At 54.8% G+C, this 136,026-nt stretch overlaps 9 protein-coding genes and 1 long non-coding RNA gene across 19 annotated transcripts in view; 2 read left to right on the plus strand and 8 right to left on the minus strand.

The window, feature by feature from the left end:
• Positions 1–22,710: 22,710 nt before the first annotated feature.
• On the minus strand, positions 22,711–53,717 carry ARHGEF1 (Rho guanine nucleotide exchange factor 1). Of its 8 annotated transcripts, XR_010408148.1 has the most exons (31): positions 53,564–53,717; positions 46,893–46,935; positions 46,721–46,804; positions 46,152–46,265; positions 44,158–44,256; positions 43,946–43,988; positions 43,529–43,775; positions 43,078–43,107; positions 42,735–42,834; positions 42,488–42,584; positions 42,378–42,413; positions 42,096–42,233; positions 41,136–41,241; positions 39,545–39,712; positions 39,096–39,241; positions 37,522–37,668; positions 37,110–37,192; positions 36,799–36,924; positions 36,587–36,701; positions 36,365–36,465; positions 36,100–36,177; positions 35,797–35,872; positions 35,556–35,723; positions 34,994–35,081; positions 34,780–34,866; positions 34,470–34,540; positions 34,273–34,359; positions 33,781–33,944; positions 33,592–33,694; positions 28,499–29,836; positions 22,711–23,135 (listed from the first exon to the last, which is right to left on the minus strand). XR_010408148.1 is itself a non-coding variant. In XM_064581019.1 (30 exons), exons 2-29 carry the CDS (start codon positions 46,920–46,922, stop codon positions 33,611–33,613), a joined length of 2,913 nt encoding a protein of 970 aa, XP_064437089.1. In that variant the 5' UTR covers positions 46,923–46,935; positions 53,564–53,717; the 3' UTR covers positions 27,780–29,836; positions 33,592–33,610. The 8 variants fall into 8 exon arrangements, 7 of the variants coding, with proteins under 7 accessions (XP_064437089.1, XP_064437090.1, XP_045747586.1 ...); XM_064581019.1 differs by lacking the exon at positions 22,711–23,135 and having other exon boundaries at positions 27,780–29,836; XM_064581020.1 differs by lacking the exons at positions 22,711–23,135; positions 28,499–29,836 and adding an exon at positions 32,257–32,279.
• On the plus strand, positions 27,611–32,571 carry ERFL (ETS repressor factor like). Its single transcript, XM_045891632.2, has 5 exons — positions 27,611–27,677; positions 30,415–30,649; positions 30,980–31,175; positions 31,298–31,415; positions 31,810–32,571. Exons 1-5 carry the CDS (start codon positions 27,611–27,613, stop codon positions 32,256–32,258), a joined length of 1,065 nt encoding a protein of 354 aa, XP_045747588.1. The 3' UTR covers positions 32,259–32,571.
• A 1,350-nt stretch (positions 53,718–55,067) lies between the features above and the next one.
• CD79A (CD79a molecule) lies at positions 55,068–61,802 on the minus strand. The gene is made up of 5 exons (XM_045890392.2): positions 58,118–61,802; positions 56,303–56,626; positions 56,009–56,127; positions 55,385–55,453; positions 55,068–55,263 (listed from the first exon to the last, which is right to left on the minus strand). The coding sequence occupies exons 1-5, from the start codon at positions 58,695–58,697 to the stop codon at positions 55,144–55,146; spliced, it is 1,212 nt and encodes a 403-aa protein (XP_045746348.2). The 5' UTR covers positions 58,698–61,802; the 3' UTR covers positions 55,068–55,143.
• Positions 61,803–61,949: 147 nt separating this feature from the next.
• RPS19 (ribosomal protein S19) lies at positions 61,950–71,562 on the minus strand. 2 transcript variants are annotated; one of them, XM_045891633.3, is made up of 6 exons: positions 71,407–71,562; positions 70,869–70,939; positions 70,073–70,173; positions 63,537–63,720; positions 62,978–63,032; positions 61,950–62,012 (listed from the first exon to the last, which is right to left on the minus strand). In XM_045891633.3, exons 2-6 carry the CDS (start codon positions 70,937–70,939, stop codon positions 61,986–61,988), a joined length of 438 nt encoding a protein of 145 aa, XP_045747589.1. In that variant the 5' UTR covers positions 71,407–71,562; the 3' UTR covers positions 61,950–61,985. The 2 variants fall into 2 exon arrangements, with proteins under 2 accessions (XP_045747589.1, XP_045747590.1); XM_045891634.1 differs by lacking the exon at positions 71,407–71,562 and adding an exon at positions 71,219–71,397.
• LOC123855715 (uncharacterized) lies at positions 67,311–67,793 on the minus strand. Its single transcript, XR_008507349.2, has 2 exons — positions 67,710–67,793; positions 67,311–67,574 (listed from the first exon to the last, which is right to left on the minus strand). It is a non-coding gene; the product is annotated as an uncharacterized LOC123855715 (long non-coding RNA).
• Positions 71,563–78,849: 7,287 nt separating the features above from the next.
• On the minus strand, positions 78,850–82,532 carry DMRTC2 (DMRT like family C2). The gene is made up of 8 exons (XM_045890393.2): positions 82,309–82,532; positions 82,065–82,222; positions 81,703–81,779; positions 81,257–81,440; positions 80,976–81,102; positions 80,184–80,244; positions 79,855–80,029; positions 78,850–78,962 (listed from the first exon to the last, which is right to left on the minus strand). Exons 1-8 carry the CDS (start codon positions 82,530–82,532, stop codon positions 78,850–78,852), a joined length of 1,119 nt encoding a protein of 372 aa, XP_045746349.1.
• A 5,357-nt stretch (positions 82,533–87,889) lies between these two features.
• Positions 87,890–89,587, plus strand: LYPD4 (LY6/PLAUR domain containing 4). Of its 2 annotated transcripts, XM_045890395.2 has the most exons (4): positions 87,890–88,036; positions 88,203–88,346; positions 88,817–89,143; positions 89,385–89,587. In XM_045890395.2, the coding sequence occupies exons 1-4, from the start codon at positions 87,970–87,972 to the stop codon at positions 89,585–89,587; spliced, it is 741 nt and encodes a 246-aa protein (XP_045746351.1). In that variant the 5' UTR covers positions 87,890–87,969. The 2 variants fall into 2 exon arrangements, with proteins under 2 accessions (XP_045746351.1, XP_045746352.1); XM_045890396.2 differs by lacking the exon at positions 88,203–88,346 and having other exon boundaries at positions 87,890–88,076; positions 88,824–89,143.
• A 9,322-nt stretch (positions 89,588–98,909) lies between these two features.
• On the minus strand, positions 98,910–106,412 carry LOC123842536 (carcinoembryonic antigen-related cell adhesion molecule 6-like). The gene is made up of 6 exons (XM_064581623.1): positions 106,247–106,412; positions 105,108–105,467; positions 103,553–103,831; positions 102,901–103,155; positions 100,034–100,312; positions 98,910–99,073 (listed from the first exon to the last, which is right to left on the minus strand). The coding sequence occupies exons 1-6, from the start codon at positions 106,308–106,310 to the stop codon at positions 98,910–98,912; spliced, it is 1,401 nt and encodes a 466-aa protein (XP_064437693.1). The 5' UTR covers positions 106,311–106,412.
• A 10,680-nt stretch (positions 106,413–117,092) lies between these two features.
• LOC123856064 (carcinoembryonic antigen-related cell adhesion molecule 6-like) lies at positions 117,093–126,485 on the minus strand. The gene is given in 12 exon segments (XM_064582037.1): positions 117,093–117,158; positions 117,429–117,470; positions 117,880–117,911; positions 118,236–118,288; positions 119,257–119,377; positions 120,336–120,617; positions 123,211–123,462; positions 123,857–123,972; positions 123,974–124,010; positions 124,013–124,105; positions 125,143–125,502; positions 126,304–126,485. Coding segments are annotated over 12 exon segments (1,518 nt in total). The 5' UTR covers positions 126,368–126,485.
• Positions 126,486–134,726: 8,241 nt separating this feature from the next.
• Positions 134,727–136,026, minus strand: part of LOC135362905 (carcinoembryonic antigen-related cell adhesion molecule 1-like) — a 7,212-nt gene continuing 5,912 nt past the window's right edge. Inside the window, 2 exon segments of the mRNA XM_064582038.1 lie at positions 134,727–134,822; positions 135,785–136,026. The exon segment at positions 135,785–136,026 is cut by the window's right edge and continues 37 nt beyond it. Coding sequence (XP_064438108.1) covers positions 134,743–134,822; positions 135,785–136,026 — 322 coding nt within the window. The 3' untranslated portion in view covers positions 134,727–134,742.

The following is a 136,026-nucleotide window of genomic DNA, read 5'->3' on the forward strand; positions in this document are numbered from 1 at the left end:
GCACAAAGAATCAATGGCTCTCAAGGCTGGGGGCACCTCCACACATGAGTGCGAAGGTGACAGGCCCTGGGGTAGAGGTAGCCAATGTAAGCTGAGGATGGGGCCTGAGTGCTAGGCTGAGGGGTCTCTGAGGCCAGGGCACAGTGGGCTGTGGGGCTTTCTGGCTGGGGGATGGGAGGGGCTTGGCTGTCTTAATGAGACACAGCAGGGTCCCCAGGGTCAAAATTCAGTTCAGGGGGCAAATGGTTACGGCGGTTGAGATTCATTATTGCGGGTAAGGAAAATGGGGGACCCAGATCCCTCCTGTGGGGAGATGGGATGCTGGGTTTCAGATACTGAATTTGGGGTGACCAGAGTCCTTCCTACCAAGTTCTGGGTGTTTGTGAGCCCACATTCCTGATTTGGGGTGCTAAAGCCAGGCATGGATCTGTGATAGTGCGGGCTCGCACGGGGACTTTGGGCGGCTCCTGAGGCTTGCCTTGGCAATGACCATGGGGCCTAGCTGCCTAGACCAGAAGGGACTGCCTGCCTGTGGGGCTTTGCCTGTCAAGATTGGGGTGAGTGAGTCTGGAGACTCAGTGGTCCAACTGACAATGACTGGTTTGGGGGTAGCTAAGAAGCCATTCAGATGCCTAGTTTAGGGGTGCCTACTATAGGCTGCCCAGACATTGAGATGACCAACTGGGAGTCCACATTGTATGTGAGAGCTGGGACCCAAATGCCAAGTTGAGCAGCGACTCCCTAGGTCACCTGAGGTTGACTCTGTCATCCAGTGCCTCCCTGGAGGGAACTGTCATTCTTGCGTATCAGAAGCCTGGTTTTGGAGGGGCATTTGAGAGGCGGGACTAGCTGCCTAGTTTGGGGGGGGTTACTAATGAAAATTTCCTAATACTTATATACAATTTGGGGCTACTGACCTCAAGGCCTAGTTGCCAAGGCTTGACGTAACTGTTACTGGGGTTCCTTGTACCTGGCTTAGGAGTGATGGAGTTTGGGGTGTTGTTGCCTAGTATGGGGGTGTCTGAGGCTAATCAACCCAGGTACCTAGTTAGGGGTGACGGACATGGAGCCTCAGACCGTGGGGAGCCTAGATGCCTGGATTAGAAGTGGCTTGAAGTGGGGGTCTTGATATCTAGTGAGGACTAACCTTGGGGCCCAGATGCTGAGTTTAGGGTTAACCAACTAGAGGGGTTCTTTTTTTTTTTTTTTAAGATTTTATTTATTTATTTGAGAGAGAGAATGAGATAGAGCATGAGAGGGGGGAGGGTCAGAGGGAGAAGCAGACTCCCCGCAGAGCAGGGAGCCCGATGCGGGACTCGATCCCGGGACTCCAGGATCATGACCTGAGCCGAAGGCAGTCGCTTAACCAACTGAGCCACCCAGGCGCCCCCAACTAGAGGGGTTCTAATGCTTATTTCATTTTGGAGGTGCTGACACTGGAGTCCCACCTGCCCCTTTGGGAGGAGCTCAATGTTAGGTGTCTGTCGAGGCTGTGGTGGTGAAGAGGTTGGAGGTTACTGTCTATGGGGGATCCCAAGGCTTATTTAATGGTGAGGGTGGCTGAATGAGCCTTGGGATCTAGTTAACAAATTTGGGGGTAACTGTGGGTCTCTGTGGCCACAATGGTGAGTAATTGGTCTGAGATCCAGAAGCCTGGTCTGGGGAATAGAGGCTAGCTTGGGACAGACACTTGACTATGGGGTCCACATCCTTAGTTTGGGGGGCCACTGGGTCCAGAGATACCAGAGGCTTGGTTTGGGATGGGTATGGGGACTGTCTTAGTATCCTGTGGCTTAAAACAGCAGGAATGTATTCTCTCAGAGTTCTGGAGGCCAGAAGTCCAAAATCAAAGTGTGGCCTCCCTCTGAAGGCTCTAGGGGAGGATTCTTCTTGCCTCATCCAGCTTCTGGTGGCCGCAGGCCTTCCGGTGACTGCCGCCCTCCCTCTTCTGTCTCCACATGGCCTTCTCTTCTCTCTGGGCATGTCTTCTCTCTTGTCTCTTAATAAGGACATTCAGGGGCGCCTGGCTGGCTCAGTCAGCGGAGCATACGACTCTTAGGATCCTGGGGTTGTGAGTTCCAGCCCCACGTTGGGTGTAGAGACTGCTTAAAAAAAAAAAAAAAAAAAAAAGCCTTAGGGGCGCCTAGGTGGCTCAGTTGGTTAAGCTTCTGACTTCGGCTCAGGTCATGATCTTGGGGTCCTGGGATTAAGCCCCACTCAGGCTCGGCAGGGAGTCTTCTTGTCCCTCTCCCTGTTTACCCCCCTCCCCACTCATGCTCTCTTTGTCTCTCAAATAAAGACAGTCTTTTTCAAAAATCTTAAAAAAAAAAAAAAAAAAAGACATTCATCTTTGGATTTAGGGCCCACCCAGGTAATCCAGTATGATCTCATCTCAAGATCCTTCACTTAATCACATCTGAAACACCCCTTTCTCAATAAGGTCACATTAGCAGGTTCTGGGGTTAGAACATGGATGTATCTTTTTAGGGGGCTACCATCAACCCACTACAAGGGTGTTTGAGAGAGGCACCCCAAATTCTGAGTTTGAGTCACACTGATGATGGGGCTCCCAGAGTTTGGTTTAGGATGATCCACCTTGAGGGTCAGCTCCAGATGACTGATTTGGGGATTTTTTTTTTTTAAGGTTTTATTTATTTATTTGACAGAGAGAGACACAGCGAGAGAGGGAACACAAGCAGAGGGAGTGGGAGAGGGAGAAGCAGGCTTCCCGCGGAGCAGGGAGCCCGATGCGGGGCTCGATCCCAGGACCCTGGGATCATGTCCTGAGCCAAAGGCCGACGCTTAATGACTGAGCCACCCAGGTGCCCCTGATTTGGGGATTTTTGACTTGATTTGCCTACTACTTTGGAAGGGTAAGAACCTATGAGGTTCTAATGGTTAGTCTAGGGATAACTGAAGTTTGGGGACCAAAGGTGTAGTTTGGGGAACACTAAGCCTCAGTGTCAGAGTCCTATCATTGGAGTGTCTGAGGTTGGGAGGCTAGCTGCCTAGATGGTAGGTTAACTTACTGAAGAGTTCCTAACTCTTATGACCGGGGGGGGGGGGGGGGGGGGGAGCTCTGAGCGGGGAAGCTCAGGTGTGTATTTTAAGGGCAGCTGATGCTGGGGTTCTAGATGCCAAGTTGGGAAGCATCTGGTACTCCAGATAGTTGTTTGAATGGCTGGTTGTTCAAATGCTTAGGTCAGGGTCACCAATGACTGGGTCCAATGCAACGTTTGGGGTGATCGTAGAGACCTGGATGACTAATGTCAGGGTGATTCGCTGGGGGGTTCCTCATCCTGGTGTAGTAGCAATGAGTCTGGGGAGCCAGACGTCTAGTGAGGGGGGGTCTTAAGCTGGCAGCCCAGATCCAAAGTTGGGACTGATTGAGTCTGGGGATCAAGATTGGGGTAGATCAATTTAGGGGTGACTGAGTTTCAGTCCCATTTCCTAGTTTGTATTGAGAATGGGGGGTCACATGTTGAGTGGGGTGGCTGCAGCTGAAGACCCATTTGTCTAGATCATGATTTATCTCGGGGTCCTCATGTTTGCTTAGGGTTCAATGAGGAAGGTCTAGTGTAGGTGTGCCAACTTTGGGGCCTCCTGATGCCTAATTTGGGGGTACTGAGTCTGGGAGAATGAATGCATATTTTAGGGATGACTTGTGGAGTTGCTGATGCTTATTTTGGGGTGACTGAGCTAAGGCCCTCCTTTACCCTGTCATTTTCTTGAGCTGGGGGTTTGGAGTGAATGGGGCTGAGGCCCAGAATCCTTATTTTGGGGTGTTTGGGGCTAGGTGGGGGTACAGTCCTTGGTGATTCTGAGTCTGGATTACTATTCATGAGGCCCGGTGTGACCTGTCTCAAGGTAGAGGTCTGATCCTTGGGGTCTTCAGTCTGCATGGGGATTTCTGGAGGAGGGTGGGGGTGGGGGTTCGCCTACCAGGCTTGTGGCTATCTACATGCCTCCTTTTGGGGAATCTGAGATGGGACCAGAAGTGCTAAAGACTTGATCGCTGGCTCTGGAGTCCCCACCACCAGCACAGCCCCCAAGGCTGAGACCCTCCTGTGGGTGTTCAAGGAGACAGTCCATTTTCAGGGGTCACCAATTTGGGGGTGACATGCCCGGAATCCGTGGTTCCGATGGGGGCTAAGGGGGCCCCGGCGGGGTGGGAGTGGGGGGCGCTTCGGCGCAGAGCCCGGCCGCGGCCCCCGGGGCTGGCTGCGGCGGGGGTTCCCGCGGGAAGCAGAGCGCGGCGGGGCAGCCGGCGGCGGGAGGGCGAGCGCCGGAGTGACAGGAGAGGAAGAAAAATGGGCCGAGAAATCAGAGTGGACGCGCGGGGGGCGCGAGTCCGAGAGCGGGCGGTGGCGGCGGCGGGCGGGGGCCGCGCCTCTGCCTCGAGGGACGCCGCCCGCGCGCCTTCCTGGGCTCCCGGCCCTGGAGGCCGGGCAGGGTGATCCGACCCTCTCCCCTAATTCCAGCCCTGCCCCCCCCCCCGGTTCCAGTCCCCACCCTTCCCGCGGTCCAGGTTCCCTCCCGCGCGTTCTGTGCGCCCCCCTCCCAAGGTCTTCCCTCCTCCAGGGAGTTCTATTTACTTTCTCCTCGTTCTGACCCACCTCACAGCCTTCTGCTCCCCCCTCCGCCTGCTTTCTAGCTGAGTCGCCCACGTTCTAAACTCTGCCTCTGCTACCTAACCCCCTTCCCCTCCGCGTCCTGGGCCCCCTCCTCCATTTCCAACTCGGTCCCTACACTCCAACTCCCTTTTTCTTCGCGCCCCCCCCCCCCCGCAAACCCCCTCCCAGCCCTTCCAAAGGTTTGAAGCGGAAATGGGGCGCGCGCGGCGGCGGCGGCGGCGGCGGGGGGAGGGGCGGGGCGGGGGCGGCGGCCAATGGAGCGGGAAGCAGGACAAATGAGGCCCGGCCCGCGCGGCCGACAGGCCCCTCCATCTTCCCATTAGCGCCTAATGGCCCCCCCGCCGCCGCCTGATGAAGATTTATCGGCCCCGGAGCCCCCGCCCCCTCCGCCCCCCGCCCCCCGGCCGCCCTCGCCCGGCCGGGCCTCCCCGCCCGCCGCCCAGACACCTGATGAAGCCGTCAGCGGGGCGGGAGGGGCTGCGGGAGCCCGACCCGGGACGGCGGGCGGGGGCGGGGGCCGGACCCGGCAGCCGGAGCGAGACGGGAGGCGACCTAGAGAAAGTTCCGGAGACGCCGAGTCAGGGACCCGGGGAGGGAGCCGAGGGAAGGGTCCGATCACCACCGCCAGCAGTCAGTCAGCCCCCAGTTGTCTGCCGGGGAGCCCGGGAAGGAGTGGGAATGGGGGCTCCCGCCGAGGCAGAAGGTGTCAAGGCCTTCGTGGGTCTGAGGGGGAGGATGGAGCTGGTGGCGGGGAGGGCGGGAGCCTGGGTCCGAGAGACAAGTGGGCTCCAGACATGAACTTCAGGATCCTGAGAGAGGAGGTTGGGGACCAGGACTCCTGGGCCCCGGGAGGCAGAGGGGGCTGGAAGGCAGAGGGGGCTGGGAGACTTGACTCCGGGGCTCTAGGCTGGGAGCTTGGCACTGGGGGGGCTGGGTTGGGAGGCCCCTGATTGATTTCTGTTTACCGGCTGTCCCCGCGGGCGGAAGAGCGAATCGCGCCCCATCCATCAACAGGCTCGCAGCCTCCCTAATAAAAACATTTTACTCCTAAATGATCTCGAACTAATTAACTCAAAGTGTTAATTAAAGTTTGCGCAGACAGCATTGTCATCAGGGAGGGCGGTGGATCCATCTTCCTGAGAGAGAGACAGGGTTTGGGGGGGCATCTGGGGAAGAAGGGAGAGCTTCCCATCCCCCTCCTCCACTGACTGCCGCCCACTGGCGGTCCCCACCTGTCCTGGCGGCCTCCCCTGCCTCTGTCTCTGAGTTTGACTCTGTGGCTCTCTTTACCTGCCTGTGTCTCTTCCATCTCTGCTGCCGTGTCAGTCTCTGTCTCTGAGTTTTTGTGTCTTTCTGTCCCCATCTCTTGCCCTCTTGCCAGAACACTGTCCCCCATGTTGATCCTACTTCCCATTCATGTGTAACCTTTATCCATGTGTCTGTGTGTGCCCTGGGGTTATGTGTGTGGACACGTGTGCATTAGAATTTGCATGTGGACAAGCATATAGGTCAGAGGATACACATCTGGATGTGTGTGTCGGTGTGTGTGTGCACATGTGTGAGTCCAGAGGCATGTGTGTGGATGCGTGAATGGTAAGGTTTGTGCATGCCCAGGTGTGCCTGAACCCAGGGCCGTGTGTGCATCAGGACGTGTGTGACTAGTGCCTGTAAGGCTGTTGGACTCCAGCAGGGAGTCCCTGAGACAGCGAGGACCTCTGTAGGTCCCTTGGGACAGGGCCTGGGTCTCCTTCCTGTTTCCCTCCAACACAGGCAGGAAGGAGCAGATCAGCAGGTGTACTAGGTAAGTGAGGGACCAGGTGTGAACTCGACTGTGAACTTGTGCCCATGTGGAAGTGCAGCCCCTCCCTGTGCCTCTGGACAGGCCCATCCCCCACCCCCTTCCATAGCCAAAAGCGGGCAGGGCAAGGGAGCCGGGGCCAGGACAGGCCACCAGGCCATGGGCATCCGTGGGGTGGCTGGCTGGGCGGCCCCGGTGTGAGCTCATACATCAGGGCTGACAGGCTCCGAAAGCCCCGGAATTAAAACCTAAATCGAATATTGATCACCCGCTCCGGCCGTGGCGCCCACTACGCCCCCCCCCCAGCTCCCCCGCGCTTGCTCCCTGCTCTCAAGCGGCACCACTGTCCTGTCTTTCTCTCTGTCTTTTTTGCCTCCTCTCTCCCCTGCTTCTCCTCACCCCAGCCCTACTTCTTCTGGTGACTTGTCTCTGTCCCCAGCAGGTGCCCTCATGACCAGAGACAGAGAAAGAAATACCCAGAGACTGAGAGAGAAACATAGTCACAGAGACCCATGGATGCACAAAACAGACCCGGATGTGAAACAGTGAAACGCACACCCCAAGTCAGACCCAGAGCAAGCAGCACATAAACACAAATCCAAGCAGACAGACAGACAGACAGACACAAGCACACAGGCACCCACAGATAAACACAGAGGAAGTCCCACGCAGTCACACCCTTAAAGTCACATAAACACTCACACCCAAATACAGCACACAGGATGCAAACAGAGAAAGTTACACTCAGACCCAGACAGGCAGACAGACATCCATAGTCCCCAAGGAGTTACAGCCACACACCCAGGGGGCACATAGGCACAGGGGTGTGACACACAGATGGAGAGACAGGCAAGTTACAGCGACAGAGCCCAACAGCGACAGAAATTATAGCCGTCCACACAGCACAGAGACACACAGCTCCAAGTGGCGAAGAACACACACACACACACACACACACAGGCTCCCTGTCCCCCAGTTTCCATTCATCCTCACAACAGCCACCTCCCTCTGACTCACCCCAGATGCCACCCCAGTCCTGGATCTAGAACCTGCACAGAGACAAGGTTCTCCGACCTCATTCCCCCTGCTCCGAACCAACACCGAGCAGGCCCCCCCATGCCCTGGGGTCCTGGGCTGGTCCCGGAAGGGAGCTAGAGAGAGAGACTCCAGAGGGGACAGGGCCAAGGTCATGCTCCTCGGGCTGGTCCAGGGATCTGAGGCCCAGTCTCAGACCACCTGTGGGATGGAGGCTGGACAGGGGGAAGAAGTTCGCTGGGCCATGAAGGCTGGGGGCCCCACGCGGTGGGCAAGGGCACTGCCCCCGCCCCCGCCCCCGCCCCCGCCCCCACCCCAAGGCTTCCCGGCTGGGGGCTGGGGCTGGGGTGGGCGGCGGCGGTGGAGGCGGGCGGTGGCGGCTGCCGGGGAGAAGATGAATCTTTCATGAGTGATTTGCAGCGGCCTCTTCTCGTCCCGTGTTGTTTAATGTTTCAATTTGGGCGAAAGCAAAACATTCAATCAGGCGGATTAAGTGCGTAATGCGTCTCATCGCTCAATCTGTCGCCTCCGCCGGGCAGCCCGCCGGGTGGGGGGGGATTAGGAGGGGGTGGCGGGCAAAGACCCTGGCCAGGGGAGCCCCACCCCCAGCTTCACTCCTAAGCTGTGCCTTGGGAGGCCCCTCAGCCTGGACCCCCCCACCAGGCCACAGTCTCCCCCAATCCTGGGTTCAGCCTCACCCCCACCCACCACTTTCTGCTCCAGCTCGGGGTGTCCACTTGGCTTTGGGGGCCCTGGCTCCTCTGTACCCCTCTGTCCACCTGCCTTGTTCTGTCTGTCTCTCCGGTGTGTGTCTGCCTGTCTGTTTAGGTGCGTCAGCCTGTTTCTTTCTTTGTGTCCCTCTGTCTCTCCATGAGTGTCTGCCCATCTCTAGCTCTGCCCTTTGCTCTGTGCCTGTATGTCCTTATCTCTCTACCTGTCTTCTCTCTGCCTGCTCCCCGGGTTTCCTCTTCCTTCTATCTCCCTTCTCTAGATTTATCTGCCAACCCCCTGTCACACTGTCCTTCTGTCCACATGGCTCCTGTCTGTCTCTCGAACTAGCTGTACCCATCTTCACACCAGCCCAACACCAGTCTGTCCCCACTCTGTCCCCACCCGATTCTGCCCATCTCCATGCCCAGTCTCCTCTCTCTCTCAACCAGCATCTCAATCCTCTGCCTGCCCAACCCTTGCCCCTCTATCTGCCTACTTCTCTGTCCCCTGTTCATCGCTGTCCCTGTCTGTGTTCACCTGTCTCTCTGTCCATATCTCTCTGTCTCTGCTCCCCTGTGGGTCTGTCCCTCCTCCTTCCCTTGACCTTGTCAGCTCCCTATCCCTGGCCAGCTCAATCTCCACGTCCACTAGGGGGCAGCAGGCACAGGCTTTTCCGGTGGGGAGGCTGACAGGATGGCTGAGGAGCTTCCCAGCCAGCCCCTTCGCCTCTGTGCAGACCATCCCGTTCAGGAGGGTCCATGCCAACCAGCCCCTCCTCCCTCCGACTCAGAAGTCAGGGTCCCCAGCCTTCTTCTCTCTCAGAATCCAGGGGGTCCTGTCCTCCAGCCCCCTCTTTCCTCTCATCAGGCAGCCTGTGAGCTGCTGGGGGGAGGTCAGGTTGGGGGGATGGAGATTTCAGCCAGCGGCGGCGGGGGGTGGGGGGACTGGCAGGCTCACCACTGCCTGCTGCTGAGACCCATAGGGCTGCAAGGCCAGGCACTTGTAATTACACACAAGTAATCAGATTCAGTCATAGTGTGCAAGGGCACACACACCCAGATGGCCGCGAACACACGCACCCCCCTACCCGCAACACAACCCCAGGCAGACTCCAGGAGCCTGGATCAGAGCCCTCGCTGCCAGGGCAGCTCATGGACACACAACAAACACACAGTTTGGGACTGTGACACACACACACTTCCCCCATTCAGAGTGACTTTGGGGGACAGCCACAGCAGGACAGACCCCCATCTGGGCATGTGCCCTCAGCCCTGGGACCTCTCTCGCCTCTGCCCCGCCCCCGCTCGTCCCATCCCCTGTCCCTCCAGTCGCTCAGCACTGCTCCCCCCAGCTCCCTAAGTTGCCCTTCTCCAGCTCTCACTTTCTGTGTCATTCCCCTCTCTGTTTCCCCTGCCTCTTTTGCCATCTTTCCCTTTCTCTGAATTTGTCTTTGTCCACGTCTTTGCGCCTCTGTGGCAAGTCTCTAGCATCTGGGCTCGTCTCGGAGACACTGTCTCTCTGTCATGCCGTCCTGCCCCCCCCCCCAGTCTCTCTCCGAACGTCTCTGTCAGTCTCTGTCGCCCCCGCTAACTCGGCTTCACAGCCTCTCAGTTTGTCTAAATGTCTCTGCACGCGTCTCTGCCCCGGGCTCCCCGGGCTGCACTGTCTGTCCTCTCCCTAGGTCTCTGTCTCTGTCTCTCTGTCCATCCGTCTCTCTCCTCCCGGCCCCTCCCGCCCTCCCCCCTCTCCCTCTGTCTCACTCTTCGCCTCTCTCTTTTCTCTCTCAAGTGTTTTCAATTTTATTCTGAGTGGAATTAACTACCCCTGATGTCAAATTGCCGCCGAAATCGATAATAATATCTTTACAAAAGAGGATATTCTTCTCTCGGAGAACGGCCTCTGAAAAATGGAAAATTTAGTCGAAATTGATTCATTACTTGACACTTTATAGAACGGCTGCGTATTGATCGCACCTGTCATGTCCCATCTCCCCTAATCGAAGCTGAAGGCCGGCTCCGATGCCTGCTATTTTTCATAATTCCACCGCAGCCGACAGCTCCCCAAACACGGCCGCTTGCCCGGCCTCCGCCTCCCTGCGCCGGCCGCCACCGCGCGCGCCCTCGGCCTGGCCCTGGCCTCGTGGGCAGCACCTGCCGGCCTGCACGCCCGCCTGTCCGCCAGTCCCCTGCTGTCCTCCGTCTGTCCGCCGCCCTCACCACTGTGGCCACTCTCTTCTGCTGTCTGTCTGTCCCCTCTGCCCAACCCCAAGCCCTAAGTCTGCCTGTCCTTCTCCTGGGACCACTCCCGCATCTGTCCATCAGTCTTCTCAACACCCCACTCTTGTGCAGCTGTCTGACCCCCCCACACCCCAGGCCCCAGGCCCACACCCTGGCTGGCTGCCTCCTGCTCTCCTGTCGGCCTGTGTGGTGGTCTGTCTGTCCTGCCCCATCCCCTGCCAGCATCCCTCTGCCACCTGCCAGGGGGTGGGGGTGGGGAGGAGTGGGGGAGGGGTGGGGCTGCTGTCTGCTCCCCAGCCCCCCAGCAGATTTGCCTCCCCTTGGCTCTGGGTTCCCTCCCACTCCCCAACACCTTCGGTAAGGCCTGGCCCAGTTTTAGTCCTCCTCCCCTGCCCTCCTCCCTGCACCCTCTCTACTGCCTTTCCCCTCCTCCCCTCCCTGGGTCTCCCCAGGTCCCTGAGTGACAGGCTCCGCCCTCACTGGGGAACCAGAGAGGAATCTGGACCCAGGCCCTGCCCTCAGGGAGCCTCCAGCCGGGGGCTGCTGCTGGTGGGGATGTCGGACGGTGCAGAGGAAGTGCGGAGAGCCGGGGTGGGGCCGAGTCGGTCCAAGCTGGAGACCAGAGTCTAACATGTGGGGGGGGAGGTTTACGCAGATCCCACCCCCTCCGGCCAGGCTGCCGAGGCTCGGGTCCCACTTCCATTAACTAGCTGTGTTAATGGTGGGCAAGTGACTTCTGTGCCTGGGTTTCCTCGTCAGTAAAATGGACACAATGTGAGACAGCACCTGCCTCTCGTAGGGTTGTCGTTGACAGAGGAGTTCATCTCCGCGTAGGGTTTGGGCCGGTGCCCGGCCCCAAACAAACACCAGGAAAGGGTTCATTGTCATGGCCGTCAGCGCAGCGCACAGACCCTGCTCCGTCCACCCCGTCCTGAGCTCCTGTGGCTCTGGGAGAGCCATGCAGGGAGACGGTTAGGCGGTGGCTTCCTGAGGGGCGCGGGCTGCTTATGCCCATCCTGGCTTCACCCTCTGTCACACTTAGTGGTATTTGCTGCGCCCGGACGCCTCTTGCAAGGGTGTTAGAAGCGATCTAAAGGGAGGCTTTCGCCCAACAGAGGGGCCCTCGCACTCCTTGGGGGGTTAAAAAGACTCTAATGGCTGTTACGGAGCCCAGAGGTTGTTCCCTGCTTCTTGGGTAATAAATTCAGTCCACTGGGTGTTACGGGCTGGTTGAGGGTGCCCTGTCTCTCTCTCCCTCTCTCTCTCTTTTCCAGGGGGCATTAAACACCCTGAGGGTGTTCTGTCTCAGTGGGGTGTTAACTACACTAGTCTACCAGTGCAGCCTCCCTGGGGATGTTAACTGCAGCTTAATGGTCCCCCTCCTGTGAGCTGCTTCCTTCAGTCAGGTAGGTGTGGGCAATACTGTTAACGATTGAAGAGGCTGCCTTGGTCCCTGCCGCCCTCCCTGGGAGTGCTCGACTGTAAGAACTCTCACTTCTGTCGAGTTCTTACGTGCTTACAGGACACACCACACTCGGACATCCTCCTCATGAATCCTCCCAACCGCCTGGGGCTCAGAGAGGGAACACGGATTGTCCAAAGATGCACAGCCCGAAAGGTCTTACGGAAATCAGGAAGGTGTTTCCTGGGGGGCGGGGGGCGGAGGGGGGAGTCTGAGCAGATGGGGGTGTGTCACGTGCCTATGGGCATGGTTGTTCAGCCGATCTGGCCCTGGCCACCGAGGGCATCAGAGCTCCCCCCCCCGGGGGTCCTCCATAACCTCTGATGGGGCAACGGAAGCCCCTCACACCTGTCACTTATAGTCTCACACCCTGGGAAGCCCTCCTCTCTCCCAGAGGCGGGGCTTAGAGATAAAGAGTGTGAAAGCCCTCGGGGCTGGTGCTCTTTGCTGACATCCCAAGGATGCTGAATTTTCTAGAAGGGTGTTGCGTGCAGTGTGATAAATGGCGCCTTTCCGGAGGGTGGGCTCTTACTGGCAGGCGTAGCATATAGTCCACTGGGTCCTTTCTGCTCAGGTGTGCCCTCTCTCCTCCCAGGTGTTGTGCCCTGCATTTAATGGCCATTAAATACATTCCAGCTGGTGTTCGTGATGTCCTGTCGGTGTTCTAGCTTTCTTGGAACACCTGGAGGCTGTTGTCTCGCTCCCGAACGGCATCACGTGCAGACGAGGAGTTCTACCTCCCAGTGGGTGCTGGGTGGGGTGTTCCCCACAGTCTGGTGGGTGTCACGGACACCCAAGAGGTACCAGTCTGGCTGGTGAGCTATCTCCAAGCATGCTGTGTACAGTCGGGGTGGTTCTAGACACCCAGAGGATGGTGGCTCTCCTGCGGGGGTCTCGAGTATGGCCTAATGATGGGGTAGAAACACCCAGAGCAGGGGCTTCCTGCTGGCTCCGTGGAAGGGTGCTGTTCCACGCAGAAACAAGGGAGGGGATTCTCATTTTCTAGCAGAGGTTAGTATTTTTAAGGTGGTTATTTTGAAGAAGCAAGGCTTACGGCAAGTGCTTTGTTTGGCGCTTGACCCAATGCAGAGTGCTCTCCACCGACCTGCCTAGGCGGTAGCTGTCATTACTGCCCTGTTTTGCAGCTGAGCAAACTGAGGCTCGTGCTTGCTAACTCATGCATAGATGCTTCGTGACTTGCCCAAGTGCATGGTGAGCAGTGGCTGGTGCAGCTGGAGCCTGTCTGAGGTTCTCGGGGCTCCTCTCCGTCCTTCCATCTCAGCCCCCCCCCCCCTCGCTGAGGTCAGTGGGGGTTGGTGCGATCTTGCAGAGCTGCCTTGGACGCGGCATATTCATTTGGGGACGGTCGTTCTGCCCCAGGCACTTGCCCTCTTGAGGCAGGTGACTCCAAGGGCTGCTGCTTCTCTGGGGCTGGGGGGCGGGGGCAGAGCCTGACCTGAGAATGGGAGAGAAAAGTGGGGGACAGAAGTGAGGAGAGGGGGGGTGGGGGAGGGGAAGGCACAGGGAAGGAAGAGGAGAGTGGATGGCGAGGGTGAGGGTCAGGCTAGGCCAGGGAGTCAGGAGGGGGCTGACTCTGCGGCTGGGGGTGCTGCCCTCAGAGCCCCGAGGCCAGTGGCTATCCTCTTGTTATTTCAGGGGGAGCCAGATCCCCGCCCTTCCCTGTGGCTGCAGGTGTGGGTGAGTTCCTGCCACCGCGTGGGCCTGTGAAGGGGGATGTCGGTGTGTCTGCCCATGTGCCCCCGGCTTGTGTGCCGCGGAAGGCTTGTGTTTTTAGGTGGAGTGTAGTTGTATGTCACCACGGTTCTGTGTGTCCAGTGTGTGGGGCAGTGGATCAAGGTACAGCTGTGTGTGCAGGTCGTGTGTCCGTCTGTTCGTGTATATGCTGCTCCGTGTGTCCCAGTGCCCGCTAGGCTGTGGATCCTGCGTGTGTTGGCAGTCTGGGTCACTGTGTCCGTGCGCCCCGACGTCCGTGGGCCTGTGTCTGCTCTCCAGGCCGTGGGTCCGCGTGTCCGCAGGGGTCCCGGCCACGTAATTGCTACCTACACCTCCCGCCCGCCGGTGGGTTTGTCCGCGTGTCCTCCTCGGGAGGGGCGGGGCGGGGAGAGAAGGGGAGAGGAGGGGGGGGTCTCGCCACCTCTCCACCCACCCCGCCCCCACCCCCACTCCCTCAGTCCCGGGATCGAACCTTATTTAGAGTCGCGATTCGACATCTGTTTTCAAATTTGATCAGCTCTGAACTTTATTTTCCGAGTTTGAGGAAAATTATATTCCATCGATCGCGCTCCCGCCCCTCCCCCGCAGCGCCCGCCGCCGCCTCCATATATCTGCGCGCCGAGCCGGCCGGGCGGCCGCGAGGGCGGAGGCGCGCGGCGCGCCGCGGAGGAGCAGAGGGAGGAGGAGGAGGAGGAGGGAGCGCAGGAGGCTCCGCAGGCCGGCCGCCCGCGCCCCCGCCGCCCCGCGCCCCCGCGCCCCGCCCCGGCGGCCCGCGCCGCTCCCCGCGCGCCCATCTCCGCGTCTCCCGGTCCCTGCGCGGCCTCCCTCTCCGGGTCCCCGGCCGTCCCTCCGTCTCCGGGTCTCTCCTCGACTCCCGCTCCCGCTCCGTCCCCCGGGGCCCCGGGCCTCGCCCCCCCCCCCCCACCGCCCGGCCTCGTCCCCCGCCCCGGTGCCCGCTCCCCAGGACGCCGCGGGGGCCATGGCCGCGCGATCCTAACTTTAAACACTTCTCGCCGGACCGGAGCGGAGGCGCAAACCCCGGAAAGTGAGTGAGCGCCGCGGGCCGGCGCAGGGGCGGGGATGGGGGGCGGGGCGCGGGAGGTGCTCCCGAGGGACCTTCGGAGCCAGGCCGCCGAGCCCGGGGCGGGGAGGGCGGGCAGGGTCGCCGCCCCGGCGGAGGCGGCGGGTGGGGGCAGCGCTCGGCTCCGGGGAGGTGGGAGGGGGAGAGGCCTGGAGGTGCGCGCTCGGGGCAGGGGGCCGGGACGCGGGGGCGGAGGAGAGTGTGAGCGAGTGCGAGGGGTGGGGCCCGGGAGACACCCGGGTCTGTTTGGGAACCCGGGCTGGCGGGCACACCTGAGGGTGGGTCTGGACCTTTGGGGTTAGAATCCTGGGGCGGTAGGGGGGATGGGGGGTGGAGTTAGGGGCCAGGACTGAAGGCTTGAAATTTGGGACCTGGGGGTTCAGAGCCAAGAGACTGCATATTTGGGGTTGAGAGCTGTTTGGGGCTGGGGGTCAGACTAGGGGTGTGGACATTTGGGGTTGTGGTCAGTATGGAGGTTTGGATGGGGGGCCTGGAGCTGGGAGGTCTGGATTTGGAGCTGGAGTTCAAGGCTGAGGGTCTGCACATTTGGGTCTGGATATTTGGTGTATGGGGGTCAACAGGGCCTGTGGGAAAGACATTGGGCCAACATAAATGGGTCTGCACACTTTGGGGCTGGGAGCGCAGGTCTAGCCCTGACCTTCGAGGGGGGCTGTGTCCTTCTGGGGACAGGTGGCTGAGTATGCTGCTTACCCTCTCTGTTATTCCACGACAGTCCCAGGGCCGTGCTGGGCCACCTCCGCCATCTCTTTCCTGGCTGGGTCTCTCCTTACCGGGTCTCTGTCTCTTTGGGCATCTCTGTGTCCGCCTCTAACTCCTAGAATCTCTCTCTGTCTCTCTCAGACTCTTTGTCTCTCGAAGCATCTCTCTCCCTCTTTGGGTCCAACTCTTGGACTATCTCAGAATCTCTGCCTCTCTCTTTCCATGTCTTTCTCAGAACCTCTTTCTGTCTCTCTGTCTCTGCCTTTCTCTGTCTCTTAACTATCTCTCTGTCTCTCCCAGCATCTCTGTCTCTGTCTCCCCCTCGCTGGTTTCCGCTCAGATTAAGCCGGGGACCTAATTCCAGGCCCAGGATCGAATTTTCTGGCAACAAAGGGAAATAGCGAATCGATCGGTCGCTCCGGAGATTAAGAGACAAGCGGCGCGCGGATCTATCACGGCTAAACGGCCCCCCCGCCTGCTCCCCCTGCCCGGCCGGCCCGCCGAGGCCCAGACGCGCTCCGCATCGCCAAGCAGCCTCAGGAGCCCCGCTGCCCGGCAGGCCCTGCCGACCTCACTGAGCCCAGAGCTAACGGGTGGGGAGCTAACTGCCTGCCCTGTCCGGGGGGCCAAAGCTGGGGGAGGGATCCCAGCGCCAGAACTGGCCCCTGGGGAGGCGAGGGGAGGGAAGTGAGTGAAATCAAGGCAGCAAATCACCCTGAAGAGCCACGCTGCACACGCCTGTGGCCTCAGGTAACACCTTTCACTCCCACCTGCCTATCCGCACACCTGTCACGTTAACGTTTCCCTTTCAGTTCCCCACATCTGGACGTGCAGGTAACATTAGCCTCCTTGTACCTGTCCCCTGCAGGTAACCTGTCCTCTTCGTCTGTCCCTGTAGGTACCACCTGTTTCCTCTCACCTGCTTTTCCAGGTAACACTTGTCCCTTGAAACCTGCCCCAGAGATGCCCACGATCTCTCAGGTAACAACACATGTTCCCTCTTACCTACCCCTCCAGGTAACACCTGTTCTCCAAAATCTACCCTTCCCACTCGAATCCCTGCATCTGTCTCATTTCGCGCCATAGTGTCCCTTTCCTACCTGCCCCTGCATCACCCCACCTGTCCCCTAAAGCTCCAGACATGCTTATTTCTCACGCATTCACATTTCTTCACTTCTGCCTCCCCTCAAGCAGTACCTGTTCACCATATCTTCGGGCGCGCACACACATACACACACACACACCTTCCCTTGCACAGAGGCACTGACACGTGTCTTCTCTGAATCTGCCCTCAGGTAACGCCTGCCCCCTCCCTCCTCTCCTGTCCTGTACTTCTCCCTCACAGTGCTAACCGCAGCCACCTTCATCCCGGTCCTTCCCGAGGAGCTTCTGTCGCATGTGTCCCCTGGGAACACACCTGCCTCCCCCCGCGCTCTCTGCTGGTCCCCATCTCCCATCCTCTTACACAGAGATACCTACTTCCACCTGTCTTTCCCACACCTGTCTTTCCCACTTGTCATTTCAGGTAACTCATCCCAGACAACACGTGCACCTGCCCCACCTGTCTCCTGACCTCAGCACGGCTTGATTGCTCACACATGCCGTGGTCCCTGGGTATCAGGTGTATCCTCCTTCCTCATGTCCCCCTCTCTCCTACAAGCCCTTGTCCTCTGAAAGGCCCCTGTCTCGCCTCCACACTTGCTGCTCACCTCCTTCTCGCTGTCTCTCCGTCTCTGCTTCTCTTTGTCTCGCTATCTCACGACCCACAACCACACCACGCTGCTTCCCACATACACAGGTTGGGGCAGAGACTCTGTCCTTGGCCACAGGCACTTGCCTGACCTGTATACCTGTTTCCCCACACCTGTCCCTCGGGCACTGTCTGCTGCTCTTCTTTACTCATACCACTAATTTCCCATGTTTCTCACTTCCTCCTTCCTTGCTGCCCAAGGTCACACCAATCTCTCTACACCTTGGCCCCTTCCTTACCTGTCTGCCCCAGGCATCACCTGCTCCAGGTCCACGCCCCTGCCTCATTTCTTTGGCAAACAGGTGCTGGGACTTCCCCACCTGCCCCCTCCCTAATCTCTCGCTGCTTTACATCTCTTCCAGTGGGTCTCTGCCATTCCCCTGGTGTCCCCAGCCTGTCCCCAGCCTGTCCCCACTCCTGCCCCACAGACGTGCACCAACATCAAGTCCCCTTCATTCTTCCCCCTCTCATGACATCCATGTAACTTGTCCTTTCATAGCTTTTTCTTTAAAAAAAAATTTTTTTTTTTTTTAAGTAAGCTCCACGCCCAATGCGAGGCTTGAATTCAGGACCCCGAGGTCAAGAGTCACAGGCTTTACTGACAGAGCCAGCCAGGTGCCCCCCTTTTTCAGACATCGTTACTCATCCCACATCTCTCAGCTACCTTGTCTCAGCTGTGCTCATCCACACTAGCTGCTCGTGCAAGCTGTCACCCCCACATGTTTAGCGCCCACCCCTCAGATCCCTCACACCTGTCTCCAGCCTGCTCCCCTCTGGAAATACCTGTCCCTTTTCACAGGACACGTCACCAGCCATCTATCAGGGAACACCTTTCTTGATGGGCGTAAGTACCACCTGTAGCATTTGTTAAACACCCAGGACACCTGTTCCCAGCTGTCCCCACACCTGCCGCTGCATTGTACGGACTCCCTTACGCCAGAGGTTCTCAGACTTCTGCGGGCATTGGAAACCCCTGGAGGGCCTACTGGGACACACAGCTCTGGGCCTCACCCCCGAGCTTCTGGTGCAGCGGGTCTGACCCAGATGGAGCCTGAGACTCTGCATTCCTCACAAGGTCCAGGTGCTGCTCCTGCAGGTCCACGGACCACCCCTGGAGTAGCACCTACCTACTCATCCCGTGTTCCCAGCTAGTGCTTTGTTTTTTTTTTTCCTAGATTTTATTTTTACGTAATCTCTGCCCCCAGCATGGGGCTCGAACTCACAACCCTGAGATCAAGAGTCGCGGCCAGGCGCCCCATCCAGCTACTGCTTATTAAGCCTGTCTCTGTGACAGGCAGTGTTCTCGGTTCTTCCTAACCACGGTCTCCTTTCATCCTCACCAGACCATATGAAGCACGTCCTTTCTCTTATCTCCACTGTACGGAGAAGGAAACTGAGCCCAGGGAAATGGAGTTATTTCTTGGCGGTCTCAGAAACTGGGCGATCTCGGAGGCCATCTGACTACAGTCATCCAGGTGTCCTTAGCTCCACACCTGGCTATCAGGTGACCCCCTTCTTCCACGGACACATCTGTCCACCTTGTTGCTTGGGCAGCGTGTGTCTCCGCATCACGCCGCCAGCTGTCTGCACCCCAGCCTCCCCCTCTCCCCCTACTCCTGCCCTCGGACACGCCCCACCTTCCTGCTTGCACACCTGGCCTCTCTCGGACACGGACTCCCGGGGCCAGGCTCGCCATCGGTGTCCTCACTCCCACCTGCCCTCCCAGCTGCCTGGAGCCAGCCCAGCTCCTGCCACCACACACCTGTTCCCTCAGACACACCTTGTTCTCCAGAACTACCCATCCCTCCACGGGCTGCTTTCCCAGCTCCATTCCTCTCTGCCCACCCTGCCTTTGTTCGCTTCTTCTATTCCATCTCTGCCTCAGTCTGCCCACCTCCCCCCTGCCTGTCTCTGAAGCTGAGTCTGTGTCTCTCTCTCTCCCTCCCTCCCTCCCTGTCTCCTTGTTCTCTGTGTTTCTCCACCTCTGTCTCTCTCGGTGTCTCTGTATCTTAACTCTTTTTAGTGTCTGACTCTTTCTCTGTGTCCTGTACTCTGTCTTTCTCAGGCTCTCTTTGTCTCCTCCCTCCTCTTCTTTCCTGGTCCCTTGTTCTCTCCTCTGATGGTGCAAGTTTTGGGGGGCTTGAAGTCATGCTGACCCACTTTTGAGTCCAGGCCTCACCACCCACCCCTGTGGGACTTTGGCCAAGTTACTTTTCCTATCTGAGCCTCAGTTTTCACATCTGCGAAATGGGCATCCTGGTAGTTGCTACCTCCCAGGTTGTGGTGAGGATGGGGTGGTGAGGGGAAGCAAGAGGACCTGGGACAGAGAGGGGCAGGTCTTCCCGCCAAGGCTCCCTTTCTGTCCCTGTCTTTCTCAGGGCTGCTGCCCCACCTGGCTGTCAGCGGGAATGTGTGTGGTGGGGTAATGGAGAGAGAGATGGGCAGAGGCGTCCGGCCCAGGGCTTGGGCATGGGCCCCGGTGTGGGGCTGGGGACAGGGATCGATCCGCCTCGGCGGCAGTGCGCGGGCCAGGATTGCATCTTGTCACAATAATTTATTGCTCTCATCCCGTCTGATCGATGGAGCTGAATTAGCACCGTGCGATGCCCCTGGAGCCCCGAGCCTCCCCCAGCCCGGCCGTACCCCAGCCCTTCTCTGGCCCTCATGGGATCCCCTGCAGCCCAGGCACCCAGCTCTAGCCGGCCTAGGCCGCACACCTGGCCCCAGGCTATCAGGCCCTGCCCCCTATCTCCTGTCCCCCTACCCCTCTCTTCCTTTTCTGCGTCTCACTTTTGCCTTCCTGGGTCTTTGACCCCATTTATCTGCTCATTTCTTCTGACCCTCAGTCACTCCCCTCTTCCCCATTTTTGTCCCCATTTCCCCATCTGTTTCCCTGTCCCCCTGTATTCCTGTGTCTCAGTCCTCCATCTATCTGTCCCTCTACCTCTCTGCTCCATTCCTGTCTCCATCCCTCTGTCCTCCTGTCCCCCATCTCTAGGCCCCTCACCCCAGGTCTTGCTATCCCTTGGTCTCTGGCTTTCTGTCCCTTGACTCACTATCTGTCTCCTGGCCTTGCTTCTTTGAATCTGAATTTCCCATTTAAACATTTCCTGAGCACATACTTGGTGCCAAGCCCCATGAACAAGACACACAGTGCCCCTGCCTCTTGGCTGTGACAACCCAGAGGGGCTCTGGGACTCTTGGCTCCTGGGATGAGCTGGCCACGCTTGCCTTAAGCTTTCTGTCCCTGGACCCCGCCACCAATCAGTCTTGGCCCTGCACGTCTGTCCCTGTCTCTGATACAAGGCTTGGGGCCAAAAGGTCCAGCCCTGCAGCTGGGTGGGGCCTGGGGTGTGGGGATGAGCCAGGGGAGGGAGCTGGGACTGAGGAGCCTTGGGAAGACATTGGGGCTCAGGATGAGGCAGGAGGTGGGAATGGGCCAGGTGGAGGTGAGGAGGAGGGGCAGGAGTTGGGGTGGCAGCCAGGAGCCCGGTCAGACCCCTGGGACACGGACCCCCCCAGGACTGCAGCTGGGCATGGCGCTGGCCTCGAACCCACACCTGTGCTCCCCCCTCACTCCTGCCTCTGCCCAGCAGCCCCTGCCCTCCCTGTCCACTCCTTTGCCTCTGCCCTAATCCCTTAATTTTCCACATCTCTGCCCCTCCTCTCCTTCCTCCCTGACGGGTCCCTCCTTTAAGCAGCTCTCTTCCCGACCTCCGCTCCCTAGTTCACTTTGTCCAAGCTGCTCTGACTCATTCCCCTTTTCCGGGTCTCCCTAGCTCGGCCCCCTCCCCACCCTGTCTGTCTCTCGGGGTCTTGTTCTTTCCCGTCTTTGCAGGACTCTCTGATCTCCCATCTTTTCTCCGTGTCTCTCTGGTCTCTGTCCCCATCTGTCTCCCGGTAGGTGTTGCTTCCTGCTTCTCTCTCTGCACCCCCCACATGTCTCTCCTTCTCCCTGGTTCCCCCCCCACCCCCTGCGCTTCCTCCATCTCTTGGGGTCTCTGAGGGGGAGGGCAGGGGGTAGGGAAGCAGCCTGAGCTCTGGATCCACATCCCTGGTTGCGCCTCTCCCCTCCCCTCCCCTCCCCCAGTGCTGTTTGGTAGGCGGGGTGCATGGTACTGCGGCTCCCACCTCCCTGGGGATGCTCCCCCCCCATCACCCCCCAACTGACACGGTTCCGCGTGCTGGCCACAGCCCCAGGGACGTTCGTGCAGAGACTGGGACTCAGGGAGGGAGAGAGAGGGAGGGAGAGCGAGGGACCGACCCAGAGACACATGACAGGCAGAGACCCCAGCTCGAGGGAGAGACAGGGAGAGGGTGGGTGGGAGGTCTCCATCCCCGCCCTGGCTCCTTGCCTCCCAACCACCCCAAACCGCGTGTCGCAGACACACCTCCTCCAGGCTGGGAAGCTGGTGCCTGGTCTGTTTGCCAGTCTGTCCTTCTGTCTCTCTTGCAGAGCGCAGCCTCGGCAGAGGTTCCGGGGTGCGTGCGGGTGTGTCTGCAACTGCGTGGGGGGGGGGGGCTTGACTGTCTTCGTGTGACTGGGACTTGCGTTGCGGTCCGAGCAGGTGTGACCCGTGGTGGGATGTGTGTGAGCACAGGTGAGCGAGTGTGGGAGCGTGAGGCCGCGGGGCCGGGAGAAGCTGTCCGAGCGTGTCGGTGAGCACGTGCGTGCTGCCATGTGCCGCTTGGCCCTGAGCGTCCGGTGTGACCGCCCGAAACTCTCGAGTTGTGCCGTGTCCGGACTTTCCAAGTCGGGCGGCGTGTCTGAGTGACTGGGCGGCGGGCAAGGAGACGAGTGGGCCGAGGGAGGCAAGGGGGGTGAGGGGGAAGGCCCTAAGCACCGGGCCGGTGAGTGTGCGTGGGAGAGACACAGGGAGGGGGCGGCTGGGGGTTGTGCTCATAGGACCCCCAGCCCGGGCCTCACGCCTGGTGCTGGGGGCTGCTGTGGCCGTGTGTTCCGTGGGCCGGGGCTGCGTTGTGTCTCGGAGCCCGTGGGCTCCTGTGTGCGTCTGCGACCGGACACGAAAGGGTCCTGTGCGTGTCCCAGACGGTGCTGAAGGCTTCGTGTGCTCGCGCTCGCGGGTTTGCGCGTGACTCTGGGTGGTGCCCGTGTGCCCTCCTTGTGTGGATGGAGGGCGCCCAGCGAGGGATGCGCGGGGCCGTGTGTCTGATGATGTGTGAGCGTGGCCACGTGTTCGGTGCTGCTGTGGGTGGTGTGCGTTCCGTGGGCCTGTGTGTCGTGGGGGCCTGTGTGTGTGGTTCCGTCCCTGGGTTGTGTGTGCCCCGTGTGGGGATGGGCTGGTTCTCGTACACGCCGGCCTGTTGTGGGGATGACAGTGCGTGGCTTTGAGAGAAGTAGTGAGTGGTGTGTGTGTGTGTGTGTGTGTGTAACACGTACGTGCATACATACGTGGGCACGCACACCCCAGGCACACAGATGCCCCGCCCTGGGTCACGCCAGGGCGTTTAGTTGATGCAGGCTGGGGTGGGGGTGGGGTGACCTCAGGGGCTGGGGGGGGGCAAGTCCAGGCAGGAAAACCCCTTCCTGGGGTCACCTTCCTGACCCGGTCCTCCTGGGACAGCCCCAGGGGCCTCCTTGGTGCCTGCAGTGGGGCCGCCCTCGAGCCTGTGTGCACATGGACGTGGCCGTGTGAGTGTGAGGACATGCACACTACAGTGTGTCAGCAGGCCGCCGTGCCCTGTGTGCCCAGATGGGACGGGGCGTGTGACATGTGCCTCCTGGGGGGCGTCTGGAGCGGGTGTGCAGGAGTCTGTTGTGTGTCTGCTGTGTGCACAGCTGTGTCCTACGCGGGGCTGTGGCGTAGGGAGGGGTGTGTCCCCAGGGTGGGGGCAGACGGAGTGTCAGAGTGTGTCCAGGCATGATGTGTGTGTGTGTGTGTGCGTGCGGGGGGGGGGGGGGCGGCAGGAGAAGGGTCTTGGGCCACGTCTCTCTCCTCTTTAGACAGAGCCCTGGAGAAGATATGAAATTTAAAAAAAAAATCAATTTTCATTCCACTTGTGCAGATTGTGTTAAGGGGAGGGGGTACTGGGTGAGGGATGAAGGGGCTGTGGGGGGGGGTGAGGCCCGAGGCCCGAGGCGGCTCCCGAGGCGGCCGGAGCAGCTTAGAGAAATCAAAACAACTGGTTAAACCCCAGCCCAGGGGGCCGGGGTGATGGGGGGGTGAGGAGACGGAGACAGAGAGAGAGAGACGTGGAGAGCCAGAGATACCCAGGGACGGAGAGAGACAGAGACAAGAAACGCAGCCCCTCGGAAACAGATCTTTGGAGCTAGAGGCAGGCAGAGAGGACAACAAAGACCTCCGTGCGAGGGACCCTGGCACCCAGTGGGCCCGAAGGTGGCTGGGGGCGGAAGTAGGCCTGAGCCCGAGCCCATTTCCCGCGCGGCGGGGGGACAGTCAGCCGGACAGATGGTGGCAGGAGCAGTGGGCCCCGCGGTGACTTCAGCTCCCAGGGCCCACCTCATCCCGACCAGCCCCTCAACCAGTTGGCCTTTGGGTCTGAGTGTGCGTGTGTGGCCACACGTGTTTGTGGTCTCGCGGTGGCCGTGTCGTGGCCACGTGGCATGTCTGGCGTGTGTGTGTTGGAGTAATGTGCATGCGGGGCCTTTGGTGCTTGTCGTGGGACCCTAGGTGCTTGTGTGTGTCCCGTGTGTGTCCCGGTACGTCTCTGTTTCTGGGTGGCATCGAGTCAGTGTGCTTGTAAGTCAGTACGTCTGCCTCAGGTCGTGAGCCTCAGTGTGTCCTTACGTGTCTGTGTTAGTGGGTTTCTGTCCACGACTGGTGACTGTGTGTCTTTGTTTCTGTGGGCCGTTGAATTGGTGTGTGTCTAGAACCGCGTGTCTGTTTCTCTGAATATCTGTGGCCATCCTGGTGTGTGTGAGTGACAGTCACACGCTTCCTGACTGCATGGACCTGTTTGTCCGTGTGTTGCGTAGGACGTGGTGGTCCGTGTGCCTGGGTTGCCATGTGGGTCTGTGTGCTGTGTGTTGGTTGTCACGGTCTTGTTGCACGCGATATTGTTGACAGGTGCATCACACGTGGGTGTGAAGTGTGCTGGTGTGATACGTGGGACTTCGTTGACCTGTGTCCGTGGGATGTGCTGTGTGTCATTTTGTTGGCCCGTGTCTGTGTGGCGTGTGTGTGTGTGCCTGGACTGCGTGTCTGCTTGGCGAGGAGAGGAGAGCGGCGGCGTCTTGCCCGCCCAGCCCCTCTCCACACTGCTGCACGCACATGCACACACACACACCGCCATGGCTGCAGGCGGTGGAGATGGGGGGCGGGGGGGGTGTGGAGGAAGCAAAATAAAATTAAAAATTAAAGCTTGCCCGGAGTCCCCATCCGCACGGCGCGGACCGGCGGGGCGGGGCGGGGGCTGCAGCAGCTCCCCCTCCGCAGCTACCAGGTCTGGGGCCGGCTGTCCGTCGTCTGTCCGTCTGTCCAGCGTCCTGCCGGGGCCCCTTCCTGGCCCTGCAGCCCCGGCCCCCGCAGGCCCGCTCCTTCCATTGGTCGATCGGCGATCAATGGGGCCAGGGGGGCGCCAGGGGCAGGGCGAGATCAAAGGGGCCCCAAGAGACGAACACTGGGACAGAAACAGAGACGTGGAGACAGAGACAGAGATGGAGACAGAGACTGAGGGATGCGGAGACAAGGATGTGGGGAGGAGAGACGTGGAGACCCAGAGACATAAAAGAGCGGTGTGGAGACAGGGAGACGTGGGGACCCAGAGACAGACACAGGGACACACAGACGTGGCTCTGTGGACCCCGACAGTCGGGGCAGGGACCCAGTCCCTGTGGGCCCGACTGGACAGAGGCAGGGACAGAGGAGGGGCAGGCAGAGACGGCGAGACAGCAGAGATGCGTGTGAGAGATGCGGGGGAAGCATGGGAGCAGGGCCCGGAGCGCCGATCCCACGGCTCCTCGTTATAACGTGTCCGGAGGAGGCGGCGGGGAGTTGAAAGCGTCGGGAAGAGAAATCAAAACCAACACGGAAATGAGAGGGGCCAATGGGGGTGGGGGCGGGGGCGGAGGCAGGAGGGAGGGGGACCCGGAGAGGCAGAGCGAGCGGGAGGTGGGAGAGAGGTGGCTGGCGAGGTGCGGGGCCGGGAGGGAGATGGGGAGACTGAGGCGGGACGGGCTGGGGGCACACAGAGCCGGGGTGGGGGCACAGCGGGGAGAGGGGAGAGCCCAGAGAAGGGCTGGGGACGGGGATGGGGAAGAGAGGGGGCTTGGGGAAGCCAGAGATCAGGGAGACCGAGGGAGGTTGGGGGGGCACAGGGGTTGGGGAGAGTAGGTGGAGAAGGATGGGAGGAGACCCCCGGATTGTGGGGAGACCAGGAAAGAGGGACAGAAAAATGGAAAAGAGCTGGGGGGAGACAGGAGAAGGGGGGAAAGATGCATGCAGAGAAATAAAGAGGGGGAGAGACAGGGAAGGAGATCAACAGAGAAAGTTGGGGAGATTGGATGGGAAACAGAGGGGGCGTGGGGGCAGAGTGGCCACAGGCCAAGAGGCAGATGATGTGGCAGGGGGCCTTAGTGCTGGGGGGGACTGTGTGGGAGAAGGCAGTCAGTGGACGCTGCGGGGCAGGGGGGCCGCCTGGGTGTCCATGGGGACCGGGCAGGTCTGGAGGGAATGGGCCATCTGCCAAGCCTTGTCTGGTGTCCAAGGGGTGAGGTGAGGTTTATGGGGAACACAGCGGCTGTCTGGGATCTTCGGGCAGGGTGGTGCTTGGGAGGATTGCTGCGTTGGAGAGCATGTAGCGGGGGTGGGGTATTTGAGGGGGGTGTGTCTGAGCCAGGGGGTCTGAGAAAAGTGCTCTCTCTCAGAGGTGGGGTCTCAAGGGGTGGAGTGGTGAGGGCCTGAAGTATCTGAGGAGGAAAGATGTGTCTGAGGGGTGGGTGTCGGAGAGGAGCGGATGTCTCAGGGTATGAGTGTGTGGGGGGGGTCTGAGGTAGCGGGGTGTCTAAGGGGGAGGGCCTGGCAGAAGGGGAAGGGTTCTGAGAGGCCAGTGAGGAGGGGATGGAGTGTCTCAGGGGGATGGGGTATCTGAAGGAGTAGGGGTCTGAGAGAACCTGAGAAGGGAGGCATATCCAAGGGGGAAGGGGTGTCTGAAGGGGAGCTGAGGGAGGAGGCAGATCTAAAGGGGTAGTGGTGTCTGAGGGGGGAACCATATGTCTGAGGAGGAAGGGGTGTTTGAAGGGTACTGTTTGGGGGAGGTAGATCTAAAGGGAAGAAGTGTCTGAGGGGGGCTGTCTTAAGGGGATGCATATCCAAGAAGGGTATCTTGGGGGGGGGCTGTCCGGGGTGGGGGGCAGATCTAAGGAGAAGGGATGTCTGGGGGGAGGTTTGAGGGGGAAGCAAATCTAAGAGGAAGTAGTGTCTGAGGGGGACTGTGTGGGGGGAGCAGATCTAAGGTATGGGGGGCTATCTCAGGGGAAGGCAGATCTAAGGGGAAGGGGTGTCTGGGGGTGCTGTTTGTTGGAGGCAGATCTAAGGGGAAGGGGTATCTGGGGGTGCTGTTTGGTGGGGGGAGGCAGACCTAAGGGGAAGGGGCGTCTGGGGGTGCTGTTTGGTAGGGGGAGGCAGATCTAAGGGGAAGGGGTGTCTGGGGGTACTCTTTGGTGGGGGAGGCAGATCTAGGGAAGGGGCGTCTGGGGGAGCTATTTGGTGGGGGGAGGCAGATCTAAGGGGAAGGGGCATCTGGGGGTGCTCTTTGGTGGGGGAGGCAGATCTAAGGGGAAGGGGCGTCTGGGGGAGCTATTTGGTATGGGAGGCAGATCTAAGGGGAAGGTGTCTGGGGGTGCTGTTTGGTGGGGGGCAGGCAGATCTAAGGGGAAGGGGTGTCTGGGGGTGCTCTTTGGTGGGGGGAGGCAGATCTAAGGGGAAGGGGCTTCTGGGGGAGCCCTCCTGCAGGGTGCAGGGCAGATGGGCCGCTTCTGGCCCGCTGTGGGTCGGCAGATGAAAGCTGGGGGCTGCTTGGGAGCTGGACGAGCCAGCCTGGGGGTCTGCTGGGCGGGCCACGGGGTGGGGGCGAGGTTCAGGAGACAAATCTGGGAGGGCCAGAGAGAGGGACAGAGACCCAGAGACGCAGAGACGGATGGGAGGTCAGGCGCGAGAGCGGAGCGGCCGGAGAGCGGCGGCAGCGGCAGAGCTGGTGCGGGGCGGGCGGGTGGCGAGCCAGCGAGTGTGAGTGAGCGAGTGAGTGGGAGCAGTGGGGAGGGGGGCCGGGGGCGCTGTGGGTAGTGATCGAGGCACAGAGCGAGGAGGAGGCTGCGGGAGGAGAGGCTGGGAGGAAGGGTCGGCTGGACGTGGGTGAAGAAGGTGGCGGGTGGCAGGACGGGTGGGCTCCAGGCGGAGCGCCCACCCCACTGACCCCTGTCTGTCCCTGTGTGTCTGTCCTGGCGTCTCTGCAGGGCTGGCTCCACCATGGACTGTAGCTGCGTCTCCGACCTTCTCTTCGCCCCGCCCGCCCTGCCGGCTCTCTGGACCCCCGGTAACTGGCCCTGGCCCGGACCTCCCACCCCTTCCCAGCCAGCCGGCTCCTCCTTTCTGCACCTCTTCCTGTCCTCCCTCCTCTGTCCCGGTCTCTCTCACAGTCCCCTGAATGCAACCCCCTAATGAAAAACTTGGCTAAAAACTTCACAGCGAGATGTCCCTGCTACCTGCCTGCTGGGACGTGAGGGTGGGGGAGGTATCGGGGTCTGAAACGGACAGGATGCAGGGGTCTGAGGTCCTGGGGTCCCGGCTGCGTACCTCTTCGCCTGCTCCCTGCCCAGGACCTTCGGGCAAAGAGAGGCAAGGAGGCTGGAGACGGCCAGGCACCCTGACGGCGTAGGGGCGGGGACCGGAGGGGGCGCAGGTGGATAGATGGACAGGGACTGCCTGGGCAGGGGGACGTGGAGACATGGCCCAGCCCGCCGGAGCCCTGGGAGAGAGGACGGCCTGCTCAGAAGTGGACACTCAGAGCTGGGGATGTGGACAGTAAGACTGGCTTGGATGTGCATTTGAGTCCAAGTCACACGCCCCACAGATGGGCTGTGTGTGTGTGCGTGTGTGTGTGTGTGTGCCTGCTTATGCGTGGGGTCTGAGTGTGTCCCTGTGTCATGCTTCAGTGCTTCTGGAAGAAGGGGTCACACTGGGAGAGCGTATGTCTGTGCAGCATCTGTCTTTGTGTGAGCTGGTGTGCCTGCTTGCACACACACAGGAGGCTACCTGGGTGTCTCTGGGCTGGGTGGGTCGTGTTTCTTTAGGATGTCGAGCGTGCTTACATTTTAGGACTGGGGGAAGGTGGGTGTCAGCTCGCCAAGTACGTACCTGCCTCAGTCGGGTGAAGGGCCTGCTGCTGTTACTTCCGGGTCTGTGTCGTGGTCCAGAATGGATGTCTCGGTGCGCTTCGGGCTGTGTGGGTGGGTGCCCCCTCCGCCCCCGGCCTCTGTGTCTGTGTTGGGGGGTGGGTGTGTGTCAGGGGGTTTCTTGCATCTGTGTGTCACTGAGTGTGACTGAATCTGGGGGGCTGTCATAACGTGTGTATCTGCAGGCTGAGGTTGTGGGTCCTCTCTAGTTGTGTGTGTCTCAGCAGGTACAGTGTATTTGAGGACAGATGGCGGTTCCAGATTGGGTTGTGTATCTGCATGTGTGTGGCCAGTTGTGTGCTGTCATCTCTGGGCTGTCATCTTTGGGGTCGCCTCTTCCCCACTCGGATGTGTTCCAGGTGTGCAATGGGCCAGAGCTCGCGAGTTAATTGAGCCTGTCTTACCTGGAGTAAGAAAGACCCAAGATGGGGTTGAGAGAAAAATTCTGCTTTCGGGGGGGAGACTGCCTGGCTTCTGAGCCTTCGGCAGGGAGGCGTGAGCACCCACTCACATGCACCAGGCAGCCCGGATGGGACCCTGCTGCTCCTTGCCTCCCACCCCTGAAGTTCTAATGAGCCAGAGAAGGCAAGGACGTGCCCTGGGACCACACAGCAAGTAGATCATGTGGCCGCGCTCTCAGCTCCGCGTTGTCTTCCTCCCCAGCGATGGTTCCTTAGGGCTCATCCTGCCTTCTATTCTCCTGCCTGGGCCTGGGGTCTCTGAGGGAGAGAGGGGACAGAGGAGGGAGCCCGGGATTGAGCACAGAAGCGGGACCCAGGCCCTGGGGCCTTCGGCCGGGAGGTAAGACTTAGGGGTGGGCAAGACCCTCCCATTTCCATCCGGCTTATTTGGAGCATCTGCACACAGGGGCGCGGGACACCCATCTGAGTGTGAGGTGTGTCATGCAGAGCGAGCCGCGGGTGCCTGCATGTGGAGGGTCTGGGGGGCTGTTTTATAGGGGTGGCGTCACCCCGTGTGTGCCCGTCAGGCTGACGCACGTCTGGAGGCTGTGCTCACCGGCGCCACGGCACTGTTAGCTAGCTGGGCCTTTGGGGTCCCCTGTGTCTCCTGTCATGGCGCTGTGGTTAGCAGGTCCCAGTTCTGAGGGGCCCGAGATGTGCGATTGTGTGTTGGGATGCGCGATGCCAGGTGTCCGGCAGGCATGCCGCGGTGGCACGTTGCGTGTGGGGTGCTGCACCCCAGCAGGAGTGTGGCACTCTGGTGGGTCCGTGCGCCGTGGTGTCGCCGGGTGTCCCTGGAGCGTGAGCGGACGTCTGTGTGACACGTACGCTGTGGGGACCTGCTGATGCACAGTGCGCTCAGACTGATGGAGCACAGAGGTAGGGAGGGGGGACAGGACGTGAAAGGTAGAAATACGGGGACAGGCACAGACACACACGGGCACGCCGGCCTGGCCTGGCCGTGCCAGTGTGGGGTCAGTGGAGGGCTTCGGGGAGACAGCAAAACTTAGGGGCGTTCCAGAGAGCAGGAGAGACCAGAGGCCTCCCAGGGCAGGGCTGGAGGGGAAAGCGGGAGAAGGGCTTTTGATGAGGAGGGGGTGCCCCTCCCATGTCCTCCTCACAGGGCTGCAGGAAACCGGCCCCTCCCACGCTCCACCCCGGGATGCCAAGGTAGAGCATGAGGCTGCAGGTGCCACGCCAGGGTCCCCGGATGACTGAGTTCACTGCCACTATTTGGGCAGTTTGGGGACTGGACACCAACTGGGGTACAGAGAGTAGGAATTGTGTCCCTAAAGATGCCCAAGAGACCAGGATTCAGGGGGGGCCGGCTGCCTCCTGGTTCCCAAGTCCATGCAGGACCTAGAGCCCCGGACTTAGCGTCCTGACCCGGGGCCACTCCCCTGCTTCCTGTCCCCAGGGTTTGCCTTCCCGGATTGGGCCTACAAGCCGGAGTCGTCCCCTGGCTCGAGGCAGATCCAGCTGTGGCACTTTATCCTGGAGCTGCTGCAGAAGGAGGAGTACCAGGGGGTCATCGCCTGGCAGGGGGACTATGGGGAATTCGTCATCAAGGACCCCGATGAAGTGGCTCGGCTCTGGGGCATCCGCAAGTGCAAGCCCCACATGAATTATGACAAGCTGAGCCGGGCCCTGCGGTGAGGAGGGGCAGGGAGAGGCTGGTCCCCCGCCCCCTGGGGGCTTGCCCTTGGTCTCCTGGGGCAGAATCCCTTGGATCCCAATGTGCAGGGATCCACATGGGGAGCCACTGTGATTACTTGTGAGTGGGAGGGAAGCAAGGAGGAAGGCCGGAAGCCAGGATCCCAGCCCCTGCTTCACCCCTGCCTTGCCACCTTGGTTAAGGGACTTCTGTGAGCCTCGGTTTCCCCAAGCTGCTGTGCTCTGTGCACTAACATGAGTCAGGGGCTCCCTCTTTACCTGCCTCGGCGCCCCTCCCCAGCATGCCCTCCTCCCCCCTCTCCCCACAGTTACTACTACAACAAGCGGATTCTCCATAAGACCAAAGGGAAGAGGTTCACCTACAAGTTCAACTTCAGCAAAGTCGTGCTTGTCAATTACCCACTGTTGGATGTGGCGGCAGCCACCACGGGCTCCCCACTCTTGCTGACCCCTGGTCCCTTTGGGGGGACCTCTGGGCCAGATGTTCCTCCCCTTACTCCCGAGGTGAGTCAGGACACGGGGGTCCCAGAACCGGGCCTTTGGTGCCGCCTCCCCAGCCATCAACCCCCCCCCCCCCCCCGGGGATGGGCAGCCCGGCTGAGTGGTGCTGCTTCCTCCCTCTGCAGACCCTGCAGACCCTGTTCTCAGCCCCTCGCCTGGGAGAGCCAGGGGCCAGGGCGCCCCTGTTCACCCCTGAGACAGACAAGCTGCGTCTGGACAGCCCTTTCCCGTTCCTGGGCTCTGGTAAGGGCCTGTGGGTGTGGGTGCCGGCTGGAGGTGGGGGACCCGTGGCCTGTGTCTGAGGGAAGAGGACAGGCAAAGACGGGGAGAGGCAGGATGCAGGAGGGAGGCCTAGGGCGAGGCTGTGCTTGTGCCTGTGTGTGTTTAAGAGCCCCAGGAGGATTTGGGGAGAGGCAGGGAGGAGGGAAACTGGGGCAGGGACAGGCTGGGAGAAGGGCTTTTAGGGCGCCAAAGGACTGGGAAGACCAGGGCAGAACTGGGGAAAACCACGTGAGGGCGGAGAGGGGGCAGATGCCACGTGGGAGAGAGAATGGGCAGAAGCGGGTGGACGGCGCAGGGAGGGGGCGCCTCCCCCCACTGGAGGTGTGCCCGGCCTGACCCACCCCGTGCTCCCCAGGTGCCACTGGCTATTCCAAGCCTCCCGGCCTGCTGGGTCCTTACAGCCGCGCCTTCCCAGACTACCCCTGGAACTTTAACCCGTACCTCACCGGCCCCTTCCCCAAGCTGCCCCCCTCTCTGTACCCCCCCCACTTCTACCCCAACCCTCTGGCCAGTTCCCTGGGCCACCTGCCCTCGGCAGGGGCCGGGGGAGGCCCTACAGCTTCGCCCCTATTGGCTGCGGCGGGGGAGGGCCTGGGCCCCGAGCGCCCTTCGGGCCTGGCAGCAGCCCCTCGCCTGGCACTGCCGGGAGCCGGGGGTCCAGAGGCCGCGCTGGGCGGGAAGGACGACAGCGACTCGGAGCTGGAGATCACGGACGTCAGCGGCTGCAGCTCTGACAGCGAGGGTGACGAGGGCCTCCCTGTGCCCCCCAAGGCCAAGGCGAGCAAAGGGGGGATCGGCAGCTGAGCCCGTGGGGGGTGAAGGGTTCTGCCAGGGCGGGGATCGGGGCAGACCCTCGCACAGCAGCCTCTGCCATCGCCTGGTCTGCCCTCGATGTCCCGCCCCAGGCCGGGGACCAGCCCTTGGCCCCTCCCAGGACCAGGCACGTGGCTGCCCACCTTCCTCCCGAACCCCAGGTTGGGGTCTCCCTTCCCCCTCCAGGGGGGGAGGGAATGTGATAGCCTCCTTCCCAGGCTCCAGTGTGATGGGGTGGGGGGGGTCCCCGCCTGGCCCGACTCCCAAAGTGCAATATGGCGCCCAGCCTCTCCTGCCCGCCCCCCCCCGCACCTGTGACCTGCGTGTTTGTGCGGCTGTGGTCTCCCCTCGTGCCGGTCCCAGTCCTGACACCCTCCCCACACAGGCCCCCTGGGACAGGGAGCTCAGAGCAATAACCCCGCCCCCAGCCCCCGCCCAGGAGGGCCCCCTCCCCACCAGCCACCTCCAGAGAGTTTACTACAAAAATAAAAGAACGGAAAGGAGTGTGAGCTGTGGGGGAGCCCGGCGTCGTGGGTGACAGTGGGGGGCTCGGGTGGGAGTGGGGGATCACCTGGGGAGTCACTGTTAAAGCACAGGAAGGAAGGAAGAAGTGGAGAAAGGCAGGGGGAGACAGACCCAGGAAGGTGATGCCAGACAGAGGGTTCCAGAAACCATTCCAGGGCCCCCATCCCCTCCTCACGCACACAGCTCTCCTTAGATAATATATATTAAAAAATAAACCTCCAATTCAGGGTATAAAAACATAGCAAAGGCACTTGGGGGCAGGGAATGGAGGGGTGCCCCCCAGGCAATACAGAGATGGCCTGGGTAATGGGGGGGGTCACTGTGGATCCCCCCCCGGAATGAAGCCCTGAGTCCCCCAGACAGAAGGCAGGAGGGAGAGCAGGCCAAGGCCGATGGGAGGTCGGGGGGGAGGCGGTGATGCCAGCTGGCCCCCCAGGCATGGCCCCCCCAGCAGCCCAGCTCCCTCTCCTCAGGCCCTTGGGGTTGGAGATGCTGCGGCAGCTGTGCGGCGGTGGGTGGCCCTCAGTCTTGCGAAAGGCCTGGCGGATGGAGGAGAAGGGAGATGGGGAGAGATGCAGAGGGACAAGAAGGGGGAGAAGCGGGGGGGGTGGGGAGGAGGAGAACGGGCAGAGTGAACACAGAAGAGCCCAAAAAGGGGAACAGCCTGAGCCAGGAGGTGGAATGGGGAGAGGTAGGGAGACAGAGAGCAGGAGGGGGCTGTGGAGAAGGGAGCCCCTGAGATGCCCACTGCGGTCCCTCCCCTCCGGCAGAGCTGCGAGCCCTCTGGGTGTCCACTCACCTGCCTGGGGCAGGGGGCCTCAGGTACAGCCAGGCTGGGGGGCGGTGTTCTCCCCAAGCTGAGACAGGAGGAGTCGCAGGCGACAAAATTCTTCCTCCACCTCCTGGATGGAGGGGCCTCAATGAGAGGGGTCCCTCCACCGAGTCAGCCCCACCCTCCCCCGCCCTGCCCCTCTCCCCAGGCCACCACCTCCAGCTGCTTCATGGTCTCCTCCAGGCTGAGCAGCTTCTCCCGAATCTCCTGGGTCTGGGTGGGGCTCTGGGAGCCGCCCCCTGGGACCCCATCCCCTTCACGGGGAGGCCCCGCCCCACTGTCTTCCTCCGAGGGAAACAGGAGTTGCTTCAGGGACCGCACTGGCAGGGGCAAGGGGACAGAGTCAGAAGCGGGGCTGGGAAAGAGGCCAGGGGCCTGCAGGGGCGGGGGGGACCCAGAGGGGAAGGTGGGGGCCGGGCTGCAGGTGGGGCTGGGGGATGTGAAGGGGGTGTGGAGGGGACACGGAGAATAGAGGGTGTCCAGGGAGAGGCTGAACCGGAGGTCAAGGGAGGGACAGAGGCTACAGAAGGAAGAGGGGCTCGGGGCCACCGAGGGTGGTGGTGCAGGCCTGGCACGCACTGGGCCTGGACAGGAGACAGGCCGGAAAGATGGGCTAGTGGCAGCCCCGCACGGACGGCGCCGGCCTACCTTTCTCAAGGGCCTTGGCCGCGAGCTGGCCCTCGGGGCCGGGCCTGCAGTAGGGCAGGAGGGTGCTGAGGATTCTCTCTGTCCGGCCTGGGGGGAGGGGAGGAAGAAGCGGGGCGGGGGGGGGGGCGGTGCTCAGTTCCTGCCCGGCCTCCTCAGGACACCTTGCCCCCCCACTCCGCGCCCCCGCAAAGGCTCACTGTCCACTGGGGGCATCTCTCGGCCAGCACCGTTGCCGTTCTCTGAGCTGCTGAGCAGGGGTTCTCGGGTGCTGCGGGGAGGAAGTACTGGGTGACCCCACGGCCCTGGCCCTGGGGGGCAGCAGGGAGACAGCAGGAGGCGGGGGGGGTGGTCCAGAAACAGAAGTTGAGGCTGGGAGATGGAGACGGGGGCCGGACGGGCTGTGGTAGTGGTACACACACGCACGCACACACACACGCCCGGAGCTCAGGTTCTGGAGACACACGAAGTCTCTCCCCTGGCTCCTGAGCCCTCCAGTGTCCCCCTCACCTGCTTGGGCTGGGCCGGGATTTGGGGCGAGAGGCGGGAGCGGGGACCTTCAAGGATCCAGCAGTCTCGGTGATGAGGGAACACCAGCTGGGGAGACAGGTCAGCCCCCACCCCAGGGCAGGCAGTCAGAGCCCCCAGATCCTGTACTGGGGCCTCCCACCCCCCAGCCTGGGCCGCCTCTTCCACCCGAGCTTAGAACCCAGGCCCCCCTCACTTCTTCCGTTCTGACACGGTCTGGGCCACCAGTTCGTATATCTGGGCCTCCTGGTCCCACGTGAAAAGGACATAGAAGGCTTTGTGATCTGCAGGAGGAGGGAGAGGGGGTTCAGAGCCAGGGTCACCCCGATGTGCACCTCCCCTGAGCTTGGGCTCCCCCAGCTCACGCCCATCCCTCCGGTGCCTCCTCCCAGGGCCTCCCTCTCACATCCCCTCATCCATCAGTCCCCAGTCTGGCTCTCCCCACAAAACCCCTGGAGCGCATCTGCAAACCCCTCCTCGCTGGGCTCCAGCCTCCACCCCTGCTCCCCTACAGGTCCCTGCGGGGGGCGTCTCCGAATGCTGATCAGAGCTGGCAGCTCCTGTGTGCAAACCCCTGGGGAGCTGCGCGGCTCCCTTTCTAAGGCCCACAGTGCTCCTGGCCCCCCACCATGCCCGGCTCCGGGGCGGGGGGGCCCTCGCAGCTTCCCCTTCCTGGGCCTCGGCCGTGGCCTCCCCGGGGCCAGTGTGCGCTCCCCAGCTCTTTCAGAGGCCCCCCATCCCGCGGGCAGGGGCCTCACCGGTGGCCACCTCGCGGGTGATGGCGGAGGTGAGTCGCAGCACGGGCCGCAGCATGGTCTTGCCGTCGGGCGTGGGCGTCAGCGTCCGGCTGTGGGACTTGAGCAGCAGCCGTTCGTCCTGGCGCTGGAGGAGCAGCAGCAGGTCGTCCAGCAGCAGCACGTGGACCTCTGCAGGGCGAGGCCCAGGCTTCAGCAGCGCGCCCCCGGGCCCCCCCCGGCCCCGCTCAGCCCCGGCGCTCACCTATAGCCTTGTCCCTCGTCACCCGCCACGTCAGCGGGCCCTCGTGCACCAGCTTCTTCTTGGTGATGTCCAGGTTCTGGAGGCAGGAAGGCGTCATGGTCGGCGCAGGGCGGGGGAGGGCGGGGAGGACCACGGGGCCGGGATGGCGGGCCGGGCCCAGGACGGGCAAGCCGCTGGGACCGAGGAGGGGTTCTGGGCAGGGGGTGGCTCTCATTCCCGGGGCGCATTAGCACAGAGTCCTGGGGGCAGGAGGGGCAGGGGAAGGCCAGGGAGAAGCGGGGAGGTCAGGGCAGGCAGGGCCACCTTGAACTCGCTCAGCATGGGGTCACTGCTCTGCCGCAGGTGGGACAAGTCCAGGCGCTTCTGATAATCCTTGAGCCGCTGGGGCAGGGAAGGGAGAGTCATGGGGATGACCCAAGGGCTGCGGCTGACCCACAGCGACCCCGAAGGGACAAGCCAAGGGCCAGGCCCGACCTCCAGAGAAGGGGCCCCGAGGTAGACAAGACAAAGGCCCGCCCAGGCCCCCCACACGGACGCCCCCTCCCTCTGGGCCCACAGCCAGGCTCACCAGCAGGTCCTCCATGTCGCGCACGGCTTGGTTAACATGGTGCAGAATTTCCCGGCAGCACTCAGCTGCCCGTTCCACTTTCTCCCGTTCCGCCGGCTCTTCTGTGGCAGAGGAGAGACGAGCCCCGGTGAACCCCGAGCCAGAAGCTCCTGGCCCCTGCCCCGCCATGGTGAGAGATGGGAGAGCCGGGGCCCCGCAGCGTGGGGCCTGGCCCTCTGGCACCTGTGTTCTGCCCAATGCTCTGCAGGAGCAGGGGGTACTTGGTCAGACGCTGCATCTCCGTGGGGATCATATCCTTCAGCTGCAGGCGGCGGCACCGTGGGCGGCTCTCGGCCTCCTAGGGGCAGAGTGGCGCTGAGGTGGCCCGTACTGGGGGCGCCTCGGGGACTGCGACACCAGCCCCCTCCCCCCTGGGACCCTGGCTTCCCCCTCACCTGCACAAAGGCACAGAACCGAGGCTCCTTGCGCTGCTTGGCTTTGAGCTGCTCTAAGGCAAATGACTGGCGGCTGCAGAAGCGGGAGGAGATTTTCTGGAACCAGTTGCCTTCGGCATCATCAAACTACAGTGAGATTCAGGCCAGGGAGGGTGTCTCAGGTGGGATTGGGAAGAACAGGGCCTCACATGGGAATAGCAGCCTCGACAGGAGGACAGGGTGAGGGGCCCAGACCCCTGGATCTTGATGGGATTCCAGGTCCCTGGCTGGGAGGAGGGGACCCCAGGGGGGCAGGGGCTGGGCGCCCTCACCCGGGCCAGCAGCACATCTCCGATCTCCTCAATGAGGTCGCCACTATCCTGCCTCCGCTTCATCAGCCGATCAAGGAACAGGGCTGTTAAGAGCGGTGAGGGAAGGGGGTGCTCTGTCAGGGCCCAAGAGGTGGTATGTAGAGCTGATCGGGGGGTTGTGGAGGTTGGGCTGCAAGTGTCTAATCCTTGGGGCCAATGGGCTGCCCCCCCCAACCCCCACCCATGCCCTGTGCTTGTTGATGTGCCCCCTGGAATGTGAGCTCTGGGGGTCTGAGGTTGCCCCCAGGGCTAGAAAAGAAGCTGCCCGTGGTAGGCACTCAAGGGGAATGTGCTAGACTCCAGGTCTAGCCGCAAAGGCCTTGAGGAGGGAGCTGGTGGTGGGGCGCACAGTGGGCCATGGCCCTGCACTCACAATGCACCTCGATGAGCTCGTCCAGGCTGGGGAAGATGTTCTGTAGCTCCTCCAGGGAAAAGAAGCCCCCTTCCGCCATGGGCTGGTAGAAGAGGTCATGCAGCACCCGGAGCATGCGCACGTGGGCGGCCTCTGTCACCAGCAGCTCTGTGGGGCCACCGAGCAGGAAGCATGGTTGGGGAGGGTGCAAAGGATGGGGTGTAGTCTCAGAGGCAGGCTCGGGGTGGGGGACAGGGGTGACTCTCTCTGGACGGAATCGCTTGCCCCTGAAATAGCCACTGAAGATTCCTGATCCTGTTGCAAGTTTTGCTTGGCTGCGGCAGCCAGCCAGGGTGACCAGTGGTCCCCTGTGCCTGGCACTGACGCCTTTCCCAGAACATGGGATTTTCAGTGCTACACCTGGGAAAGTTCGAGGCGAACTGGGATGAGTTGGTCACACCACCACCAGCAAGCGCCCCCCCTCCCACCTGCCGGAGCTGTGTTTGGCGTCCAGCAGGTCTCTCGGCCTTGGTTTCCGGAACAATGATAACCCTTTACACACACGTTGATAGCCTTGGACCCAGGGACCCCCCCAGAGGGAGCATGCCTGGGTTTCAGAGGCCCCAGGAGTCCCTGGAGACTAAACGCGCAATCCTGTGTTAGGAATATTTTTCTGAGGAGGGAAATGGCTGTGCTGTCTGCTCCGGTGGCCGCTAGCCAAGCACAGGCCTTCAGATTTTAACTGAAATGCAAAATTCCGTTGCCAGTTGTACTTGTCACATTTCAAGTGCTCAACGGCCATCACGTGGCTGGTGGTAACCATGCTGGACAGCGCAGATGCTGCGTGTTTTCATTATTCCAGAAAATTCCATCCGATAGCACTGCTTTATGTTTTGCTCATATCCTTAGAAGGATCTGTGACACAAAAAGTATTCCCCTACTGCCCTAAAAATTCCAAATGAGTACCCTTACTATTAAGCAACTTGTAAATAAACTTCCAAACCAGAGCTTCCAAAGAAGTGTCCTATTTTGCCAAACACCCTCCCCACACCCAGTTCAAAATCACAGAAAAGAATCAAGACGGAAACAATACTTCCATCACATCCCTGCCCGGAAGCAAGCACTGATAATATATTGGTTATCTTCTGAAACGTGTGCCCCTGGGACCCTTTTTGCCCCTGAACGGTTAAGATCATGGTAAGAAGAGTCACACTGGAAAGTTCTTACCCGGCCCCACACCGCGCTAAACGCTTCACATCAATCACCTCAGCTCCGTGACACTCTTTTGAGGTGTGAACTATTACTACCCAAATAAGAAAACAAAGATTTACTGGAAAAATACAACTTTATATACCCGTTCCTGCTCTTAACCAGCACTGCCCTGTACTGGGGGGGGGGGGGGCGCGCGGGGGGGCGCAGAACTCGCTGGAAATGTCACTTTGACAGCTGACAGCCACATTCTTGTTCCATGAGTGGCTGTTCTACAATTTACATAACAAATGGCCCTCGGTGGAAACAGGCCGCCTTCAAGCTCTGGGGGGATGGACAGCTCCATGGTCTCTTTGCCAGAATTGGGTGGTGTTCCGGGTACTCACCGCTGATGACCTCCTGCCGCTTCACCTGGTTCTTGGGCAGGCTGTGCAGGGTGCCAAGGGGAACGAGCTCCCGCCAGCCAGGGGGCTCTTCTGGTTCCAGCTCTAGTCCTGACCGTCCCGGGTCCCCTTCATCTCCGGGCTCAGGGCTGTGAGACAGAGGCCTCGTTAGGGCCCCAGCTTGGGGAATCCCAGGGAGGAGACTTCCATTCCTAGTGTCTAACACCCCATCCCCCACCCCACCCCATGGCCTTGGCATTCAATGCCTGCAAAGTAGCCCATGCTGCAGAGCAGCCCCCAAATCTCTAGAAAGAAGAGTCCCACCCCTCTCCTGTGACCTCAGTGACCTTAGCGTCCAATACCCAGTTCTCTGTAAATCTGGCAACGACCCCTCCCCCACCATCCTCCTGACTCTCCAGGTTGCCTCAGTAGATGTGGGAGGAATGACCTACGTGGCTCGTCGGGCAGGGCCAAGCACGGCCGTGGCAGAGCTGGGGTCCATGTCCACGTCACTCCGGGAGCGGCCCCCACCCCGGCCCTTAGCCCCGAGGCTGCCCCGGGAAGGCCGGCGGCGGTCACTCACCCGCAGGCTCTCCGAGCGCCCCAGACGCCCCGATAGCCTGGACCCCGAGGCCAAGGACAGAGTCAGGCAGAGACCAGGACAGAGACAGGGAAAGACCAAGACAGGGACAGAGACAGGGAGAGACCAAGACAGGGACCGACAGGGAGAGACCAAGACAGGGACAGTTGGGGAGAGACCAGGAGAGGGCAAGAGACAGGGAGAGACCAAGACAGGGACAGAGGTGGGGAGATACCAGGTCAGGGACAGACAGGGAGAGACCAGGACAGGGACAGAGGTGGGGAGATACCAGGTCAGGGACAGACAGGGAGAGACCAGAACAAGGATAGAGATGGGGAGATACCAGGTCAGGGACAGACAGGGAGAGACCAGGACAGGGACAGAGGTGGGGAGATACCAGGTCAGGGACAGACAGGGAGAGACCAGGACAGGGACAGAGGTGGGGAGATACCAGTTCAGGGACAGACAGGGAGAGACCAGGACAGGGACAGAGGTGGGGAGATACCAGGTCAGGGACAGACAGGGAGAGACGAGGACAGGGATAGATGGGGACCCAGGTAGGGGAGACCAGGACAGATATCAAACATGCAACAGAAGAGAGGAGAGAGTCAGAAGGAGCAGTGGGACTTGGGACTTTGGGGTGCTGGGGCAGTGGGGGTGGTCAGGAGGGACAGGGAAACTTGGTGGGGGTGGGGAGGGAGACCCAGGATGGAGCACAGGACTGACCCCTCCCTTCCCTGAGGCAATGGGATTGGGGGGGCAGAGCAGGGAGTGAGGAAGGGAAGGAGATTTCAATACTTAGCTCTTCTGCTGGGAGGGTGATGTCCCCACCCACCCCTTGCAGGGTGAAGGGGAGGGGGTGGCCCATGGGGAGAGGGGAGGGGCTGGGAGAAATGGGGGAGGGGCTAGCCCTCCCCCCACCCAGGGCCCAGGCACCCACCTCTTCCACCTTCTGGGGAGAGAGGGGCACAGGGTCAGAGGAGGACCCAAATGGAACCCAACTCACCTCCCCCACCTACCAAAGGGCCCCCAAAGCAGCGGCACAAGGACGGGCAGGGGGCAGAGCCTGCCCCCCAACTGTGAGGAGGACAGGGCCCCCAGGCTTGGAGCACAGAGGGTGGGGGGTGGAGGACAGGGCACTGGGAGGCAGGAGCAAGGCGCAGGGCAGTGGCTCAGAAGAGGGGGGGAGGGGATGAAAATCTGAAGGGGTGAGGGAGGGGACAGGGGGAGCCCAGAGGCGAAGAGCGCGGGAGGGAGGAGGAAGAGGGAAGAGGAGATGAGAAAAGAAAAAGTGGAGGATGGACAGAGGAGGCCGAGGATGGGCAAAGGGAGGAGCAGGGCAGAGTGGAGACGGCTCGGGGACAGCAGGAGCAAATGGCAGCGCGGCCCCGCACGCGCCTCCCCAGCCTGGTAAGCCCCTTCCTGCACTCAGCACCCCGCCCCCCACACCCGGCCCCGGGCACCTCTCTGTGTCAGCGCCCTCCTCAGTGCTCTCCGGGGGCGCCAGGGGCTCCAGGCTGGCCGGGCCCTGCGGGGGCGCGTCCCCCAGCTCTGGTGAGGCATCAACACCTGTGGGTGGCGGGGGAGAGCCAGGCTGGCTGCCGGGCCTTTGCGGCAAGACCCACCCTCTGGGGGCCTCTATTTCCTCCCGTGGAATGGGGGGTGGGGGCTAAAGCCACCCAGTGCGCGGCCGACACCAGCGGCTGCCCTGCACTTCGGTGGGGGACATGGCCACAGCAGCTGGGGCCGGTGGGGGGAGAAACCACTGAACCAGGGCACACTGGGGCTCTGCGTGACGCCTCCACGTCCATTCCCTCTCCCGAGCCTAAGCCGGGACTTGCAGGAAGAGGTAGACCCCTTTTGGGAAGACTGAGGCTCAGACAGGGCTTCCAGGATATAACCCAACTAAGCTGCTGAGCTGGGACGTGAACCCAGGCCCGGCCAAGCAGTTGCCTCAGATTCATGGAGGTGATTGACAATGTACTCAGAGAGGGCTCTGGGAAATGATGCCGTGGGGGCGGATGGGAAATGTAGTCCAAGGAGGAGGGCTAAGCATCACCAGGACGGAGGCCGGAGCCTGAGAGGAAAGCCGTGGAACGGGTGAACTGAGGGAAGGGGGGTGGTTTCTTTTCTTTTTTTTCAATATTTTATTTACTTATTCGACAGAGAGTACAAGCAAGGGGGAGCGACAGGGAGAGGGAAAAGCAGGCTCCTGATGAGCAGCGAGCCCAACGTGGGGCTCGATCCCAGGACCCTGGGATCATGACCTGAGCCAAAGGCAGAGGCTTAACCGACTGAGACACCCAGGTGCCCCGGGGGGTGGGGTGGGGGTGGTTTCTTAATAATACTGGTGACCAGGGAGAGGCAAGCAGAGAACTGAGCGGTGGTCTCTTGGGCTGGGGTGGGGAGCTCAAGAAACTCACCTGGTTCCTTGTCGGGACTGTCTCCAGACAGAGGGTGCAGAGAAACTCCAGGGACATCCTGCCCAGGAGCCCCAACATTCCGGTCCCGGGAGGGCACCCCCAGGCCTCCCCTCCTTTCCGTAAGGCCTGGCTTCTCAGCTGGGGAGACATCCAGGGAGCAGGGGGAAATGAGAGCCCAGCTCCTCTAATCCACAGCAGTCTGTGCTCCAGCCCCATCCTCCCCACAGCCCAGGAGCATCCCCCACCCCCTCCCCCAAGCCCCAGCCAGCTTCAGGACATTACCATCAGCCTCGACTTTGAGGTGTCGGAAATCGGGGGCTGAAACGAGAGATGGGACCATGAGGCGGGGGTGGTGTGGGGAAGCCAGGGCGGGCAGAGGCCGGGCACCTCACCCTGAGGCTCTCCCCGGTTCCAGCGGGCGGCGTCCAGGAAGATGCTCAGGCCTTTCTTGGTCTTGGTTGGCTCATCTGACCGCCGATTCCCCATCATCTGAGCGAAGTAAGGAGAGTGGAAAAGGGGCTATGCATCTCTGAGACCCCAACAAAGCAGAATCAGACCTCAGGAGCCCCGAATCACGGGGCTCCCCAGGGGCCTCTAGGGGAGGGAAGGGCCAGGTCTGGGCGCTCAGGGGAAAAGCACCTTTTTTCGGAAGAAATTCCTCCCCGACTTCTTGTCTCCGCTCTTGGTCCGCACCCCAAGGTGACGCATGTACAGGCTGATGGCGTTGACCACAGCGGCACTGTGGGGAGGGGACGGTGAGGGCCCCAATATGTGCGCAGATGCACACACACCCATGGCCATGGGGACACTGCTGTCCCCAAGTCTTCCCCTCTGCATTCGCTTCCCACCCCAACCCCACAACTGCTTCCAGCTGAGTGTCTGAGGAAGGGGGATAGGGCCAGGCCCCTGATCCCTGGTCTTCCTCCCTGGGGCCCAGGGGACTAAATGCCTCTCCTGCCATCCCCTCTGCTTCCGTCATCACCTCTTTTCCTCATCGGTAGAGATGGTGGGTCTGCAAAAAGAAGAAAGGAGTTTTTGACACACTTGCTAAGCCTCGGTCCCTGTCTACCCAGCACAGAGGTCCGGGGTGCTGTCCCCTTAGAAGTGGGCACAGGAGAGAGAGGAGAGGCGGAGAGGGCCAAGGCTACAGGGATGGAAGATGGCAGCAGGGAGGAATGTCACTTGTGAGCTCAGAGCCGCAAGGACAGGACCCAATCGTCAGGCCCAAACACAAGACCATGGAAAGCCCTGGAAACTGGGAGGGTGCCCCAAAGTTGGGAAGAGACAACACAAAACCAGATGAATCACAAACGGCAGGGCTGGGGAACCCAGAAGTCAGGGGAAGAGCCCAAAGGGTAAGGAATGAACCCTGAAGCTGCAGGGACCCCCCCCCCATACTGCCCCCAGGCTGGGGAGGGGGAGGCCCCACTCACTGCATCTCCTCTAGGTGGGTCAGCAGCCGCTCGGCCAGGTGCCGCTCCCGGGCCTCGAAGCTGGCACGGTCCCGCCCAACCCAGGCCTCCAGCTGGGTCAGGTCATGCTCCCAGGGCGTCATGCCCATGAGCCGCTTGGAGCGGAAGTCCTCCAGCAGCCGGCTGACGGCTGCCTGCTGGCTCTGCACCACCTCCTGCACAAACTGCCGCTGGACGTCCTCAGGGAGGAGGTCGGGCCGCGTGCGGTCTGCGGGGACACGGGCAGGGGGCTGGGGGCCACTTCCACCCACGCTCGGACTCCCGATGGCCATGCTGGGGGAAGGACGGGAGCAGGGGAGTGTGGCCTCCCATCCTGGGGCTCCCCAGCCCCGGCCAGACACCTCTCCCTTACCCACAGTCCCTCTCCCCTCTCCTTACCAAGTTCAAAGGCGACAGTGGGAGGGACCGGCACCCGCAAGACCTGCTCAGGACAGAGAATGGAGGGGGAGGACCAGGTGGTTATGGGGTCACCACGCACCAGGAATGATGGGCTGAGGGGAGGGAGCCGTGGAGGGAGGGCCCAGCTGGCACCGAGCCCCCCCCAGGACCAAGGAGTGAGGGAACCGGAACCCCTCGAAGGTGTCTCTCACCGCGGTCTTGTCCAGGAAGCTATGGTAGAAGTCGAGGAAGGCCTTCTTGGCCTCCTTGGGGCCCAGAGAAGCCAGCATGTCCGCGTGCAGGCAGCAGAGCTGGGGACACAGAGCGCCGCCTGTCCTCTCCCCCGCCAACCAAACCCCACTCTGCCTTGCAAAGCCTCCACTAAGTGCTCCCTGGTCTCCACCACCCCCACCCCCAGGCCCTGGCCTCTCTCGGGCTCCCTGGGGGCCCCCGTGAGCATTTGCTATGGTTCGGTTTCCTGCGATCTTCTGCTACGCTGCGAAAGCGGGGCCCGGACCAGGTGCCGTTCTAAACCCTTGACCCACGTTAACCTGGTCAATCACGGGCACTGTCATTATCCCGTTTGACAGATGAGAAAACTGAGCTCAAGAAGCTTGCCCCAGGTCACACAGCTAGTTAGTGGCGAAGCTGGGATTTAGAATCCAGGCAGCCTGTTCCCCTACAGCCCACAGCCTAGAACTACCACAAGCAACCTGAGCATGTGTGTGAGAGAGAGACCGAGGTCCTGACTCATCTGTGCCCCAGAGAGGCCCCGTGCGCAGTGGGGGCTGGGTAAATAACCAGGTGGTCCAGCGGGGCTCACTCGTGCATTCACCACTCATTCCCTGAGCTCGCCTGTGCGTCAGCCCCTTGTGGGGGGATGCTGGCAATGCGCTGCCAACTGAGCCTGTCTTGGCTCCTGGGGCCTCTCGTCGGGTAAGGGACCTGGTCTGCGTGCTAAGGACTCACCCCTCGGTAGGGGCAGGACTCTATTTCTCAACCAATCTCTGCACACCCCCAAACTCCACGACAAAACTTCATGAGAGGCCAACAGGGAGCGGCCCAGGGGACCACAACTATCTCGTGGCTGCTTCCCTAGCTGATGAGGTGAGGGGGCAGCAGGAGGCCAGATTCCAAACGCCAGGGGCCATCCGGGTCACCTCAGCCAAGCCCCTGGCCCTGGCTAGGCCCGTTTCCACATCTGTAAAAGGACACGGCAGTCAGCACCCTCCCTGGGCCGAGTTCCAAGAGCTCGAGTTCCAGAAACCTCAGGCTCAAGGGGACCTCTTTGCCCAGACGGCCACAGCCTCCATTCACTGGGGACGGGCAGCTACTTTTCTGGAGAGAAGGCACCTTCCCGATTTCCTGCCAATTTCTGAAGCTTCGGGGTCAGTCGATGCGCCCCAGCTTCTTGCAGCCCCCAGGCATCCCGCCCTGGCATCTCTACCGCTGTCTGGTTTCCAGAGGGCCCCGCTACGCATTTCCAGTCCAGTCCAGTGCTCTGGGTTACACCCTAACTGCAGCCTGTGCTGGGCCGCACTGGGTCTTCTTGGGAGGACAGCCTTGTCCACAGAGCGCCCCCCTCCAACCCACTTAGTGGCCTCTTTCTTCCTAAGTCACACACTGGGCTCTCTACACCCTGCAGGCGCCTCCAGGCAGCATGGGCTGGCATCTGTGGGGGCCTGGGTATTTTCTGCCTGTATCTGTGGATCATGAATTATGCTCGCTCTGCCTTATTGCGCTGCTTGCGGGTGTTTCTTGTTTCTGGGCCAGCTAGACCTGGGAAGGCTAGTGGTTTCCTCCCATGCCCTAGCCCTGAAAGATGGACTGGTGGCACCTGCCGAGGCCACAGAGGAGGATTCTACTTCCAGGGTCATGGATGGGTGACACAGCCACAGGCAGGGAAGGAGGCTGGGCGGCATGGTCTCTGCTGGCTTCTGGATTCTCTCTTGTTCTCTGCATGACCCTGCTGTGAGCACTCTCCCCCCCTGCACTGGCTCCTCACGGAGATTTCCACGGGGCACCTGCAATCTTGCCTGGGTCACATGGCTAGCTAGCGCTCTGGCTCTCGCTTTCTAGATCTTGTGCTGTGGGTTCTGGATCTGTTTTCCAACCCTCCCAGCTTGTCTTCACTGGTCTATCTCACTGAGCACTGTGGCCTGTCCCGGCCCCACCCCTCCCTCTGCCCACACAGCCCTGCCCTCACCAGGGGTCCGGGTTCAAACTGCAGGGCCACGTGCTGCAAGAGCGCCATGAGGTGGGCAGGCCGCCGCTTCACCTGCTCCAGGCTCTGGAACTGGCTGTTTTGTTCCTCTGTGTTCTGAGAGCGGGGAGGGGGAGTGAGACAGTGGGGAGCAGGGGAAGGGCTTTGGGCTTGACCCTTCCCCTCCCTGGCAGCAGAGTCTGCGCCGTAATGGCGGTGGCCGGGGCTGGGGTCAGGGATAGTGGCTGAGATTTAACGTTATAATGGCGGGTGATGAGGACAGGCATGAGAGGGAGTAGGGATCTGTGCTGTAATTAAGGGGGGCGGTGATAAAACCCAGGATTAGAGTAAAAAGGGTGGGAGTCTGCGCTATAATGGGGCATCAAGAATGGGGTAGGAGGAGATGAGGATGGTGGTACCCAGATTACAGAAAGAGGAATGGGCAGTGAGAGGAGGCAGGGGGCAGCACCCCACGATGGACCTAAGGAGGGAGGGGACACCTAGGATGGGACTTGAGGGCTGGGGCCCAGGGAGACTGGGACAGAAGCTTCTCCCCGCCATCTCCCCCTCACCGTCTCCAGCTCGTTCTCAAAATCCTCGTCCTCAGCCCCGATGATGCTGACTGGCACCAGGCCAGGCCGCGGTGGTCCTGGGGCCTGTGGAAGAGGAGGGATGGCTTCAGCTCAGGGTGCAATCCCACCTTGCAGCCCCCCAGTCTCCTCCCCCCAGGCACTCTCCACTCACCAGCCCGCGGGTGATGTCCTCTGCCTCCATGGGCTCCACAGGGCTGGGGAGGAGGAGGGGCCACGGTTAGTGGGGGCAGGAGGTGGTGGCACAGGGCCGTTACTCACAGATTCCTGGCCCAGGTGTGAAGGTGTGTAAACAGCCTCCCCCCCCCCAATCCCAGCCTCCTCCGCAGCTCAATGGGGCCTCTGTGTGGCGACAAAGAGCCCTTCAGAGGCCAGCCAGGGCGGGGAGCCCAAGGACAGGGAGCCTTGGGAGGGGTGGGAGAAGCGATGGAGGCCCAGGAGCCTGTGTCCATAAGAAAACTGTGGCCATGAAAGCCTGTAATTTGGGGTCTCTAATGGAGGATGGGCTGGGGACTCCTGGGTCTGAGGGAGGAGGGGGCTGGGAGTCTGGACTCCCGGGTCTGAGGGAGGAAGGGGCTGGGAGTGTAGACTCCTGGGTCTGAGGGAGGAGGGGGCTGCAGGTTAGGTCTTGGGTCTGAGGAAGAAGAGGCCGGGGGCCTAGACTCCTGGGTCTGAGGGAGGAGGGGCCGGGGGTCTGGACTCCTGGGTCTGAGGGAGGAGGGGCTGGGGTCTGGACTCCTGGGTCTGAGGGAGGAAGGGCTGGGGGTCTGGATTCCTGGGTCTGAGGCAGGAGGGGCTGGGGATCTGGACCCCTTGGTCTGAGGCAGGAGGGGCTGGGAGTCTGGACTCCTGGGTCTGAAGGAGGGAGCTGCAGGCTGGATCTTGGGTCTGAGGAAGAAAAGGCCGGGGGCCTAGACTCCTGGGTCTGAGGGAGGAAGGGCTGGGGGTCTGGACTCCTGGGTCTGAGGCAGGAGGGGCTGGAGGCCTGGACTCCTGGGTCTGAGGGAGGAGGGGGCTGCAGGCTGGGTCTTGGGTCTGAGGAAGAAGAGGCCGGGGGCCTAGACTCCTGGGTCTGAGGGAGGAGGGGGCTGGGAGTCTGGACTCCTGGGTCTGAGGGCAGAGGACTGGGAGTCTGGACTCTTGGGTCTGAGGCAGGAGGGGCTGGGGGCCTGGGTTCTTGGGTCTGAGGCAGGAGGGGCTGGGGGCCTGGACCCTTGGGTCTGAGGGCAGAGGGACTGGGACTCTGGACCCCTGATCTGAGGGAGGAGGGGCTGCGGGTCTGGACTCCTGGGTCTGACGGAGGAGGGGCTGGGAGTCTGGACCCCTGGTCTGAGGGAGGAGGGGCTGGGGGTCTGGACTCCTGGGTCTAAGGGTCCTAGGAGGGAGTGGGAGTCTGGACTCTTGGGTCTGAGGCAGGAGGGGCCGGGGGCCTGGACTCTTGGGTCTGAGTCAGGATGGGGCTGGGGGCCTGGACTCCTGGGTCTGAGGCGGGAGGGGCTGGGGGCCTGGACTCTTGGGTCTGAGGGAGGAGGAACTGGGAGTCTGGACTCCTGGTCTGAGGGAGGAGGGGCTGGGGATCTGGACTCCTGGGTCTGAGGGAGGAGGGGCTGGGAGTCTGGACTCCTGGGTCTGAGGGAGGAGGGGCTGGGGGTCTGGACTCCTGGGTCTGAGGGAGGAGGGACTGGGAGTCTGGACCCCTGGTCTGAGGGAGGAGGGGCTGGGGGTCTGGACTCCTGGGTCTGAGGGTCCTAGGAGGGAGTGGGAGTCTGGACTCTTGGGTCTGAGGCAGGAGGGGCTGGGGGCCTGGACTCTTGGATCTGAGGCAGGAGGGCTGGGGGTCTGGACTCCTGGGTCTGAGGCAGGAGGGGCTGGGGGCCTGGACTCTTGGGTCTGAGGCAGGAGGGGCTGGGGGCCTGGACTCTTGGGTCTGAAGCAGGATGGGGCTGGGGGTCTGGACTCCTGGGTCTGAGGGCGGAGGAACTGGGAGTCTGGACCCCTTGTCTGAGGGAGGAGGGGCTGGGGATCTGGACTCCTGGGTCTGAGGGTGGAGGGGCTGGGAGTCTGGACCCCTGGGTCTGAGGGAGGAGGGGCTGGGGTCTGGACTCCTGGGTCTGAGGGAGGAGGGAGTGGGAGTCTGGACTGTTGGGTCTGAGGCAGGAGGGGCTGGGGGCCTGGACTCTTGGATCTGAGGCAGGAGGGCTGGGGGTCTGGACTCCTGGGTCTGAGGGAGGAGGGACTGGGAGTCTGGACCCCTTGTCTGAGGGAGGAAGGCTGGGGGCCTGGACTCCTGGGTCTGAGGGAGGAGGGGCTGGGGGTCTGGACTCCTGGGTCTGAGGGCCTTGACTCTTGGGTCTGAGGGAGGAGGGGGCTGGGAGTCTGGACCCCTGGTCTGAGGGAGGAGGGGCTGGGAGTCTGGACTCCTGGGTCTGAGGGAGGAGGGACTGGGAGTCTGGACTCTTGGGTCTGAGGCAGGAGGGGCTGGGGGCCTGGGTTCTTGGGTCTGAGGCAGGAGGGGCTGGGGGCCTGGACTCCTGGGTCTGAGGGCAGAGGGACTGGGAGTCTGGACTCTTGGGTCTGAGGCAAGAGGGGCTGGGGTCCTGGACTCCTGAGTCTGAGGGAGGAGGGACTGGGAGTCTGGACCCCTGGTCTGAGGGAGGGGCTGGGGGTCTGGACCCCTTGTCTGAGGGAGGAGGGGCTGGGGGTCTGGACTCCTGGGTCTAAGAGAGGACTGGGCTGCAGGTTGGATCTGAGGAAGGAGAGGTGGGGGGCCTGGACTCCTGGGTCCGAGGGAGGAGGGTGCTGCAGGCTGGGTCCTAGGGAGGCAGGGCCTGGAGGCTAGCAGAGTTGGGAAGGTTAAAGGAAAGGCAGAAAGGAGATAAGTGGGGTGTGGGGGGGCTCTCCTAGACCTGACAGGCTTGGGGCCGGATGTTGCCTCTGAACCCACCAGCCCCACTTCCTGTGACAGGAAATCTAAAGGCAAATCCCCCAACCCCCCAACTCTCCCCACATAAGAAAACAAAACTCTGAACCTCCTTCCCTAAACCCGTAAGTTGCTTTCCCTCAGGGACCTGGTATCTTCCCCCTCTTCCAATCCCAGAAAATAAGGTTCGGTCCTCAGCCAGCTCATCCCCAAGGTGTGTCTGTCTTCCTTGCCCTGCATCCGTCTGTCCCGCTGGCTTTCCCTCCCCAGCCAGCTCTCTCTTGCTGTCTGTCCCTTGAATGTGCCTTAGGTCTTTGCCTCTCTTCTCCCTGTCTCCTTCCCTCTCTCCCTCCCTTCAGACCTGTCTCACTTTCCCACCAGCACTGCCTCCCCTCCCCCTCAGCCACCTCGCCCTAACCCTGCTTCTGTCCTAACCCTGCTTCTGTCGCTGTCTTCCCCCTCTGTCAGTGTTTCTGCCTGTCTTCCCACATCTGGTTCTGCGGCCACCTGAGTCCTCTCGAGTCACTGTGTCATGTGCTGTCCCTCATCTCTCTCTCTCTCTCTCCCCCATCTCTTGCTGGCTCTCCCATCTTGTCTCCCTTAGAGTCTCCGCTTCCCCCTGAGTCTTCCAACCACCCTCTTCTGTGTCTTTAATTAGCCTGACTAATGCCACGAGAGCCCGTGTCAGGCGGGAAGGAGCTGTGGAGATGGGGTGGGGTGGACCAGTGGGGTGGGGTGGGGGCTCGCCCCACAACCCAAAGCTATTTATAACCCTGGTTGCCTGAGACTCACCCTTCTGCCTCCTCCACAGGCCTCCTCCCTAGCACTCAATAAATGATGGTTATGATTTTGATTATGACCATGAAACAATGATGCTTTCTGGAGTGTCCCTGTGCCATCCCATGGGTTCCCCAGAGCACACGACATTTTTATTCTCTTCCATAGAGTGTCTCTGTCCAACTTCAAGCTTAGGTAATTTAAGATTTGAGCACTGTTAAATCTTCACGTAAATAAACTTGCAAACTGACGCCAAAAAAAAAAAAAGTGATTATTACAAAAGCTAAACCTACCTAGCACTTACAGTGTGCTAGGCATTGCTCCAAGTACTTCACATCTGAACTCACTTAACGCTCACAACCACAAGCACCCCATGCGATTAGTATTCCCATTCGAGATGGAAAACCTTCACCAGGCCACCAGCTGCAACTTCTGGGCTGGAAAACATGACTGCGCACATGGAAGGTCCATGCTCACCCCACTTGGGGCGGGGGGTGGGGCTCAACAGAGGCAGGGAGATTCCAAAAAGCGCAAAGGAGAGGACACACGGTATGTGAGCAAATGCTCAGTGCCAGGCAGGCCCCGAATCACGCACTATGATACATATTATCTCCTTCATTCCTCATCACGGAAACACGAAACAGTAGCTAACATTTAATACGTGCTATTAAGTATGTAGCAAGCATAATATTACTGCTTTACAGGTATTAACTCATTTAATCCTCTAAATGACTCCTGGGGGTCAGTTTTATAACTACCTTCATTTTTCGGAAGAGGAAACTGAAGCACAGCTCATCAGAGACAGAGCCAGGATTCAGACCCAAGCAGTCTGGCTCCAGTTTATGCTGGCCCAGAAAAAGAGCTTTCCAAAATAGTTATGATAGTTAAATCTATCAGAATGTGCTGCTTCAGAGCATTGGGGAACCCCCACCCCAACCTTAGGAAACTAAAATCTGAACCAAAGCTGGTGTCTGGGAAAGTCAGGGGTGTGTGGGCACTGTGACTTAGGCAGAAGTGCAGGTTGCTGCTCAGGCTGCTCCACAGAGGCTTAGGGCTCAAGAGAGCATTCTGGAAGGGAAGGTGGGGGGTTGGCTGCTTAGGAGATAGACGGTGAGGGGGTACCACAAAGAGTAATCATACGCTGAAGCTGTCAGATGGATCTGTAGGCAACTGAAAAGGCCTAGGCCCAGCAGAGGGGACACTGTGTGCATGGGACTGGGGGTGGTGGTGGTCAGGGAAGGTTTAGAAGGTTCTTAGAGAGGTGAGGTCCTAGAGCAAAGCAGGCACCAGTCGGGGACTACATGGGCGCCTGGATTCTATGCAAGGTTCGGGGTCTATAAGACACTGAGTGGATGACCCTGGTCTCCAAGAACCTCCGGGAGCCTTAAAGAACTTAAAATACAGAGTAGTCAAGGTAAGTCCACGAGGGGCCCTTGGAATGTATAAGGCTCCAGATTCTATTCTGTTGGTAAGTTCAAACAGGTGGATCTACTCGGAGCTGAGAAGCACACCGGGTCATGATTCCATATGTAAAGCAGCCAGTCTGCGGGACCTGTGGAGACTTAAAACGGGAGCAGAATTCTACAGGAGTATGTGGTGATCCCAAGACCCAGGATCTACAGGGCCCAGGATTCTAGGGGGTGCCACTGACCGATGGGGACCTCACATCTATAAGAAGCCGAGTTTCCGTGGCGGGGGTACTAGCAGGAAGCTGGTGGGTCTATAGGCCCTTGTAATTTATACGGAACGTGGCGCATCTACACCAGCCCCAAATCCTACGTGGGACGTGGCGGGTCTACACGGGCCCCAAATCCTACTACACGGGACGTGGCGGTGCGCACGGCCAGGGATGATGGGGCGGACCTGCGGAGTCAGGGTCTGACGCCCGCCGGGGGCCGCATCCCTCACCTGCTCCTGGTCGTAGGAGAACCCACCGCAGCCGCCAGAACCGAAGCCTCTGCGCGCCGGCTCCGGGGTCCCCCCCCACCCCCGCCTCCCAGTCGCTCTAGCTGCCCCAGCGTCTACCTTTGCTTCCAGCTCCACTCCTCCCGCCAGCCGCTCTAGCCTGGCTGCTGCCTGGTTCTTGCCCGAGCGACTCTACTCCTCCCGCCGGCCGCTCTAGCTCTCCACGGCGCCACGCTGGCCAGAAAGGGCCACTCTGGCCTGCCTTGGAGGGCTGGCGTTTCCGTATCTCGACTGCCCTTGTCACTCTACTGTGCCCCGCCCCCCGCCCCCGCCCCCCAGCCCCACTACAGAGTGGTTCCAGCCCCCCGACCCAGGGCTCAATCCGACGTCTCCGACTCGCCCCTGGCCCTTAGTCTCCGGCCTGGGTTCCCCACCCTATCTTGCTTTCCTAACTCCGGAAACAGCTGAATTTCCAAGGCGTACACTAGTTTTCCCGGCACCCCCACCGCCCCGGGCGCACACTTTGTGCTGGGGCTGTAAAGCAAAACTCCTGGGTTCCAGCGTACCTTTCCCGCGGACAAGCCGTGTAACCTAGAAAAAGCAATTCTTTCTTTCCGAGCCTCAGTCTTCCCACCTGTACAATGGGGGAAGATCTCCAGTTCTGTCCCCTACAACCCATCTCTCAAGCTATAATTAATGGCCCAGAAAAAGAGCTTTCCAAAAAATGCTCTCAAGCGCGCTCCGCAACTTCCAGCTTCACGGCGGCCCACGGCGTGGTGATTGACGTTTTTCTTTATCGGTGGCCCTAAAGCATGTGGGGTTGGAGGACGGTGCTTGAAAGCACCTGCAAGTTCAAATCCCAACTCCACTCGGTCTCACGGTGTGTGTACCCTGGGACGAGTCGGTTCCGCTCCCTGAGCCTCAGTTTCCCCACCCGTACAATGGGAGTGACCATCCGTCCTCCGCTGGACAGTTGGGAGGCCTCGACCCCGGCCTCGCACCCCTCATCCCCACTTACTGGGCACTCGGCAGGTATTAGTTCTCCTCTCTTTGCCCCCTTTGACAGATGGGAAAACTGAGGCCCGGGGAGGGGCGGCCGCCGGCTCTGAGGCCCCTGCACCGCCGGCAGCGCCCCCGCCCTCTCCCTCCTCCTCTTCACTTCCCCTGGCAGCCGAGGGGCGGGAGGCCGGGCGGGAGGCCGGGCGGGGCCAGGGACAGTGTACCTGGAGTCCGCGCGGGGACGTGACCGGCGGGGCGCCCGAGGTCGGGCTCGGCGATCCCGGGCCCTGCGTCCCGGCTCCCGCTTCCTGGCTCTGGCGGGGCAGGAAGTTCGGGCGTTTTTCCGGAGGCCCCCGCCCCGCCGCCCCTCCCCGCTTCCTGCCCGCGCCCCGCGCCCGCCCGGCACCTCCGCTTCCTTCCCCTTCTCGCCGCCCGCCCGGCCCCTCCTTTCCCCGCCTGGCGGGGGACCCGCGGCCCCGGCCCCGCCCCGGCCCCGCCCGGCTCCTCCCGGCTTTGTCCGTCTGTCTGTCCGCGGACCGCGGGCTCCACGTTTCTCGCCTCTGCCGGGTGTCCGCCATCGCCTCCGCGGCGGCGTGGGGGCCGGCTCGCCACAGCCTCCCCTGCTTTCCGTCTGGGTCTCTTGGTCTTCCTCTCCTCCTTTGCCTCGCTGTGCGTGTTTCTGTCCGCGTGCCTCTCTGTCTGCCCCTCTGTCGTCGCTCCTTGCTCCGTGGGGGGGTCTTTTCCTCCCGCTCCCGGGCCCCTGCTTCTCCGCACTGTCCCTCCCCTCTGTCGCATCTCTTGTCTTCCCCTCTCCGGGTCTCTGTATCTTTCTGCATGGCCACCGCGGTCATTTCCCCAACCATTGCTTTCTCTAGAGTCCCAGGGGTCGGCCTCTCCGTGTCCATTTTTCTATGGAGCCTTCTTTCCTTTCTCTCTCTCCTGCTTTCTCTCTGTCCCCGTATCTCTGTCATTGTCTTTCTCTTCACTTGCTCTGTGTCTCCATCACTATCTCTCTGTGTCTCGGTCTCTCTCCCAGAAACCCTGCGTCCCTGTGCCCCCCAGGGCTCCCCCCCATCCCCAGACGAGAGCCACAGATTCTCCAGATGCTCCTGCTGCAAGTCCTTTCCCAGAGAATAATAGGTGTGGCCTGGCTGTAGTCAGAATCGGGTACCAGCCCCACCAGACAGGCGCCTGTGTTTGTGGGACTGAAATAGGCATAAATAAATATGGTCACCTGGCTCCTTTCTGTGTCCCCTCCCTGCTCAGGAACATAGCCTAGGGTGAGATGCTTCCCCAAACACTTCCTATTTCTCTCTGGCTACCTGGCCCCCAGGTGCAGGGAGTGGGCGGGGGGTGGGGGGTGGGAGCGGGATCCTGGGTCTGAAAGAGAAGGAGGCCAGGGGCCTGGACTCCTGGGTCCCACCAGAGGAGGGGAGCATCCCCATGAGATCCATGACTCCTGCCAAGGTCTGCAGTTGGGAAGGATTTATTATCACTAAGTGGCCATGACAGAGCAGGGAGGGGGAGGTGACACGGAGGATCTACAATCAGCTCCCCTAGAGGCAGCGATTAAGGGCTCATTACCCGCTGGGTGTGGGGGGAGGCTGGGAAAAGCAGCAGGAGGAGGGCTGAATTGGGGTGTGTGCAGGGGATGAGGACAGTCTAGAGGGAAGAAGAGCAGACACACTCAAGGGGGAAGTTCAGTCAGGACACTCGTGGGGGGGAAAGATTATGAAAAGAGAACAGGAAGGGGTGGGGGGACACCAGAGCTCGCAGCACATCTGCCTGGGGGCAGCCCACAGGGTCACGGCTTCTCCAGCTGGACGTCCCCGTCTCCAATGTGGAGGCTGCCCACGTCCTGGTAGGTGCCCTGGAGGCCTCGGGAGATGTCCTCGTACATGGAGCAGTCATCCAGGTTCAGGCCCTGGGGTGAACACGTGGTGGGGGGGAGCTCAGCGCCCTGACGCCCAGACCCCTGCCCCCAGACGACTCCAGGGAGGACCCCCACGAGAACCCCAATGCACCTGTCCCCACCCACCACTCACCTCATAAAGGTTTTCATCTTCATAGTCATCCTGCGTGTCCACCCCAAACTTCATGTTCTGCCATCGTTTCTGGGAGGAGGGGGGATTGGGAGCCTCAGTGAGGGGGTGTAGGGGGAGAATATGTTTTCCGAACAAACCTCCTGGATGCCGGAGAGGTGCTTTACCAGAGGGGGTAAGGGACGCACCCAAAGCCACACCGCGGGTGAGTGGCAGGTGTCTCTGGGTCCCTGCCTTATTGCTCTTGCACGAATAACAGCTCTCACAGAAATGGCAGTGGCAGTCCCATGGCCTAAGGCGGGGCTGTTGCAGGTCAGAGGCTCCGGGAGGACAGCCAGCCCCCATCTTCCCTGGCTACATCTGGAGGGCCACTGCACTCCCGGTTGGGGGGGTTAGAGTGAGACACCAGGGCTGGGGTGGGGGGAGAGTGAGGTATACCTGGGGGGTGGGAGGAGGGAGGACAACCCCGAGGGGAGACTGAGCAAGGATGCCCTTCTGGGCCACGCACCCTTTAAAATCCTGTCATGGTACGAATTCATGTGCCCCTCAGCCCTGTGAGGGTGCTGTCACGCTCCCATTTTAGGAGGGGACCTCAGCCTCGGAGGGCCCGGGTCCCCAGGGGCTCACCCTGAACAACAGCAGGGTCCCAGGCACCACGGCGCAGAAGAGCAGGATGATGCCCTCGGCTGTGATGATGTTGTTCTTGGTGGCCTCTCCCATGTCCAGGAAGGGTCTGGGGAGCCGCTCTGTGAGGAGGGGGTGCTGCTCAGAGCACAGGTGTCTCCTGCCCTCCTGGCTTCCCAGCCCTGCCCCCGGCAAGGCCGAGACCCCTTGAAGACCCCCCCCGCCCCCGCAGCGTGTGTGAGCTGGGAGCGGGGATGCCCACGATGGGTGCCCTGGATGCCCGGGGCCGGCACTCACCGCGCACGCGGAGGTAGGTGCCGCAGGACTGCTGGAAGCTGAGGACTTTATGGCTGGGGCTTTTCTCCTCCACCTGGCACCTGAACATGCCTATGTGGCTCTTGTTCACCATGTGGATGGTCAGCTCACCGTGGGGCTTTTGGCCATAGCTCCAGAACATGTCGGGCCAGGTGCCATTGCCTTGGATGACGCGCCACCAGGTGACGTTGAGGATGCTGTCGGGCTTGCTGCCGTTGTGCAAACACTGCAGCTCGGCCGTTTCGCCCAGGTTCACGGTCACCGAGGGCGGGCCCCCGTCCACCCACAGGGCCTGGCACCCGGGGCCTGCGGAGAGGCGGAGGAGTCGGGGACTGCGGGTGGGGACACAGGCCCCAGCCCTGGCGCCCCCCCCACCGCAATGGCAACACCCTGGGGTGCGTAGGGTGGGGGTGGGGGTTGAGGACACTCCTGGGGAAGAAGGTGGGGTGGGGGAGGGGGCATACAGTGTTGGGAGTGAGGCTGCCGCTGGGGGGAGAGTAGTATGGTAGTACCGAGGGGAACAGAGAGAGGGCACACCCGTGGGGGAGGAGAACATCCTGGGGGAGGAGGGTAAGACACCCTGGCGTGGGGACACACCCCTGCGGGTCCCCCACTCACCTCTCCAGCGCCACCTCTCGCCACCCTCCCCACCTGCGCTCTGTGCTTTGGCCCCACTGAACTCACAGGTGTTTGGATACTTGGCTTCCTAATGGTAGAAGGGCCCTGTCCAGGGAGCGCCGTCCATAATCAGTTTGGGCATCACCTCCTCCTGAAGGCCTCCAGGCTCACCTTCCCACCCTCAGCCCTGCCTGGCACCTGGTACTTTAGCTGGTGTAATCTTCACAAAAGCCTTAGAGGTAAGTTCTCTCATTGTCCCATTTTATAGGTGGGACAGCTGAGGCCCAGGGAGGGCAGATTGGTTGCCTGGCACACCAGGGCAGCAAAAGTGGCTGGCGTTCCAAACCCTGAGCCTTGGGGCCTGCCTTGCCCTGTGATCTCAGGCTCACCCCTCATTCTCTGCTTGTGTCAACCTGGGTCAGGAGTGAGTTCAGTTGGCGGCTGCGCTGGGGTTAGGGGAGGGCCTCGGCAAAGTGGGTTGGCTGCTGGGGAAACCCCAGCTTCCAGCCCCCCAGGCCAGCCCACAAGGCTGGCTCAGCCTCTTCTGGAGGGAGGAGTTGGGAGGTGAGGAAGAGAGGAGGAGGAAGAGGTGGGGAAAGAAGCAGCAACCTCAGGGTCACAGCCCCACCAGCTGGTATTGCTTGGGGTAGGGGTGGGGCAGCCTGGAGGGCAGTGTTGATGAGGTGCCCCCTTCCCCAGCACTGAAAAGGGGCTCCCGACGCAGTGGGGTGACTGAGATTCAAGGCAGAGAAGGAGAAAGCTGTTTCTTCTCTCTGAAGCTGAGCGCCGCTCCCCAAGTCCCCTTCCTGCCCCTAGCTCTGGAGCTCAGTCAAGGGCAACCTTAGTTCCTTATTTTGACCTGTGGCGTTGAGGGGGGTGGGGAAGTCGTCTGTTGCCCCTGTCTCCTTCCATGTGGCTGTAGACGCCCCTTCAACTTTGCTGAGCCCCCTCCGGCCTCCCCTCGGACCTGCGGCCTGCTTGGGACGGTCAAGCAGGTGGATGCAGTTTCTTCAAGGGCTTTCCCAGCACTGCACCCCCCCCCCACTCCACACACACACCTGCTGGCTCCTCACCCCCTGGGCAGTGCCTTTCTCTCTGCCTCTGCCTTCTCTCCAGCCTCCTCAGTCCTCCCTGCCCCGCCACCCCCCAACCCCCAGCACCAGCCTGTTAGCCACGTACCCAGGCCAACAGCAGAGATTAGGAAGAGGAGAAAGATGGTGGCGCGCAGCGCTTGGAGGACTCCGGGACCCCCAGGCATCTCTCCCAGTGGGTTGGTTAGTCTGGGTCGCAGCAGTCCTGGGGTACCAGATTCCACCTCGGCTAACCCCGCCCTACTTCCTGCCCAGTCCTGCCGGAGATGGGCTCCAATGGCCCCACTGCCGGGTCCTCCTTCAGCTGTGGGCCCCGGGGGCAGCCCCTGCCTGTGTGCTTCAGGCCCGCAGTGGAGAGAAACTGCTCCCTGCACCTGTGGCCACAATTCCCCTGGGGGGAGGCTGCTGGTGGGGGAAAGAGACCAGTTCAAGGCCTGGCTCGGCACCGGCCAGCCCTGGGACGGAAGCCCGAGGGAGCCAGAGTTCGAAGTGCCTGTGCCCGCAGATGGTCTGTCCGGGTGGTGGTTCTGAGCCTGCTCTCCACTCCTCACCGGCCTTAGGCAAAGCTCATCTCCTCTCTGAGCCTCCATGTCCTCCCTTCTTGGCGTCAGAATCCAGGATTTAAAGGGGTTGTGCATGCAAAGTTCTGAACACAGGGCCCAGCCCATAGTAAGTAGGTGCTCAGTAAAACGTGGCTCCTATTAATGCTCAGGACGAATAAATGGGGCAGGTCGACCAGCTCTATGACTAGGTGGGGGCTTCCTATTCTGAGCCTTGGCATTAAAAAAATTTTTTTTTATTTTTTATTTATTTATTTATTTTTATTTTATTATTTATTTGAGACCGAGAGAATGAGAGAGAGCACATGAGAGGGGGGAGGGTCAGAGGCAGAAGCAGGCTCCCTGCCGAGCAGGGAGCCTGATGCGGGACTCGATCCCGGGACTCCAGGATCATGACCTGAGCCGAAGGCAGTCGCTTAACCAACTGAGCCACCCAGGCGCCCAAAAAAAATTTTTTTTTTTTTTTTAAATTGTAATCTCTACTCTCAATGTGGGGCTCAAACTCACAACCCCGAGGTCAAGGGTCACACGCTCTACTGACTTGGCCAGCCGGGCGCCCCCAGCCTTGGCATTTTTCATCTGAGCGATGAGCATAAGAATATCTCCCCAGTGTTGTGCCATGAGATGCTGTTCCCAGCACCCGAGGAGTGAGAGCCACGATGGGCTCTTGACGTGAGTCAGCCTCCCCACAAGTGGGCAAGGTAGGCCACCCGCCATTTTACAGAAAAACAGGCCCAGAGAGATGCCATCACTCGCCGGGTGTAACACAGCTTGGGAGTGGTGGAGCAGAGATTCAGTCACTTGTGTGTGCCCACCTGCCGTTGGGAAGCATTTTAGGTCACGTGGAAGGAAACAGAGTCTGAGGAGTCACAGGAGATTGTTGAGAGGTTTGTGAGCAGTTAGGGGACCATCACATGTGCACACAAGGAGACACACAGGGAAAAAATTCACCGCAGGGCGATTTTTGGTAGCAAAAGCGGAAACAAAAAGTCCATGTGCGGGAGAACGGGATGCACATGGGGTGACGTGGGAGGCCAGTAAAGTACTCCGCAGGCGAAAAGACGGAGCTCTACTCGTCAACCCAGCTGCGTCTCAGAAATGACATGAAAATGACACAACACATGCAGCGTGCAACAGTTGACTTGTTTTCAAAAGGCGAAACATCGGGTGCCGTTAGGGACGTGCCTCCGTAGTGGAGGTGTGAACCCATGCAGGTGAGTGACACCCAATTCCCGAGAGGGGTTCCCTCTGGGGGACGGGAGGAGGGCTTTGCCTGTATCGGCTTTAGGTCTTGTTTTACTTCTTAAGCTGGGTAGCGGGTCCACGGGTCTTTCTTACACTAATAGGTATGCTATTTTGCACGCTTGAAGCATTTCATAATTAAAAAACCAAAATGCAACTGTCACCCACACAGAGGAGCATGGGCCTCAAGAGTTCGTGATTCCTGTGTTTGCATCTCCGCTCTGTCAGCCGACTGGGTGTCTGGGCCTCAGTTTCTTCTCTGCTAATCTGGGCTCTCGGCCACCCTTGTGCCCCTCGTGAGGCTGCAAGGACACAGTTCCCCCTCTCTGGCCTGGGGGCCCTCCCCCGTTCCCTTCCCTCCGGCGACCCAGGTGTTCTGTTGCGACCCTTGCTGTATAGCAGGTCACCAGCCCCTCCGTGCTTTAGTTCCTCCTTATGACCCCCCACCTAGGAAGAAGCCCTGGGCTCAGATAGTGCAGCCCTAGAATTCGCCTCCATCTGCTGAGGCGGTTTCCAGGCCCTCGCCTGCCCCCCAGTGGCCGCAGAGGCACAGCTGCTGGATTGCAGGCCCTCAGGCCAGACCGGCCTGCAGGGACACCACCCACCAGCCACTTAGCCAGCACTGCGGGTGTCTGCCGACAAGGTCCTGGGCCTTGCTGCCTTGCGTTCGCATGTCCACTCCAAGACGTCTTCTTCCTCAGTTGACAAAAAAGGAAACCGGAGCCCAGAACAGGGAGGGAGTGACTGGCCCAAGGCCATGCCCAGGCACGTAACCCTTCAGGCCTTGTTTTTCCATTTCCCTTACTTCCATGGGGCAATGAGCTGCAGTGGCTAGAGCCTACTCACCCAAGTTCAAATTCCAGCTTTGCCACCCCCTCGTTGTGGTACATGGGCAAACGACCCAACCTGTGACTTACTTTCCCTATACCCAAAATGCGGGTGCTCTTGGGCACCTTCACAGGGTTGCCTAGTTGCATTAAGTGATATATTTATTAAGTGCCTTGCACGTGATAGGCTGTTTATGGAACACAAACTTCTGAGCTGGAGCTGGGAGGGATGACAGCTTCATTCCCCACTGGATGTGGGACTCTGGTTTGATTTTTTCCATCCTGAACACCAAGTAACTGGTCGTGTGCTTGGTGCACTGCTCTGAGCCAAGACACTATTGATATGGTGACTCTGCAGGTCCCTCAGGAGTGACACAGACAAGCAGCGGAGGGCTCAAAGGGGGAGTAAGTTGCTCAGGATTGCAGAGAATTAGGGTCAGAGCTGGAAGGTTATTGAAAACGAGTCACTTGAGTTCAAAGCCCAGGCTTCGCACTGGAAGTAAATGGGTCCAATAACTTGGGCTGGGGGAAATCGGGAGACTTGGCCGAGCCAGCTCAGGCTCTGCTTCGTGTTCCCCGAGGAGGTGGGTTTGGAAGCATGGGGCCAATTCTCCAGGCTCAGCTTCCTGAGGTCTGGCACATGCCCACTTGGTGCCCTTCAGAGCTCCCACCCCAGCTGCACCGAGCGCCAACTGCCATGCAGGACCGTAGAGGCGGTGCCGCCCGACGGCCCAGCCCAACCTCCGCGCAGGAGCCTCACACAACCCTCCCTGCGGGCAGTGGTGGGTGTGGGAAGTGGCACCGCATCCCAACTCCGGGCAGGAATAACTAGCTCCAGAAGGTGCACACCAGGGACCCTCAAGGAGCCACCAGGAGTGAAAGCTGGCTGTCCCAAGTCTACCTCCTTTGGGGAAGAAGCCACTTGCCCCTCCCGCTTTGTTCCAGCAGGGGACAGAGAACCACCTCTGCAGTGCAGGCCCCAACTGGGGCCACCGCTTCAACAGCCACTCTTTTCGGTTTCTCATCTTACTGAGAACTGCAAAGGCAGGATGTGGGGGGAGGGGCGAGAGCCTCCAGGTCCCGGCCCCACCCAACCACCAGCCCAGCTGGGGCACAGGGCCCGCTAGGGGTAGAAGGGCTTCAGTTGGGAAGGCTGGGCCTCAGGCTCTAGTGGCTCTTGGTGCCACAGCCCCCCATGTCCCCCCTCTCACGAGGGAAGAAGGGCCGTGCAGTGCTCCTTCCTCCTGCCCCGCAATGGAAGGGGAGAGCCAGTCAGAGACCCAGACCAGGATTACGAACGAGGCAATTTATTGACCCAGCATTTGTTCTAATGCTTCTTGTTGGCAGCTGCCACCTGCGGGAAAAGACGGGGAAGTAATCAGGATGGGCCGGGGGTCTGTGTTCGGGCACTCTGGAGCAGCTGCCCACACCTGAGGGACACCAGCCAACTGGATCTGTGGCCTGACATGCGTTCATCCGATCTGATCCCTACAACCTCAGGCACGTCCTCATTTTACAGAAGCGTCAACTGGGACTGACTCGAAGACAGGAAGTGGGATTGCAACGCCCACTGCCCTGTCACCCACACGGATGTCCGTGCCAGGCTCTGCCCTGCCCTGGAAGAGTTCACCAGCTCCTCCAGGCCGCCCCCGGACGCCCAGGGGGCGGACACCTTCTATTCTCTTCTGCTCCTGGACTAAGTGACTAAGCCCTCTCCAAAGCTCCTCCGAGGCCTGAGTCAATGATAAAGAAGAAAACCAACAATGGGTTCACGCCTGGCCCTGGGGGCTCCCGCTGCTGTAGCTCACTGAGCCCTCACGACCACCCTCCCAGGCTGGCAAGAGGAGACTGCTCCATAGACGGGGAGATTGGCTCCAGGCAAACGGACTCTGCCCCAAGGTGTCCAGCCAGTCAGTCATCTGGACGGAGACCTGAGTTCTGAGCTGGCTTGCCTCCCCCTCTCCAAAGCCTTCCCATCTGGTGCTCAGCAAGCATGAAGAATAGGAGGAAACAGTGCAGCCAGAATCCTAAGAAGGCTGACCTGGGAAGAGGGAGTTGTGTGTGCAGGAACATGTCCTGCATGAGAAACAAGCCCAGCTGCACTCCAGCACCAACATTTCCAACCAGCTCTAGCAGGAAGTCAGTCAGAAATGTTCTTTCTCCTGCACCCGCCACCCCCCGCCCCCCACCACAGGCCAGCCCTCCTCTGACCCCCACCAGGCTGGGCAGGGGAGGAAGCTCTGATCTAACAAAGCCCAGGCTCTGAAAATTCCCCGGGCAGTGACTAAGGGACCCAGCCCTGGCACACCCAGGCCTCACCTGTCCAGCGATTCTGTCCAGATCTCTCTGTCCCTGAGGTGTCAGTTTGCGGCCCCTGTGGGAGAACAGTCAAGCAGCTCCCCATTAGTGCAGGCTCTCAGCCCTGTCGCTGCCAGGCCCCTCCTAGATGTGAGCCAGGCTTCCCAAAAAGGCACCTGGCCATGGGACCACATGACAGCAGCCAAGTCCCACTGAGGGCCCCGGTCGGCTGCATTCTAACGAGCTAGGGGCAGGAGTGGGAGCCCCCCTGGGAGCTGCCGGGGTGTCGTTTGTGCAAGCATTAGATCAAAAGCCCCGAAAAATCAATTGGGAAAAGTTAACGAGCAGGCTAATGAAAGCGGACAGTCGCCAAATTACCTTCCTGGAGCTCAGGGTAGTCAGCCAGAGAGGTCGGGGTGAGGCCCCTCACTGTTCGCTTTTCTGCACAATCCCCACCGTGCAGGACAGACCTGGCACCTCTCCATGGGGGTAAGGATGGCTCTAGACAACTTCATTTCAGGTGATCTGACCCCAAGTCTCCTCACCACCCGTTCCCAGCCATCCCCCTGCCCCTGCTTACCCATCTTGGTCCTTTTCCACCATTTTCAGCCCCTCTAGGGCTTGGAGGACCCTGCGGGCCACGCTCTTGGAGCCTCTACTGAAGTGGCTGGGCATGACCCCGTTTCTCTGACGTCCCCCGTAGATCTTGGTCATGGAGCCGACCCCAGCGCCGCCCCGGAGGTACAGGTGCCGTGCTGTGGAAGCTGGGGGGGGGGGGGGGGGGCGGTGGGCAGGAGATGTGAGGACCCTTCTCGAGCACAGAAGACTCCTCTCCACAGTTGAGGCAGGCCGAGGGAAGGGCCTTGCTCGAGATCACACACCTATCGTGTGTGTGTGGCCGCTAATTCTTCCCATTATATAGCCTGAGGAAACGGAGAACACACACCAAGACCCAGTACCAGGCCCCCGCCGCTATCCTGCTGCTAAGCTTCCCTGCACCCTGTGCCCAGCCGGGGAGACCAGAGGGCCTGCCACAGCTGTGCTGCTGTGAGGGAGGACTCTGTCCTGCGGGTAGACCCTAGTAAATGCTTAAGCCGTGACTGTCCATCTCCACATGCCCAGGCCCGAGGGACAGCAGGGTAATGCGAAGGGCCATGCCGCCACCTGAGTGCAGCTCCCCGAGCCCCTCAGCCCCAGAGAACTCAGGGCTAGAGCGGACACCCCATGCAACCTGGAATGGGGATACCCCCACGGACACAGGGTTCTCATCCCTAGCCTGGCTTGGGCAAGTCCCCGGTCCCTCACTGTTCTGTTCAACAGGACTGCTTCTCCACTGGGCCCTGTGCCATCTGCTTTTTGTTCTCTCCCCCAAGGCAGTAAGATGGCCTCAGGACCCGGCCTGATGGTATGGCCTTGGCAAGTCACTCACCCTCATCTGAGAATCAGGAGTAACAGTCCCTGAGAAGAGCGTGGCTGTGAGCACTGCCCAGGTGTCTACTACTCTCCTTCACAGAAAAGCCAACAGGCTCCGGAGGATACTCACCGGCCTCATGTCACACAGCTCTGAGGGACAGCCCCTCCAGACTGTTCAGGCTTTCTACCTCAGGGGGCCACTGCAATGTGGAGGCATTAGGGCCTGATACAGGGACTCCAGGTCATTCCAGGGCCCCTAGAGCCCAGCACGTAAGCTTTAGTTCTACAGATCAGAGGGGGAATCAGGATTCACTCCGTAACTACTTACTCCTAAGAGCTGGTACCAGGCCATGTCCATGACCCTCCAGTGTGGCCAGCTCGGGGTGGGGGTGAAGTGGGTACTCCTCCCCTCGGCCTGCCCCTCCCAGAGTAGTTCTTCCACACCACTTGTTCCCCACCCCCACCCCCGTAAGATGGTCTCCGGATACAGCCACGGCTTTGGGAGCCACAGCACTGCCCAAACTCTCCCCACCTATCAGGACCACCATACAACCGCTCCTCAGTTTCACTGCTTCCGGCCTCTGCTCACTTTAACACTCTTCTCCTTGGTTCTTCCTACCCCACGCCCTACCCCCCCACACCTCCAAGACCAAACCTCCCCTTCCAGTGGTATCACTGGAGAACTCCAGACTTTAAGACCAGCTCGCATGCCCAACACCTACCACCCTTCCTCTCGAGCCTGTCCCAGGCCACGCCCTGACCGGGCTGGAGAGCTGCTCTCCCACTTGGGCTGTACCCAGGGCTGGGGAGAGCAGGACATCCTCACGAAGGGGGGGAGATGAATACTCCTAAACACACAGACGCCCAGGAGATGCCTGGCCAAGACCGGACCAACGTTCCGCCCGGTCCTCATCTGGGCTCCATGAAAAGGGGTGGCCAACCCCTGGGCTGTCTGGTAACATAGGGTCTGGATCCCAGCACTGCTCCTCATCAGCTGTTCAGAGTCCACCCCGGATTCAGGTGCTCTGGGCCACGGTACCTAAAGGGCACGACTTCCTTAAATCCCGAGGAGTGGCAGAGAATAAGCTCCAGCCAAGTTCAACATATTAGTTTCCTCAAGGAAGGGGTGGTGGGCTCCGTTAATTTTTTTTTTAAAGCTGCATAAAACTACCTGGTATGGTGTCAAACGTCACGAGCCTAGGTGTCCCCCCACCCAACCCAGTTGATAATGATTTTCCTGACCCATTACAAGGCAGAGTGTTAAACTCCACAAACTGAAAAGGTATTACAGTCGAAATACACGAGTTCTACAAAACATTGACCTGTTTTTCACACCCCCCCCCACCCCACTTGAGACCCAGGTCCCAATCCCTTTGAAGTGGAGTTGTAGCATCACAAATCCAGGCCATCCTAGCCGCTGTTTATGAGGGTCACAGCGAGCCAGGTGTCATCACAATTGGCTTCTCCTTAAGTCCCTCTGAAGGCTTTCTGCTGTGCTCCTCTTGGGAAATCCCGTCCCTAGTAACCACTAGTCACTCCACACCTCCAGCCGTTAAGGAGAGACCAGCACCGGGCTGCCAGCTGGAGGACGGTCACAAGGGAGGGTGCACTGGAGCACCGCAGCCCAAGGAAGCTGCACAAGCGTCTTTGCAGCTCAGCGTCTCAACAGCTGGCTTTAAGTTCAGATCTGTGATCCCATCCTGACCTACAGAGTCACAAAGTGGGGAAAGGAGGCCTCCCAGATAGATCTTGCCCTCAACCCTTCTCCGCTAAGCTTCTTTTTTTTTTAAAGATTTTATTTATTTATTTCAGAGAGAGAGAACGAGAGAGAGCACATGAGAGGGGGGAAGGTCAGAGAAAGAAGCAGACTCCCTGCCGAGCAGGGAGCCCGATGTGGGACTCGATCCCGGGACTCCAGGATCATGACCTGAGCCGAAGGCAGTCACTTAACCAACTGAGCCACCCAGGTGCCCCGCTAAGCTTCTAAGGACAGAATCACTTTCCCGACCGTCACCCCTTAACTTGTTCCTGCACAGTCTCCAAGGCCTTGATCCTGACACTAACACAGCAGGGGGCAGAGAGGACCAGGTTCCATCCTATAGTAAATAAAACGCCTTCAGATGTCCCAATTCAGAGCTGCTTGCTGACAAGACACAATGGGAGTCTCCCCTCCCTCCCAAGCAGGACCTTCTGAGAACTGAAAAGTCAAGAGACTTGCCCAAGGCCACACTGCAACAGCCCCTTCACAAAACCCTACGATGGTCTTTCCTTGACGCTGCCCCTCCTCAGAGCAGCTCCTGACACAGGTTCTTTCTAGCCCTACCTACCTCAACCTTCACCACTGTGCCTTGGTACTTCTTACTCCTATAGCTCTGTCCCTTTTCCAAAGCACCCTCAGGTGGGCTCTGCCGTTTGCCTTGTTTTTATCACCCCCACCCCCACCAGAGATCAGCACCTGTCACTCCATGAAGTCAATCCCCACACCACCTACTGCCAGACCTCAGCCTCCCAGGACAGACCACTGCCCCACTGTGCTTGGTTCCAGACCCCCGAGGGGACAAGAGGCCAAGGCCCCATGATCCAGAGAAGGAATAAAGCAAATACAGCACAGACTCTGGTTTTGGAGTTAGTGTGCCATGCTCTCCCAGGGTCATTTCACCTGTTTGTACCTCAGTTTCCTCTTTGGTAATGAAGTATCTTCTATGACTTGACTTGTTCAGAGTATGAGCTAACCCTAACTAGGTGGGAGCACTTCAGGCTAGCAAACTTCTCCTATAAAGGGACAAAGTCGGGCGCCTGGGTGGCTCAGTTGGTTAAGCGACTGCCTTCGGCTCAGGTCATGATCCTGGAGTCCCGGGATCGAGTCCCGCTTCTCCCTCTGACCCTCCCCCCTCTCATGTACTCTCTCTCATTCTCGCTCTTTCAAATAAATAAATCAATCTTAAAAAAAAAAGAAAAAGATTTTATTTCTTTGACAGAGAGAGACACAGCAAGTGAGGGAACACAAGCGGGGGAGTGGGAGAGGGAGAAGCAGGCTTCCCGCCGAGCATGGATTCCGATGTGGGACTCGATCCCAGGACCCTGGGATCATGATCTGAGCCGAAGGCAGACGCTTAACGACTGAGCGACCCAGGCGCCCCAAGGGTCAAAGTCAGTATTTTCAGTTTTGTAGGCCACGTGGTCTGTCACAACTGCAACTCTGCCTCTGGAGTGGATGTAAACAAATAGGCATGGTGGTGTCCCAACAAAAAGGTACTTAACAGACCTGGGTCTAGGACCCCCATACTATGCCACTAAGTCGGCTGGGCAAGTGAGGTCAAAAAAGGAGGTTGGGGGGCACCTGGGTGACTCAGTCAGTTAGGTGTCTGCCTTCGGCTCGGGTCGTGATCCCGGGGTCCTGGGATCGAGCTCTGCATCAGGCTGCAAATAAATAAATAAAAAATCTTAAAAAGGCATTTGGGAGGGGCGCCTGGGTGGCTCAGATGGTTAAGCGTCTGCCTTCGGCTCAGGTCATGATCCCGGGGTCCTGGGATCGAGTCCCGCATCAGGCTCCCTGCTAGGTGGGGAGCCTGCTTCTACCTCTGCCTCTCTCTCTCTCTCTCTGACTCTCATGAATAAATAAATAAAACATTTTAATAAAAAAAAAAAGGCATTTGGGAATCTTAAAAAAGGGAGACCAGGAGGGCAGGTAGAAGATGTACACTCAGTGTGAGTTGTCAGAGAAGGGGCATAGCGGGCAGAAAAGGACCACAGCCACAATAAGACTCATCTATGTGTACTGCCCAGAGTCTTTCTAATTTCCCACTAATCTTTCCCCATCTACAAAAACATAAAGTATGAAATGAGCCAAGAGAAGAGAGCTGGAAACCCCACCTCAAGTGATGGCATGGGAGTGGCAGACTGTGGCATCACTAGCTGACATGTTACTTGACCTTCCTGACAACCACCATGAAACAGAAACTACCAGTACTACCTGGGAGGTTTTTGGTAAGACAGATTAAGCAAAATATGTATATTTACCTGACCATACAGAAAAAGCTAGTAGAATTTCTCATTTTAGATCCAAAGCTGCCTTGACCAACTGATTCTTGGGGCACTGCCAAAGAACATTCAGGGCCAGGCAGCCTTGCTTCCCAAGACGGGTAGATGGGGTGGTGGTCTCATTCAGGCTCCAACACTGATGTGCCGGGGAAGTCACATCAGCTTCCCTCCACCAGCTCCATTTTCTTTTTTTCCCCCAAGATCTTTTTTTAATTATTATTTATTTGACAGAGACACAGCGAGAGAGGGAACACAAGCAGGGGGAGTGGGAGAGAGAGAAGCAGGATTCCTGCTGAGCAGAGAGCCCGATGCAGGGCTTGATCCCAGGACCCTGGGATCATGACCTGAGCGCAAGGCAGACGCTTAATGACTGAGCCACGCAGGCGTCCCCTCCCCCCCATTTTCTTTCTAAAAGCACAGCAGCGATTCCCACCGTATGCCACTCACCCTACCCACACGAGAGTTGACAGTTTCATCCTCAGGGGTCTGAGGCTGTGGCCGAGTCATGTTGGCCCCTGTGCCCAGTCTAGAGCCTAAATTAGAGTGGATCTCATGACACTTCACGCACGAGTGCACCACAAATCTACAAAACGCTCTGTGTTCTGAAGTACCAAGGCAACTTGTACCGAGGCCAACTCTTCTCAAGGTCTTCCTGAAGTTTTCTCAATGCTTGCTTCCCACCTACTTCCTATCTGGAGACAAGCTTTGGCCAGGAGGGAGCCCCTATGTCACAGAGGAAGGTTGATAGTTGCAGAGGCTGAGGGCCCTTAGTGAAGGCCTGTGCAGAGGCTGCCACCTGAACAATCTTGCACTGACCCCCCTACCCTCCAATCCCTAAGTTAGGCCTTCGTGGGGTGACAGCTTAGAGAAACTTGAAATGTCAAGGACAGGTGAAAATTAGCACTGTGCTATCAGATGCTACATTTAAGTCATTCCTTCCAAGGTGTCATCACTGGGACACTAATAAAGAGAGAGGACTGCCATGGTTACAGGGTGACCATAAGGCCTTCTTTTAGGCACTTGAGACTTACGAAGATTTAGAGCAAGGAGGGACCTGGCCAAACCTTAACCTCTTAGGAATAACTTACTAGAGAGACAAGGAAAAAGCTGGCCTGATGATCTGAATAAAAACAAGACCTTTAACTTTTCTTGAAAGATTACTCTCCCATAGGTACAGTTTATAGCATTTTAACAGCCATAAGCTCATCTGATTCCCACTACAAACCTGCAATGGTACAGTCATAGCCCCATTTTAGAGAGGACCACAGAGGCACACACAGATGGAGGTCACACAGTTAAGCAGCAGAGAAGAATTTGAGTCTAGACCCCATGAACATAGAAAGATAAATGCCTCCCTCTAAAACACACCACCTTTAAGTAAACTATGAACACTCATTTGACCCTGGATTTCCGCGGAGGCTCAGAGGAAGCCACCAGTCCTTACATAAACCTCCTACAAATGAAGAAACGGATTCAGAATGTGAAGTTATCAAGTGTCACACAAGCACGCAGAGACAGTCTGAGGTCTCTCCTCTCACACTGTAGGTCAACTATAAAGAGTTTCACCTCTCGTGCCATCTTGGCTCACAGACAGAATGGGGAGGTGTGGTGCGTGCCACAGGTCACCCAGGCCCCCACTCCCCAGAGGCCCCAGTTCCTCACCAGCTCGTGTGTAGAACCAGTTTTCATCGTAGGGAGCAAGCTCTTTATGCTTGGCCAGCTTGACAGTGTCCACCCATTCAGGGACTTTCAGCTTCCCAGACCTGGGACCAACAGTGAGAAAGGCACGATTGAGGAGTCTGCACAAACTCCACCCCCCCCATCCCCTCTGCTCAGCACAACTGTAGGTTACCAGGAGCCCCATGTGTCCCTGAATACAAAGCATCTGAAACCCAGCTACAAGCCAAGCCCAGGCCAGCTTGACAGTGTCCACCCATTCAGGGACTTTCAGCTTCCCAGACCTGGGACCAACAGTGAGAAAGGCACGATTGAGGAGTCTGCACAAACTCCACCCCCCCCATCCCCTCTGCTCAGCACAACTGTAGGTTACCAGGAGCCCCATGTGTCCCTGAATACAAAGCATCTGAAACCCAGCTACAAGCCAAGCCCAGGCCAGCTTGACAGTGTCCACCCATTCAGGGACTTTCAGCTTCCCAGACCTGGGACCAACAGTGAGAAAGGCACGATTGAGGAGTCTGCACAAACTCCACCCCCCCCCCATCCCCTCTGCTCAGCACAACTGTAGGTTACCAGGAGCCCCATGTGTCCCAGAATACAAAGCATCTGAAACCCAGCTACAAGCCAAGCCCAGGCCTCAGGCAGACAAGCGGACTCCACTCTGAGACCTCACACAAGCCCCCCCCCCCGCCCCCGCCCCGGGGAGAGAAACAACGCCTGCCAAGGAGCCAGCAAAGACCACAGCCTCCATCCGCCGTGAAGCCCCGGTCCCCACACTCACTTTTTGAGGAAGGCTGCCAGAGCTCTGACGAACTCCTGCTGGTTCACGTCTTTTACAGTAACTCCAGGCATCTGAGAGAGAAGGAGCAAGCATGTGAGCTCAGGACCGGTGCAGACGACTGAGAGGAGCCGGGGCCTCGCCCCCACGCGACTGAAACCGCCGCACTCCCGTTACTTCCCAAGGTCCCGCCTCGGGACTGGGCCCTAAAGGCCCCGGAGCCTGTGGGTGCTCGAGTTCACCGCCCCTCACGGTCTCTGCGGGTCGCACAAGCACGGACTGGCGCCGTTGTGGAAACGCTAGAAGACCCCAGCCCCCGAATCGGGGGCGCCCCCCGCATCCACGCCGCCCACCTGGCCCAGTCTCGGTTCCCGGACCGCGCCGACCGGGCATGTCCGGGCCTGCCGCTCGCACGTGGCTGCGGCTCCAGGGGGCGGGGCGGCCCCACGCAGTCGCCCCGGAGCCCGCCGGCACGCGCTCCCGGCTGGGGAGTCGGGCCCTGACGCCCCGCGCCCAGCCCGAACCGGAGCGCCCGCCCTACCGTGCGGCCTCCGCGCTGCCAGCCAGGGGAAAGGGAGCAACGGGGTTTCCCGGGCGCACAAGTCGGGCGTCGGGTCTCGCGAGAGGTCTGAGCGCTCGCGAGAGCGGGGCCAGAAGAGCAGCCCCGCCTCTCTCAGGGCGAATGCGGCTTCGCCTCGGCGGAGGTGGGAGGGTGTGTGGTGATGAGGCGGGCTGGCGAAGGGAAAAGCCAAGGGCGAGGGGATGGAGGCGTGCTTCCTCCCCGCCCTCTCCTCTCCCGGAGCGAAGTAAAGCTCCCGTGCTGAGCTGGGGGTGTGTGGCTTCGTTTGCGTCGATCGTGGCGGAAGGAACAGCGGCGGAGGAGACGGTGGTGGCGGAAGTTGTGGGCCATTTGGATGGGCAGGAAAGAGGGACCCGACCACTGCCCGCGCCCCCGCGGGGCGACCCCCTCTCGGGGCGGCTTTTCGGGCCGGAAGTGGGGGGTAGGAAGGGCGGAACTGTGATGGGGGACCCAGCGGTGGAGCAAAGAGGAAATGTGTTCGACCGCCAGTCCTCGCGAGAGCAGGAGGCGCCGGACCACCCCTGTTAGGGCGGAAACTGCTTCATCACGGCCCAGGCTACCGCAGTGGGAACGAGGCACCGCAGGGGTGGGGGGAGACCAGGGCAGGGACAAAAAGGCGGAGGCGGGACCTTCGGAGAAGTTAGTGCAGCTCTGCCTCCTAGTGTCTGAATCTGTTCGCTCAGCGCTTTGGGTTTATTTTGCCCACTTAAGAGTCTATCCACTTCACTGGCCTTTCAATGCTTCATTCTCTCCATTAAGAAAGAGAAAATACGGGCGCCTGGGTGGTTCAGTCGTTGAGCGTCTGCCTTTGGCTCAGGTCCTGATCCCGGGATCCTGGGATCGAGCCCCGCATCGGGCTCCCTGCTCCGCGGGAAACCTGCTTTCTCCCTCTCCCCCTCCCCCTGCTTGTGTTCCTGCTCTCGCTGTCTCTCTCTCTGTCAAATAAATAAATCTTTTTTTTTTTAAAGATTTATTTATTTATTTGAGAGAGCGAGAATGAGAGAGAGAGAGAGAGTACATGAGTGGGGGAGGGTCAGAGGGAGAAGCAGACTCCCCGCCGAGCAGGGAGCCCGATGCGGGACTCGATCCAGGGACTCCAGGATCATGACCTGAGCCGAAGGCAGCCGCTTAACCAACTGAGCCACCCAGGCGCCCCCAAATAAATAAATCTTTAAAAAAAAAAAAGAAAGAAAGAAAATACAATTTAAATGGATATACCGAAATCCCGTTTGTTTGCCACTTTTAAGTGACTGCTCCTCTACATGGTGTATCAAATTAATTACATCAGCAAATATTTTTTTGTGTGCCTCCTCTGTGCCAGGCACGGATAAATGTTATGTAGTGTTACATGTGTAATCTAGTCTAATCCTTGTAGGGTCCAACAACCAAAAACAGAAGGGACACACTTGTCCAATAAAATTGTTAACTTGGGGCGCCTGCGTGGCTCAGATGGTTAAGCGTCTGCCTTCGGCTTAGGTCATGATCCCAGCGTCCTGGGATCGAGTCCCGCATGGGGCTCTCTGATCTGCTTCTCCCTCTTATGAATAAATAAAATCTTGAAAAAAATTGTTAACTTGCTACAAAAGGGAGACACTTAAATTCGTGTGGCTATTATGTTGAAAAGACAAAGTTGAAAAACATCAGAGCAAATAATATTAATTTTTTCCACAGTGAGATATTGTGTATGCAAAATGCCTTGGTTATTAACAAGCCAATATGATATACCAGTATCTGTTAAAAAATTAAAACCAACTATTTTAGTTGGTTCAGGCTACTATAACAAAATACCATGGACAGTGGCTTATAAACAACAGAAATTTATTTCCCATAGTTCTGGAGGCTGGGAAAGTCCAAAATCAAAGTGCCAGCAGATCTAGTGTCTGGTGAGGGCCAGCTTCCTGGTTCATGTCCTCACATGGCAAAAAGGTGAGTGAGTGAGCTCTTTGGGGGAATATTTTATTAGGGCACTAATCCCTTCCAAAGGCACCACCTTCAAATACCATCACAAGTGGAAATTAGGTTTCAGTGTAGGAATTTTGGGGGGTGACACAAACATTCAGTCTAGAATATAAACCATCCTTCTAAGCATGATAACATCATGTATTTAGATTCATGCAGAATGTTGAAACGCATTTCACACTTGAAAATAGTTTTAGTATCTCAGATTTCCCCCCCAAAATCAACATGTGTGTGTTTGAATATGTAAGTTGTATGCATGTGTAACTATAAATGTCCATATACTTGGGTAATTTATATTCACTTTTTATACATTTTTTATGTACGTTTTAAAAAAGATTTTATTTATTTATTTGTCAGAGAGAGCACAAGCAGGGGGAGCGCCAGGCAGAGGGAGAAGCAGGCTCCCAGCTGAGCAAGGAGCCCCGTGCAGGACTCAATCCCAGGACCCTGGGATCATGACCCGAGCAGACGCTTAACCCACTGAGCCACCCAGGTGTCCCTTGATGTACTTTTCTAGTATCAGTGCTGAATCATTTAATTCACTTGAGTCAATTTACTAAATATTTCTTTTTTCAAAAAAAGAGCTCTCCAGAGGAACTGTGTAGTGTGCCTCACCAAACAAAGGAAGACACGGGGTTAATACAGTTTTTAGGGAAGAATGAAGGTTAGGTAAAACTTATTAAGCAGAGCTTTGATGGACTCAAGGCAAAGCAGATCCTATGTAATAGGGTCAACATCATGCCCGGGCTGAGAAGTAGACACAGGGTCCTGTTTCTTCAGAAATTATAGGGTTAAGATAAATGCAATCTCCAGAAATCCCTCCTCTGAAACTCTGCACCTGGGTTGGAAATCATGCCTGCTTCTCTATGTTAAAGTGACATTGCCATTCCAGGCAAGAGTGAGATGTCCCCTTCTCACTATTACTATGATTTCAAAGAGCAAACTTTCTGACAGTCTATGATTTTAGATAACATGGTTTCTCAGTACTATGTCCTTGGTGTTAATTTTTATAGGTTCATAATCTTAACTCTGTAAGGTGGTTACAAACCACTTTCAGGCAACTGAATTTTAGAGAGTCAAGTTGCTTGACTAAGCTCGAGTAAGGGTAAAGCCTGAGTTGGGATTTGAATCCACAGCTGATGACTCTCCATTTTCAATATTCTATAGACAGAATTTAAAAATGATTAGAAGTTGTGGTACATCTAGATAATAGAATACTAGTGCTAAAAAGAAAGGAACTATCAGGACATGAAAAGACAAAGAGCAAACTTAGATGCATATTACTAAGTGAAAGAAAGCAATCTGAAAAGGCATACTGTAGGATTCCAACTATATGACATTCTGGGAAAAAAGCAAAATTATGGAAACAGTAAAAAGGTCATTGGTTGCCAGGGGTTGGTGGGGGTAAGGATGAATAATAGGTGGAGCACAGAGAAATCTTAGGACAGTGAAACTATTCTGTGTGATACGGGTGCCTGGGTGACTCAGTCAGTTAAGCATCTGCTTTCGGCTCAAGTCATGATCTCAGGGTCCTGGGATCGAGTCCTGCCCTGGGCTCCCGGCTCAGAGGGGAGTCTGCTTCTCTCTCTGCCTGCCACTCCCCCTGCTTGTGCTCTCTCTCTGTCAAATAAATAAAATCTTTTTTCTAATTAAAATATTTTATTTATTTATTTGACAGAGGCATAGCGAGAGCAGGAACACAAGCAGGGGGATTGGGAGAGGAAGAAGCAAGCTTCCCGCTGAGCAGGGAGCCTGATGCGGGGCTCGATCCCAGGACCCTGGGATCATGACCCGAGCTGAAGGCAGATGCTTAACGACTGAGCCACCCAGGTGCCCCTCAGATAAATAAAATCTTTAAAAAACCTCAAAACTATTCTGTGTGATAATATAATGGTGGATACATGTCATTACATGTTTATGCAAACCCATAAAATGTACAATTTGTACATTTGTACATAAAATGTACAAGAAAGAGTGAACCCTAATATAAACTATGGACTTTGGGTGGTAATGACACATGAATGTAGACTGATAAGCTTTAACAAATGTACCACTCTGGTGGGGGACGTTGATAGTGAGGGAGGCTGTGCTTATTTGGGGGCAGGGACACCATGGAAACACTTACATTCTGCTCAATTTTGCTGTGAAAAACTTCTCTAAAATATAAACTCTGTTTTAAAAAATGGTTTGAGGACAGGAAGTTCTCAATTGTTCATATTGTGATGAGGGGAGAGGAAGCATTAGAGTGTGTTAACTTTGTAGGAAAAAAATAAATCCAAAGGAATCAGACAGAACATGTTTAGTTATTTCTTGAGTTCCCAGAGAGGAAGTGGACACAGGCCCTGTGCCCTGAGACTACTTATTCTTGGAGGGGGAGACATAGATGCACAGAGCCAGGGGCTGCTCAGGGTGATCAGGCCTGTGAATGTAGAAATGTAGGGAACTCTGCCTGAGGAGCTTCTGGGAGACATCAAGTCAGATTTCCCCAGAGAGGGAATCTTGTGTTTGGGAAGAGCTCAGGATCTCACGAGGGCCTATGCAGGGTATGGCTTATAGGACTGTGTCTATGAGAACATGTGTTAGGGGCCGCAGAACCAGGTACACAATGGGACGGGGGTTGCAGAATGAGGCCTACATGGATCATGTAATGAGGGTCTGAGTAGAAACTGGATGGGGCTAGGGATGGGTGGTATGATGCTGGTTCTACACTGGACAAGGAGTGTGGTCAGGAGTGGACCAGGTGGACTGGAGTGAAGGGAGCATAGATTCCCAAAGGGGAGGATGTGAAATGAGCTTCTGAGGTTGTAAGTGGGTGACTGGTGGGTTGGGGAAATCCTGTTTGGAGAGAGGGATGGTACTTCAAATCTGGAACCTCATGGGTTATTTCTGAAGGTCAGGATGGTACACAAAAGAACCTGAGAAGGGGTATGATTTATTCATTACCTATTGGACTGGGCAGCACCTTTTCTTGCCCTGCCATGGGAAATGGGAAATGGGAAAGGGGGTGGCACATGAAACAGTGCTGACAGTCCACTGACTGTCATCTCCCAAGGGCTGGTCAGAGGCCAGGAGCCCACTTGGCTCCCTACAACCACAGATGAAGGTTGCGGCACCCAAAGACGCAGTGACATAGGGGCCTGAGCAATTCTTACATTCGCCCTTTTTTGCCCAAGGCTCACCTCTGCAGAGCCTCCACCCTCTCCCCCAGGCACCCGTGGGAAAGCCCTAAGGAAATGATAGACAAAGCAGGCCTAGCCAGTGGTAGGAAAAGCCCTGCAGGTCTGGCTGGAAGGGGAGGTGGGCTGCCAAGAAATGAGAAGGGTCTGGAACCTGCCCCTAGCTCCTTGGCCCAGTCGTCATCTCTTTCCCCACCTTCTCATGTCACCCTTTAACCCCAAATTATACTTTCTCTTTTACTCTTCCCAGCTCTGTGACCTTGGTGTACTGGGACCTTTGCTCAGCCCTGAGTAGCCATGTTTCATGTTGCAAACCTCCTCCGTGACCATGTGGACTTGGTCGTCTGTCATTTGGGAGAGCATGGCATGGCAAATCTATTAGGGGGCATTCACATACCTAAGTTATAACAAGGGGAGGGAAGGAAAGTGTGAAGAGGACTTTCCTCCTTTAATTATTTTGTGCTGATTCCTGAGAATTGTTACAGATTTTTTACTCTGTAATGTTAGGAAGTAGAAGAAGCCTACCTTCTCAAGTCCCCAGACACCAGGGAACAAGCTGTGACTGAATGCCATCACCAGCAATCATCCTGAATAAAAAGAGGGGTGTGAGAAGGTGCCTGGGTGGCTCAGTGGGTTAAACATCTGCCTTTGGCTCAGGTCATGATCCCAGGGTTGTGGGATCAAGCCTGCTTCTCCCTCTCCCTCTGCCCTTCATATATGTGGAACGGTTCAAGGAGGACTTGACAGCAGGGGACTATGAAACAAATGCAGATAAGATCTGATTATCACTTAAGGATACCTTGAGTAGAAAAATAAAAGACTTTTTGAAAAACCCTTGGGCTCATGCCTGTCTCCTGGAGCTCAAAATCTTTCACTCTGTTTTGTAAAAATTACCTAGTAATTGATTTGGGACTTGACAAGAAGAGGGAAACTTCCCCCTGTATTTGCCTAGAAATTTTCCCTAAAATAGTTGGGCAAGTCACTTTATCTCTTTAAACTTGTTATTTATTTGTAAAATGGGAGTAAGCATGCATGGTTTACAGAGTTGCTGTGAGGATATATGTGAATCACATACAGTGGGATACTCAATAAATGATAATAATGGTCTCTTACCTCGTGTAGGTCCTTCAAAACTTAGACACATAAATCTCCCTAGTTCAGGAAAAACCCTTGATATACCCTTGATAAAAACCCTTGATAACTTGATTCTTCCTATTCTCTTTGGGCTCAGTTTCCCCATTTGAAAAATGTTACATTAGGTTAGCATTAAATTGGCATTCTATTGGCCAATGCTGGCCTGAAGATAATGTTTTGTTTGGCTCACATAGGATTTAAAGAAGAAAACTGAGCCATTATTTGAAAATTAAGATGTTCTACGTAGAGATTCAGTTTTCCAGCTTCTCTTAAAGAATCAGAAGTTGTGGCAATAGCCACTTTCCTGCCTGGTGACAGCCCACTAATGCAAAGGAGGCTGTCCCCTTAGGCAGGGCATGCATTCTCAGTTTTCTAGGGCTCATCCAGCTTTCTTTACTCATTTATATGATGTGCTTGGCCCTGTATGTGTTTCAGTCTGTAGCCCTCTGACAGCTGGGAATGGTCTAGGCCTGGCATGCAGGCACTTCACTGTTGAATCAGTGGATCTCCCACTATCTTCCTCTACCAACCTTTCCTACTTGGCTCTAAGAAATCCAAGTTTGTATTTATTTGTGGTAGTTATCAGAAAGTGAATTGAACAAGTCCTTTGTGTCAGGATAGACTAGGTTAGGCTGCAGCAACAAACAATCCCCAAATCTCAGTGGCTTAAAACAACAAAGGTTTATTTCCCAGTTACTCACCCGAAGGTAGACACAAAATGAAAATACTCTCCTGTTTTTGCATGCATGGAGACAGACATGAGTGCACAGCTATGTACAGGATCATATGTCAAATAAATATTCTGGAACATGAACTCATGCAAAAACCTATTTAGATACTGGTTAGCTTAAACTGCACAACTCTCACTTTGTTGGGGATTTTAAAAAGGTGCCAGGATCCAAGTGAGTAAGAGAATACCACTTTCATTCAAGGAAATGCCCACACTACAAAATGAACCAAAAGCTAACAAAGCACCTGAAAGCTTAAAAAAGGGAAAAAAGAAAAGAAAAGGAAAGAAAAGCCGGAAGCTTGTACTACATTAAATTCCATGCATAAATCCGGAAGTAAAATACCAAATATGCAGTGCCCGCAGGCTGTTGCTTCTTGCCCCAGCAAGGCCTCCATCTCTGGGCTTCTAGCTTAGGAGGGAGATAGAGCCCAGACGCCCAATATGCAGAGCCACAGAGGGGGCTGGGCTGGGTCGGAGAGAGGGGCCAACAGGCTGGAATCCTCTTCCTCCAGCGGGAGCTATAAGCAGGAAGGAAAGGGGTAGGACTAGGTCATATCCCTGTCCTCTCCCAGCAACCCCCTCTTTTTACCCCATCCAATCCAGGCCTCAGCCTTACTCACCTGGATTATAGCAAACACTTCCCCCTCACTGATTTTCCCACCTTCAGTCTTGTCTCTTTTAATCCCTCCATCACAGCCACCACACCTGACTTCTAAAGCTCAGGGTCTCTGAATATGTCCCTGCCTAGGTCAGAAATATTCCCTGGCTCCCTTTCATGCACAGTTGTTGGTCTGGACTCCTAAGCTTGGCATGCCAGACCTCCGTGATCGGAAGTCTCTCCAGCCTCATCTCCTTCTGTTCCAGCAGTTCTTCCAGGCAGGTTTCCTCACCCACACACCATGCCCAATCCGCCATCTTGGACAGGAGACTCCTCGGGCCTTCCCTCTCTGTCCCCATAGGTCTCATTCCTCAAGATTCCTCTAGTTCTTTCCCGGTTTGTCACTGAGCTTTGTGAAGACATTCTGTTTTCCCAAGTAGAATGGAAGCTCCTTGAAGGCAGTTATCAGATCTGCAGCAGGCAGCTTGGGTCTAGAGAGGGAGCCTTAGGCTGGAGTCAGGAGATCAGGCTCTGCCAGTCTTGCCATATGCCCTTGGGCAAGTCCCTGCTTCTCTCAGGGCCTCCTTTTCCTTGACATAAGGGCACCGGACATTTGCTTTTGAGCACAAAATTAATAAAACTAATTCACCAAACAACTCTCAATTCCAATTCCAGGAACTAGGTTGAGAAGCCTGAAGCCTGGGTCTGAAGATGATCAATCTGCTGACCCCGATCTTGGTTAGTCCCTACTTACTCTGGTACCTCCATTTTCCAACCATCCCTATTCCATCTTCTTTCAGGGAACAGGTTACCTGGTGGGCCACAGGGGTGGAGCAGGGAGATCCAGGCAGGGTTGGGGGGAACAGAAGAGGTCAGGCGGGGAGCCTGGGAAGAATCTTTCAGATCCACAAGAGCCTCAGCTGCCTCACGCTGCAGCTGCCGCTCTGAGGAGGCAGAGGTCCAGGCCAGGCGAGAAGCTCCGGGGGCCTGCAAAAGAAAAGGAAAGAAACAGACTGGGAATCCCCACTCTGCCCACCCTCCAAGTACTCTCTCAGCCCCTGGTTACTTCACTACCCCCTATCATCCCTTCCCCAGGCTCAATTTCCTCCCAGGGTCCTGGATCCCACTTCTTTCCCAGGACCTGTGGCTGCAGCAGAAGAGGGTCTGGGGTGCCACAGGGCTGGAGTATCAGAGTAGAGCATCTAGAAGCAAGAAGAGAAGATGCCAAGGGGATTAAACACATGGAGAGACACGCACACATGGGAGTCTGGATGCCTGCTGGGCCATTAGGCTTTGCGGACTTGGGCAAGTCCCTTCCCCTGTCTTGGCCTGCTTTGTTTGCTATAAAATGAAAATCCCTGCCAGCTTCTTTCCCCCAGAGCTACTGTGACAATTATGGGGAGTCACTGGTGTCAATTTTTAAAAAATATATCAAACAGCAAGAGGGACTGGGATGGCTGTTCCTGCCCTACTAGAGTCTAGTTTCCCTCCCCTAGATCCCCAATCCCCATGGAATTTGAGGAGCAGCTTTCTCAAAAGGCCTCTTGCCTCTATTGTAGGCCTCTGAGGCTCTCACCATCACGCCCCACGCCACCCTTTCAGCAGGCAATTTGATTCCATTTTATCTGTTTAAGAGAATTTAATAGCCACTATTTGTCCAAGACCAGGGCCTCTGCTAGGATGTATTCTGTACATTATCACTAATTCTCATGACAAAGCAAAAAGAAGGTAATTGTATCTCCAACTTACTGAACGAAAACCAGGTTCAGAGAGGTAAAGATACTTGTACAAAGGTTCCCAGTCAGGCAATGGCAGAGCTAGGAGAGCTTCTCTTCACGCATTAGTCTGAGACCTTGTGTTCTCTATCATCTACTGTGGTGTCCAGGACGGGATTAGGCACATTATAGACACATATCCTTCCCTCCCTACTCACGCGCGGGGCAGTGCAGAGGGCCCTTGGGATTCTCCAGAAAGAGGAGCCGTCAGTATCGGACGAGATCCTGCGCAGGTTGGGAGGGGCCCGTGAGTGGGCAGCCGGAGGGAAGTGCCAGGGTCAAAGCCTAATGAGGGTAAGAGCATGCAGGAGTGTACAGGGGTTAAAGTCATGGCTTCCATCTTCCTTCCTACCCTGTATCCTCTTCCTCTTCTCTTTCTGACACAGCGGTTCAATGGCATTCAAATATCTGTTTAATCAAAGTGTTGAATTCATCTTACCAGGAAAGGGATGCAGAGGGACTGTAGGTTCTTGGCATAGCAAGTGGCATACCACAGGAGGTGGCATGGAAAAGCCTGGAGGCAGCCAGTGTCCAGGAGCCCAAGAGCCCGGAGGCACTGGAGTCCAGGACAAAGGCAAGGCTTCTGGGGGACGGCTGAGCAGCAGAGGCCCCCGGGAGTTATCCTGCAAGGGCAGAGAGCACAAGCTGGAGTCAGGAACGAGGCTGGGGAAAGAACGAGTATGTTCCAGGATGGGGGCAGGACCTCAAAACTTTAGACTTGGCATGGCCACCCTCTCATTTTTTACCCATAGAAGAGATGATTTGCCCAGGATGATAATGCAAATCAGGACTAGATGTAGAACCCAAGTGTTGAGGGCACAGAGGAAGGGGGCTGGGCAGGGGCTGGTATAGGATTCACTCCCCCAGGGCCCAGGTTCTCCTTACCTTCCCAGGAGGTGTCAGTGCCAGTGGGACTGCCCCATGGGGTGTCTGAGGCGGGGGTGCTATGTTCTCCTTTCCAGCTGTGAGGGACCACAGAGAGCTCTGATGAGCCCTTTCTCCTGACCCCCATTCCACTCCAACTGCAAAGTGAGTTCTTATCTTCCTGTGGCCTTTTTCTACCCATGGATCTCACTACATCCTCCCAACACCTGACTGCATTTTGAAGTTGGAGAGACTGAGGCTGCCCAGAGAGTAGAAACACTTTGCCCCAGGTCACACACCAATTCCAATGGCGGGTCTGGGACTCTTTCCTACTTAGGCTTTCTCCACCCCAAACCCTGCCCCATCCCTAGCCAGACACTCACGGGGGACCCCTGGTCGAGTGGCTCCCTTCTTGGCATGGCTAGGAGCTTTGGGAGGAGCCTCCCCTCTCCTCATCAGTCCCTGAGCCAGATGCCTCTTTAGCTGTGCCTCCTGTTGCCTACGCAAGGCCACCTGGGCAGCCATGACCCTCCGGCGCTCCCTAAAACGGGGGTTGCGGGTCAAAAGTCAGCCTCGCTTTAGATGAGGCCCATCCTCCTCCCTTCCCTGGATCTCGTTCATACTCACAAGATGAGGACACATTTGTGACACTCGCAAGCCTGAAAGAGGCACAGGCGCTTGTGGCCCTTGAGGTGGGCAGTGACGCCGTGGTTTCGGCAGCGGGCACAGGTTGGAGAGCGACTGACAGCTCTCCTGGGGATAAGCTCAGTGCCTGGGGGGGCTCTGGTCTCACCCCCTGTGGCAGAATCAGAAGCACAGTGGTGGGAAGTGGGCACTTCGTTGGCTTCCATGGATCTGGAGGCAGGAGTGGAAGGTCAGGGTGGCCACAGGGCCCTCTCCTGACCAGCCCTCCTGTCCCTGGGAAGCCACACCTCAAGGGGTTTCCACGGCACACGTCTGTGGACTCAGCTTTCACCCCCCTCCCCAGCTTTCTCCCTCCTTCACCCCAACGCCTTCCTCGGGCGTCCTCCTTCCCAGAAGGCTCGCCTTCTTCCCCGGCTCCCCTCTCCTCCCTCCCTTCTTATGTGTTCTTTGAACCAAACATTGTTCTCAGCTGCTGGCCTGTGCTTTCTCCTGCACAAGTCCCATGCTCCTACCCGTGCAGCCACAGGCCCCCCAAGGGATTCTACACCCCTTTTTCCCCAACACCCTGTTCTGATAGTTCTTCCTGCCATCGTCTTCAGCAACCACCAACCTTCCCTCGTGCATTTATCCAGTTCCTACACCTACGTTTATGCTCCCCGTCCAGTTCGTAGCGTCATGTACCTCCTGCAAGCCAACGTACCCTTTGCTCCCCTTTGAAATCAGAACACTCTCTTGCCGCCTCTCCCCGCCCCCGCGATTACTTTATTCTCACGGATTCCTTGCCCCACTTTCAAGAATTATTTTCATTCACTCAACAAACGTTTACTGAGCCCCTTCCAGATGCCAGGCCCCGATCCCGGCCGCAGGCCCCCTCCTCATGGCACAGATTCCCCTCCTGCACCCATATGCCCTCCAAACTCTGACGCAAATTCTGGGGTCGCTGCGCCGGGCGCTTCGGGGGACCTTTGCCCATTCCCAGCAACCTAGCTCATGCATCGCCCAGCCCACCTCCCCGCAGCGCACCACGGCTCGCGCGGCTGTTACTCGCGTGCACCCTCTTTCGGTAGCCCGGCCTGCGGCCTTGCCTCGCTCCAGGGTCCCGGGGAGGGGGCGGGGCACAGGGCGCGCACCCAGGGGCCCGCGGCGTGGGGGAGGGGAGGAGAGGGGCGCGAGGAGCGCGAGGGGGGGGGCGGGGGAGGGGGTCCAGCGCCACACAGACAGGGAGAAGGGACAGGGAGGGGCGGGGTCGAGTTCGCGTCCTCGGCCCGCGGTTACCACAGCCTCGAGCGAGCAAAGTCAGACTCAGTCAGGAGGACGCGAAAGGACGCGGTGAGGAAGTGGCGTGAGGAACGGCCGCCCCCGCGCCGGTTTTCCCGCCCCTTCTCACAAGGGCCAATGAGCTTCAAGCGTCGACTACCGCCGCCGAAGCAAGCGACCAATGCGCTTCAAGATCCTGCACTGACGGCCGTCCCCTTACCTCCAGCCCGCTTTGCCTCGCGCCAGACTGTCAGGCCAGCCAATAGCGCGTCGAGTTGAGTCTCGCCCCCCCACTTGCCCCTCCCCCTGTGGCTTGCCTGCCCAGATTGTAGTTCCCCTTTTGGGAGAGGTGGCCAATGGGGCGTCGAGTACTGCTCCCAGGATGAGACTGGCCCTGCCCCCCAGAAACGGCTGCCGGGTCGGACCCGCAGGCGTTGACCGGGACCTGTGTGCGCACGCGCAGTCTCGCCCTCTAGCCTGCGCAGCGAGGATTTGCCTCTGGCGTTCCTGGCTTCGACCTCGCTCGGGCGGTTCTTCGCTGCGTGGACGCTCGTGTTTCTTTCACTTCTCTCCCTTGCCCCAACTCCGGATCTACCCTCCTCCTTTTATGCGTTTCCCCTCCTGTGATTTTCCCGTTTCTTTCCCTTATCCCACCTCCTCGGGTCGCCGCCCTTTCCGTGTCTCTCTTCCTGTCTGTTTAGGTGCTAATTTTCCTAACTTTGGTTTTCCCGTTCTCTTGGGAGTTTCTGTCCGCCTGTCCATCCTGCTGATTTTCGGACCCCATTCCTCCACGTTCCTAATTTCCGAATAGCCTGGCCCTGTCCCCCCCACCCCTTCACTTTCTTTCCGAGACGCCGCTGTAGTATTTCTGTCCCTTTGGCCCTTTCCACCCTTTGCAGGCACATCCCTCCCGGATTGCACCTCAACTCATCAGTGTCATCTGGGCTCCACTCTGTCATCCTCACCTGCCTTCTCTGTGTGTTTCGCGGTTTCCCTCCCACCCTTTCCTGTTGTCCCCTTTTCTCTGCGCCTTCCACCCCTGTCTCCTTTCCCCCTCTAAAGAGCCACGTCTTTGCGCCCTAGGCCTCATTTTCCTGCTTCTCCTATTGTGCTCCCGCTGCTGGTCCTCTGACTCCCTGCAACGTTCCAGTCCATCGGTTTGCTCCTCCTCTGCACGGTTTCTCTTTTGTAGGGGTAGCATACCCTCTGACCACCTCTTCCTCCTCCCCCCACCCGACCCTCCCCGAAGATTTCATTCCACTCTTTTCTGTTTGTGTCTCCACTTGTGCTTCGGACTTTTGGATTCTGTCATTTTGCCTTCCAGGCTGGTGTGTGCCATCTACTCTGAGTGGCCCGGTCTTTTTGTGTGATCCTTTGTCGGCCTTCATTTCCCTGTCCTGTGTCCCATCTTTTCTGTGGGTCGCAGCCCCTTTGTTTGCTACAGACTCCTGAGTTCCAGAGGCTGTGTGCCAGGCATTCTGGACAGAAAAGGGTGGCAGAAGTGACCTCTAGCTGCACTGCTGTGCAGGGGAGCAGTACTAGACAAAGTTGGACAGGTTGTTTGGGGCCAATCTGGCGGTGGGGGATGTGGGTGTGGAAGGCTTGACTGTCTACTAAAGAGGTTCAACTTGATCCTTTAGATAGTGGAGAGACAGAGAGAGACCGGAGAGCCAACATTTTTGGAGAGTTTAGCACTTGCCTGGCACTTTATATTAATAAGCTTACTAATTTTCAACAGTGGCCTTATGAGAGGTATTATTAATCCATTTTATAAATGAGTTCAACAACTTACACAAGATTGCGCAGCTAGTAAGTGGAGGTGTAAGGATTCTAACTTTGCTCCACCTTTGAGTCCAACGCCTATGAACTTTTGTACCACCTACATTGTTTTAGTTAGTATTCCCAGTAATCTTCATTCCCTAATCCTCCTGTAGGCGCTCACTTCAGGTGGCTAATGCATATCTTTTGTTTCTCGTGTTCTTGCAAGATGTGCAGTGTCTTATGTGCATGTGTTTTTAAAAAGGTTTGTTCATTCATTCATTCAAGTAATCTCTACACCCAGCATGGGGCTCAAACTCATGACCCTGAGATCAAGAGTTGCATGCTCTTCCTACTGAGCCAGCCAGACACCCCTGCATATGTGGTTTTATTTTATTATTTTTCAAAAAGATTTTATTTATTTATTTATTTAGAGGGAGAGCATGGGGGAAGGGCAGAGGGAGAGGAAGAAAGAGTCTTAAGCAGATTCCACGCTAAACACAGAGCTCGAGGTGGGGCTCGCACTCATGACCCTGAGATCAGAACTTGAGCTGAAATCAAGAGCCGGATGCTTAACTGACTGAGCCACCCAGGCACCCCTGTGTATGTGGTTTTAAGTTATGCAAGTGATACTGTGTTATTTATTTAAAATAGTCAGCACTGCGCTTTTTTGATCCATCCATGTACATGTTATGTGTATGTCTAATCAGTTTTTTAAATTGCTGCATGATATTCCATGGTGTGCATCCCCTGCATGTTGTGTGTTCACTAAGTCTCAGGGAGGAATGCCCACATTGCCTTCGACTCACCATCTCCATAGTAATGCTGCATCCTGGTATATGTTGCTTTGTAGATGAAGGTGGAAATCTCTATTATGTGTACCTAGGATATACTAGAAATGGGAATTTGTAAACCTAATTTGACTTAGTATTGCCAGATTCCTCCCTGCAATGCTGCTTTGGGCCTGAAACATTGACCAGAACTCTCAGCTGTTCCTCAGGGTCCAGAAGAGGGTCCTGTCCCCCTCCCAACAACCCCATGAGCAACAGTACATAAGGGTCCCTGTATCTGTATCCCACATTGCTGCCAACACGTATCTTTTTCCAGCTTTCTGGTCCTTTGCTAGTCTGAGAGATGGACAGTTTGATAGACTGCCTTTCTCTGATTATTGTCAAGCTTGAGTGTCTCTTCACATGTTTTCTAGCCTTTCTGGTTTGCTCTTCTGAGAACTGCCTCTTCATATGCTTGGCCCATTTTCCTACTGGGGTTACTCTTTCTCTTGTCTCTGCCAGAGGTCATTGGCCATTCTCATTGCCTTAAGGCATTGCATATACTCTTCTTATGCAAATCTTGGCATTTCACATTATTTTAGAAATGTATCTACTTCATCTGGGTTTTCTAAAGTTTTTTTTTTTTTTACATCATCTCTATACCCAACATGGGGCTCGAACTCACAATCCCAAGATCAAGAGTAGCATGATGTACCAACTGAGCCAGCCAGGCTCCCCAACTTCATTTGGGTTTTCAAATTTATAAATGTAGAGTTCTTAATGATACTTGTATTTAAAAAAAAAAAACAAAAACAGCCACTGTCTGTTACTTCTGATTTTTAATTTGGTATTTTATTTGCATCTTCTGTTTTTCTCTTGATTAGATTTGCTGGAGAATTTTCTCATTGATATTGTCAAAGAATGAATGTGAAGTTTTCTGTAATAATTTTTGTTGTTCTAATTCATTGATTTCTGTCATTATCTTAATTTCTATCCTTTATTGGGGGGGCAGGTGCTTTGTTGCACCTTGTACAACTTCTTGAGTTAATCCAGGACCATGTTTTTTTAACGTTCCTATTTCCTGACAAATGTATTGAAAGTATAAATTTACTTGTAAACACTGCTTTAGTTGTGTCCCAAAATTGATGTGTAGTTAAAAAAAACCTTGGTTTTGAAATGGTTATTGACTCACAAGAAGTTGCAAAAGTCGTAAAGCCATAAATACTTCCTTCCACTTCCTCTCAGGGTATCTTCTATAACTGTAGTATACAAGCATGAACTTGACATTGGCATAATACTCTTAACTGGACTATGGACCTTAATTAGTTTTCACCAGATTTTACATATACTTGTGTGTGTGTGTGAGAGAGGTAGAGTGAGAGATGTACTATGTTCATTATTATTCACTTCTATATACATTTAAAGATCCTTTTCTGAGCCAAGAGTTATTTAGTAATATTTCAGTTAACTTCCATACACACCCCCTGTTGTTCTGATCTCATCGTCTCTGGCTGGAGAACAGCCTGTGTAACAGTGATCCTTTGACTAAGTCAGCTCTGCTCAGCACCATGTCCAATGGGAGGACCTAAGCAGGAGAGTGAGAGTCATGACTTGAGAGGCTAATGTGGTGGCTTCAGGGCAGGTTGGAGGGGACACTATGGAGATGGGAAGACTTGTGTCCCTGAAGGCCTCAGGGAGCCTATGTCACAAGAACTTGACAATCAACTTTCTGCTCTAGAAACAGTGACCCAGAGGCAGGTGAACAGAGAATTCAGAAACTGACAAGAACTGAGCTTGATACCTGGATTGAACTTGGTTCCAGATTGACCTCTAGCATCCAGGACCCCGACCCAGGACCATGGGACCCCAGCACTTCAGCCCTGTGCAGCTGCTCTGCCTCCTAGGGGCCATCTCTACTGTGCCTTGTATGTCCTGTGGGGCTGGATGCTTTGGGACCCCCAGAGGGTGGGAGGCTGGATATCTGGGTTCCTCAGGGGACAGGATCTGTGGAGGCTGAGTTCTTGGCTGGCATCTGGGGGGCTGAGAAGGCAATGTGAGGGGCCCATGACTGGAAGGGCATTCTCTCTTTAGGGGCCGTGGCTCTTTTATGCTACGAAGCAACATCTTCACTCTTCAGAGCTGTTTCTCTCCATGACTGGAAATGGCTTCTGATGAGGAGCATGGTATGTAAGCTGAGTGAGGGCTGTGAGGAGACGTTGGTGTTCATCGAGACAGGTGAAGGAAAGTGACTTTGATACATTTCTTTTTTCTCTGCCTCTTCTGACCCCCAACTCCATTCCCAGCACCCAGGGACTCTGGACTCGAGCTCCAAACATTTACTCCATTATATTTTTGGGAATAATGTCAAGACACTGACAGGAGAGGGCAGGACCTGGCTGGGTGTGGTGTGGGCTGGATAGGAGGGCAGAAAAGAGGTGATCCCAGGTGGATGGGGGACAATCTGGGAGAGAAGTAAAGAAAGGGACACAGGGGAGAGAGGAGCAGGGGGTTCCTGGGGGGAGGGGTTGGTGAGGGGAGACAGACGGAGACCTGGGGATCTGAGCCCTGTGCAGCTGCAGCGAGTGGACCCCACGGCAAAGTTGGTGATGGGGCAGAGTGAGCTGGAAGAGCAGGGTGCAGGGTGGGAGGGTAGACTCTGTGTGTGGCCAACAGCACTGATCAGAGCTCTCTAATCTTCTCCTCAGGGACCAGAAGGGGAGTTGTGGGTTTTAAGGGCTGCAGCCCCGCCTCATCTTACCCCCAGCAAGTCTCCTACCTCGTTTCGCCGCCTGGATTGTCCATTGCTTCCTATAGCCGCGTCTGTCGGACATATCTCTGCAATAACCTTACCAACTTGGATCCTTTTGTGAAACTCAAGGCCAGAGCTCCTAAGTCTACAGCATTTTCTTCCCATAGTTGCCCAACCTGTGTGGGCGAGCACTCTAAGGATTGCCTCCCAAATTTTGTCACCACTGATTCTTGCCCCTTAGAGGCCTCTCAGTGTTACAGTTCCACCTTAAAATTTCAGGCAGGTGAGAGAAGAGAAACTTGCTTTAGTGCCTTTCCATCTCTGTGAGAGGCTGGTCGATCAGAGAGGGGATTAGGGCTGCCCCGGGGCCAGGCACATGAATCCCAAGGAGGAAGGACTAAGGGGGCTGGTACTCAAGTTTTTGGTGGGAGAGCAGGTGTTCTGGGTTGTGAGGGTGTCTGGAAGCAGGGGTAGGGCGCTTGCATCTTGGAAGTGTCCCTGACTCCTCTCTGTCTGCCTTATAGGCCTTCTCAATACCACCTTCCTCCTCTTGGGCTGTGCTCGTGGATATCAAAAACTTTTAGCAGATTATCACCATATTGGGAACATCAGAGTGACTGAGGTCCTCAACATCTTAGAGAAGGCCCAGAGTGCTGGCGCAGAGCTCTCCAGTCGGAGTCCTGCTTGGCGCATCCTCTCAGGTCTTCTGCTGGCCTTCAGGGACTGACAGTCTAGCTGGACTGGACAAACCCCTTCCTGTAACCCAATAAAGTCACAGAGTTGCCTTTCTGCTTTGTCCTGTGGTCCATGAGAACTGTAGAGGCGTGGAAGGTGTGAGGGGAGCCAAACATACCCAGGAAAATGGAGGGGAGCGGCAGGCGGTGGGTATGTGCATGGTGAAGTGAGCGGGGGGTGGTGGGGAGTAGGGTCACTGGCAAAGTGACAGTCATGCCCAGCAACTGGGAGGACCCAAAAAATTATTTTAAAGTTTATTTATTTATTTTTAGTAATCTTTACGCCCAATGTGGGGCACAAACTCATGACCCTGAGAACAAGAGTCGCATGCTCTTCCAACTGAGTCAGCCAGGCACCCCCCCTCAAATATTTCTTTTCTCCTCCCCCTTTTTGTGACGACCTGAGCTCTAGCCCAATCAGCCACTGACTCAAGAGATCCTGGCCAAATCTCTTCCCTTTTCTGGGCCTCAGTTTCCTCCCCATTAAAATGAAAGGCCTGGGGCACCTGGGTGGCTCAGTCGTTACTCGTCTGCCTTCGGCTCAAGTCATGATCCCAGGGTCCTGGGATCGAGCTCCGCATCAGGCTCCCTGCTTAGCTGAGAGCCTGCTTCTCCCTCTCCCTCTGCTGCTCCCCCTACTTGTGCTCACTCTCTCTCTGTCAAATAAATAAATAAAATCTTTAAAACAAAAAATAAAATGAAAGGCCTTATGAATTAGAGCTGGGTATCATCAGGGTAGTTTTTAATTTTTTATTTTTTTTTAAAGATTCTATTTATTTGTCAGAGAGAGAGAGAGAGCACACAAGCAGGGAAAGCACAGGCAGAGGAAGAAGCAAGCTCCCCACTGGCTGAGCAAGGAGCCCAGTGGAGGACCCGATCCCAGACCCTGGGGTCATGACCCGAGCTCAACCGTCTGAGCCACCCAGGCATCCCATATTTAAAAAAATTTTTTTAAAGATTTTATTTGTTAGAGCGAGAGCAGGATGGGGGTGGGGCAAAGGGAGAGAGACAAGCAGACTCCCTGCCGAGAGGGGAGCCCAATGCAGGGCTCAATTCCAGGAGCCTGAGCTCATGACCCCAACTGAAATCAAGAGCCCACCACTTAACCAACTGAGCCACCCAGGTATAAATTGCTAATGTTCAATGACCTTTGCTTTCCTGGGACAAACCTAACTTGGTCATGGTGTATTGTCTTATTCTATATACTGCTGGATTTAGTTTGAGAATATCTTGTTTAGCATTTTTGCTTCTCTGTTGATGAGTATGATCGGCCTGGTATTTTCCGCTTTTTGTACTTTTGTTGTTGTTCCTATTTCAATTTAAAGGTTATACTAGCCTCGGAATAAGTTAGGGGGATATTCCCTCTCTGTTCTATGGATGAATTTCTATGATTTTGAGATGATCTGAGTTGAAAGTTCTGTGGAACTCATAAAACTTCTGAATTGGAAACTTTTTTCTCTTTCCTTAAAATCTTTTCATATGGAAAATTTCAAAGATATACAAAGAGAGTTTGTATACATATACAAGTGGACTCTAGTTCGTTATACTAGAGAGAATGGTATCGTGAACCCCCATGTACCCATCTCCAGCTCAAAGTATCAACTCATGGCGAACCTTGTTGTATCTATCTCCCTTCTACTCTTCTACCCACTGGATTACTGGATTAATTATTAGAAATCATATAATATTCTTTGCAAACACTTGTGCTTGTACTTCTAAAACATAAGGCCCCACCCCTCCAGTTAAAAAAAAATCAAACTTAGAGAAAACTTGCAAGACTATGAGAGGGAACTCCCATATACCTGTCATGCTTATTTACCAATGCCACATTTGTATTCTATCTGTATAGAGATAAATATATGCATGTGCATACACACAAATCTTTTTCATTATATGTACATACATATATATACATATATATATGATTTTTTAAAAAAGATTTTATTTATTTGAGAGAGAGAGCTCATGATCTGGGGGGAAGGGGCAGAGGCAGAGGGAGAAGCTGACTGCCTGCTGAGCAAGGAGCCTGATGTGGGACTTGATCCCAGGACCCTGGGATCATGACCTGGGCTGAAGGCAGATGCTTAACAAACTGAGCCACCCAGGTGCCCTATATATGATTTTTTGATTAATCAATTGAAAGTTATAGGTATCATACTACTTCACCCTAACTACTTCAGCCCGTATTTCATCAGAACCAGGATTTTCTCCTATATATCCACAGTACGATGATCAAGCTCCCCCAATTTGATATTAATACAACAATATAATCTAATATGCAGTCTATATTAGATTCCTATTACTGCTGTAACAAATTACCACAAAGATGGTGGCTTAAAAGCAAGACATTTATTACCTTACGTTTCTGGAGGTCAGAAGTCCAACATGAGTTTTACTGGGCTAAAATAAAGATATTGGTGGGACCACATTCCTTTCTGGAGGTTCTGGGGCTGGATCAATTTTCTTGCCTTCTCCAGTTTCTGGAGTCTGCCAATACTCCTTGACTTGTGGTCTCTTGGTGCCCAGTGGGGAGTCTGCTTGAGGATTCTCTCCCTCTCTCTCCCTCTGTCCCTCCCACTGCTCGTGAGTTCTCTCTCTCTCTCAAATAAATAAATCTTTTAAAAAATGAAGAATCTAACATTGACGCCACTGGATACCAGAAATAGGAAAAAAGTATGGACTGAAAAAAGTACCTGAAGAAATAATGGTCCAAGAAGCTGAGTGAACCCCGAGCACAATAAGCAGTCACACTAAGACACATCGCAAACTTCTGGAAACTAAAGACAAGAGGGAAAAAAAAGTCTTTAAGAACAGCCAGAGAAACAACCCATTGCATATTAAGGAACACTGATTTAAGTGACAGTAGGTTTTGTATCTGACAGCATGGAGGCCAGAAGGAAGTGGCAGGTTTTTCAAGTCGACTACAAATCCTGTATCTGGCAAATGATCCTCAGGAGGAAAGGGGAACTAAGGAAATTTTCTGATGAAGGAAAAATATGAGACTTTGTTGCCAGCTGACCTACTATTAAAGAATGGCCAAGGAAAAGATGTTCAATTCATCCTTCTCTGTGGCTTATGCTTGCTGTCGTATCTAAAAGCTAACCAAATTTACTTTGTTTTGAAGGAAACTCTACCCTCAACGTGGGGCTCGAACTCACAACCCTAAGATCGAGAGTCACATGCTCCACCGACTGACCCAGCCAGGAGCCCCTAACCAAACTCAAAATAATTGAAATCAGAGTATGTTCTCTGAAAATAGTAAACTAGAAATTAGCAATAGAAAGGCAGCAGAAAAATCTTTGAAACAATTGGAAAGCAAGCTACATATTTGTTAATCTATGGGTCAAAAAGGAAGACTCAAAGGATATTTAAAAATACACAGAATTAGGGGCACCTGGGTGACTCAGTCGTTAAGCATCTGCCTTCAGCTCAGGTCATGGTCCCAGGGTCCTGGGATCGAGCCCCGCATCGGGCTCCCTGCTTGGCGGGAGGCCTGCTTCTCCCTCTCCCACTCCCCCTGCTTGTGTTCCCTCTCTTCCTGTCTCTCTCTCTGTCAAATAAATAAAATCTTTAAAATAAAAAAAATAGGGCGCCGGGGTGGCTCAGTCGTTAAGCGTCATGATCCCAGGGTCCTGGAATCAAGTCCCGCATCGGGCTCCCTGCTCTGCGGGGAGCCTGCTTCTCCCTCTCCCACTCCCCCTGCTTGTGTTCCCTCTCTCGCTGTGTCTCTCTCTGTCAAATAAATAAATAAAAAATCTTTAAAAAAATAAAATAAAATAAATACACAGAATTATATTAAATACACTAAAAACATCTCCACCATTTGTGGGATGCAACTTATGCTGTGGTGAGAGTGGAATTCATAGCATGAAATGCTTTTAAGAAAGGAAATATCTCAAATCAATAATCAGAGTTCCTACCACAAGAACTAGGAAAATAAGAGCAAGGTGAACCCAGCTAAAAGCAGAAAAAAGGAAATAGTAAAGATAAAGCACCCAGGTGACCCTTATGTTGGCCATTATGAGTGGACAGAATGGACCTGAGCCCCAAGGAAGGGCAGGGCTGGGTCTGTAGCATCAGAGTTGGTTCTGTGGGTGGGATATGGATGGGAAATAGGAAGATGGGGGTGACTCTGATGGCCCTAGTCTTTTCTCTTCCTCTGAGGAGTCCCAGGCAGATGCAGGAACACTCAGATGTTGGCTCCTTCCCTGGGAGATCTCAAGGCCCCATTTATCCCCTGGGTGGAATGTCTGCTCTGCTGGGAAGGGCAGGTAGATGGCAAAGGACTCTGACACCAGGCACAGGGCTCAGCAGGGAGCAGCTGGGAGAATAGCCCAGGGTTCTGCTCTGCCCTGCTGCCTGGGGGACTCAGCTGGGGCTTGGGAAACAAGATGCTGTGCTCAGGGGTGCTCCAGGCTGGGTGATGGGTGTGTTTCCAAGATCAGGCACCAAGGGTCCGAAGTTACTCATGAAACATTCTTTGCTTATTGTAGACAAGAGAGGGGCCTGACTCTCAAGGGCCAGGAGGTTCCCCAAGAGGCTGGAGCGGACTCCCAACCTCCCTGAGGCCACCCTCTGGGGGCAGCAATCAGCTAAGCGGGGAGCTGTAATGGATGTGCCAACAAGTAACATCCGGACATGTGCAAAGGGTTTAGGGTTCACAGATTAGAGCAGAATCGGGTTGTCCCTGTAATAGCATTCTGCCTCATTGCATCCTCTGTAGAACAGAAATGGGAAGCCTCTCCAGCAGTCCCCCATTGCCTCCTCCCTGCTCAACTCCTGGGAGGAGCTTGGCTGGGACACTGTCCGTGGTGCTGATGACTCCCAGCTACTCCCCGGGCTTGGGAGCCTTGATCTAGTTCTGTCCACACACTTTCCATTCCTAACAAGGAGCATTACGAACAAGGAAGAGGTGGAGAGGGCTGCAGGGAGTGTGCACTGGCCTCTGTCTCCATCCCTCAGGGCAGGGAGGGTGTTGTGGACATCACTGCAGGAAGTGACTCCACAGTCAGATGACCAAGTCCAGGCTGCCCACCAGCAGTTTGTAGTGAAGGAAGGTGATAAACACTCCAGATTAAGTTAAGGATCATGTGATGCAAGACTATAGTGGTATATCTCAGTGAGTCAAAATACTCACAAGCATTCTTTCTTATAAGTGACAGAGGGAGGCACGGGAGGCAGAGCCAGAGGAGAAGATGTGACGGGTGGAAACAGGACACAGACTTCATGTTGCTCTGCTGGCTTTGGGTGGAGGAAGGGGCTACAGCCATGGGAGGCTGGTGGCTACCAACAGCTTGAAAAAGCAAGGAAACACTCTCCTGGAGCCTCCAGAAGAAATAGCCAGGTCAGCACCTTGATTTTTGCTGCTTTACACCACTAAGCTTGCAATAATTTGGTACAACAGTGAGAGGAAACTAACAAGAGGTGTCACCTTGTCTAATCCAACATAGTGTGGGGATAAGGAGGGTCCTAGAGCTGAATAATGATGTGATATTTTGCAGGTTGTTTTTCTTACCTCTCATCTCATGACTGACAACACTCTGTCAATGGCAGACACACTTGTGAATGTGGGTGGGGTACCTTGGTGCTCAGACCACTTTTGTTTGTATAAATGTGGGCACTGCGATGCAAGTGAATCCACGTGGGAAGAGCACCCAACCTGGGGCCTCAGGCAAGGACCAAGACCTGCTGGCCTGGGTGTGGGGAGGGGCTGCAGGTAAGGCACAGGTGGGAGGAGGCCCGTGGACCGGGTGGAAGAGACACTCTGTCCCATCGCCATGGGAACCTGGGTGACAGGAGGGGAAAGCCCCCTGCCTCTGACCCGGGCGCTTATTTGTGGGGAGGAGGTGTGTTTCAGTCAGATCCAGTTCAGGGACAAAAGTGGACACCGATGGGAAGTACTGGGCTAGAGGTCACTGGCAGTGCCTGGGAGGGCCATGCTCAGGGCAGGAATTCTGGGTCTTCCCCACTGGGGTTACTCTGACAGCCTGTCTCTAAGTCACCCCAGAGGTAAGGACATCCTGAAAGCTAGCCTTGGACATAGAGACCTGCCCAAAGGTTTCAGTGAGTTGGATCCTGGATTTGGGGACAGGCAGGTTTATTGGTGAAGGCCACTAGTCAGGGCCACCAGGACTGGGGGAGGAAGGCCGAAGGACTCAGGACACCAAAAAGCTGTGCAGGGGTCCCACACCAGGATGTGTTCCTGCCCACAGCTACTCCTTCCTAGCTCATCTTCATGTGGTCACCAGAGGCCCCATGTTCTGTGCTCCCGACACCCAAACCACATTTATAAACACTGGGAGTGTCTATAGCTTTGGTCCCTGAGCAGTGTGAGGACTGCTGAGTTCTCTCATGGTTTGGCCACAGCTCTGGTGTTCTAGTTAGTGTGGTCCCAATATGTCCACACCACTCACCCCTTCCTCTATCCTGGGGGACAAGAGATGAGGGCTTGGTCAACTCAGAGGTAACATTTCTCTATGTGACCCAGGAGAGAAGAGACCCAGAGTTTCAGGTGAATTTCTTTTCTCTTTTTAGTTTTTTACATTTTAAAATTTTTTTATTAGTGTAAATTCTATACCACACATGGGACTCAAATTCATGACCCCAAGATCAGGAGTTGCATGTTCAGGGTGCCTGGGTGGCTCAGTTGGTTAAGCATCTGACTTCGGCTCAGGACATGATCCCTCGGTCCTGGTATGGAGCTGCATATCCGGGTTCCTGCTTAGTGGGGAGTCTGCTTCTCCCTCTCCCTTTGCCCCACTTCCCCACTTGTACTCTCTCTCTCACTCTCTCAATTAAATAAATAAACTCTTAAAAAAAAAAAGTTGCATGCTCTACTGACTGAGACACCCAGGTACCCCTGGGGGAATTTATGCTAAGAGAAATTACCATTCACAAAAAAAGGGCCAAGGAGGGGATGAGTCCTCTTTAGAGATCCTCTCAGATCATCCCTGGTGGGTCAGGGGTCAGAACACTTTCCCTGGGAACCCCCACTTCCTGGGAAATGGGGGCCTTTGTCCTGGGTTCAGGGCAGCCTGTAGGGGTCTCTAGAAATCAGCAGGGACCTGACCCTGGGTCCATGTCCCTGAATATCTTCAGGGCTTAGAGCCGGTTCTCTGGCTCAGGCTGCAGCTCCTCACCCCACCTAGAGTCTGGGGTCTCAGGAGGGCCCTGGAAGGAGCAGTTCCCAGGGGAAACTAAGAAGCCATTTCTGCTTTGTGGTTGATCTGGCAATAAATGTTTATGTTGGAGTGTTGTAATTCCTGTAAAAGAGGAAGAGGCCTCTTGAGACCCTGTCACCTTCTTAGAACATATCTGGTGACTTTCAGGTTCTAGGCCCACCTGGGCTGCTCTCTGGGAGCCTGGCTCTGTGGCAGGTGTCTGCCCCAGGCCCCTCCTTCCTCCCACAATGCCCTGTCCCCCTTGCTCTCTTGCTTCCTGAACCTGAAAACACAGCCAGGGGCAGGATGGGCGCAGATCTTCGGCCCCCTTGGGCATCGGGGACCAGAGCAGTCATTGCTCACACTCACCTGGTAGATGGGAACGGCTGTGGTGGGGCTGGGCAGGGAGTGCTAAACAGGAGAGAATGGGTGTTGGTAGTCAGAGAGGGAGGGTCATTTCTCTACAGAAGTGACCACTTCTGCCTCTGGAGCAGCCTTCTCCAAGCCTGCTGACCCACACCCCAGGCTCCAACCACTGCCCAGGACCCCTGGCTGATGCTCCCAGTGCCCACCCTGCCCCTGGCTGGACTCCAGGGTTCTCCTTTGGCCAGCTCAGGGGAGCAGGGACAACTCAGGACATGCTGGGGGTGGTCCTGCCCCTGAAGAGGGTCCACTCCTGGCCAGAACAGGGCTTGCCTTGTCCTGGCTACTCTGGAGGAAGCAAGGTCTGCTCTGTGCTGCTGAATTGGCTGGTTGCTCTGCCTTGAGTCTGCACAGCCTGGACCCCAGTGGAAAGAGTGGTGCAGGGGGTGGGCTTACCGGAGATGCAGAGCTGCAGGCTGGACCATGGCCTGGGGACAAAGACAGGAGTTAGCACCAGGGCTGTGAAGAAGCTTGGGGCCACCCTCCAGGAGGGGACAGGTCCTCAGCTCTCAGAGAACAGGGAAGCAGGAGCACCTCCCAGGGACAGACCCACTGGCCATGTTAGGGCCCATGAGGTCAAGGTGCTGACCTATGACCTAGATTCCACAGGTCAGGGTGTATGGCCATTTGAGGTCCCCTGAGCTGAAGCCACAGAGAAAGGGTCAGAGGCCCTGGGGAGTGACTGGCAGGAGTGGACAATGTGGGCAGGACTATGGGGCTCCAGGTCCCACCCACGCTGAAGATATACTCACGGGGGGTGGATGCTGGGCAACAGAGCTCTCTGAGATCACGCCAGCCACTGGCCCTAGGAAAGATCAGGCTTACGTGTGAGGGGTGCAGGGAGAGGTCACAGCTTTGGTGTCAGAGCAGGGGACAAGCAGGATCCTCGTTCCAGGCAGGGGTTAGAGACCCCCTCTCTCCACCAGTGCTGTTTAGGAGAGGACAGGCCCAGGAGAGGGGATAAGGAAAGCCTTTGGAGCATGTCCTCGGCCCAGAGGGGAAGACACTCAGGCTGATGGGCATCTAGGAGAAAGTGTGCAGAAAAAGAATGGAGGACCCAGGAAAGGAATCAAACATGAGGGTTTGTCTGAGTGGAAGGGTCAAGCCTGCAGCTATGTGTGCAGGACAGTTGGGGAGCCCCGGGTAAGCTAGATCCCTGAATGTGGTGCCCCTGCTGTGGCCAGACCTTCGCCCCCTCAGACCAGGAGACGCTGAAATGTGATAGTGGACCATCTTTTATCTCCATCTGCCTGGACAGGAGGCATAAAGGACATCCCAGGACCTCCCCCTGGCCAAGCCCAGGTTCTCTGTCCTCACAGATCAGGGGCTGTGGTTCCTGCATCTGCCATTTGGAGGATGATCCTACCTGGCCTGTCAGGATCTTCCACTCGCCATTGTGTAACCTTGAACAGGACCAGCCTCCGATCCTGAGGCCGCAACTCCCCCTCACAGGGAGTGTGGACATAAATAAAACACAGGAGGTGCTGTTTATTGAGCACTTAGCGCTGGAAGCACCACTGCAGGTTTGCCAATTGAACCAGGACAACCCTGAGGGGCTGTTTCCTAATTGCCCCTAATTTATAACTGAGGAATATGTGAAGGAAGCACCCCGGTCAGCAGCTGGTGAGGAAGGAGCCAGAGGGAATGAGAGGGAAAATCCAGGGGAAGTTGGGTGCCTGGAAGAGCCAGTCCAGAATCCTAGGTCAGGCCGAGGTCTCCTCCTGGCCGGGGGTCAGCTGGGGGACAGGATCAGCTTCTGGGAAATGCCATCGTACCTTCCAGTCCTTGTGTGGAACAGGAGACAACCCAGGGCGGCCGCCAGTGCCAGTCCGACCAGGACCCCGACTGCAATGCCAATGATGGACCCCACAGGGAGGCCTGTGGTGCTTCTTTCATCTGAAATAAGAAGAGAAAGGGAGGGGAGTGAGTCCCAAGTTAAATCTGGGGAAGCCAGGAGGGGCCGTGGGGGAAGGGCCTGGTTAGGGAGGAAGGAAAGGCCACTGAAGTCCGGGTGGTGTATGTTTTCTCACCACAATGTCCCCACCCCCTCGACCCTTGCACCATTCTGTTCCTCAGTGAAACCCTGGACTTACTCCAATCTTCACATTTTATCCCCACTCCTGGGGCCAGCCCTGGCATCCTATTCATTTTGCTCTCACATTATGCCTTTTCCCCTTGTCTTCTGTTCCATCATCATTGATGGTATTAGAAGGAGGTCCTTAACAGTCCACTCTTCACTGATTAAAGAGAATAGTATTAGGTGACTGCTTTTGAGGTTGGCTCTGTGCCAGGCATGTGGGAAATAATTTAGGATTATCTCATCTGCTGCTTCGCTGTCTGTGAGGGGGCCTGGTGTCACCCCCACTGTGCAAAATGGGTATCTGAGCATGTAAAGGGCCTCAGTAAATCAGTGAAGGTCACAGAGCTGGAAGGTGACAAGACAAATCTTAATCCCAATTCCCTGAGATGTTACAGCTTGTAACAAAAACGTTAATAACAAAAGAACAATAGCTGCTAAGTTTGATTGAGCCCGAATCTGTGTATGATGCCGTCTCAGGATTTCATCTCATGAACTCATATTAACAACCCTCACAACGGCCTTGAGATCTAGCTGTTCTTTCCAGTTTTCTAGATGAGGGAACAGGCTCAGGAGGATGAGCATCCTGCCTGAGGTCCAATGGCTGGTACATATCACAACCAAGATGCTAACAAGACACGTTTAATTCCCGGGAATTTTATCCAAATTTCCTTAGAGGCTCTGAAGGAGGCTCACACCTCCTCCAGGCCCACATCCATTTTATACCCCTGTCAGTAAAATATACAGGGAGGATGGGGGAGAGGTTGGGGGTCACTCACAGCTCACATCCAGCCTGATGGGGGCACTTTTGCTGGAATTGCTTCGGTTGGAGACCTCACACTGGTAATTCCCGGCATCCTCCCTCTTGACAGGGTGTATGGTGAGGGTGCTGTTGTCCTGGGACAGCTTCATTCTGTCCATGAGCTTTAGACTCTGGCCATTGAAGAACCAGTGGATGGAGACCCCAGTGTTATTTGTGGAGCAGGTCAAGACCACAGAGTCTTTATTGTCTGTGACTATGGTGTTGCTGGCCTGGACAGAGGGTTGGGTCACTGGCTCTGTGGAGAAACACAGGAGGTGATGGAATGAGAACTGGCCTGGGGCCTGGGGTCACACTCCTTCCTCTGAGATGACAGCCACTCCTAGGACCCCAGCGAGATGTGTAAAGGTGCCCCAGAGGATGGCCCTGCTGTCTGAAGAAGGATGAGTGTCTTTGTTCAGGTGATGATCTGTAAGGAGAGCGCTGTTCCTACCCCTCTGACCCTCAGTCATGTGTCTGCTCTACCTGAACATCACTGTAGTATCAGCACCAGGAATGTCTTCTAAGCCTACATGTCCAGAAGCAACCTCATTATCATGAGGAATTTTTTCCCATGGACTTCGGTGTGATTTTCTTGAACTTTTGTGACTTTAAAAGATCAAGCCTCATTCCTTTATACCTTTCCATGTATTTTGGAGGACGAAGACTCGCAGCCGTTCCATCTCTGTGTCCAAGGCACCTTCATGTCAAGTAGGGAAGGCATTTATACTGTTATAATTTACTAGGGAATGAGAGCCACCTGCACCATCTTCATAACCTTAGGAATCAAAGAGTTTTCAATCTACAGGTTTTCTCACTGTGAAGAAGACTTTTACGTCCAGATCTGTGGCTTGACTCTCCTGGTGAAAAACTTCTGTCGAGTGGTGGTTACTGTGTACAGAATACTGGCACCCTTACAAATAGAAGGAAACTTCTGCAACATAATAAAAGCCTTTCATGAAATGCCCACAGCTAGCATCACACTCCATGGTGAAAGAGTGAGAGTATTTCCTCTAAGATCAGGTAGAAGATAAACGTCCCACTTTCACCACCCGTATTCAACAGAGTACAGCAGACCAGGCAAAAATAATTAGGAGGAAAAAAAAACACAGTGCAATCAAGTTGTAAAAAAATAAGTACATTATGTTTGTTTGCACATGACATGAAATTTTATATACAAATCCCTAAAGAGTCCACTAAAAACTGTTGAACTAATAAACAGCTTCAACATATTTGGGGGATAGAAAATCAACATACAAAAATCACTGCGTTGCTAACACTAACAATGAAAAACCCAAAAAAGAAAGAGGAAAACCATTCTATTTGCAATAACATTAAAAAGAATAAAATACTTCAGAAAAAAGAATCAAATACTTAGGAATTAACTTAATTAGTAAGTCAATAGACTGTATATGGAAATATATAAAACATTGCTGTAATAAATCACAGAGGACACAAATAAATGGAAAGACATCCCATGTTCATGGTGATGAAACTTAGTCTTGTTAAGATGACAGTGTTATCCGAAGAGATGCACAAATTCAGTGTAATTCCTACCAAGTTCCTTTTTTTAAGATTTCATTTTTAAGTAGTCTCTACACCCAATGTGGGGCACAAACCTACAACCCCAAGATCAGGAGTCTCATGCTCCACCAGCTAAGCCAGCCAGGTACCTCTCTATCAAATACTTAATGAAATGTTTCACAGAAAGAAGAACTTCCAAAAATTCACACAGAGATTCAGAAGCCTCAAATAGGCAAACTTATTTTGAAAAAGAACAAAGTTGGAGGACTCCTACTTCCTAACTGCAGAGCTACAGTAACTGATAATAATGGGGTCTGGTATAAAGACAGACATAGAGACCAATGGAATAGAATAGGCACCCCAGAAACAAACCTTGTCATATGTGGTCCAGTGATTTTCAAGAAGGTTGTCATGACCATTAAATGGAGAAAAATATCTATTCAACCAATGGTGTTGGGAACAATGGATAACCATGCAAATGAATGAAGTTGGACCCGATCTCACATCATGTACAAAAATTAACTTAAATAGGTCAAACATCTAAACATTAGAGTCAAATAGTAAAAGTCTAGAAACAAACATAATGCAAAAACTTACTGAAACTGGATTTCCCAATGATTTCTTAGATATGACACCCAAAGCAAAGACAATAAAAGAAAAAATAGATTAATTGTATTACATCAAAATGGAAAACTGTGCATCAAAAGACAGAATCTGGAGAGTGGTAGTACCAGTTATGGAATTAACAGGATATAGGGATGAAATGTACAACATAGGAAATATAGTCAATGGTATTTTAATGGGGCTGCATGGGGTCAGATGGGAGCTACATTGTGTTGAATAGAGCATAACATAGAGAGTTGTCCAATCACTATGTTGTACACCTGAAACTATGTCACACTGTGTGTCAACTAAAGTTCACTAACAAAGAAAATGTGAGGGCAATCCATGGATTGGAAGGAAACATTTGCAAACCATATCTGTAAGAGGTTAATATCCGGATTATATAAATGACTTCTGCAATTCAACAACAACAAAAAGCAACTTGACCCTTAGGATCCTTCTTCCCTATTTGCAAAGTCCCATTTTATGCATGGGGCTTTCTGGAGCTGAGAAGCCCCCTCCCCACATTCCAGGCTGGACCCAAGGTCTACCATACAATCAGAAAGCAAGGGGAGGAAGCGACTGCAGACATGTAGGGGGAGAGTTCAGGGACAGATCTGGGATTTGCTAGTGGGAAATAACTTCTTCTAGGCTCTTTTCTGAAAGCCAGACAGACCCTCACCACAGCGATCCATGCAGATGCTCCAGGGATCCACTTACCAGAGACTGTGATTGTCTTGACTGTGGTCTTACTGAGGCGAATGCCAGAGTTATAGGCGAGGCAGGTATACGATCCACCATCATTCGCAGTGATGTTGGGGATAAAGAGCTTCTGTGTGAATGGCTGGGGCCTCCCATTGATAAACCAAGAATACTGTGCGGGCGGGTTAGAGGCTGCGTGGCAGGAGAGACTGAGGTTGGCCCCTGGATGGTAAGAGGAGTCTGGTGGGGAAATGGTGGGGGCGTCCGGGCCATCTGGAGCAAACAGAATAAAGGCACAGGTGATGTAATCTGAGGGAAGAGGAAGCTCCTGGTCTGTATTAGGGCCACAGTGTCCCTCTGAGCTGGGTCCCAATCTTGTTTGAGAAAGTCCCAACCATAAGCCCCCTGTGTTCACTGAGCCTGGGTCTAAGACATTCACCTGTTTCCCCTCAGAGGCTGGTGACCCTCTCAGGGAGGAACAGCCTGTCCCCTCCCAGTCTTGGCTTAGGCTGGGCCTGCCCAGGATTGTCTGGGACCAGAAGCCATGGCCAGCCTGGGGGTCCAGCTGAGAGTCATGGACTCAGACCCCAGAAGGATAGTTGCAGCCTGGCCCCCGGCAGCATGGATTTGGGCTGGCAACCTGGGCCAGGTAGGAAGGGAAGTTACTCACAGAGAACATTCAGGGTGAATGGGTCACTACGACCAGTACTCCCTGGGTTCCGAATTTCACACTCATAGGTTCCTGTGTCATTTCTTGTGACACCATGTATAGTGAGAGTCCTGTTGTCCAGGGAAAGCTCCAGCCTGGTGCTGGCCCGGAGGCTCTTCATGTTTACTGACCACAGGTAGCTTGTGTTCTGTGTCTGAGGTCCACACATTAGTACAACAGAATCCACATTCTCCACGGGGTCAGAGTTGTTGCTTGCGATGTTGGATTTGGGTAACTCCGCTGTGCAGACAACAGAAAGAACATTGCCCTGGGTGGTTAGTACATGAAATTTCTCCAAGGCATCTATTTATTTAAAAAGTTTTTATTTATTTATTTATTTATTTAAGAAAGAGAGAGAGAGAGCGCACACATGGAAGCAGGTGGAGGGGTAGAAGGGAGAGGGAGAGGAGACTCCCTGCTTCCTGGGGAGCCACATCTCGGGCTTGGGCTCGATCCCAGGATCCTAGGATCATGACCTGATTTGAAGGCAGACACTTAACCGACTCAACCCCCCAGGGGCCCCATTCCACAAGCATCTTGAATCAGAGTTGGCATCTCTCACCTCTCAGCCAACCTGAGGCCTTCAAAGACTAGGCAGGTGTGTGTAGCTCAGGACAAATGCATGAGCATCTGAGCACTAGGAGAAAGTAAAGCCCCTGCTCTGTGTGCTGACAGCAAGGCTGTCTCCAGACTCAATTAGAGAGCAGCATTTGGTCCTGGAAGACACAGGACAGAGTCAGAGACAGCCCCGGACCTCTCCTGGCTCTGCACTGACCTGCCAGCCCAGCCTGGGGATGGGGGTCTGAGCAGAAATGACACCCGGGGACAGCAGGAACAAGCCCGGAGGTCAGTCCAGTACTCAGGTCCCAGGGCCTGGACAGCAACTCTGCCCAGCTGTTTGATAATGAGTGACATGAGGCAGTGACCCCATCCATGGCAGAGCCGAGTCCAGTGACCAAGCAGAGAGCGAGGGGATGAGCAGGAAGCAGGGGTGGTGAGGGAATGAATGATGCATCATCTCTTCAGAGAGGCATCCTGGGTACAGGATCCTAGCAGATCTGGCCACCAGACTCCTTGCCCTCCAGCGGGAGAGACACCCGCACCGTTCACTCCTTCCCTCCTAACAAAAGCAACTGAGTTGCTCCCAGTCAGCTCTGCTCAGGAGCCCTAACCCCATCCTGGCACAGACTCCCCAGGGTCACTAGAATCAGCAGCCCCAACACAGGGGTCTGGGCAGGGGCTTTCTGGGCTGAGTTCTGGTGGGGATCCCAGAGGCCCCTCAGGACTTGTCCTGCCTGGGGCGCGCAGAGTTCTAGATCCCTGAATCTGGATTCTGGGAAAGGAATTCTAATCTAATTAAGTTGTGTTCACTGTGTGTGTCCTGTACTAAATGCTCGAACCCCCCACAGGACATAATGTGGAGGGGAATGGAGGCCCAGTTCAGGCCTGTGAATCCTGTGTGTGTGAAGTAGAATTCATCCCACCCAACACCAGAGGTGAGAGAGGAATTACTCACGGAATACACGCAGCTGTCCTGTTCCTTGGTCAACTTGAAAATTTCTCTTTGTGATTTGTATGGTGTAGTATCCTGTGTCCTTCAGGTTGATGTTCTGGAACAGCAGGGATCCATTGGGGTATATTGTCTCTCTGCCGCTGTGTGCAGGCCCTGGGATAATTACTTGTGTGTCTACTGCATATGATGCAATTTGACGGCTGGGCTCTACAGTTTCCCCTCGGAACCAGCCATAGCCTATAGGATCCCCAGGCAGATTGTGGACGAGCAGAAGAACATCCTTCCCTTCAGCAACATTGGGCGGCACTGATTCCACAGTGACTTGGGCAGTGGTGGCCGGGTTCCAGAAGGTTAGGAGTGAGACTAGGAGGGAAGGGAGAAGACAGGTCAGTGTTTGGACCTATTTGTTGGGAGGGAAAGCTGGGGTCCTGGAGAGAGGGCAGATCCTAATCCCCCAGCCTCGGGGTGTGTGTGTGTGTGTCTCCTGCTGGTCAAGGTCAGGGGCATGACCACACTACTTCAGCGCCTCTGAACTTAATTTCCTCTGTTTCCAACCCTTTTCCTCACATGTCTGTCGCTCACTCCCTCCCTGCCCTCAGATACCTGCTCCCACTCAGGCGGTCCTGGGGAGAGGTCTGCCCTGAGCGCCTCCTCTAAAGACCCTCTGTCTTCACGTTCTGACCTTTCCCTGCTCTGTTCCCTTCATGGTGCTTGTCAGGACCTGACATCACATTCTAGACGTCTCTGCGTGTCTGTCTTCCTCCCCATAGAAGTGAGCTCAGGGAGGGCAGGGACTCATCTGATCTGTGCTGTACCCCAGGGGTGGGGCAGGCTGCAAATACCCGGGGTTGAATGAATGTGGCCCCAGGGCTCTCCAAGTCTGGCGTTTGTCTGTCAAGATCTCAGGTTGGTGGGAAGGGGCAGCGATTAGGGTCCCTGGTTGTTGTTATCAGTTTCAGAATTCAGTCCTCAGTGATGAGTAACTTGGGAAACAGCCCTTGGCTCCCCACTTCCAGATCATGAGATTTTCCCGTCCTGCCCTGCTCCCCTGTCCCCTCTCAGAGCCCTGTCCTCCCCGGGAGACCCCAGCCAGCCTTTCTCTCCCATCCTCGCGCCCCCTCGCAGGGGATCATCCCTCTCACCTGCCAGCAGGACCTCCTGCCAGGGGACGCGTCCTCCTCGGGGAGGGGCCGACGGGGGCTCCATGGTGCCTGCTGCCCGGTGCGTCCCTCCCTCTGGGGGAAGAGCTTCTGCTCCAGAAACGCTCAGGAGCACTGTCGTCCTGTCCTGTCAGCTGTGCAGTCCTTCCTCCCTCCGAGCTGGGCGGCCTCTGGGGGCAGGAGCGCTGGGCGGGGTCACGTGGGCCGGGGGGCGGGGTCTCTGCCAGGGCCCCGCCCCTCCCCTCCCCTCCCCTCCTCTCTCCTCTCATCCTCTCCCCTCTCTCCTGACTCCCTTGTTCTCTTCTTCCCCTTTCATTTCTGTCTTCATTGCGGTTCCCTGGGAACAGCTGAGGCCTCTCCGTCTTCAGCTGTGCTTTCCCGCCATATGCGAGAGCGCGCACACGCCCTTGTTTGGACAAACACAAGCCTGTGGCGTTGGGGTCCGGTGACCCCCACAGCTCGGGGTCAGGGTGCAGGGTCAGCGCCCCCACAGCCCTCTCTCCTCCCCGTGTGGCTTTCCCTTCAGAGCAGGAGCCTGGGGGCTGCCTCAGGAACCCTTGTCACAGGGATGTCACCCCCACTGTGCGCTGGAATCACCTGTGGAACTTTATCAAGACTGTGGATGCCCAGGGCGCTTGGGTGGCTCAGTCGTTAAGCCTCTGCCTTCGGCTCAGGTCATGATCCCAGGGTCCTGGGATCGAGCCCCACATCGGGCTCCATGCTCCGCAGGAAGCCTGCTTCTCCCTCTCTCACTCCCACTGCTTATGTTCCCTCTGTCACTGTGTCTGCTCTGTGAAATAAATAAATAAAATCTTAAAAAAAAAAAAAAAGACGGTGGATGCCCAGGTGACACCCAGAAATGCTGCTTCCGCAGATGCCCAGCCAGGCTGAGACCCCATGATGTGGGGGTGGGGCCGCCTCTCCCTCTCCTGAGCCCACAGAGGGTCTGCAGACCCTGTGAAAATGCAGATTCTGACTCAGCAGGTGTGGTGTGGACCCCAGAGTCTGCCTCTAACAAGGTCCCAGGTGATGCTGATCGTCCTGGCCCGGGGAGCACACTCTGAATAGCCAGACTGAGGGGGACCCGGTTCTCTTAGAGGATGGCCCTTCTCCCTACTCCAAGTTGGTCTCTGCTGAGTCCTAGCCTTGAGTCTGTGGGCACACAGAGCCCCAGGGTCCCCAAATCCAGTGGATTATTTCTGTTGTAACAGAGAATCCCAGCTGGGCACCGGTCTCCCCAGTGTTCTCACAGCTCTGGGGAGGTTGGATTGACTCCTGGCAGTGAGGTCCCAGAGATGACTCTGGGGGTGAGAAAGGAACAGGCCAGGTGATGACTGGTGAGGGACCCACAGTCCATCTCTGGGTGTCCCTAGCCCGGCCTCTGCTTTCAGGGACAGAGACCCAGGACCAGGTGTCTCACGAGCTCAGTTCCCAGATGGGAAGGGGGTTTCCTGTGTGTCCTGGGAAGAGAAGAGGTGGTGGGAGTTCAGGTGGCTGGGGCTCCCAGGAAGGTTTTGAGGAGACCCTCCCTCAGGGTCTGTTGGCTGAACTGTTGCCCAGACATTGTCCATGTGCCCCTGAGTGTCCTGGGCAGCCCGTGTCCTCTGCCTGGGGGACTTTGCTGTGGTTACCTGCCTCCTGAATCCCCCCGGTGGTGCCAGGCAGGGAATGGGTTGCTGCACAGGGACCCCTGACAAATCAAGGGTCTTCTCCCTAGAAGGAGTGGGCAGGACAGAACAGACACATGGGAGGGTCCCAGAACGGTCTGTTGGAGAAAGGGATGGAAACCAGGCTTCTCCACCTCCTTAGCCAAAGCCAGGTTCAGGGTTTAATGTCCTGTGTGTTGTCTGCATGTCCCTATGTTGCCCCCCTGGAGGCGATTCTGGGGCCACACCAGGGATGCTGATCAGGTTCCCAAGGATGTGTGTGGCCCTGAGCCCTGGATAGTATTGAGGGATTGGTCAACCTGAGCCGTGACTCCACCCCAGGTGGGTCCTAGACTGCCTGACTCCATCCCAGGGCAGAGTGAAATGAGGGAGAGGACAGGCACTGTCCAGAAGATTCCTGATCCTGTGTCAGGAGAATTGTCAACCCAGAGAGATATGCTCCCTCAGCAGGAGCTCTCTGTCCTCAAGATTTCAAGGAATGACCTTGTAGGGGTCTTTTGAGACTTTGAGGACAAGGCACCAGCCTGGGAGGCTGAACACCACCATGCTCTGTCTCCCCATCACAGTACTGGGGAGATTCCTTCCAAGTCATCTGTGTCCCTCTCTCTGCTCTGCTCTAGGTCTCCCCACAGGAACTAGGAGCTGGGGCGGCTCCACCCGGAGAGTCAGTTGAGGGATCCCAGGGCTGCCTCTGTGAAAGGGGAGGAGACCCTCAGTCCCGGGGAAACACAGGCACATCCTGGGTTCTTCTGTCCCGTCTACCTGGGACGTTCCCCCTTGTTCCCCAGGACTCCTTGGGCTGCCGAGAAACCTTCAGGGAGACATAGCAGGTGTCCCCACAGACCAGGGGCCCTCAGCATGACTTGCCTCTGGACGTGTTTGGAGGTCAGTGTAGGGCTCTGAACTCCCCTGGTAGTAACTGCACCTAGGGTGGTGATCCAGGGTTTGTGGCAGGTCAGATCTCTGAGAGAAGAGGAAGGACACAGGCTGCCCACCCAGGCCCTCTGGGGAGAGAAGTCAGTCACAGACAGAGATGGGTGGGGGTGTCCGTGTTCTGGGAGTGAATGGGGGTCTGACCTCTAACTGTAGGAGGCCCCTGTCGTCCCTCCTGAATCTAGGAGGGGGAAAGCCCTGCCAGCCTTGCAGGGACAGCCTCGGGCACGTGCTGCCCCCCTCCCATGCTGATGCCAGGGGCCTGGGTCTGCGGGGAAGAGGCACCGACCCCAGGTGAACGGGGGTGACTTCCATTGTGTGGTTTCCCTCATGCCTTCAAGGAGTATTTACAGGGCTTCTGTGACGTGTCAGGCCCTGGGCTGGGTCCTGGGAGCTCCACAGAGAACAGGAGAGTGTGGGCCCTGGACTCGTGGGGTTTCCCTTGGAACAGGGCCACGGGCAGTCAGGAAATCATGGCACTAAGGAGTCAATTAGAATCGAGAGAAGGGCCAAGAAGGGAAAGTGTCTGGTGGGTCTGGAGCATGTGAGGGGGTCTTAGCTGATGGGGGTACCCATGGAGCACTCCTGAGAAAGTGACCTGGGGCTGAGACCGGAAGTGTGAGTGGACCTTCGCCCCTCTAAGGGCAGAGGGTGTGGAGGGACTAGCTGCCCATAGAAGGACCGGTCTCAGCGGGCAGACGCCTGGCTGGCTGGAGGGGCTGACGGGGTCCAGTGTGGGGAGCCTGGAGAGCCAGGAGGACGGTGACTGGGTGAGGCTGGGGAGGGTCAGACCCTGCTGGGCTGTGGGTGCTGAGGAAGGCGCCCAGGTGTAGAGCAGCTCTGCCGCCCTCTGGTGGACTGTGCAGGAAATGCGGACGAAAAAGTCCTGCTATGTAGTTTTATTTAAATTTGTACTTTAAGTAATATTTCATATATGAATGTATAATCTTTAACCACTTCATCGCATTATACTTGAAATATAAGAAACCCAACATATTGAAAGTATACAATTTAAGACGTTTTGCCACAGGCATACAGAGAAGTCATTCCTACATGAAGATACTGATTATGTCCCTACCTCTCAAAAATCTCCTCATGTCCTCTTTATTCCTCTCATTCTGCCTGCTCTAACCCCCCTTCCCCATGTTTCCATGAAACCTTACATTTGCTTTTGTTGTTATACGTTAGTGTGCATTTTTTTTTTAGAATTTGGAAAGTTGATTCATACAATATGATTTGGGGCCGGTTTTACTTCTTTACTCAGCGTGTTTAACTGATTCATAACTTTGCTGTCTAAGGAATTCTGGTGTGATAATTCACAACTGGTTACTACTTAGTTTTCACTAATGACTAAGGCTTCTAATCGTGTAGAATTCTGCTAAGTATAATTAAGACTGATGAAAATCAGGGAAGCACCTCTGTAGTAGAAAAGTAGCAGATATGTAAGAAAGGGAAGCAGGTATGTAAGGAATGGGAATACATTTTTGTTAAAGGTAAAAAAAGATAATTTTGTCCTAAATAAGACTGATTGTTTAAAAAGAAGTGCCTTGGGGCGCCTGGGTGGCTCAGTCATTAATCATCTCCCTATCAAGCCAGGCATCAGGCTCCCTGCTCAGCGGGAGGCCTGCTTCTCCCTCTCCCACTCCCCCTGCTTGTGTTCCCTCTCTCGCTGTGTCTCTCTCCATCAAATAAATAAAATCTTTTTTAAAAAATTAAAAAAATAAAAAGAAATGCCTTAGGACAACATCTAAATCCAAAGGAAATTCGTAGAAGTTTTGTAAAGGGAGAGCTTTGGAAAAAAGTTTTCTTTTTTTTTTTTAAGATTTATTTATTTGTGAAAGAGAGAGAGAGCTGAAGCAGGGAGAGCAGCAGGCCGAAGAAGAAGCAGGCTCCCAATTGAGCAAGGAGCCCGATGTGGGGCTCGATCCCAGGACCCCGGGATCATGACCTGAGCTGAAGGCAGATCTTAACTGACTGAGCCACCCAGGCGCCCCTGAAAAGAATTTTCATATGTGGTCAGGATGGACTAAGATCGAAATAAATGGGTTTTAAAGGGGAGCTGGTAGAAGATGGAAATTCTGCTTTCTTTCAGTTAAAAAAGATGAAGTTTTCTTAAATTAATGGTAAGAAAATATAAACAAAGTTGTTTTCTCTTTTCTGTATCTGCCCCGGAAAACCAGTTTCTATATTTTGTCTTTTTAGGTCTTTGATTACTTAGTAATCTTCTCAGTATTAAAGGAGCTATGTTTTGCAAACAACTGTATGACCCTGCATATTTGGCTTTGGAATCTTGCTGTCACTTTGCTCAATAAATCATTAAGGTTTGGGTTTTATAATGATCTGTAATCCTACTTTTAATTTTTTTTATTTTTTTAAAAAGATTTTATTTATTTATTTGAGAGAGAGAATGAGAGACAGAGAGCACGAGAGGGAAGCGGGTCAGAGGGAGAAGCAGACCCCCCGCTGAGCAGGGAGCCCAATGTGGGACTCGATCCCGGGACTCCAGGATCATGACCTGAGCCGAAGGCAGTCACTTAACCAACTGAGCCACCCAGGCGCCCCGATCTGTAATCCTACTTAGACACATGCTTTATAACTCTCTGAGGTTTTTAACAAACTTCCCCAAGATTTAAAGTGTAAATGAGGTCCTTTTGACCAATTAGGCTTGTTTATTTTGTATGTTAAATTACCTGGGGGGCACCTGGGTGGCTCAGATGGTTAAGCATCTGCCTTCGGCTCAGGTCATGATCCCAGGGTCCTGGGATCGAGCCCCACATCGGGCTCCTGGCTCAGCGGGGAGTCTGCTTCTCCCTCTTCCTCTGCTTCTCCCACTGCTCATGCTCTCTCTATATATATATCTCTGTGTCTCAAATGAATAAATAAAATCTTAAAAAAAAAAGGGGGGGCGCCTGGGTGGCTCAGTTGGTTAAAGAGACTGCCTTCGGCTCGGGTCGTGATCCCAGGGTCCTGGGATCGAGTCCCGCATCAGGCTCCCGGCTCGGCGGGGAGCCTGCTTCTCCCTCTGACCCTATCCCCTCTCATGCTGTTTCTCTCTCTCTCTCTCTCTCTCAAATAAATAAAAAATTTTAAAAAAAATTAAAAAAAAAAGTTACCTGGAAAGCATGGTAAATCAAATAATGAAAGGCTTAGGTTATGTTATCTGGGCAAATGCTATAACTGTTCTAAAGATGATATGCATTCCTAAAGTTTTAATATGTTTTGGTCATAGGGTCATCACTTAACGTTCAAATTATTAAAATGTTCTATGTCACAAAAAGAATTAAATTTCCTTGTCAATTGCATTTCAGTCTTTTGTCATTTACATAATGAGTTTCATCTTCAAGAAGATTCATGGAAAAGACTTTAAGCACAAATAGAGGTTTTTGGTATCTTTAAAATCTTAAACTAAAATGGGTAAGAATTTCCAGAACTAACTAAAAGCTGCATTTAAACTAAACAAGAATTAGTAACGTGGGACTAAATAAACTAAGAACATGATTATAGTTTTGGGACTCTTGTTTAAGCATTGCTGGTTCTCTAAAAATTGGTCTTCCAGATTAAGAAAACTTTCTCTTAAGATAACAATAACTGGGGTGCCTGGGTGGCTCAGTTGGTTAAGTGACTGCCTTCGGCTCAGGTCATGATCCTGGAGTCCCAGGATGGAGTCCAGAATTGGGCTCCCTGCTCAGCAGGGAGTCAGCTTCTCCCTTTGACCCTCCCCCATCTCATTTGAGTTGATTTTTTGTGTATGTGTAAAGTAAGTGTGTAGTTTCATTCTTTCTTTTGCATGTGGATATCCACATTTCCCCACATCATTGTTGAAGAGATGATCCTTTCCCACTGTGTATTCATGACACCCTTGTCAAAGATCCATTTACCATATGTACATGGATTGAGTTCAGGACTCTCTGCTCCATTCCTTTGTTGTGTCTCTCTGTCAATACTGTTACCAGACAAGGTAACAAAGAGTCTGTATCAAGAAAAACATTGAGGGGTTAGGGAGACTGTTACAGAATGAAGTGTTTTGCTTACGGAGTTTTCAAAATTGAGCACACCCATGTATCTAGCAGCTAAATCAGGACACAGAACATGGCTAGCACCCTAGAAGTTTCTGCCGCCTTCCATTTATAATTTTCTTTATAGAAAAGATTTATTTAATTATTTGAGATGGGGGAGGGGTTGGGGGAGGGGAGAGAAATCCTCAAGCTGACTCCCCACTGAGCTTGGGCCCCCGACACAGGGATAAATCCCAGGACCTTGAGATCATGACCTGAGCTGAGGTCAAGAGCCGGCTACTTAACGTTGAGCCTCCCGGGGGCCCCCATTTATAAACTTGTAATGTTCAATCAGCATTGCTTTCCTGGAACAAACCTAACTTAGTCATGGTTATTGTCTTATTCTATATACTGTTTTGGATTTGGTTTGGGAATACTTGATTAGCATTTTTGCCTCTCTGTTCATGAGTATGATTCGCCTGATATTTTCCTCTTTTTGTACTTTTGTTGTTATTCCTATTTCAAATTAAGATTATACTAACCTCAGGGGCGCCTGGGTGGCTCAGTTGGTTAAGCGACTGCCTTCGGCTCGGGTCATGATCCCGGAGTCCCGGGGTCGAGTCCCACGTCAGGCTCCCTGCTCAGCAGGGAGTCTGCTTCTCCCTCTGACCCTCCTCCCTCTCATGCTCTCTGTCTCTCATTCTCTCTCTCGCAAATAAATAAAATCTTAAAAAAAAAAAAAAAGATTATACTAACCTCAGAATGAGTTGGGGCGATATTCCTCTCTGTTCTATGGATGAATTTGTATGATTTTGAGATGATCTGTCTTGAAAGTTCTGTGGAACTCACTGATAAAACTTCTGTGCTGGATACTTTATCTCTCTTTCCTTAAATATTTTCACATGGAAAATTGCAAAGATATACAAAGAGAATTTGTATACAAACATATACAAGTGCACTCTATTTCAGTATACTAGAAAGAATGGTATCATAACCCCCATGTACCCATCTCCAGCTCAAAGTATCAACTCACGGCGAACCTTGTTGTATCTATCTCCCTTCTACTCCTTCACCACCCACTGGATTAAAAATTACAAATCATATAATATTCTTTGCAAACACTTTTGTGTGTACTTCTAAAACATAGGGTGCCACCCCTCCAATTAAAAAAATATCAAACTTAGAGAAAAGTTGCAAGACTGTGAGAGGGAACTCCCATATATCTTTCATGCTTATTTACCAATGGCACATTTGTATTCTATCTGTACAGAGGTAAATATATGCATGTGCATGCACACAAATCTTTTCATTATATATATATATATATGAGTTTTTGATGTATCACTTGGACGTTATACATATCATACTACTTCACCCTAACTACTTCAGCCCGTATCTCACCAGAACCGAGATTTTCTCCTATATACCTGCAGTACGATCAAGCTCCCCCAGTTTGATATTAATACAACAATATAATCTAATATGCAGTCTATATTAGATTCCTATTACTGCTGTACAAATTACCACAAAGACGGTGGCTTAAAAGCAACAGACATTTATTACCTTACATTTCTGGAGGTCAGAAGTCCAACATGGGTTTTGCTGGGCTAAAATAAAGATATTGGCAGGGCCACATTCCTTTCTGGAGGTTCTAGGGGTGGATCAATTTTCTTGCCTTCTCCAGTTTCTGGAGTCTGCCAATACTCCTTGACTTGTGGTCTCTTGATGCCCAGCGGGGAGTCTGCTTGAGGATTCTCTCCCTCCCTCTCCCTCTGCCCCTCTTCCCAATTGCAAGCACGTGCTCTCTCTTAAATAAATAAATAAATCTTTTAAAAAAGGAAGAATCTAACATTGACGCCACTGGATACCAGAAGTAGGAAAAAAGTATGGACTGGAAAAAGTACCTGAAGAAATAATGGTCCAAGAAGCTGAGTGAACCCCGAGCACAATAAGCAGTCACACTAAGACACATTGCAAACTTCTGGAAACTAAAGACAAGAGGGAAAAAAAATCTTTAAGAACAGCCAGAGAAACAACCCATTGCATATTAAGGAACACTGATTTAAGTGACAGTAGGTTTTGTATCTGACAGCATGGAGGCCAGAAGGAAGTGGCAGGTTTTTCAAGTCGACTACAAATCCTTTATCTAGCAAAATGATCCTCAGGAGGAAAGGGGAACTAAGGAAATTTTCTGATGAAGGAAAAATATGAGACTTTGTTGCCAGCTGACCTACTAATTAAAGAATGGCCAAGGAGAAGAGTCTAATTCATTCTTCTCTGTGGTTTATGTTTGGTGTCATATCTAAAAGCTAACCAAATTTACTTTGTTTTGAAGTAAATTCATCCCCAAAGTGGGGCTTGAACTCATGACCCCGAGATCAAGAGTCACAGGCTCCACTGACTGACCCAGCCAGGAGCTCCTAACCACACTTAAAATAATGGAAATCAGAGTCTGTTCTCTGAAAATAATAATCAAACTAGAAATCAATCATAGAAAGACAACAGAAATCTCCAAAACATTTGGAAAGCAAGCTACATATTTGTAAATAAGCTATGGGTCAAGAAGGATATCTCAAGGGAAATATAAAAATACAGAGATTTTCAAAAGATTTTTTAGTTATTTATTTGAGAGAGATAACAGGGGAGAGAGAGAGCCCGAGTGAGCACCAGCAGGTGAGCAGCTGAGGGAGAGGGAGAAGAAACAGGCTCCCCCTGAGCAGGGAGCCCAACACAGTGTTCCATGCCAGGACCCTGGGATCATGACTTGAGCTGAAGGCAGATGCTTAACTGACTGAGCCAACCAGCTGCCCCCAAAAATACACAGAATTAAATTAAACACTAAAAAAAAAAAAAAAATCTCCACCACTTTGGGATGCAGCTTATGCTGTGCTGAGAGTGGAATTTGTAACATGAAATGCTTACATTATAAAAGAGGAAGTATCTCAAATCAAAATCTAAGCTCCTAACACAAGAACTAGAAAAATAAGAGCAATGTGACCCCAACTAAAAGCAAAAAGAAAGAAATAGTAAAGATAAAGCATGCAGGTGACTCTCATGTTGGCCACTGTGAGTGGACAGAATGGACCTGAGCCCCATGGAAGGGCAGGGCTGGGTCTGTAGCATCAGAGTTGGTTCTGTGGGTGGGATGTGGATGGGAAATAGGAAGATGGGGGTGACTTTGATGGCCCTAGTGTTTTCTCTTCCTCTGAGGGGTCACAGGCAGATGCAGGAACCCTCCGATGTTGGATTCTTCGCTGGGAGATCTTCGGGCCCCATTTGTCCCTTGGGTGGAATGTCTGCTCTGCTGGGAAGGGCAGGTAGATGGCAAAGGACTCTGACACCAGGCACAGGGCTCAGCAGGGGGCAGCTGGGAGAATAGCCCAGGGTTCTGCTCTGCCCTGCTGCCTGGGGGACTCAGCTGGGGCTTGGGAAACAGGATGCTGTGTTCAGGGGTGCTCCAGGCTGGGTGATGGGTGTGTTTCCAAGGTCAGGCACCAAGGGTCCGAAGTTAATTATGAAACATTCCTTGCTTATTGTCAAGAAGAGGGGGGCCAGGAGGTTCCCCAAGAGGCTGGAGCAGACTCCCACAGCCTCCCTGAGGCCACCCTCTGGGGGCAGCCATCAGCCATGCAGGGAGCAGTAATGGATGTACCAACATAACATCCAGACATGTGCAAAGGGTTTTCCATGGATAGATTAGAGCAGAATCGGGTTGTCCTTGTAGTAGCATTCTGCTTCATTGCATCTATCTTCTGTAGAATAGAAATGGGAAGCCTCTCCAGCAGTCCGTCATTGCCTCCTCCCCTCTCAACTCCTGGGAGGAGCTTGGCTGGAACACTGTCCGTGGTGCTGATGACTCCCAGCTATTCCTCTGGCTTGGGAGCCTTGATCTGGTTCTGTCCACACACTTTCCATTCTTAACAAGGAGTATTATGAACAAGGAAGAGGTGGAGAGGGCTGCAGGGAGTGTGCACTGGCCTCTGTCTCCATCCCTCAGAGCAGGGAGGGTGCTGTGGACATCACTGCAGGAAGTGACTCCACAGTCAGATGACCAAGTCCAGGCTGCCCACCAGCACTTTGTAGTGAAGGATGGTGAAGTAACCGTCCCTGGGTCCATGTCCCTGAATATCCTCAGGGCCTGGACCTGGTTCTCTGGCTCAGGCTGTGGCTCCTGGCCCCACCTAGAGTCTGGGATCTCAGGAAGGCCCTGGAAGGAGCAGTTCCCAGGGGAAACTAAGAAGCCATTGCTGCTTTGTGGTTGATCTGGCAGTAAATGTTTGTGTCGGGGTGTCGTAATTCCTGCAAAAGAAGAAGAGGCCTCTGAGACCCTGTCACCTTCTTAGAACATATCTGGTGACTTTCAGGTTCTAGGCCCACATAGGCTGCTTTCTGGGAGCCTGGCTGTGTGGCAGGTGTCTGCCCAGGGCCCCTCCTTCCTCCCACTGCCCCTGTTCCCCCTTGCTCTCCTGTTTCCTGAACCTGAAAACACAGCCAGGAGCAGGCTGAGGGCAGATAGATCTGCAGCCCCTATGGGCTTCGGGGACCAAAACAGTCATTGCCCACACTCACCTGGTAGATGGGAACGGCTGTGGTGGGGCTGGGCAGGGAGTCCTAAACAGGAGAGAATGGGTGTTGGTAGACAGAGAAGGAGGGTCATTTCTCTACAGAAGTGACCAGTTCTGCCTCTGGAGCAGCCTTCTCCAAGCCTGTTGACCCATACCCCAGTCCCCGACCACTGCCCAGGACCCTTGGCTGGTGCTCCCAGTGCCCACCCTGCCCCTGGCTGGACTCCAGGGTTCTCCTTTGGCCAGCTCAGGGGAGCAGGGACAACTCAGGACATGCTGGGGGGTGGTCCTGCCCCTGAAGAGGGTCCACTCCTGGCCAGAACAGGGCTTGCCTTGTCCTGGCTACTCTGGGGGAAGCAAGGTCTGCTCTGTGCTGCTGAATTGGCTGGTTGCTCTGCCTTGAGCCTGCACATGCTGGACCCCAGGGGAAAGAGTGGTGGAGGGGGCGGGCTTACCGGGGATGTGGAGCTGCAGGCTGGACCATGACCTGGGGACAGAGACAGGAGTTAGCACCAGGGCTGTGAAGAAGCTTGGGGCCACCCTCCAGGAGGGGACAGGTCCTCAGCTCTCAGAGAACAGGGAAGCAGGAGCACCTCCCAGGGACAGACCCACTGGCCATGTTAGGGCCCGTGAGGTCAAGGTGCTGACCTATGACCTAGATTCCACAGGTCAGGGTGTATGGCCATTTGAGGTCCCCTGAGCTGAAGCCACAGAGAAAAGGTCAGAGGCCCTGGGGAGTGACTGGCAGGAGTGGACAATGTGGGCAGGACTATGGGGCTCCAGGTCCCACCCACGCTGAAGATATACTCACGGGGGGTTGATGCTGGGCAACAGAGCTCTCTGAGATCACACCAGCCACTGGCCCTAGGAAAGATCAGGCTTACGTGTGAGGGGTGCAGGGAGAGGTCATAGCTTTGGTGTCAGAGCAGGGGAAAAGCAGGATCCTCATTCCAGGCAGGGGTTAGAGACCTCCTCTCTCCACCAGTGCTGTTTAGGAGAGGGAGGGCCCAAGAGATGGGATAAGGAAAGCTTTTGGAGCATGTCCTCGGCCCAGAGGGGAAGGCACTCAGGCTGATGGGCATCTAGGAGAAAGTATGCAGAAAAGGAATGGAGGACTCAGGAAAGGAATCAAACATGAGAGTTCGACTGAGTGGAAGGGTCAAGGCTGCAGCTGCATGTGCAGGGCTCTTGGGGAGCGCCAGGTATGTGGATCCCTGAATGTGGTGTCCCTGCTGTGGCCAGACCCTTGCCCCCTCAGGCCAGGAGATGCTGAAATGTGATAGTGGACCATCTTTTACCTCCATCTGCCTGGACAAGAGGCATAAAGGACATCCCAGGACCTCCCCCTGGCCGAGCCCAGGTTCTCTGGTCTCACACATCAGGTACTGTGGTTCCTGCATCTGCCATTGGGGGGATGACCCCACCTGACCTGTCAGGCTCTTCCAGTCTCCATTGTGTGACCTTGACCAGGACCACCCTCACATCCTGAGACTGCAACTCTCCCTCACAGGGTGAGTGGACTTAAATAAACCCCAGGAGGTGCCGTTTACTGAGCACTTAGTCTTGTCAGCACCACTGTAGGTTTGCCACATTAACCAGGAAAACCCTGAGGGGCTGTTCCTAGTTGCCCCTAATTTATAACTGAGGGAGCTGTGAAGGAAGCACCCTGATCAGCAGCTGGTGAGGAAGGAGCCAGATGGAATGAGAGGGAAAATCCAGGGGGCTATTGGGCAGCCCGGAGGAGCCAGTCCAGAACCCTAGGTCAGGATGAGGTCCCCTCCTGGCCTGGGTCAGCTTGGGACAGGATCTGCGTGTGGGAAATGCCATCGTACCTTCCAGTCCTTGTGCGGAACAGGAGACAACCCAGGGCGGCTGCCAGTGCCAGTCCAACCAGGACCCCGACTGCAATGCCAACGATGGACCCCACAGGGAGGCCTGTGTTGCTTCTTTCATCTGAAATAAGAAGAAAAAGGGACGGATATGAGTCTCAAGTCAAATATGGGGAAACCAAGAGGGGCCGTGGGGGAAGGGCCTGGTTAGTGTGGAAGGAAATGCATTGACGTAGGGTTTGTGTGTGTTTTGTCACCACAGTGTCCCCACCCCCTCGACCGCTGCATCATTTCTGTTCCTCACAGTGAAACTCTGGACTTGCTTTAATCCTCCTGTTCTGCCCCAACCCCAGGGGCAGTGCCAGCATCTGTTCATTTTCCTCTCACACTATGCCTCTTCCCTTCTGTGTTCCTTTCCATCACTATGCATGGTCTTAGGCGGAGGCCCCTACCTCACTCAATACTGATTAAAAGAGAATAACATTAGCTGTCTGCCTTTGGGCTTGGCTCTGGGACAGGCATGTGGAAATACTTTACGTTTATTTCATCTGCTGCTTCCCTGCCCATGTGGGGGCTGGGGGTCACCCCCACTGTGCAAAATAAGCACCTCAGTGTGTTAAGGGGTTCAATAAATCAATGAAGGTCACAGAGCTGGAACGTGATAAGGCCACAGTTAATCCCAATTCCACATGCCATTACAGCTAGTAACAAAAATGTTAGTAACAGAAGAACAATAGCTGCTAAGTTTGATTGAGCCCCAAACCTGTGTATGATGCTGTCTCTGGATTCCATCTCATGAAAACATTAACAACCCTCACAACAGCCCTAAGATCCAGGTACTCTTTGCAGTTTACAGTTGAGGAGACTGAGATTCACGAGGTTGAGCATCTTGCCCGAGATCCAAAAGCTGGTACATATCAGAAACAAGATGCTAACAAGATTCGTCTAATTCCTGGGAATTTTATCCAAATTTCCTTAGAGGTTCTGAAGCTTGCTTCCACCTCCTCCAGGCCTGCATCCATTTTACACCCCTGCCAGTAAAATGTACAGGGAGGAAGGGGGAGAGGTTGAGGGTCACTCACAGCTCACATCCAGCCTGATGGGGTCACTTTTGCTGGAATTGCTTTGGTTGCCAACTTCACACTGGTAATTCCCGGCATCCTCTCTCCTGACAGGGTCTATGGTGAGGGTGCTATTGTCTTGGGACAGCTTCATCCTCTCTGTGAGCTTTAGACTCTGGCCATTGAAGAACCAGTGGATGGAGATCCCAGCGTTTTTTGTGGAGCAGGTCAGGACCACGGAGTCCCTATCTTCTGTGACTGCGGTGTTGCTGGCATGGAGAGAGGGCCAGGCCACTGGCTCTGTGAAGAAACACAGGTGATGGAATGAGAATGGGCCTGGGGCCTTGGGTCACACTCCTTCCTCTGAGATGCCAGCCACTCCAGCGAGCTCTGTAAAGGTGCCCCAGAGGATGGCTCTGCTCTCTGAAGAAGGATGAGTGTCTTTGTTCAGGTGACGATCTGTAAGGAGAGGCCCTTACCTCCCCCTCTGACCCTCAGTCATGTGTCTGCTCTGCCTGGACATCACTGTAGTATCAGCACCAGGAATGTCTTCTAAGCCTACATGTCCAGCAGCAACCTCATTATCATGAGGAATTTTTTCCCATGGACTTCTGTGTGATTTTCTTGAATTTTTGTGACTTTAAAAGATCAGGCCTCATGCCTTATATACCTTTCCTTGTATGTTGGAGGAGGAAGACTCGCAGCCCCTCTATCTCTGTGTCCAAGGCAGCTTCATGTAAGGTAGGGAAGGCATTTACACTGTTATAATTTACTAGGGAATGAGAGCCGCCTGCCCCGTCTTCATAACCTTAAGAATCAGAGTTTTCAAACTACAGGATTTCTCACTCTGAAGAAGACTTTTACTTCCAGATCTGTGGCTTGACTCTCCTGCTTAAAAACTTCTGTAGAGAAGTGGTTACTGTATACAGAATACTGGCACCCTTACAAATAGAATGAAACCACTGAACATAACAAAGGCCTTACATGAAACGCCCAGAGCCAACATCACACACCATGATGAAACACTGAAAGCCTTTCTTCTAAGATCAGGTAGAAGATAAACATCCCACTTTCACCACCCGTATTCAACACAGTACAGAAGTTCAAGCCAAAATAATAAGGAGGAAGAAACACAGAATACAATCAAATTGGAAAGGAATAAGTACAATTATGTCTGTTTGCAGACGACATGAAATTATATGTATAAATCCTTAAAGATTCCACTAAAAACTATTGAACTAAAAACAACTTCAACTAATTTGACGGTACAAAATCAACACAGAAAAATCACTCTGTTGCTATTCACTAAGAATGAAAGTACCCAAAAAGAAATTAAGAAAACAGTTCCATTTGCAATCACATTAAAAAGAACAAAATACTTAGGAAAAAAAGAATACTTAGGAATTAACTTAAGTAATGAGTCAATAGACCGTAAAGGGAAATCTATAAAACACTGCTGTAATAAATTACAGAGGACACAAATAAATGGAAAGACATCCCATGTTCATGGATGATGAGGCTTCATATTGTTAAGATGACAATGCCACTCAAAGAGATTGACAGATTCAATGTAATCTCTATCAATTTTTTTAAGGTTTTCATTTTTAAGTACTCTTTACACCTAAGGTGGGGCTCAACCCTACAACCCTGAGATCAAGAGTCACATGCTCCACCAACTGAGCCAGCCAGGTGCTTCCCTATCAAATTCTGGAGGAAATATTTTGCAGAAATAGGAATTTCCAAAAATTTACACGGAATCTCAGGGGCCTCAAATAGCCAAACTTATTTAGAAAAAGAACAAAGTTGGAGGACTCCTACTTCCTGGCTGCAAAACTACAGTAACCAAAATAATGGGGGTCTGGTACAAAGACAGACATAGAGACCAATGGAATAGACTAGGCATCCCGGAAACAAACCCTGTCATATGTGGTCCAATGACTTTCAAGAAGGTTGTCATGACTATTCAATGGAGAAAAAAATCTATTCATCCAAGGCGTTGGGAACACTGGATATCCATGCAAATGAATGAAGTTGGACCTGACCTTACACCATGTACAAAAATTAACTTAAAATAGATCAAACATCCAAAGAACAGAAACTGTAAAAGTCATAGAAGAAAATGTGGAACAAAAATTATTGAAAGTGGATTTCCCAATAATTTCTTTGCTATGACACCCAAAGTGAAGACAATTAAAGGCAAAAAAAGATGAACTGGATTGCATCAGAATGGAAAACTTCTGTGCATGAAAAGACACAATCTCGAGAGTGGTAGCATTGGTTATGGAACGAACAGGATATAGGGATGAAATGTACAGCATAGGAAATATATTCAATGGTATTTTAATGGGGCTGCATGGGGTCAGATGGGAGTTCTATTGGGTTGAGTAGAGCGTAATATATAGAGTTGTTCAATCGCTATCTTATACACCTGAAAATAATGTCACATTGTGTGTCAACTAAAGTTCACTAAAAAAAAAAAAAGTGAGGGCAACCCACAGATTGGAAGGAAACATTTGCAAATCATATCTGCAAATCATTACTATCCAGAATATATAAAGCACTTCTGCAATTCAATAACAAAAAGCAACCTGACCCTGAACACCCTTCTTTCTTCAGTATTTGCAAAACTCCCTTCTATGCATGGGGATTTTAGAGGCTGAGAACAGCCTCCCCCCCGCCTCCCCCCCCCCCCGCCGCATATTCCAGGCCGGACCCAAGGTATGCCATGATAAATCAGAGAGCAAGGGGAGGAAGCCTCTGCAGACATGTAGGGGGAGAGTTCAGGGACAGATTAGATTTGCTTGTGGGAAATAACTTCTTCTAGGCTCTTTGCTGAAAGCCAGACAGACCTTCACCACAGAGATCCATGCAGATGCTCCAGGGATCCACTTATCAGAGACTGTGATAGTCTTGACTGTGGTCTTATTGAGCCGAGTGCCAGAGTTATAGGCGAGGGGGGTATAGGATCCACCATCATTGGCAGTGATGTTGGGGATAAAGAGCTCCTGTGTGAGTGACTGGGGCCTCCCACTGATAAACCAAGAATACTGTGTGGGCGGGTTAGAGGTTGCGTGGCAGGAGAGACTGAGGTTGGCCCCTGGATGGTAAGAGGAGTCTGAGGGGGAAATGGTGGGGGCGTCCGGGCCATCTGGAGCAAACAGAATAAAGCCACAGGTGATGTAATCTGAGGGAAGGGGAGGTCTTGGTATGTATTAGGGCCACAGTGTCCCTCTGAGCTGGGTCCCAATCTTATTGGAGAAAATCCCAACCATGAGCCTCCTGTGTTCATGAGCCTGGGACTGAGACATTCATCTGTTTCCCATCATAGTCTGGTGACCCTCCCAGGTAGGAGCAGGTCATCCCCTCCTAGTCTTGGCTTAAGCTGAGTCTGCCCAGGTCTGCCTGGGACAAGAAGCCATGGCCAGCCTGGGGGTCCAGCTGAGAGTCATGGACTCGGACCCCAGAATGATGGATGTGGCCTGGCCCCCGGCATGTGGATTTGGGCTGGCAGCCCGGGCCAGGTAGGAAGGGAAGTTACTCACAGAGAACATTCAGTGTGAATGGGTCACTATGACCGGCACTCACTGGGTTCCGAGTTTCACACTCATAGGGTCCTGTGTCATTCCTTGTGACACCGTGTATAGTGAGAATCCTGTGGCGGGAGGCTCTCATTGTTTACTGACCACAGGTAGCTTATGTCTGAGTCCGAGGTCCACACGTTAGTACAACAGAATCCACATTCTCCATGGGGTCGGAGTTGTTGCTTGCAATGTTGGGTTTGGGTAACTCTGCTGTGCAGACAACAGAGAACACATTGCCCTGGGTAGTACCTGTGATTCCTCCACAAGCATCTTGAATCAGAGTTGGCACCTCTCACCTCTCAGCCAACCTGAGGCCTTCAAAGACTAAGCAGGTGTGTGTAGCTCAGGACAAATGCATGAGCATCTGAGCGCTAGGAGAAAGTAAAGCCCCTGCTGTGTGCTGACAGCAAGGCTGTCTCCAGAGTCAATTACGGAGCAGCATTTGGTCCTGGAAGACAGAGGACAGAGTCAGAGACAACCCCGGACCTCTCCTGGCTCTGCACTGACCTGCCAGCCCAGCCTAGGGATGGGGGTCTGAGCAGAAATGACACCCGGGGACAGCAGGAACAAGCCCGGAGGTCAGTCCAGTACTCAGGTCCCAGGGCCTGGACGGCAGCTCTGCCCAGCTGTTTGATAATGAGTGACATGAGGCAGTGACCCCATCCATGGCAGAGCCGAGTCCAGTGACCAAGCAGAGAGCGAGGGGATGAGCAGGAAGCAGGGGTGGTGAGGGAATGAATGATGCATCATCTCTTCAGAGAGGCATCCTGGGTGCAGGGTCCTAGCAGATCTGGCCACCAGGCTCCTTGCCCTCCAGCGGGAGAGACACCCGCACCGTTCACTCCTTCCCTCCTAACAAAAGCAACTGATTTGCTCCCAGTCAGCTCTGCTCAGGAGCCCTAACCCCATCCTGGCACAGACTCCCCAGGGTCACTAGAATCAGCAGCCCCAACACAGGGGTCTGGGCAGGGGCTTTCTGGGCTGAGTTCTGGTGGGGATCCCAGAGGCCCCTCAGGACTTGTCCTGCCTGGGGCACACAGAGTTCTAGATCCCTGAATCTGGATTCTGGGAAAGGAATTCTAATCTAATTAAGTTGTCCCCACTGTGTGTGTCCTGTACTAAATGCTCGAACCCCCCACAGGACATAATGCGGAAGGGAATGGAGGCCCAGTTCAGGCCTGTGAATCCTGTTGTGTGAAGTAGAATCCACCCCACCCAACACCAGAGGTGAGAGAGGAATTACTCACGGAATACGCGCAGCTGTCCTGTTCCTTCATCAACTTGAACATTTCTCTTTATGATTTGTATGGTGTAGTATCCTGTGTCCTTCAGGGTGATGTTCTGGAACAGCAGGGATCCATTGGGGTATATTGTCTCTCTGCCGCTGTGTGCAGGCCCTGGGGTAGTTACTTGTGTGTCTACTGCATATGATACAATTTGACTGCTGGGCTCTACAATTTCCCCTCGGAACCAGCCATAGCCTATAGGATCCCCAGGCAGATTGTGGACGAGCAGAAGAACATCCTTCCCTTCAGCAACATTGGATGGCACTGATTCCACAGTGACTTGGGCAGTGGTGGGCGGGTTCCAGAAGGTTAGGAGTGAGACTAGGAGGGAAGGGAGAAGACGGATCAGTGTTTGAACCTATGTGTTGGGAGGGAAAGCTGGGGTTCTGGAGAGAGAGCAGGTCCTAATCCCCCAGCCTCGGGGTGTGTATGTGAGTGTGTCTCCTGCTGGTCAAGGTCAGGGGCATGACCACACTACTTCAGGGCCTCTGAACTTACTTTCTCTGTTTCCAACCCTCTTCCTCACATGTCTGTCTTTCACTCCCTCCCTGCCCTCAGATACCTGCTCCCACTCAGAGGGTCCTGGGGAGAGGTCTGCCCTGAACGCCTCCTCTAAAGACCCTCTGTCTTCACGTTCTGACCTTTCCCTGCTCTGTTCCCTTCCTGGTGCTTCTCAGTACCTGACATCACATTCTAGACGTCTCTGCGTGTCTGTCTTCCTCCCCATCGAAGTGAGCTCGGGGAGGGCAGGGACTCGTCTGATCTGTGCTGTACCCCAGGGGTGGGGCAGGCTGCAAATACCCGGCGCTGAATGAACGTGTCCCCAGGGCTCTCCAAGTCTGGCATTTGTCTGTCATGATCTCAGGTGGGTGGGAAGGGGCAGCGATTAGGGTCCCTGGTTGTTGTGATCAGTTTTTAGAATTCAGTCCTCAGTGATGAGTAACTTGGGAAACAGCCCTTGGCTCCCCACTTCCAGATGATGAGATTTTCCTGTTGCTGAGCCGGCTCCCCCGTCCTGCCCTGCTCCCCTGTCCCCTCTCAGAGCCCTGTCCTCCCCGGGAGACCCCAGCCAGCCTCTCTCTCCCATCCTCGCGCCCCCTCGCAGGGGATCATCCCTCTCACCTGCCAGCAGGACCTCCTGCCAGGGGACGCGTCCTCCTCGGGGAGGGGCCGACGGGGGCTCCATGGTGCCTGCTGCCCGGTGCGTCCCTCCCTCTGGGGGAAGAGCTTCTGCTCCAGAAACGCTCAGGAGCACTGCCGTCCTGTCCTGTCAGCTCTGCCGTCCTTCCTCCCTCTGAGCTGAGCGGCCTCTGGGGGCAGGAGCGCCGGGCGGGGTCACGTGGGCCGGAGGTGGGTCCGCCTCTCCCTCTCCTGAGCCCACGGAGGGTCTGCAGATGCTGTGAAAATGCAGATTCTGACTCAGCAGGTGTGGTGTGGACCCCAGAGTCAGCCTCTAACAAGCTCCCAGGTGATGCTGATCGTCCTGGCCCGGGGAGCACACTCTGAATAGCCAGACAGAGGGGGATCCGGTTCCCTTAGAGGATGGCCCCTCTCCCTACTCCAAGTTAGTCTCTGCTATGTCCTGGCCTTGAGTCTGTGGGCACCACACACAGAGCCCCAGGGTCCCCAAATCCAGGGGATTATTTCCGTTTGTAACAGAGAATCCCAGCTGGGCACCGGTCTCCCCAGTGTTCTCTCCGCTCTGGGGAGGTTGGATTGACTCCTGGTAGTGAGGTCCCAGTGATGACGCTGGGGTGAGAAAGGAGCAGGCCAGGTGATGACTGGTGAGGGACGCACGGCCATCCTTGGGTGTCCCCAGCCCGGCCTCTGCTTCCAGGGACAGAGACCCAGGACCAGGTGTCTCAGGAGCTCAGTTCCCAGGTGGGAAGGGGGTTTCCTGTGTGTCCCAGGAAGAGAGGACATGGTGGGAGGTTGGGTGGCAGGGGCCCCCAGGAAGGTTTTGAGGAGACCCTTCCTCAGGGTCTGTGGCTGAACTGTGGCCCCGAGACTGTCCATGTGCCCTGAGCGTCCTGGGCAGCCTGTGTGTTCTGCCTGGGGGACTTTCTCGTGGTCACCCTGCCTCCCCCATGGGTGGAGCCCGGCAGGGAATGGGGAGCTGCACATGGACCCCTGACAGATCAGGGTGCTCCTAGGGCCCAAGAAGGAGCGGGCAGGACAGAACTGGCACGTGGGAGCGACCCAGAAGTGTCTGTTGGAGAAAGGGATGGAAACCAGGCTCCTTCTCCACGTCCTTAGCGGAAGCCCGCTTCAGGGTTTAACGTCCTGTGTGTTGTCTGCATGTCCCTATGTCGCCCCCTGGAGGCTATTCTCGGGGCTGCACCAGGGATGCTGACGAGGCTCCCAAGGATGTGAGTGGTTTCCCTCCTGCATTTAATGAGTATTTACTGGGCTTCGTGACGTGTCAGGCCCTGGGCTGGGTCGTGGGAGCTCCACCGAGAACAGGACAGATGTGGGTCCTGGACTCGTGGGGTTTCCCTTGGAACAGGGCCACGGGCAGTCAGGAAATCATGGCACTGAGGAGTCAATTAGAATCGAGAGAAGGGCCAGGAAGGGAAAGTGCCTGGTGCATCGGAGCATGTCAGGGGGGCTCAGCTGATGGGGGGTCCCATGGAGCACTCCTGGGAAAGTGACCTTTTGTCTGAGACCTGAAGCGTGAATAGACTTTCGCCCTCTAAGGACAGAGGTGTGGAGGGACGAGCTGCCCATAGAGGGACCAGTCTCAGCGGGCAGATGCCTGGTTGGCCGGAGGGGCTGACGGGGTCCAGTGTGGGGAGGCTGGAGAGCCAGGAGGACGGTGACTGGGTGAGGCTGGGGAGGGTCAGACCCTGCTGGGCTGTGGGTGCTGAGGAAGGCGCCCAGGTGTAGAGCAGCTCTGCCGTCCTCTGGTGGACTGTGCAGGAAATGCGGACGAAAAATTCCCTCTATCCAGTTTTTTTTTTTTAATTTGTACATTATAGACGTATAATTTTTAACCACTTTATTGAATTATAGTTGACCTATAAGAATTTCAACATATTGAAAGTATACAATTTAATATGTTTTGCCACGGGCATGCAGAGAAGTCATTCCTAGGTGAAGATACTGAATATGTCCCTTCTTCTCCAAAGTCTCCTCATGTCCTCTTTATTCTCTTCATTCCCACCCCTCTGACCCTCCTTCCCCATGTTCCCATGAAACCTTACATTAGCTTTTGCTGTTATAGATTAGTGTGCATTTTTTAGAATTTTGAAAATTTGAATCATACAATACGATTTGGGACCACAGTCAACATCTTTACTCAGCATGGTTTTCAAAAATAACTCATTGCTCCTTGTTATTGCAAATCTCCAGTTTTTTCCTTTTTTATCCCTTAGTTGTATGACATTGAAAGGATGCAGAAAGTTTTTTTTTTTAATTCACTCATTTATGGACATTTATGTTGTTTCCAACTCTGGGCGATTACAAGTATACCTGCCAGGAACTTTTGTGCAGGAGTCTTAGAAGCGGGCATATGCTTTCATTTCTCTGGGGTAGAGTTCCACCCGGGAGTGCAGTGAGGGGATCGCTGAGGAGGCACAGGTTTAGTTTTTTGAAGAACACGCTACACTGTTTTCCAAAGTAGTTGCAATTGTACATTCTCCCTAGCAATGTAGGAGCGTTCCACTTGTCCCCCCGCCCCCCATCCTCAACAACACTTAGTTTGGAAAGTGTTTTTAATATTTTAGCCCGTCTACTGTATGTGAAGTGGCATCTCAGTGTGGAGTTTTAGTTTTGACTGTGAAATCATTTTTCATTTTCTTTTATCGTTCTTTTACTTTATGAACAGCTCATATGAGATCTGTCCTCTGAATAGTGTTCCACTGTATGTATTTACAGCATTTTCCTCAATCATTAGTCTGTCGATGGACATTTAGGTTGTTTCCATATCTCGGCTACTGTGAATAGTGTTGCAATGAACACAGCTGTGCTAATATCTCCTCAAGATCTTGATTTCAGTTCTTCTGGAGAAATGCCCGGAAGTGGGATTGCTGGATCTTAGTGTAGTTGTATGTTTAATTTTTTGAGGAACCTCCATACTGTTTTCCGAATGGCCACGCCAGTTTGCATTCTCACCAACAGGGTGCAAAGGTTCCAATTTCTCAACATCCTCACCAACACTTGTCTTTTTTTCCCCCCCCAATAATAACCTTTGCAACCTGTGTGTGGTAATATCTCATGGTGGGTTAGATTTCCATTTCTCTTTTTACATATACCCAACTGCCATAGAAGAAATATCTACTCAAGACTTTAACCCATTTAAAATCAGGTTATTTGTTTGTTTGTGTCTTACTATCCAGCTGTAGGAGTTCCTTACATATGTGGGATATTAACCCCTTATCTGATACATGGTTTGAAAATATTCTCTCCCAGTTGGTAGGTTGCCTTTTCATTGTGCTGATGGTTTCCTTAGCTGGGCAGAAGCTTCCTAGTTTGATATAGTCCCACTTGTTGATTTTCATTTCTGTTGCATGTGCTTTTTGTTACCATATGCATGAAGTGATTGCCAAGACCAATGTCATCAAGCTTTCCCCCTATGTCTTCTTTGAGGAGTTTTATGGTTTGGGGTCTTATATTGAAGTCATTCATCCATTTTGAGTTGATTTTTGTGTATGTGTAAAGTAAATGTGCAATTTCATTCTTTTGCTATGTGGATATCCACTTTTCCCAACATCATTTGTTGAAGAGACTGTCTTTTCCCACTGCGTATTCTTAACACCCTTGTCAAAGATCCGATGACCATATATGCAGGAATTTATTGAGGGCTCTCTGTTCTGTTCCATTGTTCTGTCTTTCTGTCAATACTCTTACCTGACTGAGACTGGCTCCAAACTCACGTTTGGCTGCTCACACCTCAAAAATCAACCCATGAGGGACAAGTGATGGTAGGTGAAGAAAGGTTGCTTTAATCAGGAAGCCAGCATGCTGGGAAGACAGTGGACTAATGTTTCAAAGATCATGTTCCCGGTCCAGGGGGTTTGGGAGTGGAGGGTGCTTTAAAGGGGAAGGCATGAGAAAAAGGGAGGGCGGCTGTGTGCAGGAGAAGCAGGTGCCCAAGCAGCTGGTAGTATGTGGACATGACCCTGAACAGACTTGCTGGCACCCGGGGCAGCTATTTTCCAACATAGGCAGGCCTTATCTCCTGGGAAAGTTTGGTCCTTCACTCCTCGAGGCCAGTGGTCTGCAAATCCCAAGGAAAGTAGGTTCGTTCTGCTACAGATCATGGGACTTAAGTCAGCAAGCAAGGGGTGAACCCTTAAACCTGGTGGAGGGCTGTCACAATGCCGTACTGCTTTCATTACTGTGGTTTTGAAATGTAGTTTGAAATCGGGAAGAGTGATTCTTGCCCAAGTGATTCCAGCTTCGTTCTTCTTGCCCAAGATTTCTTTGGCTCTTTGACATATCTTGTGGTTCCACCCAAATTACAGAATTCCTTTTTCCCCTTCCCTGAAAAAGACCATTGGAATTTTGATGGGGATTGCATTGCACATATAGGTCATGTTGAATAGTACGGATATTTTAACAGTATTAATTCTTCCAACCCATGGACAGGGGATATCTTTTCATTTATTGGTGTGGGCTTCAGTTTCTTTCCTCAATATCTCATGGTCCTAGCCTAAAGATCTTTCCCCTCCTTGATGACATTTAGTCCAATTATTTTGTTTCTTTCTCTTTCTTTCTTTTTTTCAGAGAAGACTGAATTCTTTTACTTAGCTGTAAACAAGTTAGTTGCAACATAATTTCTTTTCCCTGTGGAGAGCTCCCGATAGGTTCTTAAACAGTAGGAAAACATTTGCTGTTCAATTTCATTGAGAACCTTCCACAGAAACCATCCCAACAGAGTGAGAGTATCACAATGTTTCAGTCCCACTCTAAGTGTACTATTTTAAAGTACACTTGAAAGTTTAAATGTGTACAAATTCAGAGGTGTAAGAAACTTCAATAGATACAGAGTTTAGGAAGGTGAAGGCTGTGAATGTCTCTTTTCGTTCAATGCATCCTTTTTTTTTTTTTAAAGATTTTATTTATTTATTTGACAGAGAGAGACACAGCTAGAGAGGGAACACAAGCTGAGGGAGTGGGAGAGGGAGAAGCAGGCTTCCCTCCGAGCAGGGAGCCCGATGCGGGGCTTGATCCCAGGACCCTGGGATCCTGACCTGAGCCGAAGGTGCTTAATGACTGAGCCACCCAGCACCCCTCAATGCATCCTTTATATTGCACTCTTCACACATAAGCGGCTGTTCCTGCTATTTCCTGGGCCACAAAAGAGCAGATCGTCCAAGGAATGGAATTTACTCTGGCATTCTCCTGAGTATGACACCTTTGTAAAGCCAAATGCCAAGACACAAGCATCTTTGGGCAGTACTCCAAAACTACAGGCTTCGCTTTCTTTTTTTTTTTTATTTTATTTATTTATTTGAGACAGAGAGAATGAGAGAGAGAGCACATGAGAGAGGGGAGGGTCAGAGGGAGAAGCAGGCTCCCTGCCGAGCAGGGAGCCCGTTGCGGGACTGGATCCAGGGACTCCAGGATCATGACCTGAGCCGAAGGCAGTCGCTTAACCAACTGAGCCACCCAGGCGCCCAGGCTCTGCTTTCTTGATGGTGGCAAATGGGGACCTTGGTCTTGCTTCCCATGAGTAGACACTAAAGCCATTGTGCTTATCTTTGCTTCTCTTCGGGTTGAGTGGACTCTGCTTATTCCTTGACCCATACTCTGTGGGGGCTGGGCGTTGCCTCCCAAGCAGCATCTTTGGTGCCCACAGAGCAGAGCTCCCTTGCCTCTGACCCTACAGACTGGACTACTCCCTGCCTTCCCGGTGCCTGCTTCCACCCCTCAGGGCCCCGCCAGGGCAAAGCATTTCATTCTTTCTGATGCCATGGGAAATGGGAACCTTTTATTTGTTTTCCAGGTAGTTTGCCATAGGTTCTTTGTTAGTGGATAGAAATGCACTGATTTCTGTAGATTGATTTTGCATCCTGCAGCTTCCTTAAATTTGTATATTAGTTCTGACAGTGTTTCATGGAGCCTTTGGAGTTTTCTCTATAGAAGATCCTGTCATCTACAAACAGAGAATTTTACTTCTTCTTTTCTGGCATGAATGTCTTTTATTTCTTTTTCTTGCCTAATTGCTCTGGCTAAGACTCTCAGTACTATGCTGAATAGAAGTGGTGAGGATGAGCACCCTTGTCATGTTTCTGATTCTAATAGAGAAGCTTTCAGCCTTTCACCACTGAGTATGACGTTAGCTGTGGGCTTGCCATAGACAGCTTTCCTTCTGTTGAGGACCAGCATGGTAGATAGTTTTCTAATCTTGTATTTCTGTATACACATTTGTCTTTGCACAAAAAAATGCCCACTGATTAGAAAGGAGAGCACTCCTGCATGTTGGTGGGAATGTAAACCGGGGCAGCCACTCTGGAACAGGGTAGAAAGGTTCCTCAAAAAGTTAAGAATAAAACTACGCAGTGATTCAGGAAGTGCTCTCCTAGGTATTTACCCAAAGGATACAAAAATCCTAATTCAAAGGGATACACACACCCGGTGCTTACAGCAGGATTATTTACAATAGCCAAACTATGGAAACAGCCCAAATGTCCATCAGTTGATGAATGGATAAAGATGATGTGGTGTATATATATACATATAATGGAATATATATATGTATACATAATGGAATACTACTCAGCCACAATAAAGAATGAAATCTTTTCATTTGCGACAATGTGGGTGGAGCTAGAGTGTGTTATGCTAAGTGAAATACGTCAGTCAGGGAAAGAGAAATACGCTATGCTTTCAGTCATGTGGAAATTAAGAAACGAAGCAAATTAGAATAGGGGAAAAAGAGAGAGAGGCAAACCAAGAAACAGATTCTTAACTATTGAGAACAAGCTGATGGTTGCTAGAGGGGAGGTGAGTGGGGGAATGAGTGAAATAGGAGATGGGGATTAAGGAGGGCACTGGTTGTGATGAGCACCAGGTGTTGTATGGAAGAGTCGAATGAGTATATTGTACACCTAAAACTAATATTACCCTGTATGTAAACTAACTGGAATTTATTTTATTTTATTTATTTTATTTTTTAAAAGATTTTATTATTTGTTTGAGAGGGAGAGAGAGCACAAGCAGGGGGAGAGGCAGAGGGAGAAGCAGAATCCCTGTGGAGCAGGGAACCCAATGGGAGGCTGGTTCCCAGGATCCCAGGATCATGACCTGAGCCAAAGGCAGTCACTCAACCAACTGAGCCACCCAGGCGCCCTAACTGCAATTTTTTAAGAAACCTAAAAAAATGTGTCCACTGAACTGCAATTTTTTAAGACACCTAAAATAATGTGCCCATTTTTATGTCACTGAAATAGTTACACTGGCGTAAGGTCTAGACAACAAGTTCGTATGTGCCTCTTGTGATGATGCAATATAAAACCCAGGAAGCATTCTTGCCACAAAATATAACCTGAAACTCTTCAATATTTGAGATTCATTTTCCAAATTATAGGAAATACAGGGTTTAGAGAAGCCAGTGAAATGACGCCATAAGGAAACAAAGTCAGAATGTGGGCATTCTACTGGACATCATGTCTGATCTGGTCTTTTCAAAGAGTCTCATGAAAAAAAATTGAGGGGGTAGAGGGACTGTTACAGAATGAAGTATTTTGCTTACTGAGTTTTCAAAAATCGAACACACCCATGTATCTAGCAGCTAGATCAGGAAACAGAACATTGCTGGCACCCTAGAAGTTGCTGCCCTCTTCCATTTATAAATTTCTTTTCTTTCTAAGATTTATTTGTTTGTTTGAGAGAGGGGAGGGGCAGTGGGAGAGGGAGAGAAATCCTCAAGCAGACTCCCCGCTGAGCTCAGACCTGACATGGGGAGCAATCCCAGGACCCTGAGATCATGACCTGAGCCAAAATCAAGAGCCGGCTGCTTAACCGACTGAGCCACCCAGGTGCCCCCCATTTATAAATTTCTAATGTTGAATCACCTTACTTTGCTGGGACAATTGGAACTTAGTCACGGTGTACTGTCTTATTCTATATACTGTTGGATTTGGGGCGCCTGGGTGGCTCAGTCGTTAAGCGTCTGCCTTCAGCTCAGGTCATGATCCCAGGGTCCTGGGATCGAGCCCCGCATCGGGCTCTCTGCTCGGCCGGAAGCCTGCTTCTCCCCCTCCCACTCCCCCTGCTTGTGTTCCCTCTCGCTGTCTCTCTCTCTCTGTCAAATAAATAAAAAAAAATCTAAAAAAAATATATATATATATACTGTTGGATTTGGTTTGAGAATTCCTTGTCTAGCATTTTTCCTCTATGTTCATGAGTATGATTGGCCTGATACTTTCTTCTTTTTGTACTTTTCCTGTTATTCCTATTTCAATTTAAAGGTTATGCTAACCTCAGAATAGTTGGGTGGGGGATATTCCCTCTCTACTCTGTGGATGACTTTGTATGTTTTTGAGATGATCTGTCTTGAAAATTCTGCAGAACTCTGAAAAAACTGTGCAGAACAGGAGACACCCCAGGACAGAACTATAGTGCCAATCCGACCAGGACCCCGACTGCAATGCCAATGATGGATGCCACAGGGAGGCCTGTGGTGCTTCTTCCATCTGAAATAAGAAGAAAAAGGGAGGGGAATGAGTCCCAAGTCAAAGCTGGGGAAGCCAGGAGGGGCCGTGGGGGAAGGGCCTGGTTAGGGAGGAAGGAAAGGCCACTGAGGTCTGGGTGGTGTGTGTTTTCTCACCCCAATGTCCCCACCCCCTTGACCACTGCATCGTTTCTGTTCCTCACGGTGAAACCCTGGACTTGCTTCATTCTTCACATTGTCCCCCCACCCTGGGCCCAGTGCCAGGGTCCTGTTCATTTTCCTCTCACATTATGCCTCTTCCCCTGGGTCTTCCTTTCCATTTCTATCAATGCTCTTAGAGGGAGGCCCTTACCTGTTCACTCAACACTAATTAAAGAGAATAGCATTAGCTGACTGCTTTTGAGGTCGGCCCTGTGCCAGGCACATGGGAAATACTTTATGTTTATCTCATCTGCTGCTTCCCTGTCAATGAGGGGCCAGGTGTCATCCCCACTGTGCAAAATGAGCATCTGAGTGTGTAAAGGGCTTCAGAAATCAGTGGGGGTCAGAGAGCTGGAACGTGATCAGACAACACTTAATCCCAATTCCCGGAGTCATTACAGCTAGTTACAAAACTGTTAATAACAAAAGAACAGTAGCTGCTAAGTTTGCTTGAGGCTGAATCTGTAAATGATGCTGTCTCAATTTCATCTCATGAAATCATTTTAACAACTGTCACAACAGCCCTAAGATCCAGCTGTTCTTTCCAGTTTTAGAGATGAGGAGACTGAGGCTCAGGAGGTTGAGCATCTTGCCCGAGGTCCAATAGCTGGTACATATTAGAACCAAGATGCTAGCAAGATCTGTCTAATTCTGGGGAATTTTATCCACATTGCCAGAGAGGCTCTGAAGGTGGGTCCCACCTCCTCCAGGCCTGCACCCACTTCACACCTCCTGCCAGTAAAATATAAAGGGAAGAAGAGGGAGAGGTCGAGGGTCACTCACAGTTCACATCCAGCCTGATGGGGTCACTTTTGCTGGAACTGACCCGGTTGGAGACCTCACACTGGTAATTCCCGGCATCTTCCCTCCTGACCGGGTCTATGGTGAGGGTGCTGTTGTCCTGGGACAGCTTCATCCTCTCTGTGAGCTTTAGACTCTGGCCATTGAAGAACCAGTGGATGGGGACCCCAGTGTTATCTGTGGAGCAGGTCAGGACCACAGAGTCCTTATCTTCTGTGACTGTG

Source organism: Mirounga angustirostris, unplaced genomic scaffold (genome assembly GCF_029215605.1).
Source record: "Mirounga angustirostris isolate CCGP_5_RB_7025 unplaced genomic scaffold, mMirAng1.0.hap1 SCAF_16, whole genome shotgun sequence".
Classification (NCBI taxonomy): domain Eukaryota; kingdom Metazoa; phylum Chordata; class Mammalia; order Carnivora; family Phocidae; genus Mirounga; species Mirounga angustirostris.

Excerpts from the sequence above, each read along its gene's own strand:
- ERFL (XM_045891632.2), top strand. The coding sequence starts at position 27,611 with ATGGACTGTAGCTGCGTCTCCGACCTTCTCTTCGCCCCGCCCGCCCTG. Across the intron at positions 27,678-30,414 it reads GCCGGCTCTCTGGACCCCCG|GGTTTGCCTTCCCGGATTGG; the intron begins GTAACTGGCCCT and ends TCCTGTCCCCAG. Across the intron at positions 30,650-30,979 it reads AAGCTGAGCCGGGCCCTGCG|TTACTACTACAACAAGCGGA; the intron begins GTGAGGAGGGGC and ends CTCTCCCCACAG.
- ARHGEF1 (XM_064581019.1), bottom strand. The coding sequence starts at position 46,922 with ATGGAGGCAGAGGACATCACCCGCGGGCTG. Across the intron at positions 39,713-41,135 it reads GAGGGCGCTGACACAGAGAG|GCTATCGGGGCGTCTGGGGC; the intron begins GTGCCCGGGGCC and ends CTCGGGGTCCAG. Across the intron at positions 34,867-34,993 it reads ACCGTGTCAGAACGGAAGAA|CTGGTGTTCCCTCATCACCG; the intron begins GTGAGGGGGGCC and ends CTGTCTCCCCAG.
- CD79A (XM_045890392.2), bottom strand. The coding sequence starts at position 58,697 with ATGGGCTGGGCCCTGTGTTCAGAACTTTGCATGCACAACCCCTTTAAA. Across the intron at positions 56,128-56,302 it reads CACCTACCTCCGCGTGCGCG|AGCGGCTCCCCAGACCCTTC; the intron begins GTGAGTGCCGGC and ends CCCTCCTCACAG. Across the intron at positions 55,454-56,008 it reads GGACCCTGCTGTTGTTCAGG|AAACGATGGCAGAACATGAA; the intron begins GTGAGCCCCTGG and ends CCCTCCTCCCAG.
- RPS19 (XM_045891633.3), bottom strand. The coding sequence starts at position 70,939 with ATGCCTGGAGTTACTGTAAAAGACGTGAACCAGCAGGAGTTCGTCAGA. Across the intron at positions 70,174-70,868 it reads CTGGCAGCCTTCCTCAAAAA|GTCTGGGAAGCTGAAAGTCC; the intron begins GTGAGTGTGGGG and ends TGTTGGTCCCAG. Across the intron at positions 62,013-62,977 it reads TGGACAGAATCGCTGGACAG|GTGGCAGCTGCCAACAAGAA; the intron begins GTGAGGCCTGGG and ends CTTTTCCCGCAG.
- DMRTC2 (XM_045890393.2), bottom strand. The coding sequence starts at position 82,532 with ATGGAAGCCAACGAAGTGCCCACTTCCCACCACTGTGCTTCTGATTCT. Across the intron at positions 81,103-81,256 it reads CCCTCTGCATCCCTTTCCTG|GCTTTGACCCTGGCACTTCC; the intron begins GTAAGATGAATT and ends TACCCTCATTAG. Across the intron at positions 80,245-80,975 it reads CCCTCTGCACTGCCCCGCGC|ATGCTCTACTCTGATACTCC; the intron begins GTGAGTAGGGAG and ends TCTTGCTTCTAG.
- LYPD4 (XM_045890395.2), top strand. The coding sequence starts at position 87,970 with ATGGGACCCCAGCACTTCAGCCCTGTGCAGCTGCTCTGCCTCCTAGGG. Across the intron at positions 88,037-88,202 it reads GGCCATCTCTACTGTGCCTT|GGGCCGTGGCTCTTTTATGC; the intron begins GTATGTCCTGTG and ends TTCTCTCTTTAG. Across the intron at positions 88,347-88,816 it reads GTTGGTGTTCATCGAGACAG|GGACCAGAAGGGGAGTTGTG; the intron begins GTGAAGGAAAGT and ends TCTTCTCCTCAG.
- LOC123842536 (XM_064581623.1), bottom strand. The coding sequence starts at position 106,310 with ATGGAGCCCCCGTCGGCCCCTCCCCGAGGAGGACGCGTCCCCTGGCAG. Across the intron at positions 100,313-102,900 it reads CAAGACAATCACAGTCTCTG|AGCCAGTGACCCAACCCTCT; the intron begins GTAAGTGGATCC and ends GTTTCTCCACAG. Across the intron at positions 99,074-100,033 it reads CATCAGGCTGGATGTGAGCT|ATGAAAGAAGCACCACAGGC; the intron begins GTGAGTGACCCC and ends TTCTTATTTCAG.